Below are 144179 nucleotides of genomic sequence, written 5' to 3' on the forward strand. Positions count from 1 at the left end.
GTTGACCCACTATTAAATCATGCGAGTCATCACAGCCGAGGTGTGAAGGCTCTGTAAGACATTGCTCTGTCCCATCATCATATGAGCAGTTGGGGTCACTTGAGGCAAATTATGAGCAACCAATGGCCAAAAAGTCTGGGAAAGCAAAAATAAAAATGGACTTTTAAGTTATTTGCCTCATTAAAAGTGTCTGTTTCTTCTCCACTTGTGGTCGTTTTTAGAGTAGGGGGTATAATAAGTAATAAATAAGGATAACATAATGACAAATTGTACAAATAGATCAAACGTGACTTGGCACACTGTTAAATGTCATCTGTAAGTTACTGAGGCTACTGGCACCTTAATAATATCACTGCTACCACATTCAGTGGTAATAACAGCAGCCTGGCATGTACTAAATCACTCTTGAAAGTCTCCCATTCTCCTTTGTGACATTCATTCAGACCTGTTTATTTGTTCCACGTCGCAAGTGGAAAACTCTCATTTGCATGTGATGTTTTAATTTTATTTTTTTATTTTGACATTTCTAAAGTGTGTGTGAAACTTTCCTGACAGCTGAATGGAAACACACCTACTGTCTGCTTGTCTCTCGTTGTCATAAACTCCTTTCAAGCCAGATTAGCAGTGCTGGCAGAGCCCCTCTAATTGTCATTACCGACAGCAAACATTTTAATCCGGCAGGAATCTGCCATGTTTGGCATGTTTGGGTTTGTTTTGCTTTGAAATAAGTCAAAAGTAAGAGCTATGGAGGAAATTTCCCCTTTGTCCTGACTGAGCTGCAGCACAGGCATTATGCCGTTAGCGTGAGACGGGTTAATCGGTACACAAGAAAATCATTTTACATCTGAGTTAATGCAAGTTGTGTCTAAAACTCAACATTGTTGGCCTCTATTTTCTGTTTTTAGGCCTCACATTTCTTTTTCCGTCTCCCCGTATTCATTTGCTACGTTGCACACAAACAGGCCCATGAAGTGCGTTACATAAGTTATCAAGTAAACAGGGATCTCATTCTGACGCTTGGAATGTACAAACACGACCATGCACTCTTCTCTGGCTCGCGCTCTCTCGTTCACAATATTTTATTTAGCTCCACTAAATTCAATTATAATTCATGTGAAATTCAAATGTTGCATAAATCCAAAGTTGGTTGAGGACATTTCAGGTTACGACCACCCACAAAAACTCATACGGAGTTGAAGACGTCCACTCCCGTCCGTCTCCCAACCAGGCTGGAGCCAGCTGTGCGACCCAGGGATGAGAAATTCCCTAAGGGTCACCGAGGCCCATAGAAGCCCTAATCCCCCAGCTGCTTGACCGGACACACACACGGATACATGCTGTCAAATGGTGGTAGACAGTCACGTCATTACTAACACATCTATGTTTGCTTACATACAGTGCTTTCACAGCCTTAGAAGTAAAGGGTTTAACCAGTGTCCTTTACTGGTGTTGCCTGATTTCAGGTCTAATTGCCTGAAACCAGCAACTTTGTCATTATTAGGGGTTCAGTCAGTCATTGGAATGAGCAGTACAATTTGCCAAAGCACTTATCAATAAGTTGATTGGTGCTAACTTCTCTGGAACTGCTAATACTAGTCCTGTTCACTTCTATGTACAGGGTGGGCCATTTATATGGATACACCGTAATAACATGGGAATGGTTGGTGATATTAAAGTCTTGTTTGTGGCACATTAGTATATGTGAGGGGCAAACTCCTCAAGATGGGAGGTGACCATGGTGGCCATTTAGAAGTCGGCCATCTTGGATACAACTTTTGTTTTTTCAATAGGAAGAGGGTCATGTGACACATCGAACTTATTGGTAATGTCACAAGAAAAACAATGGTGTGCTTGGTTTCAACGTAACTTTATTCTTTCATGAGTTATTTACAAGTTTCTTTTTGTTCACAGCCATTGACATGTTGAAGAGGTTAACACGTGAGGAGCGGATCTAAATTGTGTTGATATGTGGTGAAAGCAGTAACCGGGTCATTGCAGCAGATTTCCATACAAGACACCCTACGAGACCACCCATCTCCCATGCTACAGTTAGCAAACTGCTTGCTAGGTTTCATGAAACTGGTTCAGTGTTGGATTTGCAAAAATGTGGATGCAAGAAACCTGTCACTAATGAAGAAACATCAGTGGCTGTCCTAGCTTCATTCAGCAAGAGCCCACAGCGTAGCACTCGCCGCATGTCACTGGAGAGTGGCATTAGTCAAACATCCCTCCGGCGGATATTAACTACTCACAAATGGCACCCTTACAAACTCCAGCTACTGCAGCATCTCAACGAGGATGACCCAGATCGGCGAACAGAATTTGCAGAATGGTCAAAACAAAAATTGGAACAGGACCCTCAGTTCACGCAGAAGATTTTGTTCAGTGATGAGGCAAACTTTTATGTGAATGGTGAAGTTAACAAACAAAACCGCTATTGGTCTGACACTAACTCGCATTGGATGGATCCCTCCAAGACTGCTGGAACAACAAAAGTGATGGTTTGGTGTGGTATATGGGGTATAACGATAGTGGGTCCATTCTTCATCAGTGGAAACCTCAAGGCCACTGGATATTTGAAATTGCTACATGATGATGTGTTTCCCTCTTTATGCACTGAAGCTGGCACGTTCCCTGAGTTTTTCCAGCAAGATGGTGCACCACCACATTATGGGTGCCAGGTCCGAGCATTCCTAGATGAACAGTTTCCTGGAAAGTGGATTGGTCATCGTGAGCCAGTTGAATGGCCCCCAGGGTCTCCCGATCTGACCCCCTTAGACTTTTATCTTTGGGGTCCTCTGAAGGCAATTGTCTAGATACGAGATGTGCAGCACTTGAAACTACGGATACTGGATGCCTGTGCTGGCATTTCTCCTGCGGTGTTGCTATCAGTGGGAGAAGAGGGTTGCACTGACAATCCAACACAATGGGCAGCACATTGAACACATTTTATAAGTGGTCAGAAACTTGTAAATAACTCATGAAAGAATAAAGTTACGTTGAAACCAAGCACACCATTGTTTTTCTTGTGACATTACCAATAAGTTTGATGTGTCCCATGGCCCCCTTCCTATGGGAGAAAAAAAAATAAAATGTTGTATCCAAGATGGCCGACTTCTAAATGGCCACCATGGTCACCACCCATCTTGAGGAGTTTGCCCCCTCACATATACTAATGTGCCACAAACAGGACTTTAATATCACCAACCATTCCCATGTTATTACGGTGTATCCATATAAATGGCCCACCCTGTAGATTCATAAAAAGGTAGCTCTGTGGTATATACCGCTACGGAGCAGGGGTAGCAGGCCATCCCAGCATCCAAGAGAACTCTATCGCTCCTACTTGAACTCTTAGAAAATGGACATGGCAGAATGAGATAATTTAACTATTTAGCTTTTAAAACTTTATACAGCTATAAATATTAGCACTGAAAATAAATGGATGTCAGCAAATCCAATTTTAGTGTAGCACTAAAGGGTTACTGTGATATTTGTTTGTTCTAATACTGCTTTGGCCTTATCTTAAAGAGGACCGAGGTGATTACATTTCCTGAATTGCTACTAAGCAGAGAGGTTATATAGGCGATGGAGAGACAAGTAAAGCCTAAAGGAGAAGAAGAGAAAGATGAATATGCTCGTCTGAAAGATGTGGAAATTGAAGATCGCAGAGGGAGGGAAAAAATAAGGAGCGATGAAAGAAGAACGGGGAAGCCAGCGGTGGTTCCTGTCTGTTTGGGTGGCCCTGAGCCGGATTGAGGACCCAGGTGTTCTCCCCCCTCTATCCACGTATCGCTCCATTCCTTCTCATCGCCTCCCCTGGTGGCCTTCGCCATTTAATCTGGATTAATGAGGAGGTTGACCTTCGGCTCGCTTCCTCTCTGTCTATCCTTTTCCATTCCTGCCTTGCAGAGCTTTCCAAGCAGGACTACGTTGTTTTTACCCACATTTTATTTCTGCTTCTCTCTCCCCCATGTCTTCATTTCATATTGTTTCTTTTTCTACTTCTCTGAATCTTCTCTCTCCTCTCTCTCTTTTCAACCCTATTTTGCTCTTTATCTCAAGCCTTGGCAGTGCAAGTCTTTGTGCATGTGCAACTCCATCTTGGCTCTACTGACTGACAAAGCAGTGCTGTTCATTGTTGGGACCACCTGTGTATCCTGTCGCACTGCTCTGTTTGGGTGGTCAAGCCTCGCAGCCCACGCTGTACTGATATACGGACACACACTTAGAGAAATTCACGTCACCGCAGTCCATGAATATCCTCATGGGAAGTCTGCAAAGGCACAAGTACAGACGCACACTCACTCACAACCAAGCTGTGCGCTACCCAATCTGTGGTGAGTGAGTCCTTCTAATTGGCCAGTCAACAGGTGCCGAGCTCGACTCATGGGAGTGGACAGAGGAGACGGAGGGATATGATTACAGAACAAGGGAAAGGCTAAGCTCAAGGCTTCTGTATAATAACTGCAGCAGGAGCCAGTTTTGAAGGGTGGGAAGTAAATATCTAAATCTGTTTGGCTGTTCTGTGTTGCTGATTGATATACCACCAGAGCATTTTGAACAATAGCCAGCACTGTGCTGCTCATGTGGCGGTCAGAGCAGTTCTTAAAGTAGCAAGTAGCAACATGTTTTCCATAATCAAGGAAGGAATTATGCCAGTGTTATAGTTTTCAAACTAGAGTGCATCATGTTGTGCCCACCTAGGTCCAAGTGTCATAAGTTTGTCATGTATATATTTCGTCATAGAGGCTGAACTACAGGCTCTGTGGAGACATATGTGCCTGCCAGTTATGTTGTTACCCCATGGTCTTGACCGTGTAGACCAAGGGTGGGGGAACTCCAGGCCTCAAGGAACAGTGTCCTGCAGCTTTTAGATGTGTCCTTGATCCACTTGGCGTAGACACTAAACTATGAGGGCATCAACTTTGCATCCCTGCTCCAAGAACACTGTGCAAATTAAGACAAAGAATAACAACTACAACTTTGTTTGTGATGTCCACACAACGAAAGTATCAAATACAGCCTACTGTATCTCAGTCTGAATCAGATTATTAATTTTCTTTGGCAACACACACTACTGATCTATGTACTGCCTCGTCTCTCTTGTCATGTCTTTGTTGAACTCACTGAGTAATTACTCACTGTGTTGGATGGAAAAGCACACGTAAAAAAGGGAGTGAACTCTGGATTTGATAACTAGTAGACTCTCTATTATCAGTAACAGCTTCAGTCAGTTTCCCATCAGTCTTGCACAATAATGAGGGGGAATTCTGGGTTATCAGTATTTTTGGGATGTATTGATTAAAAAGCCTTTGTAAGGTCATGTCACTGCATCTAATCCAGGTAAAGGTCAGAACTCCGGTAGAACTTTCTTCTATCTCTTGGGTCGTGCATCTTGTGGCTTTACACAACTTCTGTTAGTCTTTTCTTTTTGAGTAAAATCCCTTGGCGTAATGGTGATTCTGAAACCTTTGCAGCTTTTGTCTAATCCATCCACAGAACATGCTCCAGATCTTTGCATAACGTCTCCCACATGGACGGATGAACACCTAGGTCATACCTTTAGCTGATGTAGCGTTTTTAATGCTTCTTTTAAGGTATTGTGAAAGAAGTTGGGCTCAAGACATTGCCCAGTATTTAGTGAGAGCGCAGCTTTGTCAATAACTACCTCCTTAATGGGAACACGTGACTCAAGGTAACTTTTGAGACGTCTTTAGCACAAAGGTCCTTATGTAATCCTGAGTACTGATTTCTAGTAAAGGCATGTTTTGATCTAGAAATTGTGACTTAGATGAGCCACATTTTATAAGTAATCAATGTGAAGAATCCTGGAAGTTCCAAAGGATTTTTTGCAGCATATGAACATATGGTAAAAATGTGTAGTTTAAATGAGCTCATGTAGTATATTAAATTGTTCGGAAAGCAGAGATGTTTGCCAAAATGACTTTTATATAATTTGAATGCCAAAACGTATAATTTAAGATGTTGACAGTTCTCTTGCACCTCACCACTTTTATAAATAGGAGAGTTTCCCTTACAGCTAGGCTGCTGAAGACCTGACTTTTAGATTTGCTTACTCGCTCTAGCTTGACTTGTGTGTCACTCACCACTGGAAACAGCACATAAGACGGAAAACATTTGGACCCGAATGAAAGGTGATCAGCCCTCCCTTTTCTTTTCCCCTGTGTGTCTCTCTTCCCCCCCCCCCCCCCCCCCCCCCCCCTCTCGCACTTTCTCTCTAGTTCCCTCTCCAGTCTCACTCTCTCTCTCCTTCCGTCTCCCCGAGCCCCGCGGGTCGCCTTACCCTGGGGTTTAGCCCCTAATCACCCACAGCTAGTGGGGAGGGAACCGGAGACTTCCAGTTGGCTGCCTCGTTATTGCAGACCCGAGGGACACACATACACACATTCCTGCACACACGAGCTAAAAACACACACACACACAACCTCATATATGCTTACCAAGGCATTTGCTGTTATCTCTTGGCATCTCTCCATCCACGGCCTCCCCCCCACAAGTCATTCCTGCCAAGGCCGCAGCCTCGCCACATAAACTGAATAACAGAAGGCGGCTTACCACAAAGGAGGCCCAAATCTCTGGCACGTCCACATCTCCAAACCAGTTTAAACTAGTCTTAAATGTTGACATCTCTAGCCTGTTAACCATACATCTATATTTGTATGTAAAATGCATGTGTCTGTCCTGACTGTTGGCGTCTAACAATCCTGCAGCCAGGACTCAAACAGAGTTCTAACACCAACCATCTTTTTCCTTTCAGGAGGGATCCATATGATTACCCCACCCACTCCAGACCTGTGCCAAGAGATTCCGGCCCCAACCACTATCAGGACGCTCCAGGTGCGAGTAACTCGGGCCGTTTGCCAATCCCTCAGTTGAGCACCCAGCAGCCGCTCAACAATCCCCGCTACCACCCCTCTTCCCAGGCAGGACAGCAGCACCGTGCTGCCTTAAGACAGGACGTCCCTCCGTCACCCTCCGCAGGTCAAAGAGGGCGCCAGTACTACGACACCGTAGGGAGAAGAGACGGATACCGGCAAGCCAGCCCCGGCCGCTACACCAGCCCAGAGAGAAACCCTGCCGTCAAGGAGCGTTACAACAGCCCCGACCGCTATCGCTACGGTGACGAAAGACAGCCTGACCCAAGACGGAAGAATCCCATGATAGGCGCGGTTTAAAACCGTGCAAATGCAAGTAACATAAAGAGAGCGTGTTTGTGAAACATATCAGCTGTCACCTGGGCCGCCAGTGTGCATCAGTGAAATTTTTGCCATATTGATTCATGTAATCAGAAGCTGTAATGCAAAAAAAAAATAGGGCTTGTTTTTTTGAGAAAGGGAGATTTGTGTGTTGCGTGTTTGTTTCCAGCTGCGTGTATCTATTTGCTGGTGTGTCGCGGTGTATAAGAAGAGGACACAAGATTTTATGATGTCGAAATTAAATGAAGTTAAATATATTATATAGAGTAAACTCCGTGCCAAACGTATACAATCAAGTATATTGAAAGCTATGAAAGCAGAGCTGACTCGCATTTTGCACATGCTGATCAAGCTGAAGGAAATTAAAGAGGGATCACCTTGACCCGTCAGACTGCTCCAGCACAGAGAGACGGGAAGCTAAAGTGGACAAACCGGAAAAGGAAGTAACACCCCCTTCTTCTTGTCCTTGATGTTTAGTCGCTTGGACTTCCTTTACATTCTGCTAACACACTGCTTCGTCTGTTTTTTTTTTTTGTATTTTTACCTTTCCTTATCTGGACGTGGCTTACTCCGTGCTCATTAACTGTGTAACTGAATTTGCATATAAGATAAGTGATATTTTTGTAGCGCTTCTAATAAAATGTATAAATCTCGATCTGCTGCAGGCTCTTATGGTAAGCTCCTTGTAACTCGTGGAAGACATTAATGAAACATTTTATCCTTTTAACATATCACCGCTAAGAGTCACTGCACTGAAAACGAATTGTGTCAATGGTGGTTTGATTTAAACTTGCTGTCAAATAAGTGCACAACTTCTTTTTTTTTTTTTTTTTTTTTTTTTGTACAACTATTTTCCATTAAATATCTTGATAAATATTCTCAGGCTGTGCCACGTCATTTCATTTCATCACATTTCTGCTTCATTTCACCTGTTAGCTAGAGTACGCGTGTATGAAACACTCAGACTAAGACAACACCATGAGTCATGACTTTAAAAATTCATTATAATATCCAGCTTAATGTCTCTGAGCACAATCTCTAGATAAATTTGCCCTGTGAGATGACTGATAAGAGTAGCCAGCATTCCGATAATGACTAAATCATCTTCAACAATTGGAGGCAGGGAAATCTCCACTGGAAAATGATTACTGCCCAATTTGCTCTCAGAAATAAAGATGGCACTGATTGGTGAAATTAGACTTGAAATGGGGAATAATTAGTGTGGAGAAGGCTTTTTCTATCAGTTTAGGTTTAATTAGCATCGAGGCCCATAAGGACCGGGCCTCTCTGCGTTCCCCTGACCCTCTCCTGTCTGAACTGGAATAGACCTCCAAACAGACGAGCACAGGCAGATAAAAGCTGATCGATCCTTCTCTTTAAACCAGTTTTAAGCAAATTAACTATTTCCCAAAGACAGGAAACACATAAGACTTCAGAGGAGATGCAGCCTGTCTGACTAAGTACTAGTATAAACAAATGCTTACTTTGACACATATCATATATAGTAAGAAATGCAGTGCTTGTCACAAACTAGAATAGATGAAAGCTGGATAAACAAGCAAGGGAACCACCAGCTGTCTGCTGAGCATCCTGTGATGACAAAACTGTCAGAAATTGTCCACAGTTTCTTCCTAATAGATCTACCTTGAACTAATCAAGCACAGGCAGGGGAAACTAGTGCATCTGTAATAGCCTATTTGATTACACAAGCTGTTATAGAAAAGTTTTAAGTGAGTCAGAGTAAGAAATCAAGTCCTCCAGAAGTCTCTTATGTTTTATACTCATAGTCCCCATAAAGGAGACACTTCTGCAGTAGCTGAAGGCGTACATGGTAAGATAAGCTCAACTCATCTTTAAAAAAATACAATTAAATTAAAGAACTGAGCGGACCTCTGTGTGATTAAAGCAGAAGGTTATAACCATTTAAAGCCACAATTAAACAGCAGACATGCAAACCTACACAACTGATTCACGTTTCTTAACTTCATGTATTTGTTTTCAGTATGTGAAAACCTAATGTTAATATCTGTAGGAGTATGGCTAACAGCTAAAATCATTAGCTAGCAGTATAGATAAACATGTTAGCTAAACCTCCTCACATGCTATATACAGGGTGGGCCATTTATATGGATACACCGTAATTACATGGGAATGGTTGGTGATATTAAAGTCCTGTTTGTGGCACATTAGTATATGTGAGGGGGCAAACTCCTCAAGATGGGTGGTGGTGACCATGGTGGCCATTTAGAAGTCGGCCATCTTGGATACAACTTTTGTTTTTTCAATAGGAAGAGGGCCATGTGACACATCAAACTTATTGGTAATGTCACAAAAAAAAAACAATGGTGTGCTTGGTTTCAACGTAACTTTATTCTTTCATGAGTTATTTACAAGTTTCTGACCACTTTTAAAATGTGCTGCCCATTGTGTTGGATTGTCAGTACAACCCTCTTCTCCCACTCTTCACACACTGATAGCAACACCGCAGGAGAAATGCCAGCACAGGCATCCAGTATCCGTAGTTTCAAGTGCTGCACATCTCGTATCTTCACACCATAGACAATTGCCTTCAGATGACCTCAAAGATAAAAGTGTAAGGGGGTCAGATCGGGAGACCTTGGGGGCCATTCAACTGGCCCACGACGACCAATCCACTTTCCAGGAAACTGTTCATCTAGGAATGCTCGGACCTGGCACCCATAATGTGGTGGTGCACCATCTTGCTGGAAAAACTCAGGGAACGTGCCAGCTTCAGTGTATAAAGAGGGAAACACATCATCATGTAGCAATTTCAAATATCCAGTGGCCTTGAGGTTTCCATTGACGAAGAATGGACCCACTATCGTTGTACCCCATATACCACACCAAACCATCACTTTTGTTGTTCCAACAGTCTTGGAGGGATCCATCCAATGTGGGTTAGTGTCAGACCAATAGCGGTGGTTTTGTTTGTTAATTTCACCATTCACATAAAAGTTTGCCTCATCACTGAACAAAATCTTCTGCGTGAACTGAGGGTCCTGTTCCAATTTTTGTCTTGCCCATTCTGCAAATTCTGTTCGCCGATCTGGGTCATCCTCGTTGAGATGCTGCAGTAGCTGGAGTTTGTAAGGGTGCCATTTGTGAGTAGTTAATATCCGCCGGAGGGATGTTCGACTAATGCCACTCTCCAGTGACATGCGGCGAGTGCTACGCTGTGGGCTCTTGCTGAATGAAGCTAGGACAGCCACTGATGTTTCTTCATTAGTGACAGGTTTCTTGCATCCACATTTTTGCAAATCCAACACTGAACCAGTTTCACGAAACCTAGCAAGCAGTTTGCTAACTGTAGCATGGGATATGGGTGGTCTCGTAGGGCAGCGGTCCCCAATCTTTTTTGCGCCACGGACCGGTTTATGCCCGACAATATTTTCATGGACCAGCCTTTAAGGTGTTGCGGATAAATAAAACAAAATAAAACTAGTACCGGTACCGAAAAAAGAAGATTTATTCATAACACACGTGAAAAGACCAAGGAAAACCGAGTAAACGATAAAAACGATAACAAAATAACGCTGAAAACCGATAAAAACCCTGAAAACTATACATTTCACATCTGAGCCTCAACTCTTGCGGCCCGGTACCAAACGACTCACGGACCGGTACCGGTCCGAGGCCCGGGGGTTGGGGACCGCTGTCGTAGGGTGTCTTGCATTGAAATCTGCTGCAATGACCCGGTTACTGTGTTCACCAGATATCAACACAATTTCGAACCGCTCCTCACGTGTTAACCTCTTCGACATGTCAATGGCTGTGAACAAAGAGAAACTTGTAAATAACTCATGAAAGAATAAAGTTACGTTGAAACCAAGCACACCATTGTTTTTTTTTGTGACATTACCAATAAGTTTGATGTGTCACATGGTCCTCTTCCTATTGAAAAAACAAAAGTTGTATCCAAGATATCCGACTTCTAAATGGCCACCATGGTCACCACCCATCTTGAGGAGTTTGCTCCTCACATATACTAATGTGCCACAAACAGGACTTTAATATCACCAACCATTCCCATGTTATTACGGTGTATCCATATAAATGGCCCACCCTGTACATTTAGCTTAAGGTATAGCTACAACAGTTTCAACTGCTAGCCACACTTTGGGTTAAAACAAAAGAGTCCCACTTTTTTTGTTTGCTATTTTAACATTTTTAACAGTTTACCTGTGCAAAAGTCTTGAGCCACTGGCTGAAATACTGCCCAAAATCATGGTGGACCCTCCACCATGTTCTACAGATGGCTCTAGACACTGTTGTACTGCACTCCTAACCTCGTGTTTATTGACAATGATTTGAATGTGAAAATGTCACATTTGGATTCATCACTCCGACAGACATGTTGCCGCTGATTTTCAGTCCAGTTTTTGTGTAATTCGGAATACATCAGCCTTTTTGTTTTGCAGTTTCCTTCCTTTAGTGACTAACTAAAGTGTCAGGTGCATCTCTCAGGTCCTGTGTCAGGTCTTTACTGGATTTTTTCCTGTTTCTTTCAGATACCGTTCCTGTGCTGTAAATGCAATTTTTGAGGCTTGCCACTTCTTTTGTCCTCGACTTGTACAGTTTCTTCAAGGACACACTGCACACTATGCCAAGATATGTCAAATATGTGGGTGATAGCTTTTTAGGAATCACTTGTTGTTGCAAAAGTAATATTTTATGTCTGTCAGACGTCATTATCTTTGGCATTTCATATATTCAACAAAAGAAATGAGAACAAATGTTTTTGTGACAGGCTGCTCGTAACAAAGTGCCTAAAGATACAAATTAAAACAGGTTCTTTGCCAAGTTGTCTGTTACTTGTAGACACAACGCTGGTTTATTCGTTGACTTTTGTGCCTTTTTTATGGTTGAATGACTCAACAAACTAAAACACATTTCTGTTAAAGAAGTCAGGTACAAGGACTGGAGATAAAATGAGTGAAAAAGCAGCCAATATCCAAAGTAAAACTCTAAAAGACCTCCAGAAAACCTGAAGAGAGAGAAACACTCTTAAAAATTATAAGAAAGTCTGGCTCCTTGAAAGCAAAATATAAAGAAATGAAGGGTGGCTCAAGATTTTTGCACAGCACTATATGCTTACCTAACACTTTTATTTGTTCATTGTAGTGAAATTGTTAGAATTAACAGCTTAAATAGTTCTATAAAAGACAGATTAACTTTTAAAACAGTGAGCGTGAAGTTGTGAGCTAAAAGTATGAATTAACAGAAATGATTGGCTAAATATGGACAAATAAATTCTAAGCTAAACACAATAAATAAAGAACATGGACCTCATAAATAACTGTTAACAGGAGCGTTAAATGGTTAAAACGGTAAATCACAGTTATTGATAGGTGGTTGAGGTATTGCTAACCATAAGAGCCATAATAGTCTAAATGGGGAGCTGAAACTAGTCAGATCTGGTTTTAAATAAGCTTAAAAGACCACACTGAATGTAAGAGGCATTGATGAAGGGATTCCTGAGTGCATGTGACAGAGCTGTGGGTTTGTCAGATGAAAAAGGTTGGAAACCACTGGTTTACTTAATTAGCACTCGTATGTGTGTGTGTACTTATAAAGCACGTCTTTACCGTTATGAAAGGCATGCAGTTATAATTCCATGATGATAGTATAGTAATGGCACCGTGCCATGGTATTACAAGCATGAAACACTGTAAAAACCTCCCTTGGGTGGTCTGATGAGACATTCCGGTGTCTAAATGTGTCGATGGTGGAGCGTCAGCTAATGAAAATGCCTCATTTGTGGAGTGTTTTGGTAGATTATGAAACTTAGGAGCCAAATAGAGATAGGGTCCTTAAACATACTAAGAAGGAGATTATTTTATTAAGCGGTCACTGCTCATGGCTACGTAGGTGTGACCTGGCCAGAAAACTAGTTCGGCACACTAGCAGTGTGTCGATGGATGCTCAAGCCATGCTAGGTATGAAGGAACACTGGACTGAGCAGGAAGTCAAGACGGACCAACTGAACTGAGGAGGGGGGCTGAGGGTACATCTTTCACTACAGTGCTGTGATTGCAGCCATTGCCCAGCTCTCCATGAATGATACTCATGACCATCGATTAGCGGTCAGCCAAGACTGAAGAAGTCACCTGGATGACGCCAAGGAGCTCGTCTCCAACGCCTGCGTCCATATGAACAGAATCAACTTCCTGGTGTTTCCAAGTACGTTTGTTATAAAGCGGAGAGGTGGCAAGAGCGAGCGCCGTGCCAAGATTTCCTGTGTCTCCTCTCATTCACACTGATGGTAACACAACTCACGGCACTTAAGCTGGCTTCGCTGTGCTTTAAAGAAACGCTGTAAACAGGCTCCTCCGAGTGCTTGTGGTCAGCTTGCTGCTGCCAAAGATAATAAACAACAGCAACTGATTATCCGTGAATTAATTGCATTTTAAGTCCATTAAACAAAAGCTTTGGAATCGCTGTCAGGAGCACTTGGCTCTAACACCCATCTTAGCGAAATTACTCTTCCGTCCGCAGCCACAGCCTTCCAGAGTGCCTCGGCCTTTGTTCATGGTCATCCACAAGGAGTGCTTTTAGTGCAGTCACGTGACACACCCTCCCTCTGACGGGCCGCGGTCATGGCCGTTGATTCGCTGACAGACGTATTTTTACGCCTCATATCAGCTCACGCCATGTAAAAAAGACGTTTTCCTCTCCCCGCTGCACGACCTCTGATTTCGAGAAAGGCCGTATCCTTCCTTAAGAGCTACTTATCTATTCTCTGCACCCACCCCTCCTTTTGTTGGCCATTCTTTCCCGACTTTAAAAAATAAAAATTCTCTCTCATCTTTTTCTCTGTTATGTGAGAAGGGGGTGGGGGTGTTTTGCGTGAATTAATCTGACACCTCGTAAGCCCACGTTTTTGTGGAACTAAAATAAAAAATAAAATAATGCAAACGCACATGCTGTTCCCCAGTCGATTGTCATGAACCGTGGGGTAGTGTGAGAATTCCCTGGTTATGTTCTCTTAGCATTACCTATTCTGCTGGTGCCCCTGTTGTACACCTTTGCTTGTTAGCATGTGTCAATCAAAAGGCGTGCTCTGGGGAGGGCAAAGTGGAGAGCTGAAGCAGTTATCTGTCTCCAACACAGCTCCCAAAAAAAAGACAGAGCAAAGTCGGCAGGAGGGGCTGAGATGGAGGGGATGTGAGTACGAGAGATGCTGGAGGACTAGTATAGAGGAGCATACACCCTCGCAACACAAGAATGAAGGTAAATGCCCGCGCTGACCTCGGCCTGCGCTCGCTGGCCCCTTTCATCCTCTTCATTAAAGGCACATTCCGCCATATTACCCCGCTGTCCTTCTGTCCTTCACCTGCTGCCATTCATTTCAATTCAGCCCTCGTTAAGGCATCACGGTCTCCGAACGGAGTGTAGTCCGAGCGGATCCTCTCATTTAATTATACAGTTCATTAGAAAGGAGGCCCGCATCCCCACTCCACCTCCCCCCAGCTCTGAGGCAGACCATGGGAATAGCTGGTGGCTAATGTGCAGTTTAAATGGCCTAAATATGGAGATTGGTCGAGTTATGGATTACCGTTAACCGTTAGCCTGCCCTTCACCTACTTCATTCGCTTTTATGTCAGCCGTGTAGCCTTTCGATGCAGTATCACTCAAGTTGGAGTGTGCTCTTTCAGCCAGCGTGTTTGTTTGATATTGTTCATGAACTGTGAAATTGAATTTCCACACTTGGGCTGATATTGGAAATAATTTCATATCCCATGCAATATTCTTGCTCGGTTTCACCTTGCGCTGTGTTTAAGACATCCATTTTTGCCTAATGTGTCTTTCTGTGTTTTTCTCCTTCGTCTTCTTCTTTTGCAAAGTCGATTCTGCAACACCGTTAATTTGGACCATATTTACCCTGAAAGCAGTGTTGGCTCTCCTGGCTGCCTCTCTGTTCGCCCACACACCACAGCCGAGCCACCAACCACCATCTTTTACTCCAAAGCTGTCGTCATGGAAACGGGGCCGCTGCTCCTGGCACAGCAGCCCCCCCCCCCCCCCCCCCTTTTCCTGTGCTGATGACATCGTAGTAGCAACAATGAAAGGTTTGTACATCCCATTATTAAGAGGAGCAGGGGGTTTTTCCCCCCTCTTTTTCGCTTTTGGGGCAGGGTCACTGAGCACCTGAAACCTCACACAGTGTGAAATGCTTTATCAGAAACACTCAGGTTATTCTATTCTGCACCAACACTGGTACCACTTCAGCTAGACAAACCTGGCAGGAGAAAACATAAATACAAAGCTTTTGTCAGTAAGCTACATGCAGCATTTCTTCCTCTGCGTTTTGGGGATATAAATATATTTCCTATACTTGAAATCCAAAACACAGGCCTCAGTCAGTGAGTATGTTTCAAACCAGAAGATCCAAGACCAGCCTGAAACCACTGAATGGTCTCAACGTCTGTTTGCTGTGAGCTTGCACAAAGCAGCAACCTGTACGGCTGAGAGGTGAAGCCAAGGTGCAATTCCTCAAATGGCCACTTGAGGCTGTGATCAAAATCAAGTCATTCCCAGCAGACTCTAATGTTAAAACGGCCAACTTAACAGCAAAAACTAACATGTTTACATCCAGTTAGACATTTGGCCTCTGGAGCTAATTTCTCCTTCAAAACATCTGCGCTCAGGTTAATATTTACTTATTTGTTTGTTTTAATAAATCACCCAGTTAAGTTTTCTTTGAGATTAAAGTTGGAATTAATCGGGACATGGGCCCCTCGGACTCATCGGTGGGCTTCAACTCCACTAAAATGAATCTCCCGGTTTCCTTCCAAGGTACTTGTGGTCCAGTTTTCGTGAGTGACACTCACTTTGTAGGCTATCGTTGCACCTTGCTTAGCGAGTCAGCTAGTGTTAGCACGGCTCCATCACTTCAGTTCAAAAAGGATACTTTCTGTTTAAACAACAAAAAACAAGATGGCAATGCCACGAGGCGGTTTTATTCATCTTTTATGCATAGTTTATTGCTCCGGCCCGAATGCAGCAGAAACATTTTACTCTCAGGAAAAAGCTTTGTATTGTTTATTTTCTTTTTGGCTACGTAGCCTCGGAGCTGCTGGACTCTTTAACAGCAAACCCTCCAGAACTTTGTCTTCATTCATCTCTCCCAGCCTTCTCCACTTTCCTATCGCTCCGGTGATGAAAAACACCAAAGAGCCTTGTGGACTCTGGTGTTAACTTGGGGCTAGCAGTGTGGTTCGCCGGGTTGTGATGTGGCCAACAACAGCTGAAGTCCGTGACCCCTGGACCCCATCCATCAGGCTTTCATCACCAGCCCTGGCCTCTGACACACACAAAACTTCAGCCGGGGAGAGAAAGCACGCAACTGGGAAATGCATCAATGTCACTGAGACACTGGGAACAGTATTAGATTATATATATTCACTTTGTCCGGCACTCGACATGCATGCAAGTTATCATACACCAGTGCGGTTTTTGCTCTTGAATATAAAGTTATAAATGTTTCCAGAGAGGTCCCAGACTAAGCTGTCCATCATGTGCAAACTCCTCGTATATTAACCTCCTCTTCTGACACATTGTTTGCTTCCACTGCTGTCTCACACACACACACACACACACACACACACACACACACACACACACACACACACACACACACACACACACACACACACCTGCTCTGGGCTCAGGCATACACACAAACTGCGTTATCGTTTTGCCCTCACACACATGTTACCAATATGTGTGTGGCAGAGGCTCAGCTGACCGCCTGGCAGTCACTGTGAAATTGGCGCCCTTCTCATACAGATGCCAGGTGTTTTGCTTGGCAGCCAGGGGTGCCGGGGGTGAGCTTGTGTCAGGAGTGTTGGGTTGCCATGAACTGCAGGGAAAGGATGGGAGTAATATGTTATGGGTCCCTGTTAGTCCAGCCGCTCGGCTAAGATGGAGCGCTGCCAAGGCCGAGATGAGTTTACAGACTGCTTGGTTTCTGTAGGAGTTTGAAAACATATATTAAATTATGAGGCAACATTATTTTTCAATTAACCTTATTTTCTTGACTGATGCGCGTACGGGTGCCAAACATAACATCCCAGGCGCACCACTCAAGGCAGTTTTTGGCACTGAATAGCATTAACCTCCTGCACTGACATGTTTTTCTATTTTTGTTGTGCTGTAGGAATGAGAGCTCACCCCATACCATGAGCAGCCCTGCCAAAAAATTCTCATATGCTGCTCAAACACAGAGAATAAATCCAAGTTTGTAGTGAGAGCTGGAAAAGGCAACATTTTGGCAGTTTTGACATCTTAAGATTATTTTCTCCTGATACACCAAAAGGTGGCAGCTGTGGCTCTGGAGGATGAGCAGGTCATCGACCAAACTTTAGAGGTCTGCATGTTGACGTATACTTGGGCAAGATACTGAACCCTGGGTTGCCTCCATGCATCCATTGGCGAGTGAGTGCATCTGTGAATATTAGACAGTGTGTTACGGTATAGGGAAAAAAGGTCTTGTATGATTAGGTGAATAAGTCTTGTATTTAAGAGTGCTCAGCCTGAACAGAAAAGCACTGTATCCATTTATAATTTTACCAAGAATCAACATTTCCTGTAGTGATTTTACCTGAAACTAGTTTTGCTCTTTGCATGAAAAGATGTCATGTTGGGGTATTAAATATGAGGTTACCACTGCAAGGTAAATTAGCTTAAGGAGAAAACAAGGAACAGAAAGTGGAAGTGAAACTTACAAATGCTACTTGCAGGAATTCGAAACTCAGTCTGCTTATAGAACATTTACAATGTGGACCTTTTTGTTTTTTTGGAAACACTATATGTGAATAGGCTAAAAGGTTTAGCTAACCGATATTAGCATCAGACTTCCCTAGCTGATTACTTACATTGGGGCAGTTATTTTTTTTTTTAAGACTATTTCTTTAAATCTTAAATGTACAAATAAGGATTTTCTAGCAAAATGTGAGCAAATTTGCATTTCCCAGGACAGAAATACACTTACTGGCCACTTTATTAGTTACACTTGGTTGGACTTACTTTTAAATTCAGAACTGCCTTAAGTCTTCATGGCACAGATTCGACAAGGTGCTGAAAACATTCCTTGGAGGTGTTGGTCCATATTGACATGATAGCATCTCACAGCTGCTGCAGATTTGTTGACTGCACACCCATGATGTGACTCTCCTGTTCCACCACATCCCGAAGGTGTTTATTTGTACTGATAACTCCAGGCTAACAGGCTATGGTGTTTAAATGATGTTCAGTTAGTACTAAGGGGCCAAAAGTATGCCGATTAAATATCCTTCGCACCACTACACGAGCAGCAGCCAGAACTGTGAATACAAGGCAGGATGAATCCATGATTTCATGTCGGTTACACCAAATTCTGAACCTACCGCTCGAACGTCACACCAAAAATTGAAATTCATCAGTCAAAAAAACTGAAGCATCTATTCTGTTGTCCAGTTTTGATGAGCCTGTGTGAATTGTAGCCTCAGTTTCCTGTTCCTAGCTGATAGGAGTGACGCCTGGTGTGGTCGTCTGCTGCTGTAGCTCTTCTGCTTTAAGGTTTGATTTATTGCATGATAACAGAGACACTCTTCTGCACACTTTGTTTGTAACAAATAGTTACTTGAGTTACTATCACCTTCCTGCCAGCTCAAAGCAGACGGGCCATTCTCTGAACTGGTTTTGCCACAACAAGAATACCAAGTTCAGTGTCACCAGAATCACATTTTTCACCATTCTTCATGCCAGAAACCAAAAACATCTTTCAACATGTTTTTAGGAATTAAAAGTCTTGTAAATGATTGATATATGAGCTAACTCCCTTTTTAAAAACCTGAAATGGAAAAATGGGGAAGGTCTGGTGGACGTAATTGTTACCAAAGCGGAGATTGCTGCCTTGGAGTGTGAATAATTTTGAGAAAGCAGCTTCTGAAGCTATGTTTTGTGAAACACCATAGATTTTTATTAGGCTCCGTTGGAGTGTGAGTGTTAGGTTAGAAGCATTTAAACACTGGGGGGAAGACGCTTGTTTGGATGTGTGGGTGAATGAGGCTTGCAGCAAGACAGTGATTTGGATGCTCAGAGTAGAAATACACTATATGAGCACCAGACCATTTATTAAAAATCAACTTACCAAGCTGATTATTTATGCTAGAACATTAATTTTGTGCTGCCAAGTTGTGTGTTTTTTTCTAATGTGTATTTATATATACAAATACAAATACTAATAGACACAGCGCAGGAAACTGTATGTCCTGATCTGAACAAAGACACTTTATATCAGCAAAATAGCTCAAAATCTCATGACTAAACAGTGAAAAATGCTTACACGGATCATATTAAAGGACTTGTTGACTTGTTTCCAGCTGAACTGAGGGTTAAGACTCCAACCATGAACTGCAGCCTCGCTGGTTTACGTCTCTGTGTCACTCGTGTGCTGCCGTCTCCAAAATCAAGCCGTGTTGACGTTACCCCAAGTATTCATGAACTCATCCAGACTATACAGAACATGCAAACAACAAGCAAACCTTTCCCTGCTATGACTGCCCAAACTGGCTTTGATGCAGGGGGTTGTGCTTCTTTTCTATTCTCCATCGCCACGGCATGCAAAAACGATGAGCCTTTTGTATGTTTCATGCTATACAAATGTTTATTCCTGTTCTGCGTTGCATTGGCTCTTTATGTTGGCCATCTAAGTCACATCACCCTGTTTCCGTTTGAATCACTTCATTTTTTACCAAGTTTAATCTTTCACATCACGTGTCAGCTCACGCAGCTCTAAGAAGCAGACGGGTCATTTGATTTCCGGCCTCATCTTCATTTCGCAGAGATGGTCATTCCAGCGTGGATTAGATAAGGGTGAAGACAAAGTGGAGCCTCATTGGAAAGTCACTGTAGCAGCCAGCAGTGTAATCCATCCACGCATTCCTTCCAGAGAATGCCAAACAGCTCGCTGAAAATGTGCTGCCGACCTGACTCCATTAGATCTCTGCTCTGTCTCTCCACTTTCTATCTTTCAAAAACACACACACCTTGCACTGCAGAGAGTGACACACACACACACACACACACACACTCGCTCTCTGCGCCTGCCACCGGCTTCATTAGCACTAAGAAATGTCCTGCTCATTAAGGCGAGGCAATTAGTGGCTAATTGAGAAGCTTTTTGCAGTGAAGACAAACTTGCTTCCTTCTCTTGTTCCACATGCGTGTGTGTGTGTGTGTGTGTGTGTGTGTGTGTGTGTGTGTGTGCACTTCGACCAGTTGTTACATCTGGATTCCACCTCCAGCTCATTTTCTTGAGGCGGTTGTTCACCACAGAGCTGCTGCCTGAAGGAGATAAGGAGCAAAACACTGGGAGAAGTTTTTTGATGCAAGACTATGTTTATTTCAGGAAAGAATTTCCCATGGATGAGCAAAACATGACACATAATTTTTTTTTGTATAATTGTCTATTTACTGCAAGTGTTTTGCAGTTTGCTGAGACAGTTTAGAGTTTCTATTTTGCAGAGTTGTGTCATGCGATCGAGAGAGAAAAGGCTTAATGGGGAGTTTTCCTGGCTCGTTTGAATGCGCCTTACTCCCCTTCATTATGCCTCCGTTCTAGACATAACAGCCCAAGTGCCACAACTGCACTGTGCACTCACATAAAAACACAAGTTACCAACTGCCTGCCCTTCTCACTCCGCAGTTTGACTTTCCATCCCTCCATCTCTCTGTTTCTCTCCTCCGTCTCCTCTTTCCATTCTGTCACTTCTCTCCTCCAATTCTTTGCAGTCCAGAGATAAGCTCTGTGATAGGGAGGAAATGACAGTAACACACATACACCCACACGCACACACACACTGTCTGCCAATCACTTTTGCTCATTTCTCAGATAAAATCTCCTCTGGAGATAAAGTTGATTATGATATCTTTTATTTGTCTGTTTTCTTTATGCATGCTAATCCCCGTCCTTTCCGTCCTTTGCCCTACAGGGGGCAGAATCCGTATTACCTCATTGCACTTTGCAGCCATGTGACCTCTTCCCCGATTTAAATACGCATTCCCTGGCACCGCCGCGCACTCACATTGCACCATCGCCTCAAGTGATATACAATCTTTCTCCAACAAATGGAGATAAAAATGATGACCATCCAGCCCTAAATAAACTACTCACACACACACAGACACACACAGGCGCACACATATACACAGCCTGTCTCCTTGTACCCTTTCACATCATGGTTTTCCCCTGTAAACAGCGCAGATATGTGACCTGCCCTCTCTGACCACCCCCTGAGTGAGTGTGTTTTTGTAACATGCCTTATCTCAGCCCACCCCACTTCAGAGGGAGAAGGACGGGAGAAGGGGGGCGAGCCGGGTCGGGGATTCCCTGTGTGTTTTGCTTAATTCCCATCTAGCACACACACGCACACATTCATGCACGTACACAAACGCTTTCTAGAGGAATAAAGTTGCCATTGTGGCATGAATGTTTCCGTGTTAGAAGTCACACAGACTCCAGAGGTGATGGTCTGACCACATGAAAGCCTGGGGCTGACTTGACTCATGAAGGACACACACACACACACACACACACACACACACACACACACACACACACACACACGCTACATGAATAGTAGAGATGCCTCGCAGGGGGGAAGGCCTGTGGGTGTCCATGAGGGGCAAGTCACATCCTATTCCTCCTCTCAAACAAAGAGCAAAGTGAGCAGCAGCCTTGTTTTCTTGTGTGTTTTTGTGTGTTTCATGTTTCTGTTGGCCCATTTGTTACAGAGGAAAACAAATTATGTCTTGTAAATTGATGTTTTTTTTCTTAAACATGGTTTAACAAACAAGTGTAACTCTACTACTATGTTGTTTGAATATCCATGTATTTAACAAACTTGGGTGGACTTTGCAGAAGGAGTTCATTTATATAAGAGCTGGTGATTCAGGACCTGTGTGGGACTCTGAATGCACCTGAATAACACACAGACCTGCCACAGCTCTTACTAGTTTTAAACACAGAGTGTAATGTATGAACAGGGTCCCAGTGTCGAATCCACTGCCTGGCTGGGGCTTTTCTATGTGGACTTTTATGTTCACCCTGTGCCTGAGTGGGTTTACTCCAGCTACCAGCCGGCTTCCACCCACAGTCCAAAACACATGCATGTTAGGTTCACTGGTGATTCTAAACTGCCCATAGGTGTGAGTGGGTGTCTGTTTGTCTGTGATAACCCTGTGATAGACTGGCAACCTGTCCAGGGTCTACTCCCATCCCACACCCTATGACAGCTGGGATAGGCTCCAGCCCCACGATCCTGAACTGGAAAAGCAGAAAAGGATGGATGGATGTTACTACCTTGAACCGTTGCATATTTGGCTTAAGTGTTCTGAAATGCCAAGGCTCTACCACAGCGGTCCTCCTTTTTTGGGCCACGGACCGCTTTATGTCAGATAATATTTTCACGGACCGGCCTTTAAAGTGTCGCGGATAAATACAACAAATTAAACCAGTACCCTAAAAAAAGGAGATTTATTCTTAACAAACGGGAAAAGACCCAGGGAACAATAAAAACTATTAAAAAACAATGATAAAAGCCAATGAAAACCCTGAAAACCATAAATTTCACTGAGCCTCTACTCTCACGGACCGGTACCGTGGCCCGGGGGTTGGGGACCGCTGCTCTACCAGACAGACTGAGAGTAATGCTAATATTACTTCCAACACGGGCTTGTTTCCTTGTTTTTACCATCATGGTGTTCTTAAGTTTAAGAATCCTCACTGCTTGTAAAGCACAGCATTCATACCGGATGTTCAGCGTCACTAAAAAAGGTTCAGACTCTACATCAACTTTTACTGTGATTTACTGTAAGTGAATCTGAATTCTGTGAAACAACATACAAAAAAAGGTAACACTTTCTAATATAGCCCATGACTATGGATGATCATTCCCCTGTAATTAAATAGAATTTCAATGAGTTTTATTTAAAATACAATGTCATTATATTTACCTTGGATTATTTAAAGGTTAAATATAGTTATTCATTTGTTTCTTGTAAATATCTGATGCTGTTACCTTATATTTGCCCTCAGTCCCAGGCTGTATTATTGAGTTACCAAAAGATAAACACGAATATATGACGTTTCTTTAATAGTGTGTGTCCTCTGTGATCATGCAGGTGCCCTCCAGAAGCATCCCGACCTTCCTTCTCCTCCTTTCACCCTCAGCTGAAGCATATTGATGTCGTGTGAGGAGGTTAAGCCTTTGGTTTAGTGTCCGGGCGGCCGTGACATTCTTCCTCCCCAGCCTGTAATTGACTCATCGGTGTGTGTATCAGTTAAACCTCGGCTCACCGACTCTGCGGGTGTCGAGGGGTCATGATTGACAAGCTTCTCTAATGCCCCGGCTCAGCAATTTGGAGCGTGGTTGGGGTTTTTTCTGCTCTGTTTTCCCCTGCAGGTACTCTTTTTTTTCCCCCTACATTTGATTTTTTTCCTCTCCTGGCATTTCTCACACTTGTTTTGTTTTCATCTGTCTGCCACGGCGTCTGTTTGCCTGTCAATCACTGTCTCTACCTCTCTCTAGCTCCATCTTTATCTCTGTTTTCATCCAGTCCTCAGGACCTGCACGGACTTCCCTCCTCTTCGATCCACAGCGTGGGTTTACATTAGTGAAGAGTAGTAGCGTTAAGGCTGTACTGCTCTGCAGAGACCAGCTGGGGGTCTGTGTTTCTCTGGAAAGTTTTCTGCTCACACTACCGGCATGCCTTTCTGCCCCTGGCTTGATTTCAGCTGTCTATTCCTGCATATGTACACACACGCACGCACATACGCATCCACAAAATCGCTCTACCTCTCTTTCTCTCTCACACACACACAAACACACACTCTCATGGACCATATGTTGAGCCTCCCCAGTGACTGGACCCCAGTAAGGGGGCATTATCTATTTAAGGCGCTAACTCTGCGGATTAGATCAAGATTCAGCCCTGCAATGGCCAGACTGGCACAGCACCCTACTTCAATTAAGGTCACAACACACAGACAGACACAGTCACAATAATGTGATCAGTCTCGCGCCCAGATGTGATCACACGTGACTACACAGTCAGAAAAGGCACAGCTTTAAAACGTTGACTGCAATTCTGTTTTTACAGTTTTCCCAACTGACGTCATTTTGGAAAAACTCTATACCTCCTCGTATAAGACGACCGCTGGCAAGAAAGTAAAGCAGATTACAGGTCATCACTGGCATTATGAGACATATTAACACCTTTCATTTAAAAGAAGCCATGCTTTAAATGTTAGAACCAAAGATTTTTTAAAACTAGCTCATATAAGCTCCCTGAGTGACATCTGGATTTGCACCCGAGCTGAGTTTTTATTTTTTTGGACACTTTTCCAAGGCTGTAAATCTAAAAATGGCACTTTAGTGCACATGAAAATGGAGCTTCTGGAAAACAATAATATACAGCAAGCCTGCTCACTCATATTCAGATGCTAAGCAATAATAAAGATGAACGCCTTCTTCATCCCGCTCTCTGTGATCTCTCGTCTTAAATGCCAGCACGGCTGATCGCATAATGCAGGGACCAGATGTGTAAACGGAGCATGTGCCGGGAAAAAAAGAAGAAAAATAAAGATTTGCTATTTATAAAACTGAATTTATAGTGAGAATAGACTTATCTCTCACAAGTTTCATTTTCAATAGAAATCCAGAGTTACAGATAAGGTGGAAATGTGCACATTTAATATTGTGTATAAACATTTTTTGGCTTAAAGAGAAATTTGTGTTTTTCTATGACACTCAAACTGTGGCTCTTCGCCATTTCCACATGTACTAAAGATTTTGCGTGGACATCATCTTAGACCTCTGGCATGAATGGCTCAAAGAGGATCACGCATACACGCACACGGGGAAGCTTTTTCAATTACTAGCAAACATTGGAGCTAACTGTCTTTACTTATGATCGAGCTGGTAAAGATAATGTAAACCCACCGCCCAACACACAAACACACCATCGCCCCATAATAATAATTCAGGTCCATTTGCTATTCCGGGCCCCCGTATTTATTTGTTTATATCATGAAAGCCATTCTGAGGAGTAGTTAGAGTTGGGAATGTTAGAATAATGAGGCAGGCCTGTAAATAATGAAACAAAGGATGTAGTGCATCAATTAAGAGCCATTTACTGCCTCGAATCCATCTCATCTCCATGCATGTGTGTGTGTGTGTGTGTTTGTTGCTGTGTGTGACTTCAAGCGTGTTTTGGGGTTTTTGCAAACTACCTCCCTGTGCGTTGCACACGTCCTCCTGAAAACACATTAATCAAATTGCGAGACATTGCGTTCTCCTCTGATATGAAAATGAGCCGTCCGGAAAAACACTGAGAACATTGTCACTGTAATTGCTCTTTGACAGATACACACACATGCAGACACACTCATATAATCTTTAATTGCCTCCAAAATGTTTATGTCAAGATGGCGTTGCGAAGATAATGGCCGGGGACTGCGTGGCCCACACTAATGGCATCCCCGTATTTAGCGCTTCACATCAGCTGAGGAATCGGCAGAGCCCATCAGATATTTAGTGGAGTGCAATGGCTGCTATTGTTGGAGTAATATTGTGCTGCTGGATGCAAGCCAATTCATTAAAAAAAAAAAAAAGCTTATCACACCAGAAGGAAATCTAGAGCACAGTGAGGCATATCAGGAAGATTTTAATAAATAAAGCTAATATGACATTTTTAATACTGCACTTCACTGTTTACATGCTGGAATTTTATTCTTCATGTTGCTTTAGAGCTGAGTTGTTTGCTAGTGTTTGCTCTCTTATATTTGTTACTTTCGCTGCAGAGTTCATTAAATCCAGACTTCTTTTTATGATCATTACAAAGGCGATGGTAAAAAATTAAAGAGTGCTATTTGTTATTCATGAGGTGGGCTGCAGAAGAAAACACTTGTGGGTATATCGCTGAAAATAACACCTTATCATATCCAAGATGTGTAAATTCATTACTAGAAAGAGACAGAGGAGGCAAATTGTGACAAAAGAGTGGAAAGACTGTGGAAAAAGGTAATAAATTATCCCACCTTACCATTCTGTGTAAATATATTGTAATGTGAACTTTTTAAATGTCCTACATGTGTGTTAAAATATAACAAAATATGTAAACAAATCAATACGCTATTATTTATAACCATTATATTTGTGTGTGTGTATTATATTAAATTATATTATATTATATTATATTATATTGTATTGTATTATATTATATTATATTATATTATATTATATTATATTATATTATATTATATTATATTATATTATATTTTTCTGTTTCGTCACCACTTTAAACTACAAAAAAAAAAGAAATCCTCTGCCAATGACTTCTGCTTCTACTATAGACTGTAAATAAAAGATGGCCTTCACCCATTGGGTGTTTTAGGACTGTTTTGTGTATTTTGGCCATGACAGTCTTGCTTTTTTAAAACCAGACATTACAAGTGAGGTGTAGGTCTTACTGAGAACCCAAACACGCTGGATTCCCATATAGAAGAAAATGATCAACCATAATATATAGCCATGTCCTAAAATATTCTTTATTGGCCTTGTTTACTTTAAATGTGACCAAATTTGTAAAACCAATATCATTGGGTATAAACTAACTTGTGACCATAAAGAAATCAGGGAAGTGTTTACTAAGATCATAAATTAAGTAACAACTATGGTCATTTTCTCATAAACGTCTATAAATTCTGATTTCCTTTCGATTCTAAAGGTTTTAGAGCTGCAATAAATGTAATAATAATTTTAATGAATGTTATTATTATTGTTATTATTATCAGTGACAAACAAACTATTTACCTTGTTTTGTTTGTTGTTTTGGTTTTGAAGCCTTTAAAGCAGGTAGATGTTTTCAGTAAGCATCTTCCCCCTACAGTACCTGGTCAGCACCAACAGACAACATCACATAGCATAACACAGATAGTGAGCTAAAAGAGCTAAAAGTAAAAATTGGTTGCCAACCATGTTTGGGATTTTTTGCATTTCGAGACCAGTTGCAAACAATTGTGGTGGGCGTCCACTTTTAATCGCAAGGTGAAGTTAAACTGTCATTCTGTAGCAACTACGCCCCTATTTGTGGGGACATTTTTGAATTTTTGTTTAACATTCACCAAATGATCACAGTTAATTCAGAGACTGATTCCTTCTTATTGCCATCTTATTGCTGTCTAGGCAGACTAAAAACTGAAGATGACAACTGGTTGCAAACGGTTGTGGATAAGGTCCCCATCTTCAAAGTAACTACTTCAAAAGCAATGAGACCACCAGTCACTTGCACACGGTCACAATCGTTTTAGTTGTGTTGTGGTCTCCAACCACTCAACAGTTGGAGACCACAACAATCGCATGATTGTAGATCTTTTAAGAGCCACAGCCAGATCAACCTCACGGGTGTTTGTGAAAACCAAGACAGAGCTAAAAGAATTGCTCCCTGTGTCGCACAGCATTGTCAGATCGTTACACACCTTATCCATCTTTGGTGGAGTGAGAATCCGTCAGTAATCATTGGACAAACTTTTTCAACATAGAAATAACTTTTTAATGTCACCATAGAACTCTGAGTGAGGCAGGACAAAGTTTTGCATATTGACTACTGGACTTCCATTTATCTGCTGGACGTAAATGTGATCTCAGTTTAATCGTAATGTTGCTCCACTGCTTCCTCAATTAGTGAAGCTTTAAGCAATGAGCCTCAGTGTAGCATTATGTCTGCAAGAACATCATTTTCCTTTAATTATGATGCAAAATATTTTGCTTTCCATGTTGTTTTTGTGTCACCTGAAACCACAACTGCACACTTTATAGAAATAGGCACCTATGGTTGGCTCACTAAGGTCTTTTGGCCCATTTTAAACGAGTACACTTATTCTCAGTATTAAGAACATGACTGACTGCATTAAATTTCACTCTCACACTGTTAATTTTCTTAGGGCTGAGTAACCTACACCTTGAATTTTCATATCGTTACAGTTTGTTAGTTCTTCAGATGGCTTCGCCCAGCTCAACCTGAGGAGAGCTATAATCAAACAGAAGAAATGAAAACACCTGGTGGCTATACTGGACCTTTAAACGGGCAGCTAATCTACATTGAAAATGTACAGGAGTCTCACTTTGCATGTATTTCTTTTCACTGCAGGAAAAAAAATGTGTTAGGAGTTGACTTGCGGGGGTCAGAGTCTCCATCATTTCAGGAAAAAAAACACCTGAATAACAACAGCTGCACTATCTGCCAGTATCTGAGCTCACAGGTACAGTGTGTTCCTCTGTTTATGCACACGTCTCTCCATTTTCTCTGTTTCACACCCCACTCGCACACCAGCCAGATTTCCAAGTATTTATTTGCACATCATGAAGTGTCTGCACTAGAAACGCTGCATTGAAAAGAAGGAATTGATCTCCAAATTCCTGCTCTAGTCTGTTTTTCATTTTGTAAGTGAGGAGTTTAAGCTTTAAATGGACGAGTTACAGATAAGCAACATGAGCTGTTTTGGCTGTCGTCCCAGATATTCTCGTAACAAGTCTCCAGACAACATGAAAAACATGGCAACGTGAAAAAGGGAAGGCATTCTAACAACTTTTTTCTCTTGCGTAGACGGTTCTTTTTGTCGTTTCTTCAGTGTTGCTCACAGTAGTTTCCCATTTTCAAACTGAACCGCCACCTTATTAGGCAGCTAAATGCAACAATACCGCCGTCAGCATAACTCAGCCAGGATTTTCTAAGATTTTTTTTTTTTACATAACACTTAATTTGCATTACATTAAGGGAAGTTAGAAAAGTTCTCTTTAAAAAAACTAAGTTTACCTAATGGATGAAAATGTAGCTGCACTCGCTCACACACTTGCCAGCTCTCTCCTTGACTCGCATGCATCACACACACACTCTCAAACTCTCAGTTGCGATCAAGCTGCAGCAGTAGTGACCTTGCTATCGTTTACAGCAGCTGCCAGTCCATTGTGTACTGTGGTTCAGCTCAGTTACTCCCCCCTCCTCTCCACCACAACATTCACTCGTGCACACAAACACTGCAAATGGCATCCCAGTTTTAGCCATGCCTCTCTAGCCTCTGCCTAATTATCATGGCACTGAAGCTGTCATAAAAAGCCTATTGTGGCCACGCTGAAGCAAGTCTCTTCACAAAACTCAGAGAGATTGACATTTATTAAGACGGAAACCTGCTCTGGGACTATCACAGTCACCGAGAGAAGAGAAAACGGACATAATGTGGGGAAGAAGACTGTAGATTGCGATGCATTTGTCTATTCAAAATCTAGGTTGCAGAATAACAAGTAAATGATTTATGAAGGCGAGCACTTTTCCACAGCGGCTGAGGATTTGAAGTCGAAGTGAAATGACAACAAGCTCAGGCAGATTGTTGTATACTCAGCAGGAATTCTGAGTGTAAACCCAAACTATGCAAAGTGATGACAGATTGGTTGTTGTCATTTATTTCTCCATAGCTTGCATATTAAAAACCTTGCAATCACAATCAGTTACTAAGTACAATAACTCTGCATGGGTTTGTCTTGGTTACACTGGCACAAAAAGACTGACAGCCAACTTAGTATGACAGTATTTACCCATAGTGTTGTATGATTACAAGCTAAGCCTGATGTTAAACATTTTAATTGTAAGTTATTAGGAACAAAAAACAAAGAAAAAACCCCCCAAACTGTTAAACTTTGGATACTTGGCTTAGCTAGGCTTTGAACAAAGTTAGTCTAGAAACTGTTTTAAGCCAAGTTTCCAAGTCCTCTTTGAACTATCTGCTACTGTTACCACTAAAAATCCAAAACAGTTGGACTGTGTAACTCAGATCTAAATCACCAAACATCCAAACAAACGAGTACGAACAGTGGAGTTCCACAAGGCCCTATTCTGGGTCCTCTTCTAATCTGACTTCTAATTTGATTTGAAGTTTGGCACGTCTGTATTGCAGTGTTAATGTTTGTTTTCAAATTCCTAGTTTTACAGTGTTGTGACTGTTAAGGTGTCCTCATGTCCTGATGAGCAACTCCAAATCATTGTTGCTGAAATTTTTTACAAAACCAGTGTTCCTGTAACTGTGCAGTATATGAGGAATACGAATAGGACCAAAACCAGAAGCACTGTCTGTTAACACTTGTTATAAATACATACCAATAAGTACTCATGACTAGGATAAAATTAGCTGAGATTGTATAAATCAAATTTAAAAAGAAAGTAAGCAGAACGTTTATATCTTTGGTCTATTATGTTAAGTTTATGTGTCTTATTCTCCTTAAATGTTGCACACTAATTATAAACAAATTAATACAACTCGCTCTTTTTAACTTGAGACCACTTAATTTGTAAAGTGACCCTAACATGTGAAATTTTAGGGTTAGGGTTACTTTATTAGACTTGTTTTTTCTACAAATGTATACCACATTTAGTAACATACAAAGCTAAACATGCAGGAACCCTGGATTGCCTGTATGTGGAAGTAGAATACATTTTCACAAAATAGAAATCATTTCTCATTTATTTTAAATGAGTTTTCTTGGTTTTAATGGCTCATGCTGCATTTCTTAATTTGAGTCTTGTATTTATTATAAAAGCATTTCAGATTGCCTTTGTGTATGCTATGTCCTTTATAAATAAACTTGCTTTGGCTTGCCTATAAATAAATGTTCATTATGCACCTGTCTATCACAGATTAGTGGCTCAGTCTTTATCCGCCATAATACCTTGCGTCTGACTCGTGGCTATTTTCTTGGGAGGCCCTTTGGCACAACAGATGCATTTTAGATTACATAGAAGAACTAGCTCGTTAGCATTATTAGTTATATTCACCGAAGCTGACAAGGCTGAGAAAAGTGAAAAACACCTATGAAAAAAAAAAATACACAAAACAGTTTGTCACTAAGAAATAAATAGTGCTGCTGAGTGACAGGGGATCTGCATGAAGTGTGGGAAGCAGAAGCACATCTTTTAGTCCAAAAACACTCAGAGTCAAAGATGAATCCGTTTAGATATAGTTGTATAGTCCAAGCTGTACTGCGGCCATTAGGCTCAACACATCCATCATACTGTTGCTGTGTGGGTTTTTTAGCAGCATGCCAACCAGCCTGCTCCCAAACCATCTTCGCTTTTCTGAAGCTCGACTTGCTCAAATTGAAAGAACATTGACCTCGAGTGGGGCGTGACTTCTTGCGACACTGTGGCCATTTTTAATAATGAGCAATGCATGGAAAGTGCTGGATGTGACGTTTGGACAAACAGGCTTGTCACCCCTCCCAAAAAGACTTGAAAGCTATTGTCATGACCTTTAGATGGTAACCACCATAGGAGCGTGGGATTAGAAATAATGAGTCCAGCTGCAGTCATTACCCAAAGGGAAGGGTTGTGGACTGCTGTCAGGGAACAATTCGATCACAAATACAAGCCCTGGATGTAAGTATGCTGTAAATTTAAGTCTGTCAAATCCTAAAATTTACATTGTATTACGTTCTCTCTAACTGGACTAATGTCAGTCTTCTTAATGTAATAATATGTTTCTTTGCCTCTTTGGATCATCCCATTCAAATTCAGTCATTCTGACAAGTTGACAACAAACAACAGCCATGCAACAGTCAAAAAGATCAACGTCTTTCATTCTGTTTCTGTTTCCTCATAGACGCATACCCTTCCCTGTCACACTTCCCCCCTCTCTCCCGGTTAAGGTGTTTACAGTGTGTTTGCCATCCGCAGAGCAGGCTAGTGAGCTTTGCTGCTCCTCTCTGGTCCCCTTCCTCATTTGCCTTTGACAACACTGATAATCCCACAACAAGATCCCCCCATTCAAACCTCCGTCTCCACACACACACCGCTCACACATTCGTGTGCGCAAGCCCCTCGCACACAAACGCACTCGTGCACACGTACGCTAGGTGCCAACCATCGCCATGGCAACTCCAATCAGCAAAAGCTCTCTTTCCCCTATTACAGCGAAGATATGACAGTTTCCCTCTCCTTCCTTCTGCCCTCCTTGGAATATGATTGTTTCTTCTCTTTCCCCCCCTCTTTTCCTTCCTCCCTCAGTCGCTCTGTCTTTTTCTTTATTTCCTATCACACACACCACTCTGTGTCTCTTCTTCCAGGCTCGTACTCAGTGATACTAATCATCACCACAGTGCAAGAGGATAATATATATATTCAATTCAGATTGTTTTTAATCAGAAAAAAGGTGGGTGCTCGTCTCGGGAGAGTTCAGTTCAAGCCCAAATATTGGCAAGTAAAAGACACTTTTTCTTTCTTGACTGATCCCAATTTAAATCCTCATGTTCCAGTATTAGTTTCGGCCAAAGTCCTATCACATCCGAGGAACACACGATGGAAAAAAAAAAGTAGGATTGGTTAGGATCTCTTGAATGTCAGAACCTCTTGGTCTAAATGACTCATCAGATCCCACTCTATGTGCTCCAGATACGCTATCCTACATACATATCACTGTTTTTTGTGCAGTCACATGATTGACAGCTTATTTGGTTTTTATTGAGAGCTCTTTGCTTGGGGTGATTTTAACATCATCTGCCAAATACGAGCCACAAGTCGGCACCAGGGAAATTAAATTTAATGGGAAAACAAGAGTTAAGGGTGTATAGTTGGGGTATTTACCATGTAGCAATCAAAAAGTGTCAGATGAACACTCCCCTCATAAAATTACATAAATTTAACTATCTTGACTATCTTGCTGTACTTATTAATGATAGATACTGCTCTTAAGAGCTGGTGTTATAAGACACTAAACCATAGCACATTTCCAATTAAAATATATGGCTGTGCAGTGTTTTGCTGTAGGTGCTACTGGGTTAAAATAGGTGGAACAACCTGTAATGTGGGAAGCATTTTTGCCCTGCCATAGAGAGGACAGAAGTCCTATTATACAATGAACGTCCTTACAGTGAAGCGAAACAGACCATTAAAAACTATAAAACCTGTCCACCCCACTCTCCGGTTCTCATGCATACTTTTTCTTATCTTCATAACAAACTCCACCGTTTCTCTCTTCCCTATTCGAGCCAACTTCTCAGCCATTCAGCACTCCTACCTACAGATAATATCATCGCCGTTGGGCTATGCACCGTTGAGTTTTCGTAGTATGGCACATTAGCACGTCCTCACTGGATCCACGTGCATGATTTGCGTAGGCAAAGGTGACACAAGCGCACACCAAAGTAGGACCATAAATCCCACACATGGAGTTGGAGAATGGATTGAAACAAGGTTGTGCTTAATTACAGCTACTAAAATCCTCACTTCTCCCTCCCCCCACTGCTGGCTGTGGCTGTCGAAAGACCAATTTAGGGTCCATTCACATCAAAGACCCCTTAGGACACTTCATGGTATCATTGTTGTTTTGTCTTTGAAAGAGTCAGAGGCGAAAGACAAAGGAGGAGAAAGTATAAGGAAGCTAATGTTCAGTTGTTTGACATAGTCACCCCCTCATACTGCCTCTCACAGACACAAGTACACTGTCAGACAAATGTTTCCAGTCCATTTCCTCTCGTATTGACTCCTTTGATTGTATTTAAAGCAGTAAAAATGTTCTGTAAATTTGGTGATCCTTTCTGTGGATGGGAATCAAATCTTCACTCCAGCAAGATTATCTTCTTTAAAGATGGCTGCTTGGTTAGCAGCCACTAAACCACATCTGACTCTCGACTGGGCTCGACACCATAAAGCCCCGCACACTGTTCGCTTACAGATGGTGCGCGAACATCGGAGCCAGCGAAACCCGGCCAAACCATCAGAGACGATTCCAATTCACTGCTCTGATACAGAATTAATCTCAAAAGTATGCAAAGTGAACACTAACACATTTCAGACTCCTCTCACTGGAGTTAAAGTGTATATTTAGCAGCTTTTTACTAATGAGGATGCTAATGGGCAACTGTCTGTGATGCCGGAGCATCACAGCATTCAGACAGGAGGTTTTCGGAAAGTTATTTCCGATTTGCATCTCTTTATGTAAGAAAAAAGTGTTCGGCTTGAACACAGCTTTGAATAGTTTTAATGCAATGACTCAAATGGAGCCTCATGGTAGTCAAAAACAGCTATGGAGCTGACTAAGGTGTTTCCTATCAAAAGAGAATCGGGAAAAGCTTTTATCAGAGTGTTTCGTTCAGAAAATAAGGACTGTGATGACTAAGGGGAGAAGCTGTGAAATTACACCTTTTCAATATGCAGCGACAGTAAATAGCGGTAATAGACATAAATTCACATTAAGCATTCAACCTTGACAGTTTGTGAGTTTCCAGCAGAAATCTCAACTTTTTACAATCCACATACTGGATATTAGGTCAGTTAATCAGTGAAAGCTGCCTGAGGAGGCTCCTTAAATGACTAATTATTGGATCATTCATCAAGAATAAATACTATTGTTTCACTAGACTTTTGACCTTGGGGTAGATTCCCATTATGTCAGTTTTGCACTATAGATGTCCTACTTAAGTGTCTCCCTCTTCACATTCAGCTGAGCTCCAGAGTCACTGAGCTCTACTGCGATGACATTTGTGACCCTGTTAAAAGTCACCGCTCGTGTTTGGATTTCCTCACTGTCCAAGTTATTTACACCAAAAGGTTTTTTAAAAAAACAAGGACAGCGATTCTGGTCAACCAGCAGGGTTATTTAGTAAAGGTTGCAGGAACTAATAGACACACACAGTGATGTGAAAAAAGTAATTGTCCCCTAAAACTAATAACTGGTTGTGCCACAATTGGCAGCAAGAGCTGCAATCAAGTGTTTATGATCACTGACAATGAGTCTTTCACATCACTGTGGAGGAATTTTGGCCCACTCCTTGGAAATTTTTTTTAATTCAGCCACACTGGATGGTTTTCCAGCTGTTTAAGGTCACGCTAAAGCACCTCTGTCAGATTTGACTAGGCCACTCCAAAACCTTCATTTTGGTTTGTTTTTGTGGCATTCAGAGGTTACAGATCATTGTCCTGTTGCATAACCCAAGTGGTTTACTTTCTTTTATTATTATTACAATGTGAAAAGTACACAGTGAAACAAAATGCTACCATCAACACAAAAACTCATAGCAGGAACACAGCAAAACCTCCATCCTGTTCACTTCTACAGCCCTGCTGATGCCCTTCTACATTAAGCAGGTCATATTTTTAAAAATGTGTTTAATTGGGTATGTTAAATACTCTTTTTAATGACTAAAAAGCTCGTGACATATCAGTCTTATTTATCTTCCAAGGTCAGCAACATTTTCTGCTGGTTTTCTTGTTGAGAACTGTGCGACATATAGAGTAGAAGAAAACGTTTAAATGTTAAGCCATTAGACCTTGAAGATAAAAATGAGTGCATCTGATAATGGCTCTATTTGATGTTTCATAATGGGCTGATAATGACATTACAATGGAAATATTCCTGATAATTACAACAATTAAAAACACATCTGTCTATTAACCTTCATTTAGATGGGATTTATCCGCCATTTCAAGAAAGAATGAAAAATGAGAAAGTTGAGCGCTCTTAATTATGGTCCATATAATTAAAGGCCTTGGAGACACAATATTAAGACAAAAGAGAAGTCTGCTAATCTTATAACAAAGAGGCTTTACATATAAATCCTTTCTTATTACTTAACAAAACCCCACTTTAGAAATACAAGTCTGACTCTTTCTTTCAGTTGAAACAAGTTAAACACACTAAATCAGGAATTAAAATAAGGACTTCAGCTTTTAATATACATTTTAATAAGCACCGACACTTTCACTGACTCTTGATATTTATTTCAATTGCGAGGTCCCTGAGAGACACTGGGACATTTCCAATATACATCTCAGTGAGCACAGCAGAGGCAGACACGAACACGAATACTCCCCCCCTGAAAAGCACCAGCCTGTATCCGTTGCTTCAGACAGAAATTTAAACTACGCACCACCAAACGTTGCCTTATCTAGGTCAGAACCGACATGACTCGAGTTTGATTTGGCAGTGGCAGCAGTCACATGTTTCATTCATCATCGTGGTGGTAAGCCCTCGACAGTTTCACTTCACTGTAATTAATATAAAACCATAACGATGTAGCCCGTAGTGAGCACACGAGGTCCTTTCATTCAGCATGAGGCACCAAGCCAGGTTTGGCTAGATATCTTCCACTCCTCTAGCCAGTCTGTCAGTGTCACATTTTTAAGAGACATGAGGATAATTTGTAATATTTTGTTGAGGTGCACTCCACATAGTTGTGGTGAATTGGCATCAGTCCCAACGTGGGTGGTGAATTAGAAAGTTGGCGGAAAGATGTCTTCTGTCTATGCCAACTGTAAATTTTTATGTCCTATCATTTTCCACTTGTAAAAGCAAACTCAGTTTTTCCTGGAAGGCAAAATGAATTTGCATATTGGTCTGTGGTCAGATCAAAATTCTGAGCGCAACCTTTAAGGAAGGAGTGCTCAGTGGAGATGGAGTTTAAATGTGGAGAAAGTCCAAGGCAAAACCCCCCAAAAGAAAGCCTTACTGATATGATCAAATACTGTTTGTCGTAGAAACACATTTACCTAACACGTCTAACCCAACAGACCTTAAAAGCACCCACCTGCATCATTTATTACCTTAAGAGGTAATGAACAGTGTAGGTGGGCTGGAGGCACGGCTCTATTTAACCGAGCAGTTGATTAATTGTAAAGTTTCCACTTAATAACTACTTGTCAGTCAAATCTGAACTCACCTTGGCCTAGACCTGTAGCTTGGAGGTTAGTGCATTGTATAAAAATTATACTACAAGCGGATTTTAATTTTGCAGCATTGTATTCAGATAGTTGTTGGTCTTCGATTATATCACATTTGCTGTGACCAGAATAACTCAGATCCAGTAGACTTACATGCTGTGAAGGTAAGAAGACCTTTAATTATGTCGGCTACCTTGTTTGTGCTAAGTGCACTGCTGCTGTTGTGACTTAGTCAGCCAACTGTTTGCTAATTAGTGGCAATGCAATTTAAATACAGGCACAGCAACTGTACCTTTTACCACTTAGCTGTTGATAACACCGTAGCATGGGATACAGTGGCAACGGGCTAGCTAACCCAGATTTCTTTTGGTAGCTTACACTTGCTGTGGTGCAATGTTAGCATTCCTCTAAAATCAGTTTTAAGCTGTACTCATACTAGACATGGTTACTTTGTCTTTTGCTCCTGGGCCTAACTTGCACACTAGTCACATAAACTTCACTTTACTGCTCAGTTATGCTCAGGTGCAGCACAGTCACCAGATCTGTTACTTATAATAGCTTTCGATATAAAAATTATTTTTTAGTAGCTAGGTATCATAGGCTTCTGGCGCGGATTTGGGCAGCATATGCCTACTGGGACATAACCAGTATATCTCAGTAAGCTTTCCACTAGCATTGGAAAAACTATACGTGGTGCAGTTGCTGCGATAGCTCCAGCCTGACTCCCTGATGAGAAAGGCAGTAAGAGTTGGGTATGGAAGTACTTTGCATTAAGAGCTACTTTTGCTGTGCCGTTATTCACAAGGGTTCTTGCAGCACATAGCTCCACCACAAGATACCCTTCCTGACAACACCCCAGGGGGAACTGTGTCTTCTCCAAGAGTCAAACGTGGGATGATACAAGTGAATGAATGATAAATGTATTAACCACTATGCAATGCTGTTGTGCAGCTATGCTCCACGGGCTGAAGTGCTTGAAATGACTAATGTTACACAAATACTGACGCTAACATAATGTAACTAATATTATAGCTTGCATTGATGTTAACAGGCTACTCAGCAACCTTCCTAACATTTCAAGTCATGTCAACAAAACACAATGTTAACATTTCAAAAACATCCCTAGGTCAGTGACTTAAAACCAGTTGTGTGATTCAACTCTTCTTGGTACCGAACACTAAATTTCTGCTACTAAGTGAGTATTAGTGAGTATACCTTCAGTTTAGATGCCCAACAGGCACCTGATAAGGATGATTTTTTAGTCTCATTAGATCAGTCATTACAAACATCCTCTATACCACAAAATGCTGTAGTTAATGTTCCTTAATCTTAGATAGTTGCCCACACTGAAGAAAAGCTGAATAAGTACTGACATAAGCGAGCACTTAGACTAAGTTTGTTCTGATTTGCCACTCTTCTTTTTCTTTGAGTAAGCCAAGTTATCCAGCAGCTCATCATCAAGCTGGGATTTTTGGGGAGTTTCTTGTATTGTTCGAATCTCTCATACTCCAGACCTGCACGTCTACTTAGCGTTAGGGTAAGTTAGGCACATCCGGATCAGCTTTTCTGATTTGTTCAACCTGAGCTGACCAAAGACCCAGATTATGAAATATCCTGTTTTTACTGGTTCAACAGCTTGAGAATGAGGATCAGGCTGCTGAACCAGTAAAAACAGGCTTCTTCAGTTCCAACGCCAATGTTAGCCACAAGCCCTTTGATCTGTGTTTGCATGTGTGTTTTGTGATGTGTAGTAGTGAGGGACATTGATTAAACATTATTTGCATCCAGTGCTCCCAGACCAGTTAAAGGAATAAGGGAGAATGGATATCAATAATGTTAAAGATAAACTGAGTTAATTTCTTTAGAAGATGTCTAACACTGAAGGACAAACAGATTGATTAAAAACGACAAATGAAAGGAAAAACCAGCCTGAAGTGTATTTAAAGTATTGCATCACCACATGTTGTCGGAACAGCTAAATTGCCCTTTAACATCGATTCTACGTTTCTCACCGAGAGACATTCAAAAAGATATTCAGTTTTTTTGTGCTTTGATTGTGGATGAGACTCTCCTGTCCCTCCGAGGCCTGGGAACATGATCGCAAACAGCACAGCAGACCTACCGACTCCCCTCGCTGCAGGGGTCGAGGGTTCAGGTTTTTCCTTTAATCTGTCACTGATCTGTATCTTGTTTGTCATGAAGGATGGCGACGACTTACTCGTATTCCACCCGATAAACTTGTTTGTTGTGTTTTGCCTTGTCAGACACAAATCATCATCTATCTTCGCTTTGGTCAAGGTTGGCTTCACCTGAGGTCAGGGCACACTTGATAACACCTTGATATCTCCTTCTTATCAGCTATCTAAATTACAACCGCCCGGGACCACCGTGGGGAGCTACACGAGCGCATACCAAACATACCGGTGTCACCCTTCCCTCGGTCCTTGCAGTGTGACTTGAAGCTCAGCCAAGCTTGATAAACACTGACAGTTGAAGCGAGGTATTTCCATGACTGACGGTTATTGACTCAGCAATATGGTGATTTGTTTCTGCGCTGCGGCGCAATTGATTAGCCATAAGGAAACTCAGGAGACGTTATTGGATTGCTATTCAGAAAGATTGAGTGTCAGTCTCCATCGGATTCCAAATCTCATCCATCTCCTTTTTTCACTCTCTGGGTTTCTCTCTTCAGAATATATTAGTCATTTTCAATAATAACAGCCTGATATGGAGGCGTCTCCTGTCCTCCATTTGATATTCTATATCCATGGCTAAATAATGATCCACGGGCTTGTCTTGTTCACCTGTCACACTGTTCCTTCCTTCTCCATCTTTGCGCGTCAATGCCTTGCGGGTGCCTCGCCTGTCTCGCTTCCTTTCTGTCTGTCTGCTGCCTCCATGCTCTGACATTAAGGAACCACTCCACAAACTTTACACCTGACGACCAGTTAACTTGTGAGAGGTGGACTTCCAGAAGTAGACTGTAAAATTACATTTCTGTCCCTACAGGTACACTCTACACACAGGTACGCCCTGGGGCCTCCAGGTAATTATGTGTACCTTTTCAAGGCCTACAAATGTACATATACTGTATCGCCCTAAGCAGCAAATGGTCCAGTTTAGGGCTGGGCTATATCATACCGTTCACGGTAATACTGGTGTAATTTTGGGCAACATAGGAAAATTAAATATCGTGATAGAAAATGGGTAAAACGCACATGCGCAGTGCCTTTGTTTACATACGCACACGGCGGCGACGCAGAATGAGAAGAGCGAAAGTGGATCGTTGAATGAAACGATGAACCAGAACTGGTTTGTAAAAATGCTGAAACTTCAGTGGTGTGGAACTGGTTTGGCTTTCGTCCGTCAGATACACAACAAAGCACTGTTTATGGTAGAGCATGCTAGCGGGCCGTCGTTATTACCATGTTGTTTGGAAAATATGGCACACTTAAAATCAATCCTTTGATTTTTCTGAAAATCGACAGTGCCCCTTATAATCCCGTGTGCCTTATGTATGAATTCTGGTTGTTTACTGACCTCGAAACGATTTTATGTACACGGCGCTCGAAAATCTGTCAAATGTTTTAGTACGACTTTGCTAAGCTACGAACCCGCACCGCTTGATGGATTGTCAGAGCATTACAGCTATATTAGGCAGGCGCCTCGTGGAGTGATACGTACTGTGCTTCAACATAATATTAACGTATTGTGTGTGTATAACCTCTTTTTAAGTTTTGTGGATATTATACATGGTTATGCTGAGGATATGTCAGCCAGTTTCCACTGGAAATGCCTTTTGGTTAAACTGTCAGCAAGGAATTTGCACTGTTAAATTTTTATATAACTTTAATGCACATAAAAAACAGCTGCTTGTTTAAGTGAAAATACATTGATGGGGTTTTTTGCACTAATAAAGTTGTGGAGTTGTAAAGTGTTTTGTCTAGTGTCAATTATATCGTCAGTTATATCGTTATCGCAAATTTTCAAATGTATATCGTGAAAAATATTTTTGGTCATATCGCCCTGCTCTAGTCCAGTTGCATTTTTAAGGGTGCACTTTTTATGTAAGTTAAATGTAAATTATGCATTTTGACAAGTTTTATTCTGTATCTCTTTTGTATACTGAGCACACAGTTGGTGCAGAGAATAGCAACGTTGCCTCACAGCAAGAAGGTTCTGGCTTAAATTGGACTCAAAGTACAAAGTCTGTGTAGTGTCTCATGGCACTTCTGTGAGAAAAGGTACTTGTCTGGTGAATCCACAGCAAGTGAGTGGGTATCGTGTGTTCTGCCTGCATGGCTCTATTCAGGCACACTAAGCCTAAACCAAGGATTTCTAGTAGTGAGGACACACCTTAAGCAGACTATTTTCTGCTATGTTACAGTGATTGAGCTGAAAAAGGCGAGACAGAAATTTGTCAGTTTTGAACCTAATATGTGGCTCGTATTACTTCTGTTCATCAATCATCATCATCCATCACTTTTTATTTACATGATCAATGCAAACATCTGAAAGCTACTTTGCAAAATCAGGAATAACATACTGGCAAAATAACTTTAAAGGGGCGTAGTCTGCTGTTTTCTAACTGCATGTTTCCATTCTTTTACATTGCAATACTTCCATTTGAAGTAAATTATTACTTTTCTAATACTGGGTTTTTATTCTGCCCCTCACTTCCTCCTCTGTCTTTTCTCCTATCCCTGTAAGGCCAACCTGATTCTTAAGCCAACTTTCTCTCTGATTGCCTCTCACAAATCGAAGGTTTGACTAGCAAGTGGGTGGAGCTTCTGTGTCCACAGCCACAGCTGTGCGAAAGTTACCACATCAAGGCTATCTCCTCTCGTTGACATCATACAAGTCCAAAACCGAGTGTTTGTAGAGCAGTCTGAAGCCTTATAGCTTTTGGTTCACAGCGATCAGTTCAACATATGCTAACCTCATTATTTGAAACATCGGTTCTGTTTAATATCAGGATTCACTAGCATTATATGTGCTGTAGAATAAATAAAAGCATTTTAACAGATCTGTGTGGACTGAAATAGCATTGTATCTATTATGACAACAGTTTATAACCAGTTTATAATCCATTGCGATCCATTAAATGAAGCTCTGGTTTCTCAGGCTCCTGCATTGGCTCGACCAGCGTGGTAATTTTCCCAAAGTGCTTGAACTTCCTGATTTTCTGTGGTTGCATTAATAACCGATTCGATCCTCCTTAATAATTTCTATAGTTATTCTTCATTCATAGTTTATCCTTCTGTGTGGTTTAACACAAGCATAAACCAATCATCACACTTTATAATTCCACTCTTAACTGTCAACTGGTGACTCATACGTGTCATGATTAGTCTTTTTTTTTTCACACCGTGTCCATTACCTAATAACATTTCAGATTTTATTTTCTTTATTTGTAACTGGTGTTGATCCAACCACAGTCTTTTTTTTTGTTTTGTTAATAATGACTGATAATGTTCCACTTTGTGCTTTCACTGCATTGGCAGTGTGTTTTCAGCATTGTTATGCTGAGAGTTGAAACCAAACCATGACACGGCCTCCACCTTGTTTCACAGGTGGCTTACTAAACGCAAAGACATGGAAAAGGTCAGGTACAAGAACTGGACTGAAAATGAGTGAAAAAGCAGGAAAAAAAATCTGTCTGCTTGGCAACAAACTATAAAGAAATGAGGGATGGCTCGGGACTGTGCACAGTACTATAACTTGGGCCATAAAGTGCATGCTTCCATCTTTTCATAATGGACAGCCAACCAAAAGCAATATTACAAAAGGAAAGACATTTGTAGCAAATTTTACTACACAGAAGTGAAGATCCAAAAGTTTCCAAAATGACCAGATGAGCAAAGACATTTTAAGGGTTGGATGTGCACATACGGAGGCACATTATAGACATTTAGTGAAACAGTACAGCTATAAAAAGATTGTCTGAGGGTTGATTGTTTACATGAGTATAAACTGAGAAGGACACCAACTGTGTGTTGTCTGTGAAACCGTCAACCAGTGTTGGTTGATGCTTCCTATTTACATTATAGCCACTTTAAAGGGACAAAAGAGTAAAAATGCCAGTTTTCACATGGCATGTCTTCTCTCTTTAGCCACTATTTCCCACAGCATCTAATCTCAAGGAGACAAAGCTAGAGTCCATATTGCATTTGCTGGTGAATATCAAGGTCAGTTTGTTTCCAAAGGATGCACAATGAAGCAAATGTCATTTAAAGGTTTGTGTGAGTGTGTGTCTGTGTGTGGGGCGAGGCAGGACATTCACTTACATGACTAACACAGATGTTACCTTTGTGGTCAGAAGGCTGTAAGTCAATTAGGTTTTGCTAATGGGGGCCAAGTGCTTAGCTGTGTCCAACACACACACTCACACAAACACACGCACGCACGATATTGATAAGATTACCATGGTAATGTGAATACATCAGGGTTAAACCACATTAAGGGAGACGCCTTTCTCGATGATCCTCTTTTTGTTTAGCTGCTAGCCATCTCAGCCTGAGTGCCCTCCTCTGCCTCTTCCTATGTTTGTTAATAGAACCTTTCTTCTTTCATGTCCCCCTCTTTCCTTCTGTCTTCGTGCTGTTTCTCCCACAGCAGATGCACGGTAAATCCTCCTTTGTGGCTCTTTACATCGCTAACTTCCTCTTCCCATCTGTCTCCCCAAGTAGTTTCCTCTCACTCTTTGTCTTTCTCCATTCAGCTGAGATCCTCGCATGATGGGGTTTTTTCTACAGAAATAAATACAAAATCCTTTATCTTTCAGATTTTCTTTTGTATTTACGCTCTTTATAACATTTGTTTTTATCGACGAAGCAAAGGAGAAAGTCATGAATAAAATGAGGTTGATTGATGAATAAACAGCTTGTTATTGGCATAAAAAGGTGGCATTATTTCAACAACTGATTAAAAAAATAAGGGTCATTGTCATGAAGAGAATCCATTCATTCATTCATTCTTTTTTTTGCCATTTATCCAGGTTCGGGTGATGCTGGCAGTACACTAAGCAGACAAACCTAGACTTCCCTCTCTCCGGCCGCCTCTTCCAGCCCTCCGAGGCGACATTCCCAAGCCAGCCGAGAGATATAACCCCTTCAGTGTTCCTGGGTCTGCCCTGGAGCTTCCTCCTGGTAGGACATGCCCAAAACACCTCTCCCAGGAAGCGTCCAGGAGGCACCCTAGTCAGCCAAACCACTTTTAATGGTTCCTTTCGATGTGGAGGAGAGGCAGCTCTACTCTGAGAATAAAAGCAATACAAATCATACTAATGCTGTATATGTAGCCAAACATGATATTTCCTTTATGCCAAAATACTTCATTGTTATCTAAAATCTGGTAAATAACTGAACCACACTCTTAAATTGTTTGATGAGTTTCTTCAAAGTGGACATCAGAGACATCAAACACTGCATTTTATTGTATCCCTACATACACTGTTCTCCTAATATACATCTTCAGTAATAATCAGTTTGGCTCTGACCACTCAGTAACCTTTGGGGATTAAAAAACAGAAGTGCCAAAAGCTGCAGTTCTTCTAATGGCCACTTGAGGCAGGCTCCAAAAGCGAGTCAGGTGCCATAGACTCCCATGTTAAAAAATCCAACCTTAGAGCAGAAAATAAACTTGTTTATAGCCCGGTACAAAAAATACAAAAACAGTTTCCTCCTCTACAAAAAATGTACAATGTATATATTTAATTAAAACTCCCTTATTTTAATTTTGCTAAGCTTTAAAATTAGGGCATCCGGACACAGGCAGTGTCAGCAGTGGAGAGCTGCATGTTATTTTGCAATCTATTTACATCTAGCAGCACGTTCATGGACAGAGCCCGGTAAATGCCCTGCATATGACTTATTTAGCCAGTTACAAATACAGTACAGATTACAGGTTTTAATAATGTTTACATACAGCGCCACCATCTAGGTGATAAGTTGGGGTTGGTAGAGCTGCTCCGACTTTCTAAATTGGAAGTCCGACTTGAGGGGGCTTTGGTATTGGAACTCCAGACTACAAACTTCAAACCATCAGGCATCATCTCCACTATTCCAGTCAGTGAACTGAATCTCATAAACTGTTTGTGTTGTTGCTACCTTTTAGAGCATTTTAATGCAACTATCTCACTTTTAATGTGACCTATTGTGGGCTACAGAGCATCCAAAAAGTTTCTCCCTTAGTTTTGTCGAGTGAAATTCTAATGCTTTATTCATTTTTGAATAGCACTAATTAGCAAATATGTGCATCTGCATGCTTCACTTTTGCTACTAAATTAGCTCCGTACCCTCTCAATTAAACACGCTCACTTCTGGCTCCAAAAAACCAAAATAACAAAACAGCACGATGACCCAAAATGCTGAAACCAGAAACCAACAGTTGTTCTAATGATTTCTATACATCCAACTTTTACATAAAGTCTGCACATCCAGCTGAATGCTACAATAAGCATGAGGAAAATTAGAAAGTACCCCTGCAGGCTAATGCTTATTTAGTTTGTGCTCTAACCCTGCGTTAAATGTGTTAACACTGAGGAAAATATGGATTAATGCCAATTTTAATCCTTTGAGGAAAACGAGCCATGCAGGGAAAGCAGCGCGTTGACTTTATCCACGGTATTAATGCACGCTATATAATCGATTGCCCGTGGATGATGTAATAACATAGTGTGTCTTCAGTCACAGTTAGAGCATGCATACATAATGACACAATCCTTCTCGTTCTGTTGTGCGTTGTGGTGGTACATAAAACTGCAGTTCCTTGCCGTGCAACACTTTTATCTCCCTCCCATGGAAAAAGAAACATCACGCTCTCTCTCATTAGGATGCACTTGTCCTCCAGTGTTTTCTCTCCCCAGTTTGTCGAGTGCTGTTCTTTCTCTCAGAGGCCAAGTGATAAAGGCCCCACAGAGTAAACAAGGCATGGAGAATGGCCTCTTGTCTTTTTTATTATTGTGCACTAATGCAGCGCTCATTCCTGCTGTGATGAAGCAGCGTTGGAGCCCACCTTGCGAGGGGCGGGGAAGCCGTCATACACCGTCTCATACAGACTCGAGCTGTACGCAGGAAAGACAAACACTTAAACATGCCAATTTACATGCACACGGGAGTCCCCAATGTTTAATATCAGCCATCAGAGAACACGCCCAAAAGGATTAGCCACAACATCTGCAGTAGCATTTTTTAAGTAGCTGGATTCCAGTTGTAATTTTAAAAAAAAATCACCCCACATGTCAGGTATTGTCTTGCAGCCTGGAAAATATGTGTAGTAACCCCCCCTCTTTATGTGTGTCTCTTTTTTTTTTTGGTCTCCAGACTAAAAAAGAGGGGTGGGGGGCTTTTTGGAGGGAACGGGGTGGCGAAGGTCACTTTGATGTGACTATAAAGACACACAGCAGGCCAGTGGAAAGAGATGAAAGGGACGGAGCAGAAGTAAAATAGATCCTGGTGGAAAAGCAAAGGAGTAGGAGATGCATTTCTCTCTCCCTATCTCTGTGTCTGTTTTTTTTCTTTCTCTGCAAAATACAAAGGATAATGATGCTGTTTCATAAACAAGAGGTGACCAGGGAATAGTGCAGGCATCTTGCAATTAAAGCGAGCAAACAACAGTTTTTTGAACCAAGCTGACAGCAGCTATGAGGCAGTAGCTTCTGAGCAGTGGAGCCATCTTGCACACGAAGGAAGCGAAGCTCATATCTGAATAAAAAAAAAACCCAAAAAAACATGCAACTTATTAAGCAGGTTGATACATTACCATTCATCAAAATAGGGCATTTGGCAACTGCTGATCAGCAACTGATTTATTTAGTGAGTGATTAATAAATTCTGCTTTATTTAAACAGACTGCGCTCAGAGATGCTTTTTGGATATGCCATAATTAAGCAAATGAGATCTGTCTAGATTGCTGTCATATGTGCAGGTTTTCTGCGTGGTGATCTTAATATCTTAATCATTTTAATGTATGCATAATCTAACGTCGAGTTTGTTTATATTTACAGCGTGTTCCTAAAGATTGCTTGGAGCTTGGATTCCTCACCCTCCTGGCTTCATGCAGTTGCCTGCCCCCATTAGGCTCAGATGTGTACTGCAAATGAATCATCCTGTACAGAGACCAGGTTTGGCTGGATATCAGCCCAGACTGCAGTCAGTGTTTTATTATTATTATTTCTCCTTTCTGAATGGGTGACAGACTGAGCTCAGAAATCACAAAATGCCAGATTAAGTTTATTACAGCTTAAATCAACGCCGGACAGAAACACCACCCAACCGAAGATCGTTAAAGCTGGTGCCTCTGGGGTTGTTTCCTTAAACTGAAAACGTTGCATTCCAGTGTAAAGTTATTTAGCCGTTCCCTCTGTCCGTCTGTCTGTCTGCAGAAGCTGTTTGTGACTGCAGCTGAAAGTGTTTTGATGATTGAGCTGTTTCTGGTATTGAAGGTAGCACAGAAGCTCACATACACAGAGAGAGAGAGTGAGGGAGGAGGAGTGGTAAGACAGCAGACAGACACCAGATGTTTCCGTGAAAAAATTCAACCAGTCAGCAAGCACAGCAGAGGCAATATCTGCAGTACAGTAGCTCGAAGCATGTGTGTTATTACCTTAGCCGGGGCATGCCCGTACCTTGGGTGGCCCGACAGTGAGTCTAGTGCCTCCTGGTGAAACACGGGGACACCCAGAAATCAGGTCGGGAATATGTTTCATGGGTTAGATTAGGATGTCTGTGTGTGTGTGCAAAGATGAACTTTTTAGATAAAAATCAGCGACATTTTTAATGATCCCGGGGGAAATTGGGTCACTGTAGCAGCAAAGAATATCATGAAGATAAAAATCCAGAATATGTAGATGATCAAAGAGAACCGATTCTGTTTCTCTCCCTGTTTTCTGTCACCCATGCAGTGCTATAATGGTAGATGCTCATATCAGACAAAGTTTCCAATAAATAGGCCAGCACGTGTGCAAATAATCTCAGACTTCTTACTGCTCCAAACACTCTGTTTCAGACAGGTTTTTTTCTGCTCTGCATCTGCGTGATGTCATTTGCCCCGCCCATGTGCTGGTGAAACCTTCTGTTTGCGAGTGGCAGCAAAACAGAAGAAAGCTGGCTTAAAGGGCCGAGACGGCAGATGAGTCGAGGAACTGCACCAAGACAAGCGTGGGATAAAATGATCTTGACGAGTCTAAGAATAAAAATATGCATCTGTTAATGGGTTGCATCCCCTTTGAAGCTGCAGCAGCCATCGGTTTACTCCAGAATCCTGTGTGTGGCTTTGTTTACATGTGTGCCTGTGAGTGCTCTTATCATTTAAACCTCTTTGCGGTCCCCCAAAGAAATGCCGGACATCTCTGAAGCATCATCCCCGTGAAGACCAAAAGGAGGTCGCGAAAGTCCCTGTCGACCCTCTGCTCTTGATGTGCCTGTAACCCCGCCCACACACACGCGGACGCTCACACTAAAGATGCTGATAGGGTCAAGTCGGGGCTATCTCTGGCTTATCTCCCACCGTCAGATCTAAAGCTGTCTGTCAGTGATGAAGAGAAGAAAGCTGAAGGCCTCAACCGGGATCACTCAGCCTCTCAAAGACTGCCCGACTTTCGCAAAGCTTCCTCCTTGAATCCACAGCCAGCTGACTACGGCGAAAAACACTGATGGGAGCGAGAGAGTGTAGGAGAGGTGTTGCAAGAGAAAGAGAAGAGGTAGAGAGGTGTGTGTTTGTGTGTGATGGAGATGTGTGTGTGTGAGTGTATTTGGGGGGGGGTTAGAAAAAAATGAGGGAGAGTTATCAGTCATGCCGTCAGTCTCCGGGGCGGGTTGTGATAAGAGAGGCAGCGGTTGGTATCTCTCTTTCTCCCTCACTCCCACATACACACATTATGTGAGAGAGAAAGGCCCTGTTGTGTTCCCCTCTACCGCCCATGAGTGAACACAGCGCAGGTGTGCTGGGGTGAGGGCTCAGACTGTATGGCAGCCATTTGTCGACTGCATTTTGGGGCAGAGAGACGAGAGAGGGAATACAGATGGTGAGACCTTGGGAGGGGGTTCTGTAGAAAAACGGGGTTCCCATATTGCAGCGGCAGGTTAAGTGTTTTGTTGCAAGGCCTCTTTCACTGAGAGACGTGACCTGTGGCTTTTTTTAAACAGGCTTCCAGCGCGTATCGCTTTAGTCATTTTCAGCATTTCCTAAACGGTGTCTTCTTATAAATGTCTTCTTCGCTCTTCTCCACTGCATCTCCTTTTCTATATAAACAGAAGATTTAGCCATGACGTAATGTTTCACCTACACAGGAACTCACAAGTCATCAAGACCGTAGTTTGATTGACAGGTGTGCTTGCAAGTGCTGTGCAGCATTAGCTTGTTGCCAGGAGTACCAATGCATATGCAACCAAGAATCTGAGACTTCACAGTATCTCGTGTATTCCCTTGCGGGTTAAATCCAAACACGTTGCATCCACAACATTCCCACTGTACTTCTCCCACAGTTCAGCTTCCATTAGCCATGTGCTGACCCGATATTTTGGGGGGGGGGGGGCAAGGGCAATGGTGGGAGGAGAGATGTTGACAAATGTTGGAGGGGGAGTATCAAATGACCCCTGGGGACGGAAGGGAGGGGCGGAGCAGAAAGTGACCCAGTGTTGCTTGAAGGTTTGGAAGCGCCTGTCTTCTCTCTCTTCCTTGTTATCTCTCTGAAAGGGTGATAGCGGAGGTTAAGCAAAGATCACTTCTGCTCTTTAAAGACTTCAGTCAGTGCTTTTGCCTCAGATAACGCAAACAACACGCATATAATCAAGTCCTCGATACACTGAAGGCGTTCGGCAGTAGAGGTGGGCGGATCAATCCATTTGGTATCAGATCGATATTAGCACGGCTGGATTGATACTTCTTTTTCTAAGTTCTGTATATAGCCCACTGAATTGTGCTGTGTAATTTTTTTTTAATTTTGGGGAAATTAAAAAATATGTGTCAGGCATGCACTATGAAAAATGAAGGTATCGGTATCAGTAATACTGGCTTTGTATTTTCTTGCCATCGATACCAAAATGTGCAATAACAAAAGTTCATGTGGGCACAGACCCCCCCCCCCCCCCCCCCCCCCCCAACTCGAAGCTCAGATTAGCCAATCACAGTGACATCTGACAGCCATTGTATCCTCAGGGCCAGAGGTGGGTTTTAAAATGACTGACAGGCAGTAAGAAAACCGCAAGTCGATGGCGTCTTCTAAACCTGGGGGTGTGTAGCAGCGGGGGATTGACAGTTGACTGAGGTGACACAGACAGTGACACACAGACTTGTCATACAACCTTCTGTCAAGGGCATTGGGGGGGGGGGGGGGGGGGGGAGTCTTCTCTTGACATTGTAGTAAATGTCAAGAGAAGACACAACTATTCTCCACACAACTTTCAGGTTGTGTGGAGAATAAAGAAAGAAGACGATGCTTAACGTTATAAAAGTGCACACTCAGAGGTAAAAGCTCCTACAGAGAAGCAGTACAGTATCTTACATTGCCTCAGAGAGTTTGCTGTGACCTTTAGGAATGCACATTTCCAAAGAAAGATGCCAGCAAGGCTACATACTGTACCTCATTACACAGCCAGGCCTCAACCAGTCCATTACATTACACGGTAATACAAGCCATAGGCAGGGCACATGGGCTGGACGCTGGAGAGGCCTTTCTCAGCAGATTATTTTGGGCTCGGTACTGTGTCATTACACGGCCTCCCGCTCTGTATTTAGCCCTGTTGATTGCAGGGCTGAAATTGGGCAGGGCTGAGGTGGGTTCTCCCTCCACTCAGTCGAGGGCTTTGACATATAGTATCGGTCGTTCTTGTGCGTGTGTGTATTTTGTGGCAAAAGTCGGCTGTGCAGCCACCCGCCTCACTAATCAGACACTCCCTTCTTTCTCACTCGCTGTGATATATTTTTGATCTTCATCTGCACCCCCGCCCATTTTTTAAACAGCCCCAGGAGAAGCTGTGATCCCCTGGTTTACCATGAGAATGTTTTGTTTTGTTTTTTAATCTCGGTCTCATCTGTGGAAGAGTTAATATCTGTGGTGTCTTTTGAAATAGGATGCATCTGTTTATGTGTGTGTGAGTGAGCGAGTGAGGGAGAGCGTGCCCCCCCCCACACACACACACACACACACACACACATCCTATAACCGGCGATCGACGGGAGGGGGCGGAGCCGAGGCGCCGTGACTGTAACGCGATAGCTGCTCAGCTCAAAAGCGCGATCACTCACACACACAGTGCACACACCTCACAGGCTGGACCCACGCTGCTGTCGGGGCAGAGCGCAGGCTTCACGGAGCCGTTACCAGAGAGAGGAGCGAAGACAGCAGAGAGGAGAGGTGCTGCAGGAGGAGGCACGGCATGTTCGTTGTTTCTGAGGATCCAGAGCGCGCTGCTTTTCATTTATTTCATTACTTTTGTGCCTCGCTGGGAAGCAGCTTCGGACTGGGGTTTACGTGGCTTTGAGAGCTGTTACCGTTGGACTTTTTTTTTTCGGGTTTCTTATAACGCTCCTACCGGAGAACCAGCCAAACCCTCGTGTGCGTAAAATCCGCGAGCGGGAGGACGCAGAGTTATAGGGAGATACCGGGACAGGGAGAGTCCCCCTCATCGGTCAGAAGTTGGCGCACCCCGGAGCCTGCTGTCCTGTCCGGACTCTGCGAGGCGCAGATATCCCCTGAAGCCTCCCAGCTGCGGAGCGCACGCAGCACTGATCAAGGAGTTTGTTGATTCACTGTGGGTTTTTTCTTCTTCTTCTTCTTTTGGATGCGGTTTGGTGGCATCGCTCCGCTAAATGGACAGAGTCAAAAGGACAGCGCTTACAAAATATTCAGATTTTTCTCAGTGACAAGTAGTTGGCACACACTTTTCTCCACCAATGGTTTAATAAACACCGTGGGCTTTTTACTACAGCGGTTTAGTTTTCACTGCTGGTCCCAAACGGCTGTGGATTTTTCTTTTTTTTTTTTTGGAGGAACGGAAGCATTTCAATCCTGCGAGGTGGAAACATTAGATACTTGAAACTATCTACAAGTTTTTTTTGGTTTTTGGTTTTGTGTGTGATTCAACATGGATTTTGTGTTCTCGTTGGTTGGATTCTTAATGGCAGTGTGCCATGTGTCGTTAAGAGTCAGAGGACAAAACGGTGAGTTTTTTTGGTTACTTCTTGATTTTGACGCACTCGTGATCTGAGTCAGCCAAAACAGCCTAATTGACACTAAACGTTGCTCTAAATCACGGGAACGTGTTTTTACTATAAGCACCACATTTAAGTATCATCTTCTCTTGGTCATTGTAATTGCTTTTATCCTTCAAATTCATTTCCAGGTCTCCAAGTCATATGTTTCAAATTATTTCAACACACAAACGCTCCCATGATAAAGCTGTTGATGTTTTATTCCTGCTAAATATGGCAAATACAGCAGCCTGCGGAGGAAAGGCTCTTTATTTGTTTTGTTTTTAAATGTTTAGATCTTATGCACTTGTTTCATCAAAATCATACTAAACATTAAAAACTGAAAGACATGGATGCGTTCATTAAATATTTAGAAAAACGGAAAGTGGAAATTGTTACGCTTAGAATAGTTTGCCGTGAAGCGTGAATGTTAAATTTAAACACGATGTTTATCCAACCCGTTCTCATCAGTTGTTTTCCTTTGATTAATCATCTCTGGGTATAAACTAACCCCACGCCTGATTAAAATGCTTTTGCGCACATCGTGATGAAAACGGCTAAAGCTGGGTGAAGAGCCTGCGTCTCACAGAGCCCGTGCGTAAAAGCGTACGAGCTTCAGTTGTGTTGACTAATAGGATCACTATCTTCATCAGCCACCACGAGTCTCTCCTTCAGTATCTCCTCGTGCTCCTCCGGGTTGTCTGGGCAGGGTGAAGCCAAGGCTGAGAGCTCCAGGCGGCGTAGTGGCACACCGCCACCTCTGCGCTCTTAGCCGTCTAAAAGAAAAGAAAAAACCGCAACTAGGAAGATAAGGAGCAGCATAATAGGAGCCAGTTGGTATGGATTTAGAGCCTTGTTTTAAGATACTTAAGTAGTTTACTGTTCAAACAGAAACGGCACTGTGGTATAGCTTAACCACATGAGTCCATTGTATTCTTCAAAAAAAAAAAAAAGGGGGGGGGGGGGGGAATAAATTTCAGGTTTCACCATGTGGCATAAAAATCAGGGTGATCGCGATGCGTTCGATCGCCGGCAAATAAATGAGTGGATTACAAATTCACGCGTGCCGTTTCTTTACGCGGACAGAAATTGTGACAGATTTGAAGCTGCTGCCGGTGGTTGTTGTTGGTGGTGAGCAAGGCTTGTCTTACCATACAGAGAAGTGACGCCACTGGTGGGATGACACATGGCCTCACGCTCGGCTCACTCGTTCCTGTCTCGGATTGTTGACGCATTTACGGTGGCACACTTTTTCATATTTATGTGCGCTTTTCTTCGCCGCTGTGGTGATCAGGTGGCATTTCGCAACCCAAAACTGCTTTATGTCTTTCTTTCGCGTGTCTGTGATTCTCAGTGCTGGCTTTTTACTTCTTAATCATCATGCGCTGTAGTAAGATGTACATTTTATGCGATCTGCATAAGTAGTCTACTGGGAGTAGGCGGGCTGGGGAGCTGTCCGTGAGCTCATCATGACTGCTCAGCCTTTACAATACCACCCGCTGGCGTGCCTCAAAACAAAGCCAAGCTCTCTCTTCACTTCATTTGCACCCATCTTCTTTTTTTTTTTTTTTTAAGCTACTTGTTTTAAATAGGACAGCTATCTCAGACATCCCTCTGAATGTGTGTGTGTTTTTCACTGGCTGCGCATGTACCCGTTGATCAGAGACAGATGTGGGCCTCTTGGCAGTCATCAGGCAGGCAAGAAGCTGGATCCCCCCCTATTCTCTCTCTCTCCCCTGCCAAGACACTGCACCACATCTCCCTGCCTCTGTACTCCCCTCAAGAGCCACATTACACACAGATGCCAGAGGAAAGAGAGACTGACAGATAACAGAACAGAGACAGAACAGGGAGAAAGCGAGAGCAGCATAAACAGAGAGACAGGGGGAGTGGGAGAAAGACGGTGACTCCAGAGTTTAAGAAAGCACAGAAGAGTGACCGAGCCATAGCACGAAGGCAACAAGAGGAGGAATGCTCAGAAACCAGATCAGCTGAGTGGATTCTGCATCAAGCGGCATGGTGGAGGAAAAGGACGACATCAAAGTGTGCAGGGGTCAAGAGTCAGATCGCATCCAGGGTTCATGAAGGGACAGCGTCACGTAAAGTGGGATAAAGCCCCAGCCACAGGGGTGAAAATACTATCGCAGAGATCCTCTTGTGAATGTTAAGCACACAGAGTCACGTTAAAGTGTTTCATTTTCTAAAGAGTTGCTGTTTTGTGATGACAGAGTCCATCTGTGCTTCGGCAACTTGATACATTTGCAGCAGCAAAAGGTTTCCCCTAAAATGTAATGTTATGGAACGAGCAGATGCACGCCTGAGGCATCCCAGCCAGGAAACTCTTTTAAGTGTAGAAATCCTACGAGGTGCCAGGGTAAATGATCCACTAAAGATGTTCAGCGCTTGGACAGGTCATGCTGTGGACTTCTGTTTTTTTTTTGTTTTTGTTTTTTGTTTTTGTTTTTTGCTGGTGGCACCTTCACCCTCATTACAAAGCACCATTTTTGTGTGTGGTTCTTCCTCAGGCAGTTTTCTGCTGCAATATTTCTGCACGAAGAAGAGTCACTTCCATTCCACTTGTCCTGTAATCACAATAGTTTGACTCGCTGACATGTGCATTAATTACTCCTTACCACAAGCATTAATATTCAAGCCATTAAGCAGCTCATTTGCATGTTTATTGAGCGGGCGGCTGTGCATCCTCTCCATTCATGGTATTGACTTCTTTAGAAGTTGGATTTCTATTATTTAATAATATCAGCTCCAGGGTGAAAAGAACTTAGTAAATTTTATGTTTATGTTATTCATGTTTTTTTCTTTTCTCCCCCTTCACCCCTTTGCCTCTTGTCTTCTCCTCTCGTCTAGGATCCTTTGCATTTCTCTGTACTTTAATCTGAAAAAAACAAGGTCACCTCTCTTAGCATTCATAGCCAAAGACAAACCCAGCGGCCCGTTCAATACCAGTCAGGTATGAGAGTCACAGGCTCGCACAAAGCCCTTGAACAGCTCACCACACTCAGGGTGAAATTAAATACAAGACCCCCATAAATAAAACAGAGCTGGGTCTTTTCAGTCTGTCGCATTAGCTGCACATGGGGGGGATCTTAGCGGGCGCTCGGGGACTGGGTTTTTAGGTAGGGAGCCATAGGGGGTCAGCTTTGTCAAGAGGCAGGGTGTTTTAGAATCTACTGCAATTCAAACCGCGGGTTCTGAAAAGAAGGAAGCAGTTCAGGAGTGTAAATTTAAAGAGAAGAAACTGCCTTTTTTGTAAGAAGTGTAATTCACCCAAAAAGAGGTTACTTTTTTTTTTCCTTCCTTTTTTTTAAGCAGTCAGTTCCACTGCAAGGTAACACTCTGCAAGGTGGGGGGTAGAGGGTGCTAACAAATCACCAAGACTCCTGCAGCAAAGCTCAATTCTTCACAGCTTTCCCTTGCTGATGTAGGCTCGCTCCACCTTAGACGGGGAAAATCTTTTGTGAAAAGTGCTTCGGTGGTGCAGGTTTGACACTGGCGCGCAGAGCCGAGGGGGTGCACCGGTGGGGGGAGAAGGAGACGTGATACAGTAGCCAGGTAGCGTTTAGGATTAGGCCCACACCATTACCCCCCCCCCCCCCCCCTCCACCCACCTCCTGCTGAAGGCACCAGTGACCATCTGTTTACTCGATTGATCCATTGATCCATTGATCGGAATGGCCAGCGCTGTGCATTTAGCTGATTAACGTGGGGCACTTATCCTGTTAGGGAGGGAGGAGTAGAGAAGGAGAAAGAAAAGGGAGGCAAAGAGGATTTGGGGATATTATCTGCTTTTGATGTGGCTTTTGTTAGTTCTTAAAAGAAATAATCCCCCTTTAAACACAGTTAACAGTGTTTAACAAAAAAGCCATTGTCAGCAACTGTTGCGTTTCTTGGAGCCGACTGTTATTTGCTTTTGGTCAGGTTTCACAAGCTCAAATCCACCTAAGCATCAATGCATGCTAGTGACCACTGAAATCAGGCTCAGCTTTCAGCGGAACGCCGTCGTTTAGCTACAGCGTATTTGATTTTAGATGTAAATTTGACGCAGCGTTGTGTAAGTGAGGGGAGAGATTTCTATGCTTGTTTTATGTTCACAAGCACAGACACAGCCCCCCCTGACAGGAACAAGAAAATGTTATGGGCGTCCAATCAGAATGCAGGGAATGAATAAAGGCGTTAAACTGTAATCCTCAGGTTTATTTCTACAGACTCCTCAATCTGAAAGGAAACGACGACAAGAACAGAGCATAAAAAAAGTGAAATGAGTCTCAAATGTCTTTCTGAAATAAAGTTATTGGTTAATTAAACTAATATGAACGTGGAATAAGAAATAAAGAACCAGCTGGATGATAGAAGTGCAACAGTTCTTGTCTCATTATTTTTATATTTCTGGTCTATTAACAATCTTGCTGTTTCCTTGCATGCATACACCTGTACACTTTACCTGCATCACATCCATGGCCAATTTGGACTCACCGATTAGCCTAACATGTGTCTTTTGACTGAGGGGGGAAGTCGGAGTACCTGGCGAGAGAAAGCATGAGTCTCTCTCTCTTAACGCTTTTATTTTGAATACGGCAACAAGAAACATTTGAAACCAGCATATTGACTAAACTCAACCATCTATGACTGGGTGGGCCACGCTCCCTGCTGCTGAGGCGCACACTGGTTTGACCTAAAAGGTCTTAAAGCAGGTCCCCACCTCTTCATCTCCCTCCCTCCATGTCTGAATGCATGAGTGCTGCCCACTCACTCCCCTCGTATTCCCTCACTCTGGGTGATAGCACTTTTTAATTAAGGTGGGGAAGCGGGGAGGGAGCAGGCGCAAGGGACGGGACGAGAGACACTAGGAATGATGGAGGGATTTATCAGCGCCTCTCCTCGCACTCGCGGCTTATCCCAGAGCGTGACGCCGTGCCTCCCCGATAAGGCAGCTAATAGAAATAAGAGCGGCGGGACGTGCAGCCGAACTCACACATGCTGCAGAAACCTGAGCTAAGACATGCAGACGTATGCACATTTTCTCAGATAATGAAGATAAAGGCAATCGCATTGGATGCGAAGACGTCTCAGGAGCGACTAAAAAAGAAATGCGCGCTCACACTCACACAAAAGTCATTAATTTCATTGATACAGTCTGCGCTGTGCTTTATGTCTTTTGGATTTCAGTTCCATCCACTCAAAACGCAGCTCTGCAAACATACTCTTAAGACTCACACATGCATAAAAGTGGCATTGTTCATTGTAATAGGGCCTTGGTCCATGCATGGTAGGGACATATGCAGCACTTTGTGTGTGAGTGTTTGTGTGCAGACAGATGGGCTGCTCTAGTAGAAGAGACAGTGTAATTCGTGGAGCTCGCTGGCAGCTCCTGAGTGCTTCCCCTCTGTTACTCATCCAGCACCACAAGTTCTGTTCACACCCAAACATTCTGCTTTAAAGTGAAACACACACACATTTGTACCATATAAGCATCCTCATAATGGCGAGCTATTCAAAAAATTAGAAGAGAATACACACACATCTGTCACTTTCCTTCTTCTATTTAATTTTTTTCTCATCAGCCGCAAACAAACACCCACCAAACTGCACACACGCATGTTTGCCAGTGCATGTGTGTGTGTGTGTGTGTGTGTGTGTGTGAGAGGTGACTGACAGAGGTTTCCCCCTGGGGGTCGGGATCTGCAGGACAGCACCGGATAGCAGGCATGTCTTAATGAGGCTCGTCAGGCTCTTTTGCGCTGCACACACGCACCCGCTCCTTTCTCCATCTTTTCTCTCTCCTCCTCGGCTGCCTGTATTTTTTTCCCCTTCCTCATCACCTTTTGTCGCCTCCTCCCTCTCCCCGCGCCTGTCACTCCTCTCCCTCGCTCTTCCCACCTATGTGCTCACCACCGCCCATCATGAATCAACCCAGCCTGCCGCCTTCACCCCCCCTCCGATCAATCTTTCCCCTTCTTTCTCAATCCGTGTTTTATCCATCACCTCGCCATCAATCCTTCACCCTTCCTCACAACCCTCTGCTCTTCTTCATCCTCTTTCTTCACCCTCATCCTCTCTGTCACATCTCCCATTTTCCTTTCCTACTGTAATCCTTTCATCCCCCCTTCTCTTCCCACTCATTCTGTCATTTCTCCTGCATCCCTCCTCTTCATCCTCCTTTGGAGGCCACTGAATGGGCAGCTCAGAGGAAAAAAAGTGTTGAGGCTGCAGGATTCTCCCCAAACAACTTAATCTGCCGAGGCTCTGCGCGCTGATAGCCTCTTGCACACCGTCCCCTCCATAGGCTTCCCAACAATGACTGTCTGTCTGCACAGCCGCGGCAGATAAAGAGATGTCTGTGCATGTGTGTGTCTATGTGTGTGTGTGTGTGTGTGTCTCGGTCTTTCTGTCTGTCTTTGTCATTCTTTCCTATCCCTGCTATCTTTTTGAAAAATTTCAGTTAGTGATTTTTTTCCTCCCTCCTGTGATTGACAGGCCCTCTGCGTGTTTTTGGAAGTGAGTTTGTGTGTGTGTGTGGGTGGTCCTTTGAACATTGTGCAGTGGCTCTCTGTGTTTCCGTGTATTTATACGTGCACCTAAACGCGTGGGCGTGCGTTAAAGCATGTATTCCTGTGTGCACTTATGGCTAAAATTGCGTGTGTGTATATTTGTGCAGTAGTTTGTATCTGTGCGTACGCAATGTGGGCGGCTGGAGTCATGCGCTCCCATGAAATCACCGGCAGCTCTGTGTGTGTGCGTGTGCCTGATGTGAGCGTGGGCGTTGCTCCTCTCCAGTAACAAAGTAAGGAAGCCATCGCAGCTCTATCAAATGTCAGAGAATCTAAGTGTGCCTTTTAAGCACAATAGGCGGTGGAAATGTCAACACTTGAAGGGTCTATTACACTTCAAGCCTTTGGTGCTGTTTTTTTCCCCCCTTATCTTTCCTTCTGTTTCCTTTATTGGTGCTTTCACAGAAATTTGAAAGAAACAGGCAAAAATATCAACCCATTTATGTCAATAATGGATTCATTCCAGTAGCTGAGTGGTTAAGGCCAACGTTTAGTGACACATTGTTAATGCCATATGATTCATGTTCCTGTCTCAGCTCCTTTCCTTCCTCATATGTATTCCTATGAACGTCCGCTACTGTAGTGAAACAGGATTTGTCTGTTGTTGCGTTCAAAATCGTGTTGGTTATTAAAGATCTCACTGGAGGATCAGCAAACATAAGCTAAACAAGGGATTGCCAAACAGGGATACAGTTAGCCCAGAGTGTACTTCAGGTCCTTCTAGAAGAATTATCTAAATTAACTTTCACCAGGACAAAAAGAACTGAATGGAAAGAATCAGTCAAATCTTAAAGAAACGCTTAACAAGTCATGACTTTTCCCTAAAATACATTTTTAAAGAGTCTATCCTAGTCTATTTTTTTTCTATCCCTTGGAAGATATACTTCTGCGGTTCTTCCATAGATTTCAATTTAGGATTCTTTGTCTCTTTTCACTATCTGAACGTCTCTCTTTGATTATGTCTTTGGTGCTTCTCTCCATAACCAGCAGGCACATGAAAAGATTAGCTCAACTAATAAGAAAATCCAAAAAGAGTAAGAATTGAACCGACCCGAGCAGTAACTTCTTAAAGTAATGGGTAACCGGTAAAAATCAACACAGAAAATAGATAAGTAAATATGAAAGATTATCGTTAGAAGTAAAAGCAAACATGAAGTTAAATAAAAGTAAAATGTATGTACAAAGTGTTACAATAGGAAGTTAAAACAATGGATAAAAACGTTAGCTAAAAGTATGGTGAAAAGCTAAAGTTGTTAGCTAGCACTATGCTATCCAAACAGAATTTTAAAAGATTTAACAGGTAAAATTGATCAGTAATCATAAAATAAAACATTAGAACCATTGTGGATGAAAGCAGTTTGGATTAATCTTAGAGCTGTGGTGGTACATCAAATGAAAAAGGTTGGGACCATCTGAGCTAAGCTAGCTCCTGCTGTTGTCGTGGTGCCCCTGTTTTTTTTTTTTTCTCTAAAATTGATAATATCTCAAATCTGTTGCAGAGTAAGATTAATAAAGAACCAATATGCACAAGGCTGCCGGGCTTTGTGCGTGGATGTGTGCAGAATACTCGTATATGTTTCTTTTGTATGTGCATGTGAGTTTATGTGTTTAGCATGTTTGTGGGAGATAACGGAGAGAGCGAGAGCCGCCGTGGCTCACGGGGCGAAATCAGAGAATGGGGTCTTTTGTTAGCGCGTTAGCTTTTCATTACAGAGTAGGGGTGAACCCCAGAACCTAGCTAGACAGGCCGTCTGCGTGTCACTTCCTGTCTAAGCCTGCAGAGCTACGCTATTGGCAAGCTATTGTTCCTGGGAGAGCGTGATAGGATCAGGGAATGTGTCCTAATGTTTGCAGATTGGCTTGCAGGAGCAACAATTACACTTGGAGAACGCTCCCTATGGGGGAGTAGGGAGATAAGAGCCTGGGTGTGGAAGAGGGTGAAAAAGGCTTGGTGTGTTTCTCTGTGTGTGTGTGTGCGCGCTTTCACCAAATGCAACAGTAATGATCTTTTATTGTTTTAATAGCTTACCCATGTGGCGCTGCTTGCATTGAGAATCCACAATGGAGAAGTTTTTCCAATTTCCTCCTAACTGACAGCCTAAATTGCTTTCTTTTGTTTTACTGTTCATTTGTTGCTCATCACATCTTCATATAGAGAAGCAAGGTAAATGAAGGGGCGCCCACTGAGATGCTGCACTAGGGGAGCGCATCATTTCCTCAATCTTTTTTATTATTTATTTATTATTTTTCAGTGCTTTAAATGAGTCTGCCCCTGCAAATGACGCTGTGTAGAAATGCATCAAATTATGTTTAAAATAAAAACATGCATAAAACATTTTTAACCGCTCCTCTTCGCCTGCTTTATAGTCAGTACCTCCCAGCACCTTCTAACTCACCTTTCTGTCTCTTACACAGCGCCGGAGTGCGGAGGTTTGCTAGATGCCAGCGAGGCCGGTTATATCACCTCCCCTGGCTATCCTCTGGAGTACCCCCCACACCAGAACTGCCACTGGATCATCACGGCGCCAGAGCCCTCGCAGCGCATCGTCCTCAACTTCAACCCCCACTTTGAGATCGAGAGGCTCGACTGCAAGTAAGACGGGAAGGCCGGGGAGGGGGGAAGGAGCTGGATTCGGGTCATAATGGTGCAGTCCATAAAACCCACTCTTTTCTGTCAGGGGAAAATTGGCTTCACCAGTAAGATGGTGTGCTATTATTGTGGCTGAATGATGATTCATGTTGACACGTTCATTAGTATGCTGCGAAAGCATCCGTATCTCAAACAAGTAATTTCCAGTTGAGGCGCACAGATTTTTACATACTGTTATAATTCAGTGCCGGGTGGTTTGGCCCAATTCCAGGCTGCTGAAACGTAATCCACATTTTGACCACAACAGGTCAATCGCAAAGGAAATTTTAATTGCAGATTGCAGGCTTCCTGTGAATAGCAGACCATTAGGTAGACTGTGGTTTTCTTTTTATATTTTCTGACATAATTATTTATTCAGAAAATGGAAAGCACATAAGCTCCATGTAGAAGCACATAACCATTAAACTCATTTTGTCCTGGATGCTAGTCGCCTTCTCCCAGGCAGTTATGGGGGTTAAATTCCTTGCTCAAGGGCACATCAGCTGCAATATCAACCCTCTGTGTTTTAGAGGACAGGAAATGCTGCTCATTTCCACATCCCAAGGTTTTCTGCTTCTTTCACACACTCTTGAATACAGACGAGGAAAAACAGGTCGCAATAAAACAATAAAACCCAAATGGAAAGAATGATTCAGATAGTTTAATAATAAGTTCCTGTGTTATTTCCGCTGGTTAAGCTTTAAAAAACAAGCGTTGTCAGCCAGGATGTATTTGTGTTTTATCCTGCTAAGAACCATATAAGGTGAGGTTTTTAACCTTCTGAAGAACAGCAGACTACTCGGGAAGATTTTTGACAGATGTAAAAATTTGAAATTTACTTTTGAAGGCATCAGCCAGCATTACCCAGACTATAAAGCTCTAATCCCCCCTCCATCTGATAATCAAATGCCAAGCAATATTTGGAAGTCGGCGTCTGCTTTTGGGCAGTAAAGACAGAATGATAAGATAGGATGTAAGAAAATGAATCATGATGTATTTTGAAGTCAGAGATTGGAGGGTGGGCCGAGAGAGAATAAACAGGGGAGGCTTTAAGAAGTAATAGAAGGGAATGAGACCCAGCTGTTTATCTCGATATGAGCGAGTTGGTCAGTTTCCTTTCTCAGAGACATAAATAATCCAAATCATATGGTCTTCTATTGTCTATGACCTCAGAGGAAGACAGTAGCGGGAGGGTGGAAAAAGCTCCCAGTCTCTACTGTTTAATTCAGTTTTATATACAACCAATTTTGGTCAAACGATGAGTCCATTTGGTCAGTTTATCAGTGCACTTTCTCTCTCTTCTCCACTCGGTAAATTGAAGAATTAATAATGGGTTTTTTTTGCATTTATTTTATTTATTTTTTGCATTGTTCGTCTACAAAGTGCTTTGTCTGGCTGGGAGAAGGGAAGAAAAACCAAACCAAAATAAAAAAAACCGTTGCTTTCATGAGCGCATGAATGGCCGTTTTGGTTGGAAAATGTTTTGTAATATTTGACGGGTTCTTTTCGCACGGTAGCGCCGCAACGGCATTGAACTTGAAATGTTATTTTGATGTCGCCGCCTTTGAAACTCCAGGTTTCCGTCGTGTTTTGCACTAAAGCGCCTCTCCGCTTTGACACCAGCATCGCTGTGTCGGCAATGCGGCGTGCCCGCACTTCCTGCTGGACTGGTAGAGAGGGAGGGAGGGATGCCTCAGCTGTTGATAAGCAGTGTGTCAGGCAGTTTCTCACAGCCCAAGGCATGCAGGGCAGGAGGAGGCTGAGGGAGGAGGAAGAGAAACTGAAATACCCCCTTCTTCTACTTCTTCTTTTTTTTCCCTTCGGTACAGACAATCTTATTAGGATGGGGTTTTTTTTAACTTTTTTTTTTAACACACGCCTGAAGGGGACAAGGCCTCGGCGTGCCCTCTAACACACACTCCCACTCAGTCTCCCTTCATCCTGTATGTATGAGTGTGTGAGTGTGAGTGGGCGTTTATGAGTGAGTAACTGTGCAAGCACGTTTTGCAAGTTTGCACGGTTAGCATCCCTCTCTATCCATCACACCTCTGGTGACCCCCACCCCCCAGTTTGGAAAGAAATAGGGAATATTGCCAACATGTTTTTATGCATCAACTTGAACACCAGTGTGCCCTTCTGTGTTTTGTAGAGAACCCTTTAAGGCACAGAAAACAGCAAAATAGGGCTTGATAATCCTCCTCTCTCCATCCCGTGTTATGCTTTTCTTTTTTTTTTCTTTTTTACACGGATTGATCCAGGCCCTGTAGCGCTGTTACGGGTTGCTTCCTTTTCTTGCCTGTATGATTAGGCATGGCGGTGTGAGAGAGTGAGCAGAGAGGAGATTTTTGCATGTTTTCACGGTCCTCTCTGCGAGGTTAGGGCAAGGGGAGCCAGAGGGCTTTCCAGGAGGAGGGAAGGGCTCGGTATCTCGGCCGGGGCTGAAAATCTGCGTGACAGGTGGGATTACAGAGATGGCAGAGCAGAAAACCGAAGCGGTGTTACCTGAAAGACGCAGGGCTGTGGTGTCTGGACTGCTGATCATGGAAGCACGCAGGAAACGGGGGGAAAATGGTCACATGAAAGGCTGAACATATGTTTTTGGATATGCTTATAAAGCACGCATGCACGTGCGCTATTAAGCACGCAACCTGTCGGTGTAAAAGTGCTCATCAGTCATCACCTCACCACCGCCACCCCCACCCCATACCAAGGCACTTTAGGCCTTTATAAGACTGAGAAAAGTGCTTGGTCAGCTCAGGCAAGGCTTCTGAACGCTAATATCCCCTGCCAGCTGGTGATTTTCCCTCGGCGGGTTCAAACAGTCAGTACTCGTGCGATGTAACGAAGCCAAACACCGGCTCGACTGCAGCAATCAAATCGTGAGCCTTATGCAGGCGCTCCATGTCTGAGGTGGCACTTTAATTCAGGATTTCATTTCAGGGGGAGTCCGGCCATGTGCCAAATAGCTCTTACCTCCAGGCTGCCAGCCGATTGATGCGAACTAAATGTAATAAAGGCTAGATGAAATATCAGGCCCATATCTCTAATGCAATCTGCCATCACCAAGCCCCAGGATGCTACCTAGTGATATACCAGGAGTCGAGGAAGGGGAGAGAGAGAGTTTCTCTCCAGCTCTCTTTCTCGACGTCTCCCTCCTCCGATTTTTTCCTTCCCTCCATCTCTCCCTTTGTTCTTCCTCTCTCCCTCTCGCTCCCGCTCAAGGAGGTGTTTTATTTTTATGCACTTGAATTAAACATTGAAACGGGTGGGTGCACGCGCACACACAGACACACACACAGACACAAAAACAGTCATTCAAGAAGATCCATTTCTTGCACTTTTTCCCGGTTTTTATTTTCTCACTTTTATTTGGTTATTTGTTATTGAATGCAGTCTGCCTGAGGTGGAAAGATTTTATTATATAACTTTATAACTCTTCAGACACACAGCTAGACACCCCCCACACCCATCCCCACCCCCCGGGGCTTGTGACATGTCTGGCCACAGCGAGAAGTGCCACCAACACACGTACCAGCTCTGTGTTTCTATGCATGATATCGCCTTTTTGCTAGAGCTCGAGGGAGGGGTGGGATCAATGTCTGTATTCCGCTTGTAATGGGAAATCTATAAATGATCAGCAATACCAGAGGGGAAGGAAAGTAAAGAAGGCGCAAAAAGGGAAAGGGAAGGATGATGGCTGAGGATGAAAGGAAGGACAGACGAGCTCCCAGAGGTCATGGCTAAAGGAGGGAGTTGTTCCAGGATCACATCTGTCAACATCTGGCATTTGGCCTACAGTTAGGACACAATCATGGTCATCAGCGTCCAGCAGTCAACACAGCTGCCGGGATTTAATGATGATATAATGGCTAACTGGTACAATTAACCGTAAAAACCCAGCATGTGATTAGGATAGCCCGGTGCAGCTGCAGCACTGTTGTCTCTGTATTCATCTGTCACAAATGTAATCAGAGTTGATGAACTCCGCCGCGGCGCGAGGAAAGCACAACGTTCAACATGCTTCGATAGAGGTGAAACGCGTCCAGCGAGAGTCAGCAGGGTCACGGCTTCAGTGCAGACAGCGTTTATAGTTTGATGCTTCCGATCGATGCTGCACTAGAAGGTCTGGGGCTGAGCCTAGACGGTCTGTGGTCAGTGGTTTGGCCCGAGTCATCTGTAAGCATGAACTCGTGATGGACAGCAAGGGGGAGGGCGGCGAGGCATGAGGAGATGAGAAGGAGAAGTGCTGTTTGTTTTTTGGAGGGGGCTAGATTGAAGATGGCAGGCCCCCGCGGATCTGCTGGGATTTCGCTCGCAGCATCTAGTTAATATTTCAGAGGCACTTATGGCTTATTAGAGTCCCCTTTGCGGGTGGGAGGGAGTGTGTGTTCAGATATGTGAATATCTGGGTGTGTGTGCCTTTGCTTAATTTCTGCCTCTGCTTGTGTAAATCGCGGCGAGGTGGACGAAAGAAAGCCAAAGACAGCGCCTCATTGTTTACTGGATGGGGGTCTTGAGGTTTCTGTGAGCTCTGAGAAGGAGAAAAAACGGGTGGAGAAACACAGGCAACAGGAAGGGGGGAAATCATTTCAGCCGACGGCCCCGAGTGTCTGAGGGTACGGCCAAGTTTGATTTCCTGATGCTCGAGAACAGCTGTTCCCCTTTTACCAGCATAAACAAAATAAATCAAGGAGACAGTGACGCACCTGTGGCAAATTACGTGTTGATCTCTTACATAGTGCTGAAGTTCCCAGAGAATGCTTTGTGTAGGCACTGAGAATAAACTAAATGAAACACATACACAAAGCTAGCTCTTTTACAGAAGGGTGGTTAGATGAGAACTCATGTGCTGATTTCACAAAAGATGCAGGAGGACGGTACCAGCAAGGACTGTAAATGTATATAGCAGATCCCTAAAGGGGAATGACAGGACTGACTGCACATTATTGCATAGTGACCACTAGCAGGGTTAGTAAGGCCACAGAGGCATAAAAGGCCTATAAATATATAAGCAAGCAGTGCTCTGCAAAAAGACTTAACACCTAACAAAGGCTTGCAACCTCATATCTCTCCACAAGCTCCTGCTTAGAAGATCTGCCTAAATGAACACATCAAGATTAATGTTGGCTTTGAGAAGTTCCCAGATTTCACAGTAACACCTGCTAAATGATGGGCGATGATAGCGAATACGGCGGACCGTCGACTCTTCGCGAGGTAGGTTGTTAAATCTGCCCCTTCACATAAATAGTGCTCATTCTACTACTCTCCTCTAGTAAGGCCAAAAGGTGCCATACAAGCACAGCTCGCATTGTTTAATGGGACTGATTATTGTCAAATATGTGACAATAAATAAATCTTTGCTACGTAAACCTCATAAAGGATGTAATTTAGATAAAGTGTCATCATGTATAGTAATCTTCCAGAGCAGCTTCATTGTTTACGATACCGTCAGCACCCAATTTGGCATCTCTTAAAAGAAACCAGTACTGCTCGTACCAGTTTCGTCTTTAGTGGTTTCTCGATTTTTTTGTAGCCTATTTTTACAGTTTCTGCTGTGTGTGGTGTGTATGTATACTCGCTTTGGGCCTGCGTTTGGTTGTACTGAGGCACTGCTGCCTGCAGGAAATGTCCCTGGTCCCCAGCAAACAGCAAAATGTGTGAAAGGCACAGGGGTGTCGTGATATATGAGATCAGAGGAAGAGAAGACGTGTCTGGGCTGGTGCAGAATTACTGGCCTTTAAGGGTTTTTAGTTTCTTTAACCTTCTCCCTCTGTTCCAGCTATATTCTATAGGGGAAATGAGGGAGGTCGAAACTGCTGCCCCCCATAATGGTTCCCTAACACAGGGCTGGTCGTGCAGACCTAGACAGACCACCAGACAGACGGAAAGTTGAGGATGGATGGTGTCAGACAGAAAGGCGGAGTTTGAATCAAAACAATTCCTAGAGGAATCTGGATCTGGATGGGGGCTTTCTGCTTCCGTGTGTGTGTGAGAGAGCGGGATGCGGCGCTAATGCGTACCTTCATGGGCGCAGATGTGCGAGTGCGCATGTGCAAATGATTTATGTGTGTGTCTGCGCAGTGTCCTGGAATGCAATCAAGTGTGTGCTTGGGAGAGACAGACAGTGGGCTCTCACACGTCAGGTCCTCATGCAAGTATTCATCAGAGCCTGGGGAGAGGCTGAGCGAACAGGTCAATAATCACATCTGAGGAACACTCACTCACTGACGCTAATCCACGACAGGAGAGAGGGAGAGGGGAGGGAAGGATAGAGACCCACTCCAAAATCAATTAAAACCTAATTAGGCTCTCAGCTCCTTCGCGGGCCTTTTATCCTCGGCGTTGGTGATGCAGCATCGACTGTGTACGCGCACGCATGTGCTTGTCTATGCGGCATGTGTCTGTGTACGCGTCTGTCTTTGTGTGTTTGTTGGCACATGTTTTGAGTGTGTGTTTTCCCTAAAGCATGTGTCAGTAACAGCCCTAAGCAGGCGTACTTAAGGGTTGGCCGCGGCTCTCACAGACTCACAGTTGGAGCCTGCCACTAAAGCCTCTACGATCGCCTCTGTAATGCAGGATTACAACCAAGACACGTATAAGAGTATTGGACAACAGCTTCTTTACTTACTAGGAGGAGAGCTCTTCAGGCCTTCTTTTGTGCAGATTGGCTTGAACCCCAGTCGTCATCACAAGCTTAGACTGGAGGAGCGTGCAGGAAGACTGAAACATGTCGCAGTGCACCTTTGAAACTTTAAGATTTATGAATTTTTAAAAAAATAACAATAAAAATTGGTAAGAGAGAGGCAGAGAGAGTGAAACTGTTGAAACCGGTTCAGGAGGTGTAGCAATATCAGGCTATCATGCTATTTAGCCTAAGGCTGCTTTCACACCAGCCGTGTTTGGTTGGTTTAAATTAGACTCTGGTTCACCTGTGCAGAAGTGGACACAGTAATTCCACTCAAGTTCAGACCAAAACCGAGACCCTTTGGAGGAGGTGGTCTTGGTGGGGTTCTAAATTAACTCCAGAGCAGTTTGTTCGTGGCATGAATGTGATCGCACCTCAATCCAACCAAGCTAACAGGTGTGTCAGTACAGTTTTAGCTAAACACCTTCCTGTAGGTAACATAGCTGTGTGAAAAGTTCTGCGGAAGCCAACAACTAGCCTTGAAATGAACATAATGAAAAAGCTGCAAGTCCACAAACCCATCAACTGGCTGCGACCAGAGTAAACGGATCAGGCTTCAGAAACTGTGTCTTGCAGTTTCCCCCTAATCCAACTCTGGCACTGTTTTCGTTAAACCCTCCTTTGCCTCATATATAAACCTTCTTACCTTCATCTCGGCTTTAAAATATTCTCTGAAACCATGACCTGAAAATCTTCCCAAGGCCAAATCAAACCTGAGATTCCTTTATTTCCCAAAGTGCATGTCCTATGTACTCTTTTTTTTTTTTTTGGTTTAATTAACTCGCCTCGTCCTGTACGTTCTTTTTGTTGGTCAGATGCTTTCATGTGGCGATATTGCAGGCTCATTGCAGCATTTTCACACTTCGAGCCTCACCTGTGCATGTACCACTCTGACCTAGATTAATATGGTTGGGATTATCCCTCCATCAGCAGTCTTAGCTTGAATGCTCTGTATAGGAATCAATACACTGCAGGAATGCGATAGCCAAAAAAGAGGCTTAGTGACTCTACTTAATCCAGGTTTTATTCCAAGCAGGCAGCACAAAAGCAGTCTTAGTGCTGAGATTCCACAAAGAAACACAGCCTTGAGCTGATTGGTTTGTCTCATCTCTTCTGAACGCTTTTCATTGTAGAGAAGTCGCGGGGGGGAAAGCGCTTACCTGTTCGGGACATTGGCGAGATGCTGGGTTTGAAGGCGGCTCCAAAACCCGGAGTCATCTGCGACGATTTTTTAACATCAAACAACCCGTCACGCTAATTAGCGAGACAACAGCAGCCCTGTTGTTTTGTGACAGCTTTGTTACACAAACTAATTGAAGCAAGTGCGTTTTGCATGCCTGTATGTTTGAAGGGTGTAGCTGCAGGACGCCTGCAGCAATGCAGTCAGCTACATTGGGAAACCCAGTGTTTTGTGTTTAGTGTGTGTGTGTGGTAAAGACACTTGTAGAGAGAAACACGATTGAGTATCATGATAGATTATAAAATTACAAGGAAATTATTCACAGTTGCAACAACTTGCAATGCAATAACAACACAAATCTTGTACTCATACAGCAGCAAAACAAGCTCATGCTTAAGAGAATATAAGAGATAGAAAAGTGCAGATTCCTCTCAGACACTATTTGGATGAAAATGATTGAAACTTGCTTTAAAACAGTAATCCAGCACTGAGTTAGAAACAAGCAAAAATCACGGAGATTTCCACACCTTCCAGTATTCACACAACCCAAAATTACTATCCTGAAACCTGGTGATTCACTTTCAGCTCCAAAACATGAACTAGCTCCATCTTTATCATATCAGCAGAGCTATGATATAATTTAATGATGGCTGTCCAAGGCAGGGCTGTGTTTTCATACACTGCGTAGTATTCGCTAGCCGTTAAGGGAGCTAAGGAGACCAAATTAGTCTACCATTCATAGACTTTTTTTGCCTACATGAATATCAGTGAAAAATCTTTACATCCATATTTTATGTGTGTTATCTCTTACAGGCTACATAGCTGCATTAAACTTTGTGTCCTTGTGGAAAACAAGTGCAAAAGTGGAAATTTGGAAAACTTTGATGCTGTAAAATCCATCCATGTAGTATTTTCCTTAAAGGGAAACAGATACTAAATATCAGCCTGCAGCTGTGGTGCATCTGCAAGCCACTTTGCAACCCACCTCCAAGCCGGCTTCTTCTTTCATCCTATACCCCACATGATCATCGCGGTGGGTCTTGTTGCTCCCAGGACAGACGGATGGAAATAACAATCTTCTTTTGACTGAACTCTGTGACTCTGTGTCGCCGCTTATGTCTAATAATGGCACAGGAGTGACACTCGGGGTTAATTTTGGATCAATCGGTTGGGCTGCCTCTTTGTGTGTGTTTTTCACACACACACACACACACACACACACACACACACACACACACACACACACACACACACACACACATGCGTAGTAGCCTGCCAGTTGAGAATTTGCTTTTATCATTCAGGGTCAGTTAGCTAGTCAAAGGTCAAAATGAGCCAAGAGCTCAAGCATGTGTAAGCTAATAAGCAAGGTGCCTGTGCATTTCTTTGGACCAATTTTACTCTCTGCTCCTTCACCTTAATGTCATCATCCCCCCCAGCCTTCACCGTTTTACTATTTCATGAGCTCCTGCCTATTTTTGCGCCTCTTATTAACAAATCCATCCATTTGCCCCAGTCTTCACCCTCAGATTGCAGCCACTTGTTCAATTACGTTCTGCTCAAACGCAGCCCTCTCTTCATTTTCTTTCCTGTTATCCAAGATTTGGTAAAATGGCGGGAGCTAACCTCGAGCTGATGTCAGAGGGATCTGAGCTTGTTGTCTCAAGCAGAACTGGGTCATAAGAGCTAAATTTATTGAATACAGCTGAGGGGAAGCAGCACATATGAGGTGTGGCAGAGATGTTTATTTGTGTCTTGAAGTTGTGTTGTGCTATTTCGCTCTGTGTATTCTGTCCTGAGGCTGAACTCTGACGGTAAATAGATCCACACCTGTCTGTTTTTTATTAGCTGTGCCGATTGCATAACCCCATAACTATCTACATTTATCTCCCCTCTACATTTCTCCTTTTATCTCTTTACCTTTCTTAATCCCTTCCTGATGCATTAAACTCTGAGTATGCTGCATCCTAGGATTTTTTTAAGGAATGCTTTTAAGAGAACATTTTAACATAACAGGAAAGAATCTAATTCATTTCTCTTATTCTTTTCAGATACGACTTCATAGAGATCCGCGATGGAACTTCAGAGACGGCCGATGTTTTGGGGCGGCACTGCAGCAACATCGCCCCAGGGCCAATTATCTCATCTGGGCCATCCCTCCAAATCAGATTTGTCTCTGACTACGCCCATCAGGGAGCCGGCTTCTCTTTGCGCTACGAGATATTCAAAACAGGTAAGGAAGCATTAACGGGTTGTGTTCTTAAAGCTGGGTCTGTTTAGTGCCACATTAAGTCAACAACGCCACACAGTTCATCGTGTTTTTTCTTAATTTTCTTGTTTTTCTGCAGATATTTTTGGGCAATTCAAGCAATATTTTATATTACATGAAAAGCAAAACAAACAACAACAAAAAACAAAACAAAACAGTGTGCATCATTTTGTTACAGTTTATGTGTGGGACATGTTTCATCAAACGTAAGGCTCCCCTTCTCAAAAACACTCAAGTTAATGGTTTTTTGTCATCATGCGCCTCCTTTGCCTTCATGTTAGCGGCCCAAAACCCGCAATCACTCATCCCATCACTTTCCCAGTAATTTGCTTCAGCAGAGGGGACCGGGAATGCAGGCAAAACTTACAGAGCGAGGAAAAAACAACAACTTTTAAGTTGCCTCAAAGCACGTGAGGAATGCGTTCTTATATGAAGCAAGAATACACTTCCTCCGGGGCCGTTAGGAAGACTGGGGTGTGGGAAGGGTTATTGTGGGATGATGGAAAATGGAAAGAGCTCCGAGGCTACTTGGGAGTTTGACTTAAGGTCAAAGGTTTATGAGCGGAGGCAGAGGCGAGGAGAGTGATGGGGACGAGCGTGTGGCGAAATGGAATTTTCTCAAAAGTCGTCAAAGTGCACGAGGTGAAGTGCGCTTTGCGGGCAAGGTTGAAGTATTGTTTTAGTGGCACTTGTGTGTTTGTGTGTGTGAGTTATAGTGGGAGGAGGTGAGGTGAATTGGTCAGGTGGCCTCGGGGGGAACAAGATTTATGTACGAGTTGCCAGCGTATTGTCTCTGCAGCAGTTAAAGGTAACTCCTGATTTGGGTCTGGAAATGCTTTTCAATTTAACACCGCGAAAACAGAAAGAATTCGTTAATTCACCTCCCACCTTTGAAGAAATGTCCCTGGCTTTGTGTCAAATGAGTGTGACCCAAATTTGATGTTACCGAGGACACCGAGCTCAGACCCTGGCGGTATAACTGACTGCATCTGTCTCACGCATAGATGGATCGAAGGCTGGTGGATTGTGGTGGAGGGGGGATGCGGTTGCCGTGCATTTAACAAGATCCTGGTATAAATACAGGGGTGTAAGAGCTGGTGTCACTGTGCGAGCACATGTAGGTGTCTGCTGGCTGCATGTGTGGGTGGTTCCACTCAGCTTGTTGTGCGAGATTCTGTCTGGCTCTATGTATGTTTGTATGTGGAGGCGGGAAGAGAGACCCGTATGTTTGTGTGTGTGTGAGACAGAGAGGTAGAGAGAGAGGGACAAACTGAGAGGGAAAATGATTGGGGTTAAGGGAGACAAACTGACAAAGAAGGAGTGAGTCAGAGAGTGGAAATGAATTCAGGATGCGTGATTGAGGCCATGTGTTAATTACGGCGTTCCCAGCGCCTGCACGCTCTCTCATCATGGCTGTTTGTCTTACCGTGGCAGGCCCGGGCCCTCTAAACAGCTTACAACTTCTGACGGGTACACAGAGATCCGAGGCTGAGATGTGTTTACTTACTAGAGGAGAAGTGGCAATTGTGCAAGCGTTATTTTTAATATTCTTAACGGATTTAGGCGTTGTGCATTTTTGCGCGCTTTTATTTTTGGGAGGTGATGGAGAAATGAATTTTAGTCCAGTCTGTTTTAATGTAGCTGCACAAAACTCAGTTTGTGTGTACAGTGTCGAGGTTGGGAGGTTGTGTTTATGGGTCTGTGTGTGTTTTTAAAGGGTGTGTCCTGACAGATAGAAATCTGTGCAAACAGCTGGGAGACGTGTGTGTTTGTGTGCGTGTCTTCAGCTTCCTCCCCATCTTAAACAGACAGCTGAGGCTGACCCCACCACACTGTGTCTGGAAGTCAGACAATGCAGGTCTGGTTTTGACTCTGTCCGTGTGTGTGTGTGTGTGTGTGTGTGTGTGTGTGTGTGTGTGTGTTTGAGATATCCTGCCCTGCTTTCTCTGCATTGGACTAATGATACTGTGGCTTGTTTTTGTTTTGTTCATTCAACCTTATTACATAAGCAGTGACTGTAGCTACTCCAGGGGTTTTTTGAATTGGACAAGCAATCTGTTTGTGCCACTGCCACTGTGTGTGTTTGTGTGTGGTTTATGTGTGTGTAAGTGGCGTGGTACAGCACAGTTAGAGCTAATCACTTTCAGCGTTGAGGATCACAAGTCGACCTTTGGCTCTACATCCGTCCCAAATAACCCTTCACCCTTCGGTTCACGTCCTAAGAAGAGCCAGGGTCTTCCATCTATCCCTCAGTCCACTATACTCATGCACACGCACACATACAGTGCACAAACGCCTTAATCCTACTGTACAGTGAAAGTGCACAGCCCCCCTCCCTTCCCCCTTATTGTTGTGGCCTACTTTGGTCCTACTCATGCGTGCTTAACCCTTTATACAGCCCTGACTACCACCCCACACAAAGTCACGTGCTGCTGATGCTGTTACCACGGCTACAAGGGGAAGACTTATGATGGAAGCCCCCATTTCACCCTTCCCCAAAGCCCACCAGTAGTTCAGTGGGGGCAGAAAAACAGTGGCAGCCAATCCAGTGTTAAGATGGGAGCATAGAGAACCTTGGGGCATTGGGTCTCCTCCATGACCGCTGCTGACCGCTTCTGTGGCATCTGGGGGTTCGGGTGGTGGTGGAAGAGGGCGCAGCCTACGGCAGGGACCCCCGCCCAAGTACCAGACATAACACACTGGCCTTGCGTGTCTCTCTGATGCTATCATGCTGATTGGACGCGTCAGTGATGGCTGTTACGGCTGATTGCAACTTGTTTATTCCTGAAAAACCCATGAGCCCCATCCCACTGCCGAAATCACGCTCACGTAATTAACCGGCAAAAGGTGAATTAAAGTCATGAATAAATAAATCGAGCACAAAAAAAAAACAAGAGCGCTTAAGACTGATCAGCGATGAGGAAAAACGCGTACCCGGAATGAAATAACAAGACATTATCAGCAACCGCGTGAACGGCTTTGATCACAAACAGCAGGAGGGCTTTTTTTGGCATCTGCATTTTTTTGTATGTGTGTGTGTGCTGAAGATGAAAAACAATTGATAATGGTAATTCATTTAACAACAACAACACAACAGAGGCATCAGTCTAAGAAGAAACATTCCTCTCGAATTGTCTCTCCGGATATATAAAAGTGTCAAACCACAGCATGCCAAGAATGCTGTTTCTCCTTTTCTTGGGTCTTCCAGTTGTTCACAGTGTTGTTGTTGTTGTTGTTTTTGTTGTTGTGGGTTTTCAACACTTCCCCCCACACCCTTGTGTAGCGTGCCCCTTCCGCTACACATCTACACAGGCATGCACGTACACCGCCCTTCCCCAGATGCCTCGGGAGAGATTTTCTTCAATGGAAACCGTGAGCCGAACTCAAGCGTGGGGAGGTTACACGAGAGATCTGCTCGCGACTGTATACGAGGAGTGAGCTGTATGTCAGGCGGAGACAGGCAGGTGAGAGAGAGGAGGGTGAGGCAGGTTTTGATGTGCGGCAGACGCAGAGGTGAGCCCTCAGCTAGAGTTGTATGTCGACGCCAGGCGAGACAGAGGGTTGAAAGAGTGAATGAACACAGGCCCGGCGCGTCGCTGGGTGGAGGAGGAGAGGAAAGGGGTTGCCCTGACACAACGTGTGGAGCTGCCGCTACTACATCAGGCACTCATGTGCAAGAATCGAGTGGTTTCTACCCAGCAACTCGCCCTCTTACCCCCACCCCACCTCCAATCACACTGACACACACTCTCACTCACTCACACTATGACCTCCCGCTCCTTGCCAGAAGACAGCTCTCGCCAAATGGCAGCTCATGGTGCGATGCAAGCACCAGACAGGCACGTGTGTGTGCGCAGGCATGTGTGTGTGTTTTTAAGACATGAGGGGGTGACAGAGGGAGGTAGAAAGGGGCGAGGGGGACTTGTTTTTGGCGTGTTCATACACTGTGAGCTAATGAGCAGTGACGCAAAGAGAAGGTGCATATGCGCACACTCGGCAGAGCATCGGCACGTGACGTCGCGCGAGGGCGACAGCTCCTCGAGTAACAGACACGGCGTGTTTGGATGGGCGGTGGAGTCAAGCTGCGCTCAGATTGAAGATTTCACCAGCAGGACTCCGCAGACTTGCTTTGCACTGTGACCCAGTGAGAAACAAGGCCAGTGTGTTACTGGGTCTCACACATGCAGACACACACCTTCAAGCACGCACACACTGAGGGAAAACAGGCAGCAAGAAACGGGTCGTGTGAGCAAAAACGTACATGCAAAGAGGAGCATTCGCAGGAGATGTGACTCATGCGTACTGCGCAGTTCATTTGCTGTCGTTATGATCGCATTACAGATACATGGAGATTGATGCTGCTTACTCCTACATTATAACTGTACACTTAACACACAGAGCTGAGGTCAGTGGTTGAAGGGATGGGGAGATCTTGGCTGTAAATTACCCTCACATTTCAGCATCCCTACTTCTGTGTGTGTGTTTGTGTGTGCGTACAGGCAGCCAGGCAACTGATCCACGGGTGTTTTGATGTAACGGTGTGTGTGGGAGTCGACACAAGGGGTTGAATGCCTGCTTTTAACGCGTGGGGGGGAAGATTCATACATTTTTTTTTTGTCAACATCTCAACTGTCAACTGTGACATGAATGTATTGGTGCCAGGTAAATCAATAGGAAGATATATGCATCATTGCACTCAGCTATATATGTAAGCACTTTTTTTAAAAATGTGAGGCTTTGGCAGGAAATGAGAGAAAACGGGGTATAAAGAATCTCTCACAAAATGGGGATACAAATAGAGATATGGTATACGTCTCCTGGGTTTTCCTCCCTCTGTCTCTATGCTGATTAGGGTCAGCTCTCTGCCATTACCAAGTGTAGACACCGGGAGGGGGGGGTCAGAGCAGCACAGTCGACCCCTCAGCTTTTCATAGGGCCGCCTGATAATAAGAACCGGTGCCTCCGAGGAATGCTGCCGAAGGAATGTTCCACTAACGCGTCTGTGCTCCTAAACGCCGCCTCTACGAATATGAATCTGGTTATCAAACGCAGCCCTGGCAGCTCCCTGAGACAGTGCAGTGCTTGCCTGGATGCGGCGCCGCTTTCCCAGGTTTGAAATCCACCAGATGCCTCCTCCCGTGAGCCTCTTCAACCTGACCTCCCAGCTTTCCAGTGGAGTCAACGATGGGAAAAATGCTTCTAGCTTAGGCTTGTTTTTCCTTGCTGGTAGTGACCGACCAGGCGCATTTGTCTGGGAAAGGAAACTGAAGTTAAATGCGTCTTTAAATGAATTTACCTTCAACGAGTCATTTCAGCAGGAGAGAAGTAGCAAAAAGAAAAAAAACACACAATGTCCAGTTTAAGTGCGCTTTAGTTCTAGAGGAAGAGCTGCGATTTGTCCCACGTATCTTTGCAGCGTTGCCACATGAGGATGTGTGTGTGTCCGGTGAGCATGAAAATAGAAATGCATAAAGATGTACGACTGAACGGAGCCTGCATTGTAAAGATAGAACTATTTAAAGGGTGAGCGAACTCAGGCTCGGAAAATAAACACAGCTTATGAATGAGGCAGCGCGTGTGACATTTGTGTGAAGACCTGTCTATTTGCCGTGTGTGTGTGTGCGTGTGTGTGTGCTGGATTGTCAGCTCTCTCCCGCCTCATTGATGTGCCGGTCCATAAACACTCGGCCGTGACTCAGGCTGCCCAGTGGACCGCGGAGCAGTGGCTGATGGGTAGATGATCTGAGCCACACAGCTGCTGCCGCTCAAGGTGAGCCGCCCAGGGCGCATAAATCTGCATAGCTAATGAGGAGCCGCCGCAAAGGGCCCACTTAGAACCATTACACAACTTTTGTGGTATGCATGAGCGAGGTGTGCGAGAGAAAGTGAAAGACACGCGCACACACAGAGTGCAAATGAGACCCAAAAAAGGGTAAAATTTTAAATATATGCTCTAAAGCAGGGTTCCGTCTTTAAAGGTGGAATTTTTTAAGGGCTCAGGTAAAGGCTGGGTTTTGCAGTGCACTGTCATTGTTTGAGAGCACAGAGGTGGTATGAATTTAAGGGGAGCATGCACAAAAAAAGAGCTCTAAGCCTGCTTGCGTTGCGTGATGCAAAATTAGAAATGCCCAGTTGAGCATTTGCTCGCTCTGTTGGGTTTTTTCCCTCCTCCATCTACAGCCACGAGTCGTGCACGTTCGTGTCCTTTCACCACCGCAGCTACTGTAAAATCCCAGCGGGGCTGTCAGTGACGAATGAGTTTCTGAAACACCTTCTGCAAGTCAGATGAGATACCGCCACGTGATCGATTGCTCCTGCTCGTAACGCGACCATTATGGGTTTTTGTTTTTGTTTTTCACTCCCGACTCTAAATATCCTCTTATCCTTGTGTGTCTGCTTAGGCTCGGAATTCTGCTTCCGCAATTTCACCAGCCCTACCGGCATGATCGAGTCCCCGGGGTTCCCGGATAAATACCCTCACAATCTGGAATGCTCCTACATGATCATTGCCCCGCCCCACATGGACATCACGCTCACCTTCCTGACCTTCGATCTCGAGAACGACCCCCTGCTGGTCGGAGAGGGTGACTGCAAGTACGACTGGCTGGACGTGTGGGACGGTCTGCCACAAGGTGAGCGCACAGACACACACAGACACACACAAACAGATGTCGGAATATCTCAGCGTGAGCGTAGACACACTGGAAAGACACCCTGTCCTCACCTTTTAACGTGCGTGGACAGCCACATTTCCACATGCACATTCCTACACTGAAATCTGCATAGCAGCCTTCAATTTCCTGTGCAGGCATCCCTCTCTTTGATGTAAGCTCTTACCGTACAGTCCATCCCATTACATGGGAGGGGGGGGACTGGACACCCCTGAGGACCAATCTGTTCCCATGGTTCTCTTCCCTCTCCATAATAACAACCCGTTCCTAACCCCCCTCGTACTTTCCTCCCTGTCCTCCATCCTTATCACCTAGCACTTCCTTCCTCCCCAGGGTGAGCGAGAGTGACGGCCACGATGAGTATCTGCTTGTATGCAAAGAGCCGAGATCAGAAAGTGGGAATGGGAGGGGTTTGGGGGAGAAAAACATTTGAGGATGTTATCAAGGGGCTTTGATAGTGACCGCCATAGGGTAATGCTAGTTGCTCTGTAGCTGATGAAAGCCACATTAGTAGTGGTGAGTGGTTCATTTCTCACCTCTCGCTTTGCCGAGTTCCTTTTCTTCTCTCTTTTTTTCCTTTTCTTTTTGAAAATATGAAGCAGGGTGGGGGGGGGGGGAACCAAGGATTTGCTCTAATTATTCCATTTTCAGTCGCTAAGAAGGGATCCAAGTGGATTTAAAATTCCAATTATAGCCTTGAATTTAGGAGCTTTGATAGCTGAAAACAATTTATACCATTCAAAGTTGAGAATTAGGAGCAAATTAAAGTGTAACCCAGTTCCAGTGAGCCTGAGTTTCCTTGGGCGTGAAAGAGGGACGGGAGACGAGGCGGAAGGGTGAAGAATTTTTGTGTCTGGAGACCGTTGTAATCCTTAATGTTTGTGAGTGCGTGCGCGCATGTGTGTGTCTATGCGTGTGTGAGTGCTTGTCTGCAGCTGATCCCAGTGCAGCTTGCATTAAAGCAAGGGATTCCATTCCCTCTCCTGCTGGGTTCTGGCTGAGACACACACATGGCAGATGGAGGGATGGACAGGAGAGTTAAGGGAGAGAGGAATGAATGGAGGAAGGGGAGATGGAGGAGAGGCATGCTGTGAGTCATTAGACAACACTTACCGAAGCAGCATGACCACTGGAAACCTGTCTTTGCAGTGCTGGATTTCCTTTTTTTTAATCTTATAGGAATTATCACATGTGCGTGCTTTTTCTGATTTTTCTTCCTTCCTTGAATGTAGCATCATACAGAAAAAGCAGTAAATGTTGAGTTTTTCAAAATAACAGCACGAATGTTTCTTTTAAAATCATTTCTTTGCAATATGACTGTATAAACATGAATTTCGTGTGTGTGCAGTGGCTCCTCTGATTGGCCGGTACTGCGGGACAAAGATCCCCCCAGAGATCCAATCGTCCTCCGGCCTGCTGTCCCTCTCCTTCCACACCGACATGGCTGTCGCCAAAGACGGCTTCTCCGCCCGCTACAACATGACACAAAAAGAAGTCTCCGACTGTGAGTGCACCATCACTTTAAGAGCGCACGTGTGCGTGCATTTGTGTGTACAGAGTGTAGGTTTGCTTACCTGCTTTTATTCCCAACTCGATTTTCTCTCTTTCACCGCTTTCGTCTCTGTCATCTCTGCTGACACTCGTCTTTCTCTCTTCATCTTTTTTCTTTTTCCTCCTCTCCTCTTACCCTCTCGATCTCTTCAGCCGTGCCTGCTTTAATGCTATTTCAATCTCGGAGCGCTCCCTCGCCCCTCTCAGCCTATTTTGCGCTCTCCTAAGAGAGCATGATTTCTCAGAAGCGGGCTCATACTATTTTCTTTTAGAATATAAATTAACTCAACCTCAATTTAACTTCACTCACCTGTTGGGCTGCTTTCTGCCTCTCATTGTCTTTTCTCTTTGTGTCTGCCTGAGTTTAACTTCACGCCTCTTGTTTTTTCGAGCTCTGTGCCCCTCATGCCTTTTCTTTCATGTCTGCTAAACCGTTATATTCAGTTATATTCAATGCAAACATAGCTGACGTTGCTCCCTCTTCTCCCGTCAGCATTTCACTGCAGCATGGCGCTGGGCATGGAGTCGGGGAAGATCAGCGACGACCAAATCACGGCCTCGACGTCCTTTTACGACAATCGCTGGCTGCCGCGCCAGGCTCGCCTCAACAACGACGACAACGCTTGGACGCCGGCAGAGGACAGCAACAAGGAATACATACAGGTATCACTCCGCGAGGTTCAAGCAGGCCTACGCTGTCGAGATCAGTCGATGTCAGCGGCAGCTCGCAGCAGCTGACGGATCAGCTGGTACCCTTTCATGCATTCAGTCGGCAAATGTCAACTATTTAAGTCGCTTTAGCCCACCTGCAGTTGTTTCGTACCCCAGAAAGAAGTCGTGCTGCTTCTTTCTTTGCCTTGAATGTACGTGGAAGGGGCAGAGAGGTTCCAGAACAGAGCCGTGCCACCAAATATAAATAACCGCGCATTTGAGCTGTCTCGAGGGCCCGGGTGTTTAAGAAACTTTTAAATGCAGTTGGTTTGCTCTGGTAGAAATCTGAAGGCGAATATTTGATTTAAGGCACAAAGTCTAGAGCGGGTCGACACTGATATCTGAATCAGCGACGCGTTAACTCGCTGGTGACAGTAAATTTGTCTCGGTGATACTTGCGGAAGAAGGCTCGGCGAAGAAGGCTCTCACGTACAGTGGGGGACACACAGAGGTGCTCACACATAAAGGGAATGGAGGAACTGTGAACCGATGATAAGGAAGTGCTTCCACACTCTCAATCTTTCCTGTCTCAAACGCGTGCATAGGCAGAGCGCGGAGGAGAGCGGCAAGAAGGCCGTGATTGATGAAGGTGCTCTTCAGGAATGCATCCGAACACTGCGCCATTGATCTTTGCCTCCAACCATTCCTCCCCTTACACACATCACAATGTACAGACACACACACACACACACACACACTCATAGATACCACCTAGGCTTCTTCAGTAGAAGGCCACAATCTGCTGCTGCTGCTGTGTGAGCAATAGACTTGCAGCTGCTCGGCTATCTGCATCAGCCCGGAGCACATCCATCCTGCAGTCTACGGAGCTTTCTCTGCCGCTATTCTATTTTATTTCAGTTCATGAAAACAAGTTTTATACATTTTCCCCCTTTTTTCCAGGTGGATCTTCATTTCCTCAAGGTTTTGACCGGTATTGCCACACAGGGCGCCATATCCAAGGAAACGCAGAAGTCCTACTACGTCACAACCTTCAAGCTGGAGGTCAGCACCAACGGAGAGGACTGGATGGTGTACCGCCATGGCAAGAACCACAAGGTAGAGCATTAAACGTGTTTATAAGTAAAAACGAAGCCTGAAATGGTCCAACGGGCAAGCTCGCTTTAAAGTGAAGCCGAGCATCCACGCTGAACGCCGCATTTACACCTCCGAGATGTTCTCAAACAACTAAGGTTGTTGTGTTCGCTCGAGAGCCATATCAATGGCATCAGCGGACGCTAAATTCCTGAAGGAGTCTTTCCCCTTCTAAGACTGTTTATGAACCCGAGTCATGACCTCAGTCATGAGTTGGAGAGAAAGGGAACGGGAGGGAGGAAGAGATAGAGAGAGGAGGGGAACCTGACAAACAAGAACAATGGAGTCCTCTGTGTGCCCTTATCTGGAACCGCTATTTATCATCTTTCTCAGCCTAACTCACACACACACACACCTGGGGGTTGTGAAACCCTCTGGAGGCCGGCCAGGTGTGGACTGAGCAAATTTGCGCCTTGAGAGATTCGCAGCATTACTCTCCAAAATCGCTCCCATTTAGTGCTTCGATCGAGCCTCGTTAAATCTGCATTTGATTGCCTGCTCGTTGTTACTTATATACACACAATGGCAGGTTGTTGCCATGCCGTGACCTGCAGACAGCCTGTTTCCAGGGCATTTAAACCTTGTCCCTCACATCTGGTTTAAGGTCACTGTGGATTTCAAACAAAAAAATAGAGAGTGGCAAGAGTGGGCGTGTGTGTAAAGAGGGGTTAATCCACACTACCCGCACAGACTGGGATTCCCCACCCCCCCTCATCCTTCTGTGTGTGCCAGTGATTGGTTTGGGTGGGGCCAGTGGGGGGTATTTGATGTAGAGATTATTAAACAAAATGTGGATTTGACACAAAAGTCAACATCTGTGCAATTTATTAGAACCCCCGGAAAAACACACACACACAATTGAGAGGACCCCCTCCCTTTCTTTAAATAACCTCTGGCTGATCTCCCTGTCTGGAGATCTGTGCGTGTGAGCGCATACGTATATGATGTGTGCCTGTCTGCGGCGTGTAATCTGAGTCCGGTAATCCGTCTGAGCAAAAACTGCTCGGACACTTTGAGACACGGAATCAGACAGATGCTTAGGCATGCATTTTGCATTCGGGAGAGAGATATTAGTGGCGCTACGCTGCTTTGAAAACAGCGTTTTGTTAGCTTTTAGAAAACCGTAAAGGCGGTAGGAGGATTGAAGATCTGTGAAAGATAGAACAAAATCTGAAAAATGTACGTTTTCTAAAGAAAATGGTGAAAACCTGACAAACAAAAGTCTGAGGAAGCAAAGTCAGGGAATAATGCCTGCTGCTTTTTCTAATTGGACACTACTTAATCTACATAAAATGCAGAATTGATTAAGCATACCATCTGCTTCTGATGATAAAGAAATATGACAGCTACAGCATTTACTGCATGCATGATAGGGCTCTAAATTCAAACTCTACAAGGATTTATTGCACACTCTCCCTCCTCTTATGTATAATAAAGAGGCATCTCAGATTGCGTTACATAAAACCTGCTCTTTGTGTATTTGCCGACCACAGAGAGAGCCGTCTAGGAGAGTTTGCAGCCACGGTTTTTACCTCGGACTTCGTGATGGTGAAGCCAAAGAATTCGCTTTACTCTTCGTGACCCTCGTCAGACAGGTTCCCTTCTGTTCTCCAAAGGCTGCAGTTGAATCTTTCCGTGACTGCTAATCCACCACTGGTGTTTTACAAACTCCCGGTTAGCCTGTCCTAAGCCCCCCAAAGAGCCCTTAAGTGGTTGAAGCTCAGTTCTCGTCAGGGGTCCTGTAATGACTGGGATTTGGTTCTTCTAATTGTCATTTAGCAGTGAGCTTGAAGCTCGTGCAGCTTTGGACAGGAGCGTGTAGACGTGTCATTAGTGTGTGTGCGTGTGCGTAAGGTTGAGGCACGAGTGTGCCTGTGCATCACGTATGAATCACCCGTGAAAGAAAGGGCCAGCTTGGTGGTTCTTACCTCCCCGTGTTTGCTAATGGAAGACAGCTCTCTGACACGATGCGTCGCTTTTTTGATGTGTTAACAAAGGATGAAGGGCTGAATGCTCCTAAGAAGAAAAGGGAAAGTAATGTGGGAAATTAGAGTGATGCAGAAAGGTGTAAAACACACCAGCGCTGCACATTAATCACCTCAATCACACCACCAGGTGTGGGCGTTTCTGTCAATTTTATTAATTTTTTTCCCAAATATTCTGCATGCCATCGCATTTTCAATTCGACACCCATGTGACTTGTTAATTCTAAGTCACATTTCTCACATATGCGCCTCATTACTTGATGAGATGCGAAGACACTCAGGAATTGCATATTTCGCACACTTACACGTAGACGCGAGCTTCGCAACGACTTTTTTCTTCTGTTTTGTTTTGTTTAAATAGATGCGCACGCTCCCGCGCCCAAACTAATTAACATTTAAAACACACGCTGTCACCTGTCTGTGAAGAAAATCCCAGGCGTCCCAGTGCTAAGCAAGCTTTGTGCTGCTGAAAGGCACTGTATGTGCTAAATCAGTCTAACACTGACACACACATAGTAACATGGAGGAGAGGGGGTGAAAAGTCAGCCTTCAGCTTTTCTTCCTGCACCTCCATCACACTGTAGAGTAGAAGAGAATAGAATAGCCTTTTATTACCTTTGTAGCTCTCAGGCTAGCGGTGGACATATCGATCGATCAGGTGGTATCGCTAATACTGGCCCTGTATTCACTTGGTATGCGATCAATGCCCACATTTGTAGTATCCCACAGCACTAGCTCGGGCACAAACACACAGGCTTTGTTTTCCGCTTATTCTACATGCTGATGCGTATTAAAAACAGCGTGTGCGTGCGCCGACACACAGCGAGACACAATCGGTTACATCGGCACCAAGCAGGAGGCTTTGACCAGAGGTGGTGTTAGGGTCACGACGTCAACCTTTGCACGCGCGCACACACTCGCCTCAGCCTCTCTTAGAGCTAGTTGTAGAGAGCGGCCAGCTGGAACCAGTTTCTACTGTCAACATCTTCATAGTGAGAAACAGGGGAAGAGAGCCAGGGGGGATGAAAAGTGTAATGGACGGAGAAAGAGGCTTGGATCAGGAGAACAACATGGGAGTGAAGAAAGAAAAAAAATGGCTGGAAAACAAATAATGGCTTGTGCAGAGAGCTTGCCACATCTCCCCCTGGTGCCATCATGTTGCAGAAAAACACTGACAGAGGAAGGAGATGTGTGCCAAAACAGCGCAGAATGGATGGTAAATGAATCAAGCTATGATGTGTACATCCATCCGCACCTCACTTTCCAGGAACAAGCGCTCTAACAAGATCCAGCAAACCTCTGCCTGCTTTAAGATTGCACATTACATTTCTGTGCTCTGTTTGCTTAGAAATGTCAGGAGGATGTTTACTATAATACAAACACGCCCATCGCGGTGACCTGGTTCTCTGCAAAAGTCATCAATAGTTAAACACCCGTGGTGCCTGGGTTCTGCCGATGTCCGCGAAAAAGAGGCCTGACCGTCACATGTTGCTATGTGAGCGCGTAATGGGGTCTTCGTTATATTTTAATGACTCTCGGCTCACTTGGAGACACAACATGACAGCATCAATTATTCAGCCCACCTCGAAAGCACGCTCACGTGAGGGGAGGGACCCGTATAGACACACACATTAAAAAATAAAACCCCAAAATTCCAGTTGTTAGGCAGATTGGAGGTGGCCCAGACACCAACCACACTGACCGCCCTTCCTGTTGCTACAACTTCCTTTATTTCAAGTTGGCGAAAAAGTAACCAGGTTACCAACGAGTTAGTCAATGAACAACCATCTGCTTCCCATGGCCGTTGACCTTTAACCTTAGAAGTAATGGGTGAGGAGTGGGAGACCACTCAGGTATCCTGACAATAGAGTGGAGGAAGTCGTGAGAACCGAGGACACTAAAGACCAAACCGGCAACTCTTCACTGCCCTTGTCTTTCTGTGCTGTCTTTCTTCTAAGTTTGCTCTCTCTCCACTCACATCCATAATAATTTGCTTTTTAAAAGGAAAATAAAAAGAGCCTCTGGAGATGATTCGTACTGAGAAAATTATTCTTTTTGTGTCAGTAATGTTGGCCACATTCCCAGGTTTTATCCAAAGATGAGTAGGAAAGAAAAGCAGCTGGCAGTGTTGCAGTGCATTGACTGATGGCCTTTTAGCAACGTTGGGCATTTTGAAACATTTCTGGGAAGCTGAAGCCCACAGATATTTTACAGTCATTCCTCAGTCTACCCACTTCTATTGACCGAAACGCACTGCTGTTTTATTTACGTGGCATTTATTAAAGTAAACTTTGTGCCAAAGTTGGAACTTTACACAAAAAATAGTGTTCGTTAGGTTTTTTTGTGTTTTTTTTTTGCTTGTTTTTGCATTTCCAGCTTCTTCCCAAATGAGGAAATTCCACTGAATTTTCTCATTTTGGCTTATTATGTGATAAATGCTTGGATGGAGTATTTCCTGTTACAGTCGATCTGCTCGTTGTTCTTTTCCTCCCTGCTCGTCACCACTCCCTTCATATTCCTAAGTTATGTCCTCTGCCCTCCATTCAACCTTTTTCTGTCTGCCGCTCCCTTCTCCCGCACACCCTCGCTTTTTCTGTCATTAACCATCCTTCTGAGGACGCGCTTCCTTTCCCCCGCAGTCATTTTCGTTTTTACTGCCTCACGTGCTGCTCTTTGTCTCACATACCCGGCATCTGGGAGTGGGAATGATGGGGCGGTTGTATTGCAAGGCCTGCCCTCCATCGTGGACGCGCACTGGTGTTTACATAACCCCCATAACCACATCCCCTGTTTTGCCTCTTAGGTAAACATAACAGCTGTCTATCCTCGATCCAGCAGCAGATAGAGCAGCGATAGGCCCGCTTATCTGTTCAAACACTCACAGCGCTTTGTATTATCAGTGTGAGCTCCACTTGATTTAATCAGGCCATGCCCAAAATCAAATAAAACCCCCCGAGAAGGATTTTAGAAATGATATCACTCGTATTCCCATCGGTTATGGAATTTCTGGAATATCATTTTTTAGAGTTAGGGGAATTTTGTAAATGGGTCAAACAGAAAGCAGACTTTAATGATTTTAAAAAAATATATTAAAAAAATCAAATTTTTAAGGCTGTGGTAGAGTGCTGAGGTTTGATCTCAATTAAAGTAAAAGAAAACTCGTGTAGGGACCTTTTTTTTAGGCATGATGCCTTTTAATCTTTAATTCAGCCGCTTGTAGCAGTTGTCTTCCCATCTCTCCATTGTGTGCGGCAGCTGTGATGCGGCGTTCCTATCAGCTGGCACGGTCAACCGCAAACAGAGAGTGAGTGACACTTAACAGTCACTCAGTTAAAAGACGCTCACCCTGCTTATCTGGGTGCGTGGGATGTGACCGTGTTTGTGTGGGCTCCTGTGGTTTCCTGCGTCTGGGTGTGCGGTTACAGTGAGTAGCCGCCAGCAAGAGGAAGAAAGGCATACGGGAGGTGTGAGGAGACATCAACAGCGCGGTCTGGACGAGGAGATTTATGTAGAAAATGGAGGTTTTTGAGATGAAGGGATTCAGAGCGATGTGGGCTCGAGAGTGGAGGGAAGAGGATGCGGGGAAGGAAAGAGGAGGAAGTCACAATTGAGTGTTCCCATCCGATTCTCTCGAGCATCACAGGCGATTGCACACTTTTCTGCCCACAACAGGAAGTAACTTGACCACCGCGGTTACATTTGCCCTCTGACCCCTCCACCCTCGCTGCCCCACCCCGCTGCCTTACGGGAGGAAAGGAGCGGTTCAGGGAGAAGTGAATGTTGATGCTGTGGAAGCGTCAGGAAGTGAATTTCACTCGCATCCTGCCCACCTGGACAGACTTCCTGCCTCCGGCGGCTAATCATGTTCTGTCGTGTCAGGTCAACTCTCCCACAGCTTCCTATGACCACCAGTGCAGAGGTGTGTGGAAGTCGATAGATGTCGATAGGGTGTGTGTGTGTGTTTGAGGAAATCTCATCCTTCGATGGGCTTTCCCAGCCTCCCGGTGCTGAACCTTCGACCCTAAAACACATCGACAGCTGGGCTGGTGACACTGGATCCGTGTTTGGGTTGTCTCTGCTTTGTCCGGCCTGCCACTGTGTGTGTGTGTGTGTGTGAAGCCAAGCGAAACTGTGCACTGTGGGTGGGTGTTCAAACAAGAGTGTGTGTGTCTAACTGAGAAAGAGAAATAAGACAGCACAGCTAAGTTACAGCACATCTCCTCCTGATGGTAACCAACCTTTTTTGCTTGTCCTCTGTTTGCCTTTGCTGTCCAGATTTTCCACGCTAACACAGATCCGGCCGAAGTGGTTCTCAACCGCGTCCCGCAGCCGGTCTTGGCCCGGTTCGTTCGGATCCGACCACAGACCTGGAAGAACGGCATCGCCCTTCGTTTCGAGCTCTACGGATGCCAGATTACAGGTGCGTTCGTTGGCGTGTGTGCGTGTCATGAAGCAGTCAAGTTGCCAGAATCATCCCGCTTTGCATTCATGGCTTGAACAGAACTTTTCGTGGGTTTAAATCAGTAATCATGCACCAGCTCTATCCTCTCGGTTCAACCAACACAAAGCACTGTTTTAAAATCTAACTTGTTCTAAAAAAAAGAAAAGAAAGAAAAACCCATCAGCTTTAACGACATTTAACTTCCTAAACCTTAAAGGGCCGGATCAAACACACACACGCATTCAGACATAAATGTGTATTTATACTCTCTCCCACAATCCCTCTTGCTGTGGTTTAAACATGGCAACCCTCGGGCTAATTAAAGAAAGCTTCTGCTTCTATTCTTTCTTCCAGAGGCACCACCAGTGTCATTTTCCTCTTTCAGTGCTCTCCCACTTCTTTTTCCCCTCTGCTCGCTTTTCTGTCTCTGACTCCCTCAACGCTGCCACCCCCCACCACCACCACATCCCATTTTTCCTCTCATGGTTTTGGAGACTTTTTTTTTTTTGATGTGCCGTCTTTGCTCCGTGAGCTCCTCTAGATTGAGAAACGAGTACCGATCAATCATTCATGGCTCCCCGTTCACTCTTACATCAGAAACTGTGATTCGCCTCAGCCTCAACAGCTGCTATTGGAATAACTATTAGCTCTTACAGTACAGGTGCTTCAGCACACAGGCGCTTTCTAAATATAGCGCGTGACCTCAAAAAAAAGCAGGCACACCTCTTGGAATATACACAGACCCTTCCCACACGTACGCACAGTCACACGTTTTCCGTCTCCTGCGCTTTTTATTCATTATTTACATCTCCTGCATTTGCGGTGACATAACAGCATGAAACTTTGATCTGTGTTCTCTTAAACCGTCAGCACTACTAACATCTCCCCACATCTCTTCCCCTCCGTCTCTCTCGACGCCCTCCGCGCTCATCCAGCGCCGCTCGTCTCTCACTCCGCCTACCTCCGTCCTTCCCCCTCTCCCACTGTTTGTCTCTGCAGGCGACTCATCTCTGCGTTTCTCTCTCCTTTTCCCAGCCTCCCCAAGCCGTCATCTCCCGCTCCAAGTCTCCTTCTCTGCTTTTATTTTCACCCCCGTCACCACTCTTTCTTTCCACTCTCTACTTCTCTGTCTCCCCGCTCCTTGTATCATACCTTATTTTTATCCCCTTAATCCTCATTTCTCTCTCACACATACTCCCTCAGCAAGTTTTATATTATTTTATTTTCACTTCTACTCACCCATCCGTATCGGAATGAGTTTCATTTCCGAGCACTTTGACGTGTACATAAAGAGGAGTCGGCGAATGTCTCTCAGTCGGCGAATGTACATAAAATGTGTGTCGCATAATGAGCAGATGAGCTATTGTACAGAATATAAAGAAACAATGCTCCGAACAGCATTATATGGCGCTCGGGGTATTTTTTTGTTAGATGTGAGAAGCGTGCATGCAAAGCAGACAAGTGTGCCCATTCAGCAGCAGACTTAACATATGCTTTTATCTCACTAATGGCAGCCTAATTGCATATTGAACATGAAGCGGTGGCGCTTTGTTACACATCTTTTTTTTCTCTTCCCTCCATTCTCTTGTCTCTCACCTCATCTTTTCCTGTTTGTTCCAGTCTAAACTCTTAATGCTCAGTGGCCAGCAGTGTGATCCTGCGGCAAAGCCTAACAGCTCCCCGGTGGGAAAATGTGTACCAGCACAGCGTTAGGTGGTCTCTTCTTCCAAGGAAACTAAAGAAGTCTCTAACCCTCTCTGCCTTTCCCCTCCAGATGCTCCGTGTTCAGACCTGCAGGGGCTGATGTCCGGCCTGCTCCCCGATGCCCAGATCTCAACCTCATCCAGCAGGGACGTGGTGTGGAATCCCGGGAGCACCCGTCTCGTGGCCAGCCGCTCCGGCTGGTTCCCTGCTCCTGCGCAGCCACTGGCTGGAGAGGAGTGGCTGCAGGTAGACTTTGCATTTATTGTGCATTACTTTAAAGCAATGATGTTAGCATACACCTTTACCTTCTAGTTAAGTTAAAACGCAGTCACAGAGCACAGCTGCCATAAAAACATAACTATTATGAGTCCCCCCCCCCCCCCCCCCCCCCCCCCCCCCCAAAAAAAAAATGGCTGCCCGGAGTTTTTCCTTTCCATTGTTGCCAAGTGCTTTCTCATAGTGTGATTGTTGGGTTTTCTTTCTATAACTGTCTTTATCGCACAATATAAAACACATTGAGGTGTCTGTTGTTGTGATTTGGTACTATATGAATAAAACTGAATTGAATTGAATTAAATTATAAATCTAAACTCCACAGGTGGACCTGGGTTTAGCCAAGACAGTGCGCGGAGTCATCACCCAGGGAGCGAGGGGAGGAGACGCAGGAAGTGGAGCGGCCACAGATAACCGGGCATTTGTCAGGAAGTACAAAGTGGCACACAGCCTGAATGGGAAAGATTGGAATTTCATCATGGACAGCAAGACTAGCTTACCAAAGGTGGGTCAGGGGAGGCGGGCAGATGAAGAGCGATGCTCTTGTGTGTTTTTTTTACCAGTTCAGTAACCACTGCAGTGTTGGTTTTTTTGTGCAGATCTTTGAGGGGAACACACACTATGACACCCCAGAGCTCCGGCATTTCGAGGAGACAGTGGCCCAGTATATCCGACTCTATCCAGAGCGGTGGTCTCCGGCAGGCATTGGGATGAGAGTGGAGATTCTGGGCTGTGACCTTCCAGGTAGGACGCTCGGCCGTGATCTGTTTGACACAGGATCATTTTATATACATATATGATAATTTGCTGCCTACAGTATTCCAGGCTGAATTATTTGCCCTGCGCTGTAATGAACTCTAACCAGAAGTGAATGGACCTTGAGGAAGGTGGCTCACTAGAAAAGCGAGCCTCACATTAGATATGCATGAGAGTCATTAGAGGATGCCAGAGGTGAAAAGAGACACCCCGTGTGAGCTGAGAAAGGGAAACTGATAGCACCCTTGAAAAGTAATTATTTCTGATTTATTTCTGATATTATTACACCGGGCTTTGTGTTAGGTTGTCTTTAAGTATCCACAAGCACCGTGAGCGGCAGGCAGTGGACAGAGCTTGGTTTAAATGAATGCATCCCCAGAGAGAGAGAGTATTTATCAGTTCACTCTCCAGCGTGGTCTGTTATCCAGATGTGAAAGTGCTGTCGGATCATACGCGCTATCATCAGCACTCATGCACATATGGACCTTCACTGTTTACCACTCCCTCTGTGCCTCAAAAGGACGACTGGGCAGTATAGCTCAACATTTACAACAGCGCTTAAACATGAGTACATATGCATGTTTTGACACACGTTTACCCCACGCGCCACAGGAAACGAGCAAAGTGTTCATGCATGTTCTCTAGACACGTACTTTATTACACAAGCATGTCAAGCTACGCTTTCATTAGGACGATTTATGTGCTTTTGTGCGCTCCCACAAGACCTGATGAAGAGCACAGTTGAAGAGCGATTGTCATTATCACCTCTACTGCACATCCAGCTAACAAAGTAACCACAGAGTCTACAATATAAATGTAAATGTGCACAGGTCTGTTTGCATGTGCCTCGTTGTGCAAAGATGCAGCACCCATATTTTCAATCCATCATTATGTACAGTTTTAAAAAAAAATGAACAGAGGGAAGTTCCATGCAGTTTATGATTGCTGCTTAAAGCTTGCTGCTCTAAACACCTGGTCCCTGGTCATTTTATCCTCCCCTGGAGCTCCTCCAGAGCACAGGAAACAATGTGTTTTACATTAGCTGCTGCCTGATGATTGACATGTGGAAAGCAGAGCACAGAAACCAATGAACACTAAACACCAACTTAAAAAATGGGAACAAAATGAAAAAGTATTTTAGGCTTTACCGCTTGACAGAGTTGACTTTCTGAAGATGGAGTGGAGAGTTCGGGGGAAACGTGACACACAGTACTATTGTTAAGGGTCACACATTGTTCACAGACCACCAGAACTCAGCAGGGATGACGGACTACCGCTGACATCCCGTAAATCATTCGCTTCTCCGTCCCCTCTGATTTTTCAGTCGTTCTCTCCAGTCTTCAGCGATGTTCTCGGTTTACTTTTCACCTTATTGTGATTTAAAGTAAGAGGATGAAATTTATCCCCAAATCAACCCCAGCGCACTAAAGCACAATAAGAGCTCTCTCTCCTTATTCCTCCACATGGTTGCAGTTGTTTCGTTCCCACCCCGAGGCCCAGTGCGTGGGTCTAAAAATGTTTTTGTTCTTTTTTTTCTTTCTTCGTTTCCATGCCTCCTCTCTTTTCGTCTCCTCCCCTCTGTTACTCATCACTCGCACCTCTTTTCCACGCTCGCTGCTGTTGGTCCTGACTCCTTCAGTTTCCTGCTCCCCCCCCCCCACTGTTGCCACACAACTGACTTGCACACAGATCCTCTACAGTGACTTTTTTTTTTTTTAGTGTACGTACTCCCAGAATGAAAAATTTATGAGCTCAGGGATGAAATTTTAGAGGGGAAAAAAATCCAGGTAGGCTCATTTCAGTCTTGGGAGCACTGAAAAGTAGAGCTCGCACATGCTCACGCACACACACCTCAAGCTGTCTGTCCTCCCTCCATAATTCGAGTAAACACAGTAGAGCTAGCTTTCAAATGATGATCGCTCTGAACCATTTTTCTCAGTTCGGTCCTATATCATTCCGCCTTTGGAGTAAGCGCATTATCCCAGTGTTTTCACAGCATCCCAGCCTCTGGAATTTTGGCTTCTTTGTTGTTTGTGCTCTTGCATTATTCATGTCATAAGGGAACCCGCCTCCCGTTTGGGGGAGAAAAAAGCAATAACCCTTAACTTAAATGATTAAGTTTTTAAGGTGAAGGCTTGATTTAGCAAGTCCCGCAAGTAGCGATTAGGGCAACTCTCCAGGAAATTAATGCAATCTTTGAAGTGATGGTGCGTCTGTGTGTGTGAGGATGATCCCTGATCTGAGCACTTAACCCCACCCGGCAAAATATCAAATAATGGCTACTTGTCTACCCCATTGTGTTCTTTTGGGGTGTATGTATATCTGCGTGCATGCATCCATCACTCTGTGTGTGTTTGAGTGTATGTGTGTGTGTGCGCGCGTGTGTGTGCACTCAGTACTGCCAGGGAAAGATTTACAGAAAAGCTTTCTACATAATTGAAGATTTTTTTCCTCTTCTCTGACATATTGCTGAGTCAGACTCTTTGGAAGTGAGCAATGTCTTTTTTTACAGGGTGGGTTGGCCCTCACGACCGTGTGTGTGTGTGTGTTTGGCGACTGCGTGTGCACTGAAAAGCAAGCCCGCAGAAGAATTTGTCTGTGAGCATGTGCATTCGCATATGTGAGCGTGCATCTCGATTATCTATGTCAGCACTGCCCCACCCCCTTCCAGCCGCCTAGGGCCCCCGGTTCTAAGTGTTGGTATCTCATCCCGTGCATGATGATGACTTGCATCATCACCTGCAGCAGCAGACACATTATGTAAGACAACACTCTGCTGCAGAGGGACTGTTCCTGCATTTCAAGGCTCCCTCTCTGCTGTGCAACAAACCCAGCTCTCGCGACACCGTCCTCGCACGCATCAAGGACAGGACTCGGGGCATGGTAGGCAGGTCACATACGTTAACACACATTACCTCCCCCTCGCCTCGCACAAACATACACACCCTGCAAACAGCGCGCAAGTCAGTGCCATTCCCATCGCCCCCCAAAACACTCCTGTCACACCCTGGAAAGGTCAGCACATTTACACTGTGACAAGGCCTGACCTTTGAAAGCATAGAGTACTCAGGAGCTGGGCAGAATCTTAATGGACTCGACTGCGCGCTCTCTGCTTGTGTGTGTTTAGCTGCAGCGCGCGCTCAGGTAATGTGTAGATGGTTTATTTTAACGCCCGCTCCTGAGACTTAACTAGAGGACCCAAAAGGTCAGAATGGAATAAAAAGGCAAACACACACACACAAAAAGCAAAAGACGGCGAGAAGAGCGAACACAAGAGGAGGAATAAAGAGGAGACGCTGAACAAGACGTGGTGGCCCATTTGAAAGTCGGATGGGTGGAAGAGAGGTAGAAGGGTAGAGTTGCTTTCCATGCTTTTGCTTCCCAGTGGACCGGCAGCGATAAGAGTTTCATTAGGTAGTTAATAGCTGGCATAAAGGACGTGACATTAACGCTGGGTTAATGTCAGAAGCAGTCGCCAGCTGTGGCCAGCCTTTTCATCTCTGCCATTTCTCCAGCTGTGGCGCCGCTGCGCTCGTTTCCGCGGGAAGTTCTTTTAAGCAGATCAATTGCGTATCACAGTGTGTTTGTTGCCCTCATTGCTTTTTTCGCAGCCTTTAAATGATAATGGTAGCCTCACAGAAGGAGGAACCTTAACAGCAGGAGGCCTCTAGTACTGCCACTAACAGGCGTTAGACATGCTTAATCCATGTCACGCTTTTTCCTTCTTAGATACTCGTGTGTGTCTGTTCAACCTCCCGTCTCACACACGATCATCAAGCATCCAAGTCTTGGAGTTGTTTAGATGGACTAAATAAGAAAAAGGCAGAGGAAAATGAAATATAATGGGTTTGAGAGTGCACTTTTTTAGGAGTCACCGTCGTCAAATGTCTGAATCTATTTGAAGAAAAGAGACAAACAGAAAGAAAAACAAGTTGGCTGACTAAATGTAAATGTGGGAAAACACCTGCATTTTTATTTTTTTATTATACATCTGGATCTTTGGCTGACCCAAACTCCTGCGTAAATTCCCACAGCTCACCAGGGTCAGCCCATCTGCTCTTAATAACTACGCTTTTATTTTTTCTTCCTACCACTTCACATTCTAGCTGCAGCCTGCTCAACATGTGTGTGTGTGTTTGTGCATTTGACATCTTTTAATGAGCAAACTGCTGGATTATTTATGCCTCTGTGTGTTGTTTGTCTTTCTTTTTGATATATGCGAGATTTAGTTGACGTTAATGGAGGACCGAAAATCATACATTTCACTTTGTGTTTGTTCTCCCTCCTTCCAAGCGCGCTTGAGTTATGGAGTGAAGAAGGCCCTCGAATGCACACAGACAAACACGCACAACAGTTCACACAGACAGCAGAGTGGGTGATGGAATGTGTGTGTTTGTGTGTGCGCGCTTTTAGACCCTTCTTGACAGCGAGAGAGTGGTCCCAGAGTGCGATCATCCCGTCCGAGGTCGAGGGGAGTTTGTTAGACAGAGCCATCCATCAGCCTTAGCGCCAGCCTGTTTTGTGTGTGTGTATTAACATGTGGACATGTGTGCCTGTTCATTTGTGCGTCTGCATATCCGAGCCAGTATGTATCTACCATACATACTGACGCCTGAGCTCCCAGACACAACATGACAAGGGCTCTCTTGGGTTTTCTGTGCCTTCCTCTGACAGGAGACATGAATTAGTACAGTGAGGCGGTTTCAGTACCACGTACGATTTGTAGGCACGTTCTTTGTGCTGAGTTATGATAAAATAACGATTAGGTCGTTAACTCAAGCAGCAGCGTTACTGCATTGTCCTGCATAAAGGTGCATGCTAACGGAGACATTAGCTGTTTTAGCGTAACAAAAATCAACATTCATAAAACAAGAAGTCAAATTTTCCTGCTTCATCTGAGCGACTCTTTTTTGTTTGCTTGGATCAAACAAACTTGTTATTTTGTGTTTCTAATGAGCCAAGTTCACTGTTTCTGTTCTTTGTGCTAATAACTGTCGCTAGCTTACTTTGCTTTCGCCCATTTTTGAAGCCTTTGAGCAATTTTTTCATCACCCTAGCTACGAAACACACTAAATTAAAAAGAAAAAAACCTTACTTACTTTCTTAGTTACTGCGACGACCCAAACTACGTCTTCTTATCCCGCATTCTTGTTGTCTGCTCTTCTGTGCTGTTTTCTAGACTTTTTATAGCAGCTTATATCAAGAACTCGCTCGGCTGCACCGGTAAAAAGCATAATGAACATCCACAAACTAAATAAACATAATATAGGCACAAGTAATGTCAACAAACATGCGCACATTGATTGCAGATTGAACTTTGAATTGTGACATTTGAATAAAGTATTTGTATAAACCACATAGGTGCCGGCACTCTCAGTGGCATGTCAAAGTTTTATCAAGATTTTTCCGTTCGTCTAGGAGGAAATAGGAATCATACATACATATGCTACTATCATTATATATGATGATGTAAGGGGTGGTTCTGATAGCTACCCCATAAAAGATGCTCTTCTTTATTGTGTATTTTACTCTTAAATAAGACCATGATTTGCAAAATGAGCATCATGTTCTAATGAAGAAGATATAAAAGTAGTGAATGAGGGCAAAAACTCCTCTCTGCTGTATTAAATCAAGTGAGAAGAGGGGTCATTTTCCCATAGCCGTCTATATAATCTCATTCCTTCTGACCCCCTGCTGATTGTCAAGAAGACTCCATGACCTGAATGGCTTTCACTTTTTACACCCGGAGACTACCTTTATCTTTTGCATAGTCTATGATCTATGGAGGCACAATGGAGAGTTATTATTAAAGACTTCATTTCCGTCTTGTTGTTTTTTTTGCCTTTGTGAGTTTATCATTTCCTCTTTCCCGTTTGTATTTCCTGGCCCTCCCTAATGTGCAGCTCCCAAAGGACATATCGCCACATAAATAATGTCTTTAACAAACAGCAGTTCATTTTGCTGCCCTCTTTACAGTAATACATTGTCTGAAGTTGGCTTTAAGGGGCCACCTTTGACCCAAGTTTCATTATGTTTGTTCCTGCAGAAACCTCAACCCCAGCAGGCACCACCACACCCACGCTGCCAGCTGACGTCGAAACCACCACGGTCCCTGTCACGACTACAGGTGAGACAGGTGTTTAATATGAAAGAGCCAAAGAAATGCTGGATTAATAGCGTCATTAGGAAGCTGTAATAAGAAAGATGAAAGGCCTGAGAAAGCGCTGCATGACATTATGTAGATCAGCTGCAAATGCTCCTGTATCTGAAATGACTTTGATTTCTCACGCCTATCTGCCCTTTGGCTCTCGCTCTTACGCTGCCTTTTTCTCCCTGGCTGCTCTCCACCTCTACAGCGGCCACCTCTCCCCCATCAGACGCCGTGTGTGAGTTCGACCACGGCCTGTGTGGGTGGACACACGACCCCAACGCCCCGCTGCTCTGGTCCCTGCACAGCAACGGTGAGTCTCCTTAACAGAAATGTGAATATTTGGTCCGACTCCCTCAGTGTTTTTCCTCTGCACAGCATGCATTTAATAGATCTGAAGTTATGTCCGGATGGATTTACAGAACAGTGCAGTTAGCAGCTCAGGTTCACTACGGGAACCCCATTTTCTTTTCTTTTTTCCTTTTTTTTTTATTGTGGGGTATCAGCTTTTATGTATGCAGCTGCAAGCAGACTTCTACTTGGGTGCAGAAATTGCACAAGCATGCCGTTTATTCCATCAACTTCCTCGGGTCTAGACAAGACTGCATTTTCTATAATTAAATGGAGTCATTCTCCTTCTGAATCTTCATTGAGTCCCCCCTTTTTCAATTTGATTAAAATAATTCCTTAAATTGAAACCAGTCTAATTTGTCAGCGACGCCGTGCGCCAGCCACGCCGCTCTTTCCGAGTGAATGAGAATGAAAATGAACTGAGGGAATCAGAGGGAGAACAGCCTCCACGGAAAGCGCACACAGCCTCGCATGTGACATGCAGAGGCTCACCTCTGCGTGTCAGAATGAAGTGTCGGCAGGAAGGGGTTAAGACCGAGCGGCTCCAATTAAGTTCAGAGCAGGAGATTCCAAAGACGAGTGGTTATCCCCAGTCGTCCTTTACTGCCCCGCAATTACCTCAGGCACGTCCCACATGATGCTGTGTAGACTTCCATTTACTTAGGCATTCCTTGAAGAAATAATTATTCATTTTCCTCTTACGCATACCCACAGATCAAAAGTCCAGCATTTGGCAGGTTGTTAAAAGGTACAGAAGAGGTTTCCTGCTGGGTTTCTTTTTTTTGCACTATTTATAATTTTTCAGGGTAAGGGATCGTTATCCCAAGATTGTTTTAAAATTCATTGGTCTCGAGCAAGTCTCCATGAAAGATTTAGCATTTCTGCAGCTGGAGAAAATTAAACAAGAGGTCCAGTCTCCCTCCCCCTACACACACACACACACACACACACCCAACCTGCTTCAGTGATGTCACCTCGGTCATGTTCAGGAGGACAGCAGATCTCGTGGCAAAAAGGAGGAAATGTTCTTGAAGCGTGACCTCTTCAGGTCATAAAAAATCTATGACGGGGGGGGCTTCAAAGCGGCTTCTTTCATTAGACAGGCCGTGGTGGCTTTCATGCCTGAAGTATCATTTCCAGCCATTTTGACACGCCGCCCGAGCCTTTGATTTTCCCACGGGGGTCAAAGGTCACGATATCCCAGCCAGCCTGCAGGATCTTTATTTCGCCCCTATCAAATCACTGTTGTAATCCTCTACAGAATTCCCTCACCTCTCCCAGAAACCACAAACTCATCACCTCTTGACCTCACACCTGACACCAGTCATAGTAACAGTAATAACACACAATCCTAGAAATAGCCACCATCTACTCTAATACTAAATCAGACTTCCTAGTTTATCATGCTAGTACCAGTGTGATAAACTGGGCTTTGTAGACTGAATCATTGTTTTCCTCATGCCAGCAGCAGACCTCTGTGAAATAGATTAATAATGCTCTCTTTTTGCTGTGTCCGGCGTGGCAGCCTCGATTATGAGGCGTCTGCTGAACAAGAGGCACAACAATGGACGGGGGGGGGGCAACAGACTCCACTTCAATGCGAGGCGATGAGAATGGAGGAAGCTTTGGTGCGCACATTGAAATAAGTCATAAAACGCCTCATGGAGACCTGATTTCACATCCTCTCCAGTTGTATGCATATATATATATATATATATTTCCTACAGTGACACATACACATTCATTCAAAGCTGCAGAGGGCCAAGGGACACACTGTCACACGCTGTCTTAGGTGTCACACACAGGCGACTGCGACACATGGCGGGCAGAGGGGAGCTGTCAACTAGGAAGAAGATTTATCCCCCCCAGATACTTCCAGTGTGATCTGCTGGACACACGGAGCAAAAAAAGGCTCACTCACTTAGTCACTCAGCGAACCTGAGTGCGGTGGCAGTGGATGCTACTGCACGCCGATTGAAACTTCTTACTCTTGTGGTAGTTTTTCTCTCGCCTATAAAACAGAAAGGCGCTTAATTGCTGGAACACATATACACACAGGCACCAACAGACACACACACAGTTGTTCTTGATAAAGCAGGTGATTTAATCTGCAGATTGTTGATATTGGACTCTTTCCCACCGGGCCCACTTAAGAAATTCCTCAGCAGACACCTCACCGAGCCGCTCTCTCACACGTACGCGGGCATGCACAATGCAATCTGTGCTTCTCGTTCACACAGGCAGTCACTCATACATGCGGTCTCTCACAATGGAATTCGTGTCGCTTTCCAATTTGCAAACTAAACATCCTCTGGTGTAAACAAGTGGAGGGGGATGCATTTCTGTTGGACTTTTCCGTTGGTTAAGTCATTTACCTGAAAGGGAATGAAGAAAAAAACGCCTCAAGGGTCTTGGCTGGAGTTCTGCTAGCACTCGGTGTATGAACGACGCTCTCAGTGGACCTATTCTTCTCTGTGTTTATATTTGTCACATCCCTATTGTTTGGTATGACTATTGTGCTGTGGTGATCCCATTCCTGTTAGCAACTGGTGATTAGTGTCTCGGGTTTTTTTTTTTTTTGAACAGTCATGTTGGAAATGTCTAACCGTGTGAAAAGCCATTATGTACATGTGTGCATGTCTATATATGTGTCTAAGTCATGATTAACGACGATAATTTTCTCACTGTACGCACACACGATTCCCTTGTGTATGTGCTCCGTGTTTGCCGCACAGACTAACTGCAGCAGCATCCATTTACAGTGAATATCAAAAGTCTACACAACCATTCATTTTCTATTTTTATTGCCTCGAGGCCTGAATGAAAATCCATTAAATCAGACTTCTGTTTATTTATTTTTTTCATTTTCATTTGACTGCAGTAACCAGCGAACTCAAGGTTAAAACAAAACCCTGCTCACTTTCGGTAATGTGGAGAGAATGCAGAAAGGGCTTAGTTTCACATTTTTGCTGTGAAATTGCTGTGAACAGGAATGTGCATGTGGCAACTTTTATATCCCATTTTGGTCCGAGTTAGAAAAATTCATGCTCTATCTTTTCTCATATCTCTTTCCCTTCCAGAGCTCAACAGCTATCTGTACATAGACGCAAGCCTAAAGACTGAGCAGCAGCGAGCTCGGCTCTTGAGCCCCGTGTTGACCGCCGACACTGGGCCCCTGTGTCTAGTCTTCTCTTACCAGATATCGGGGGAGGCCCAGGGCCACCTTAGGGTCCTGGTACAGGACGCCCACTTTGAAGAGACGGTCCTGTGGACACTAACAGACGATCAGGGCCCCGTCTGGAAGGAGGGTCGGACCATACTACCTCGATCTCCTAAAAGCGTCCAGGTAGTGGTTAAACTCTGTGTGCTCATAAAATAAATACTTAAAAAGAAGGCAAATGGGAGATGAAAGAATCAAGCTTCTTACCAGTATTATTGAGTTATATACGAATCAGGCTTTGTAATCTTGAGTTAGACATTTTAATTACATGCTACCCAGGAAGGGAAAACATTTCTGTTGTAGTTTTATTAGAGTAGGCTGTTAATATTTTCAATCTTAAACACCCCCAAAGCTACATTATATGCGCTCACCACCACCTACATGTCAAAATCTGTTAACTTGAACTTATTTTAAACTTTCAGGCAGGCTCTTAGCCATTTCATTCAGCCATGTTAAGACTTCAGCTTCAGCTGTTTACCCAAGATTTTTAGCTTAAGTGTTCAAACATTTATCCACAACTTTTATCTGCTACTCTAGTTACAGTTCCCCATCATACTTAATCATCATGTTTAGCTAACAGTAACTTTGCTAGCTATTTCAGCTCTATTGCAGGTGTTTTAGCTAACAAGTTTTAGCTAAGGTTTTCACAAACCGTTTCAACAGATTAGCCATAACTTAGACAACAATTTCTACTGTACTTAATATTTTTAGCTAGCATACAATTTAAAAAAAATTTTTCGACCGTTAGCGATCGCACCCATTTCTTTTGGTGGTAGGTTTTTTTGTACTGCTTAGCTGCTAATTGTTGTTTTACTGTTAAGAGTTTTTCCTAAATCTAAATAAAGTTTACTTACTTGGGTACTGACTTAGCTTACCAGGTTTAGCATGTGACCCATGTGCTCTAAAGCTATTCCAGAGTTTTAAGTCTGTCTTGAGGACGGTTCAGTTCCCAGTATACCCGGCCTGTTGGCCACATCATGCATTGCTATTATTTTTTATCACACAGCTGCTTCCATTCATGCTCGCCATGGTAGCCGCTGCAGTATTGTTCTCAGCTACAGGTGTACACGCCAGTAGCACAACACTCCAAGTATAAAAGGGCCATGACTGTGTGTCTTCCCCTTGCTTCTTGTAGTTCAGCTGCCCATGTGACGCTTCTTCTAAAGTTAAAGTACGCACTTGTACTTGTAGCAGAGCATATGACAGTATCAGTTTTAAGCTCTGTGTCACTTTAGGCCACATTTGAAATAAAGTACGCTGTAGTGTCCCTCTGGCTGTGGGACTGTTTGGAAGTTGGCTGTGCATTTGTCAGAGACATCACAAGCAGTTAATGTTCTCATAAAAAAGTAAGTGGGAGATGGTTGCAGAGCAGGGAGGATGATTGCAAGTGTTGAGTGCAACTTTGAAATCGCAGGCACCGTATTAAGTTTTTATCCTATTTCTCCTCCTCCTGCTGCTGTCCCCATTTTCAATGTGCCTCCACCCCCCATCCTGTCATCCGTCTTCCTCTTCCTCTCACTTCTTTTTCCTTCAACTTTTCCCTCCTCCTCTTCCTCTTCATCCTTCCTTTTTTTCGGCTGTGGTAGGTTGTGATGGAGGGTTACTTTGTGCACGGCACCAGAGGGCACATCTGGATAGACAACATCCACATCAGCTCGAGCACCCCACTGACGGAGTGTACACGTAAGTCGCACATATGCTTTGTTTCTTTATTTTTGCTTCTTCTTGCCAAAAATCTTTACAGATAAACACACACACACTCATGACACATTATCTCACCCTCCTATCAGTCTACTGCTCCCTACTACCACCTCGACTTTCAGTCGTAAGGTCCTTGAGCAGTGACACACATGAAGTGAGAAACACCAGCACCACCACACACCAATCCTTCACTCGCCCTCCCATCCCAGTTTCAGAGACAGCCTCTCCTCCAAAGAGCCCACCGAACACAGAGATGAAAGCAGGAAGAAGAGGGAGGGACAGCGTTTACTCCTCCACGAAAAAAGAAAGAAAGAAAAGAAACGAAGAATAGGAAAACTAGGCCATAAACGCCCCGTGGGCCCCGGCGATGCTAATCTATGTTTCATTAGATTTCTCTTCTCTTTCTCCCTCTATCTCTCCTGCGCTCCCTCCTCTGTCGTATTTGTAAACAGAGATTTTCCCGAGCCATCAAAGGGAATTACTAGACAGGCTGTTTCCCAAGTAAGTTTCTGGGTGCCTCGCACGAGCCGAGCTCCAGTGTAGCCTCCCTAATCTAGCCTGAGCAGGGGCTTCGGAGAGGGTGTTAAACAGATCAGAGACCAAGCCGGCGGTTCGGAGCCAAAAACCTGCCGTCATCACTTCTGACTGACGTCCAGTGTGCTTTGGAGCCGGACCACAGTGGGAACATGGCGGCGGGGGTGGGGTGGCAGAGTGTAACAGAGGGAAAGTGTGTGTGTGTCTATGTGTATGGCCAGTGTTTTTCTGTGTGTTTGTGTTGAGTCATTTTTATATGTCTGTGTGTGTCATGCGAGTCCTGAGAGAGTCTAAGCAGCACAGCAGCTTGGAAGGCAAAGATGATAGCCCAGCCCCCCTCCTGCTTCCCTGCTGCTGTGTTTCCTCCTTCCTCCCTTCCCTCTCCTCCTTTGCCACTCCCAGAGCATGCTGGGATGTTGCTTATCACCAAACACAGTTGAGTTTTTCAGTACGTCGGCGTTCCCGCCAAAAGGCGCCAGTTCCCAAGTTGGACCCCCTGCTCCTTTACTCCCATTCTCTCTTTCTCAACCCCCACCCCCAGTCACACACACACACACACACACACACACACACACACACACACACACACACACACACACACACACACACCATGTACCACACACTGAGACACACACACACATCATTTCTCTGTGTTTGCATTCCAGGCAATCAAAGTGAAGGTTCTGCTCTGTGCATTCACAGCCCGCTCCAGTTTTACTGGACGCTGCAGATAAACAACTTGAAATGTGTGAACTTTGCAAATGCAGACACACACATACGCCCATAGCCTATACACTATACACTCCCGTCTCAAATTCCTGGCAACCACAATATACTCTGTTTGAAACAGCGTTCTAGCAGAGAATCACTGTAAATGCCATAATTCATGTGCGTTATCTGAGGAATTAACTTAAAATTTCCTCAGGAGGAGTTTGATAGTCTTGTGACATTTGCGTGACATTTGGCTGACTTTTTCTCTTATATTTAAAGTTATCTAACAGCTGTCTCGCTCTCTCCCCCCTCTCTCTCTGCTCCTGTCTCCCGCCCGCCTCTCTATCCTCACAGAACCCTTCGCGGCTTTTCCTCCCGAAAATCCAGGTGAGTCTGACTTTGGTGTGAAGTCACTTCTCCTGTGGTCTTGCTTCCTGCCCGTCGGTATGCACTAGCCTGGGTTTCTTTTTTTGCTTGGTCTGAACCACTAAAAGAAAAACCAATTAGTCTAAATCACTCTTTTACACTGACAGCACAGAAGCCGAGTCTGCCACAGCTTTGTGATTCCAGACTTTTTAAAGCTGATTCGCCACGTCACCGGCAGCATGTAGACGTCTCAAAATGAGTACTAATGGCAAATATTCACCAAACACCAAATTAATTTTGATCAAATTTTAGTGAAGTTACAGGATAGATTGCTTCAGTAGCTCATTGTTTTACCTTGTCAGTTTTAGCAGAAACAAAGGATTGGTCTCAAAAGGAAAGACTGTACGTGCGAAGGAAGCCGAATCCGGCACGGCATAAGGAGTCATATTTGAAAAGGGCTACATATTCTCTGTTCTAGGCTTCCTGACACAGCCTGAAGGGTTTTAAATAACTGTCTGCCTCATGAAAAATATTTAGAGCATCCTAGGAGACCCTATGAGATTGATGTTAGTGTTTTGGCATCTCATAATGTCTTCCAATAAGATAAGAGCTAGGAGGCTTCAGTGCGAATGTGATGTGTGTGCATTTCTTCGGCTTTTCTACTCCTCTGACTTCACACACGCGCACACATATAGCACACGGTGTCTAACCCTTGACAAACACACACATTAATATCATCACACACACAACAGCGTCCCCAGTGGAAAGCAATCAGATAGAGTGACTGAGCAGCATCGAGCATGGGTGTCTCTGTCTCCTCTCCCTAAGTCAGCTCTGCCTAATGAGTGTGTGCAGTGTGAAGTAGCAGGAGCACGCACCATTTCCCCCTGTAATTATGTGACACGGTCCAAAAATCAGGATGTATTCAGCCCCGCTTCATTTTCCCTTTAGTTCAGTGTGACATCCTACATACAGCTTCTCCACATCAGCTTTGGAAAGAGCATGTGGGCTTCTTCTTCTTTTTTTTTTTTAGTTTTTCCACTCTGTCTACAAGGGTTTGTTTTAGTAGACTTGGATAGAGGAGTAGAGGCCTCTTGGAAGCCGGTTAGCTGGTTCTTACCAAAAATTTGAGAATTGGGTGGGGGAGGGGGAACTCAATCCAGGAGCAGCAGAAGAGTAGAGGATCTGTGGAGATGGTCTCCGAGGAGACAGCTCTTTGGCTTGAGAAGGAGAGGACTGGCCAGGATGCTGATGCATGACAGACAAAAAACACACAAAAAAGGAAAATGAAAAACCAAGAACAGAGAACAGGATAAATTATGTACTCAAAACAAAATCTGACAACTCGAGCCAGCTAAATAACAAATCCCGGTCCAATATGAGCTCAGAGAGTGAGAGAGAGAGTGCGAGCTCTGGAACGCTGGATACCCGTGTGATGTTCCCGCTGATCCTTGCATGGTTCTGAGATGATATCAAGGAGCTGTTTGTGACTTCCTGTGCCAGTGTGAAACAGGAAGAGGAAGCTCCTTAAGTCAATGTGTGTGCGTGCTTTTATGACTAATTATTTTGGCTTTCGTTTCACACCAAGAAATCTCACTGGAGCTTTGTTTAAAAAAAATAAATAAAGAAATAAAAGAAATAAATCGCTTGCATTGCACTTGATTGGATCCAACTATTGGAGCGATTTCAAACCAAATCTCTTGACGATCTTGGTGTGAAAACTTGTCCTCCAATTGCAACCCAAGCTACGTGACAGAGATGGATGCATTTCTTTCTTTCTTTTCTGGCCTTGGAGATGTCTTTCTTTCTTTCTTTTTGCAACTGGCATGCTTGTGCATGCTCACACGAGGTGCACGAACAGGGATAGAATCAGACGAATTCAGTGTTAAAAAGTGAAAAACAAGTGCCACTCCTCTCTTTTCCCGCTGGCCAATTATTCTGTATCTCTCCACCAGGGGGAGGCGTTCCTGTGCCTCCCTTGCCCATCCACTGGTATTACATTATGGCTGCCGGGGGTGCCCTCCTTCTCCTGGCAGCGGCCATCTTGGTCAGAGCACTCTGTTGCTGTCGACAACACCTGGCCACCAAGAAGAGCCAACTGTCTGTGGCCTATCACAGCTCTTCGCAGTGCTTCCAGTACTCTAACTGGTCCTCCAGTATGGCCACCCCCGGGGTGGAGCCGGTCCTGACGGTGAGGTTGGACAGCCGGGACCGACACCGTACCCTCTGCTAAAAGCGAAGCGCTTATAAGCTGCACTGTATTCGTCAGAGGACGACGCCGACCGGCGATGGCAGTGAGAGTCGTGGCGCAGCAAGATCGACGAACCCTCACTTGCTTTAGTTTACAGCCCCCAGCGGTGATGATGACGACAAAGACATTGTCCTAAATTGCTGAGTGATATTTTTTTTTTTTTTTTGGCAAAGGAAACACTGTGGCCTCTCTCTCTCACACATGCACGCTCTCTAATGGATGTAGCTTCGGTTGCTGTTTTTCCTTCCCTGTTCCATTAAGGAGTTTTGCTGTTGACATTTCACACTATGCTGCTCCTGATGAGAGAACTGAAGACTGAGTAAGTTATTTGTCTGAACAGCTTGATTCGGACCATTGAGTACCGTCTGGCTCCTCATAACCCCAACGGTCCTTCTGGAATGACCCCAACGTGGACACACACACAGGCATGCGAGGGGGAAGAGGACGGGGAGGGGATTTTGAGCTGGTTCCGCTGCAAGGAGCCAGCCAGAGCTGCCAAACCACGAGGCTAAAACAAGACCCCAGAGACACGAGGAACCCTGCAGTGCTGAGAGAGGGAGAGACGGGGGGAGGGAGGGGGGGGGAGAAAACTGTGCTAGCTGTGGAAATGATCTGGCAAGGCCCAGAAAATGAAGCTCTTGGTATCTCTGTAATAACACAACCACAGGATAGTTGCAATATGAGTTGTGCCAATAGCGAGGGTGTTTGTAAAAGAACAGAAATGGGATGTGTGGAGGGGGGGGGGGGGGGGGGGGGTCCATTGTCCTTTTCAACAAAGCATGTGCACATTTACAAAAAAAAACCTCACAAAAATACAAAACAAAGGAATGCAAATCCATCATACTTAAAAAGTCCTGCATCGCAAACGGAGTTAACCAGCTCCGTTTGATTGAACGTCTCATCTTTCTCTCGATAAAGGCATCAGTCAGTGATGGATGCGGCTGTCTTCAGTGTTTCAGTGTTTCATCTTGAATCTCTTGTGTAATAAAGCACGTTGTACCACTCCCATTCATGCTTCATACCACCCACTCCAGTTGTTCTCCGTGTCTTTGAGCCGCCCAGATGAAAGCCGTGCCTGAGCCGAGCCTTGTCGTGTTTTCCAGTGTGAATATGTGCTTGTTGTTTTTAGGGTTGTAAATAGACACATCTGTCTGCCATCGCCGCTTCGATCCTTGATTTACGCTCCTACAAATCCCACAATGCCGCCGGACCAGCTGGAAGCCATAAGCGAAGTGTTTTTGCCTTATGTGTTCATCCTTGAGAGGAATCCGAGATATTACAAAAACCAGAGCAGAGAGTTTCAGCCATTCAGGGTTGGGTTTTTTTTTTCCCTTTTTAGTGCCATTATTGGCCGGTGACATAAAATAAGACACAGCTAATGCACTTCTCGCTAATATTTAACACATATGGGCTCTAAAAACCCATTTTTATCGTGTAATTGTCACCGAGATAGACACACTAGCGGCAATTTCTCTCTCATCAGTTGGTACAGAGGTGATGAGATCTGACACGAGCTCAATTTAACACCCTGGATTGAATGAAATTGAGGTCTTCACTCTGTAGCTTAACGGGGCGTGCTTTCCCTGGTTTGTCACTGCTGCAAAAATCCATCACCTACAAGCCCGCAGCTCAGCAGAAATGCACCTCAATTTGTTGTCACAATTTAGAAGCTGCACTTTTTTCTGGCACACTTTGCCCATGTGCTTTTAAATCAACTTGGGGGGAGGAGGGACCGGACACCCTACTCGAGCCATCTCAACACCATTATGCTTCCAAGCCCCTAATAGTCGTAATTAGTTAATGGACAGATAGCATTTATTAGGTCTGCGGTAAGCACTTTTCCCTCCCATCAACCGCACCTCGATCGCCCAATCCCCTGCCAACTACCAGTTGCCCTGGAAACAGTATTAATAATGCCGGTGGCCATCAGAGACCAGCAGATCTAGACGTGTGCCTTGCCAAGCAGCTACTCCCACTCCTGACTGCTCGCCAAGAGCAAGCGAGCCCAAACACACACTCACATGTGCGGACACAAATGTGCACAAAGTTAAAAGAAAACCCACCTAAAGTAGAAGTACTCTCAGGCTATTGGGCTCGAATAAAGTGCTGGGAGGGAGGGCTTGCCACAATTCAGACACTCACATCCACGTCAATTTTCAGTTCACACCACCTGGCAGACCTGTTACTTTCACACAAAGCACTGTCACGAGCAACTGCTGACATTTTGTCTCCATTATTTTTCTCTTCTTTGATGATCTAATGCACCGGTCGAACAGTAATGATGATTTCAGCAGCGATAATGACGGGAATTGTTAATGATTTGATGACATGTTTGCATTGTTATTCACACTGAATGAGCAGTCTTACACCATCGATATACCATGTGATGACTGTGTGTTTGACAGGAATGTATCTTAATGATCTTTATTATTAATAAAGTCGTATTTTTCTATTTATAAGTGTGTGTATGAGTATAAATGTGTAATATCAAAATTAGCAGCAAATATAAAGCAGTTAACGGTATGCAAAGGGTTGCTGTTATTTCTGGTGATTGTGTAAAAAGACACTGAACTCGAGTTAGGCACTTGGCGAGCATTTAAAGGAAACCTTGCAGAGGCAAATGCAGAGGCATGTTTTTGTTTATTTGTTGTAATTACAGCTAGAATTATGCGTAAATCGGATTGGTGTTTAAAGTCGGTGTGTCCTGTGCTTCTGTCTGATAGTTAAGGGACCAGGTGGCGATGGACGAATTTACGGTGGCCCGCTAGGTGGAGGTAAGACACCGGAGCTCACACCAGTACCTTTTTGTCATTTCTATAAAGTACTTTTATAAATTATAAAGAACATTTCTGTAAGTTATCTCCCTTGTGGCAGATGGCTATACCTGGTTCTGATGGAGGTTTCTTCCTGTTAAAAGGGAGTTTTTCCTTCCCACTGTTGCCAATTGCTTGCTCATAGGGGGTCGTCCAATTCTAGAGGTTTTCTCTGAATTTTTGTAGGGTCCATACCTTACAATATAACGTGCCTTGAGGCAACTGTTGTTTTGATATTAAATGGCACTACATAAATGAAAATTGAATTGAATTACCTCTGTTCGGACTTTAGTTTCTGTTTGTAAACGAGTCTTCTACTCACAACAATTCATGACTTTAGTGATGTTTGATACAATCTTTTCTCTTTAGTAAGTCAAAAACATCGCAAAAGATCAGGTAGGGTCAAGAAGTCAAGTTTACCTGCACTCCTGACAGATCACTTGATCTCATTAACAGCAGTTTACCTGTAATTGTAAAATCTCGTATTTACGTTGATTTTTCCAAGCCACTTTGCAACCCACCTCCCCATGTCATGTATATCATCATTAACTGTAGCAATAACAGGTTTATACAACCACTCCTTGCCTGTCATCATACTAACCTCCCGTTTTTGTCACAGGTTTACAGTTCCCAGAGAGGAACACGCCATCACCGTCATCCGAGCCTCCAGTCACGCGTGTCTCAGAAAAGGACAACTCGTGGCTGTACACCCTTGACCCCATACTGGTCACAATCATCGTCATGAGCTCTCTGGGCGTCCTGCTCGGAGCGGTGTGCGCCGGCCTCCTGCTGTACTGCACCTGCTCCTACAGCGGCCTGTCGTCCCGCTCCTCCACCACCCTGGAGAACTACAACTTCGAACTCTACGACGGCCTCAAGCACAAGGTCAAACTCAACCAACAGCGCTGCTGCACCGAGGCGTGAGAAAGAAAAGGCGATTCGAAAAGGAAAAGGAAGATGGAAAGAAAGAGAGGGATGACAGTCACCCTGTGAAAACCTCCCGCTATCTTCTTCATTTTGCTTCAGTTCACTTTATTCCTCAGCAGCGCAGATCCCAGGATGCACAGGCAACAAGAAAGCCACTTTCGAGCTCAAACGAGAACTTGTTTTCCTGTTTCGGAAAGCATTGCACAGTCCAGTATTGGTAGTTCTATGGCAAAATGAACCACTGAGTAAAAAACTGATGGACTGTTCCGTTCTGGGCCTAAAAAGTAAATATCTACACATATCAAGTACAGATTCTTGGTCCACCAACAGAGAAACGTTTATAGATGCATCATAGATTTGTATGAGGTCTAGTTTTGAAAGTGGATACTGTAAACTACACAAACAGTGAGGCAGACACATCGTGTTGGAAAGGTGGTAGGTTAGGAACGTGCTTAGAAAGCGTCTTTTTTTCTTTTGTTTTTTGGATCACGTGTGAACACAGTGGCCTAGAAGTTAGCTCCTTGGTGTGGACCGTTGGCTCCTTTGTTCTCTACGTATCAGCCTCAGTTATCCTCTTAGTTCCTGACAGTCTGTGGTCTATTTAGTCACCGACGCCCCTCGAGTTTGTCTCACTGCTCAATCACTTTCTGTTTTAATGTTTTAGTTCTGGCCTGTTACCCAGTCTGGCAGATATGTTTTGTTTTTTGTTTTTTAATGAAGCAAAGGAAGTGTGTGTGTGTGTGTGTGTGTGTGTGTGTGTGTGTGTGTGTGTGTGTGTGTGTGTGTGTGTGTGTGTGTGTGTGTGGGGAGGGGGGAGGGGGGCTTTTTAACACATTATTTTACTGGCAGAGATGTTCTTGTTAGATTTAGTTGTCGGAGACTGTTGTTGCCGGTTCCTGTCAAAGAGAAGGTCACGTTTACATTGCGGTTAATGGTAAAAGGTCAAGGAGCTTTGGTTGGTGCAACCTATGGATTGCTGGTAAGAGTGTGAAGCACTGTAGAAAGAGAAGGAAAGAGAGACTATAAGAGACTATGACTGACAGCGCACTAAAAAAAAAATCCCCTGCCTCTCCCTCGTAGGGGCGATGTTCTCTCTTTCACGAGTACAAGACAAAAAAAAAGCAAATGGAATCAAAAACAAATGCAGTCAGACACAGCTCTTCTCAATCGACTGACTGACTGTGTGCCCGGACACACAACAACGCCTTAAAAGCAAACTGTTGGTGGAAATGTTGAAAAAAGGAACGTTGAGGAGACATCGAGACCAGAGAGGAGGATCTCTCTCGCTCTCTTTTACACGTGGACCTCAAAAGCCATGATTTAAAGGACCTATCCCCTCTTTTTTCCCGCCACCCACCTCCCCCACCGACACACACCAACACCGGAACCCCCGTCCCACCTCAACTTACTGGCTAGTCGTGGCCTATTTTGTGATTAATTTTTTTGTGCGTGTGTTAATTTTTACTGTTGCAGCATTTTTTTTTTAAACAGTTTAAAAAGGTCTTGTCGCACATGCTTGGATTGGACTTGTAAGCCATGAGAAGAAGGGAGTGAAGGCCTTTAAAATTCCCCGTCCACGGACACAAACATCCACGCACTTCCCTTGTATATACGGATGTATATACAGAACACAAATACACGTCTTTCCTCTCTGAAAAACTCGAGAAACTTTGGACATGCGCGCACACCGAGAGTATGGCAGAATCTAGAAATTAAAGGGAACGATGGCTTCTCACACTTTCGCACTCAGCATCACATCCCATCCACCCTTACTCGCTGTCTCTTTCTCTCTCTCCTCTGAGGCCCACATCTCTGGACCCCCACTGACTCTTTTCAAAGTGCCTTGGAGCCTCGGGGATCCAGCTTGCCTTTGGAGCCAGTATCGGATACAGTAAGTTGAGACTGCCAGCGACAGTCACAGCGCCCCCTTCAGCCCGGGGGGACCAAATGAAACACACAGAAAGACAGGACCCCCCCCCGACAAACACACACACAAACACATACACCCCTAACCCTTCGCACTGCTAGGACTGCTGTTGTTGTTGTTTTAAAGGGGTCTTTGTACAGAAATGCTCTTTTTATGATTGTTATTATAATTATTGTTATGATTATTTAATAAAGGATTTATACCATAACGAATAAACTGATGATTTCTTTAACTCTGACGCGTTTTTACATTTTTTTGTCGAAATCTTGGCATGAGCACCGGAATGCTCGTGGCCACAACTTGATGCTTCCTGTCCAATTACTTCCTGCAAACTCCCTCTCAGACTTGGAGCCAAAACTTTCACTTTTAATTGCAAAAGGAGTACACGCAAGGAGCAACACACACAAACTCGTGTTCTTGCTCTCTATTTCTGCCACACACAAACACACACACATAATACTGTGTTGTCAGCCTGCTACACTTGGCCTCTAATCTCCCCATGATGTCCCATTAGTCTGGACCTCTGGTGGCCCTCATTTAGGAGCTCCAACATCAAAGCTTTGAAGTGCCCGGTGTCTCAGCCACACACGCGCGCGCGCACACACACACAGACTCATACAGTACACATGCAATTACTTTGTTTCTCTTTTATACAGCTTGCTGAGGCTCCCACACACGGTTCCATTTATCTACATAAGCTTTCTTCACCTAAATGCAAGCCCTGTTAGCAAACGCAGTTTCCGATCCAGAAGGAGATATGTTTGACTTGTCTAGGCCTCGTGGGTGCGTGTGGTAAGGGAGCCAAAGTGGTCCAAATTTTATACAGGGGGCGGGGCAAACTTGGATAAATGAAAATGCTGCTCCTGAAATGTGTTTTTCCCTCATCCGAGCTCATTGCAGTCGCACCTTATTAATTACAGCCGTGCTTAATACAAGCTGGAGTTTTAAAAGAAATGCAGCCTGCAGCATGGGTAGGACATTATGAGCTGTGCTAAGCATAATGAAAGGTGTTGTTGCTGCATGGTGGCAATGGCAGCGGCTGTTAGGATGCTCCGGTCCGTGACATAGCGGGCCAATTACCATCTCTGAAAGAAAAAAAACTACGAAAAAACATCCTCACAGACAATCCCCAGTCCGCTGGAGGAGTGCGATGCCATCTGCTCACAGGTTTGATTGATCCCGGCAGAACAGTCACGACCACATCACACGAATGAATGCCGACAGGAAATTACCAAAGGAGCCAGATTGTCATTGTTCCATGCTGCCTCTTGTTTTCACTACCAAATTATTCTTAATTTTTCCCCCCCTCTGAGTGTGTGTGTGTGTGTTACCCAAATGTTGTTCTTTTTTTCTTTCTAAGTTTTTATCAGCCTGTAACGGCACGCTGCAGGAGCCCTTTCCTTTAGCCGCCAGATCAGAGAGTTTTGTTGCCTCTGAAGCCCGAGCGGTCTTCAAAGGGAAAACGCTCTGGCGCCCTATACGTGGATAGGCCAGATTGAGAGAAGGGAGCCTATTTGAGGGTCGCGCTACAGGAAGTGACTCGAACACACAGCTAATTAATCTGGGGGATTATGCAAGAAGGGTGGAAAAGAGAAGTCAGAGTATTAGTCATCACAGTCGGGGAGGAAACTTTCTTTGGTCTTCTAACTTAATTATTGTTCTCTTTACGTTGCCTGATAAAAGATTCTCATGATGGCTCAACTTTACGAGGCCTGTTTAAATCAGCTTTTTGGGGTTTTAAATGCAGTTATCCTATTAAACAGCTTTCGATTTACTCATCCAGGATATTAAGAGAACAGAATGTACCTCACCAAAAGTAATTCACACATCAAAAAAACACACAACTCCTTCAGTGAGTGTCTGAAAAAGAACACCTGGAGACTAGACAGCATATCTCCTTCAACTGCATCCAAAGAGCTGTCACAAACTGCAGCAGCGATGCACAGACACAAACGCACAAACGTACACGAGTCAAAATTGACAACCTGCTTACATGTTTAGCTGCACTCGAACCACCACCACATGCTTAAATCCCAGTGGTCTTTCTGGGAGGGGGGCCCAGATAAATCTTCCTGAGCCTGCCAAGCAATTCAAAGCACCTATATGGGTCATTGCGGGGAGGGTGGATGAAGGCTAGGCCGAGTGGGGGTGGGGGAGTGGGGGGGTTCGGTGGCAGTGTGCCTGCCAGTGATGCCAGACCCAGTGACAACAAATGCCAAAGTCTTGTACAAACAGCAGGCAAACCATCATTTTCCTTCCTCTGTGACATCATCATCTGCCCGCCTCCAGAGGATGCTGCTTCCGAAAACAAATACATGGAGGAAATGATTGGGGTGGAAAAGGCTCCTTTCAGAGGTCCAAACTAGGCCAGCAGTCCTATCATTGTGAGGCAGAAAGGAGGAAATTAACTTGATAAAAAAAAAAGATATCGAGTGTCATTTGAGGCAATTTTGAGGCCTCTTGACAAGGGAACGCATCACTGATGGTCTGGTTTTAGGTTTTGTTTTCGCTTGTATGTTCCTCCCACTAGACTAAAGCTAATGCCTCGAGCCGCCTTTGCTCAGCAGCAACATTTTGGTTCAGATTTGATTTCCCAGAAGTATCACAGCTCTGCTATAGCCCCCATCATCAGATCTGAGCCACTGGCACTGTATCGCACTATTAAGACACTCAGGCATTTCCACATAACTGAACTTCTGTTGTGGACTCGCAACATGACCAGCGGTCCTGTGTGGCAGGCCACCTGTCCTCTCCACTTGAGGCTGGTGTGTTTACACTCACAGTTGCCCTATATAGCCAGGGAAACTTGTTATCGGGCATGGTGGGAGGCCTCTCGCAGTCAGCCCTAACCATCTGTCTGGAGTGTTGTTGGTTGAGCTTGATTGAAGGTGTTGCACTTCAAGTGCTTGACATCAGATGCCAGTGGGATTATTCCTTGAGGAGAAATGTTATTTGCTGTTTTAACCACTGTTTTGTTTGATCAAATGCTTAAAACAAGCAGAAAGTTCCAGGGCTGAAAAATAAGACTCGCAAATGGCCACGTGAGGGTGACTCCAAAGGCAAGTTGATGCCCTATGGACTCTAATGTTACCATAACCAGCTTCACAGATGAAATACACGTTTACTGACTGGTACATGAAATACTTTGATCTCTATTCCTGATGTTCCTCTTCATAACAGCTGTAGAGAGGGTATTAACCCTTAGAGTTTTACATTATTAGCTCTTTGAGTGAGGTAGGCTACTTTGGTCACTTAGACCAAAAACCGTAACCTAGGTTTCACCTATGAACTGTAAATAAAAGATGGACCCCACACATTGATTGTGTGGATTTTGTATTAAGAAGCCTCAAAGTTGGTGTTAGCTAGCTACTTGATAACTTGCATCCTTCTTCTAATAACCAGATGGTCACAGCAGATAGCTGCCCCTCCCTGCCCCTGGTTCTGCTGGAGGTTTCTTCCTGTTAAAAGGGAGTTTTTCCTTCCCACTGTCACCAAGTGGGTGCTCACAGGAGATCGTGTGATTGTGGCCTTGAGGTGACTGTTCCTGTGATTTGGTGCTATATAAATAAATTTTAATTAAATTGGACTGAATTTAAATGTGGTCACTTCTGTGTCCAAAATAACAAGTTGGCGCCAGCTGTAAAAGTGGAGGCTACAAAATGAAGAGTTCAGAAATACCTCCATCTCTTATATACAGTGTATGGAAGATGCTTGGCCCAATTTATTAAATGAAATCAGTGGAACTTTGAGTCTGTAGACCTATTGTCTGGCTCAAATAGATTTAAATGAGTAAGTTCACTTTGCCCAAGGAGATCTTTGATATGATTGATATTATGTTGAATTAGATAAAAGTTCTATTTTTGTATTGGGGTCAGCCTTACTATCAATTCAGACCCCAGAGGTCTGGCAAATTTTCTATCAATTATAGCAACCAATAACTTACTTTAGTTGGTTGGTCCAACCAAAATGACTTTTGAATAGAAGAGTGATCACCATTGATACTCGAAAACTGCAGGATGATGATGATGGTTTAAGTTTTAACTTAGCTCTTAAAACAGTTCAAGTAAGTTCTGTGAAACCTTAATCGCTGTGAACTCTTGAACCCGAGAGGGGAAAAAAACAGCTAAAACGTATCTGTCAGTCACAAAAAGGAAAGCAGTTAGTTGAGCAATCATCCCTGACAGGCTGTCAGGATTTGAGTGGGGTTTTTTTCTTCCTTTGGATAATCTTAAAAGCATCTGTAATAATCTGTTCGATGCTGGCACCGTAGACTGTTTCTTCACTCTGTATCTGTCAAATGATTTCAACAAAGCTGAGCAGTTAAGACTGTAATTATTTGAACAAGCGTGTCAATAATAGAATTGAAAAAAACAAAGTTGTATTTCATGAGAAGTGGTAATCAATTAACAGTGACAAAGGCATGACGCTTTAAAGAATGCAGCTGGAGCGGATTTCAGGGGGAAAAGGCAAATAAACAGCTGTGCTCATCACGATTCGCGCTCACTGTCATTAAAAAAGGGAAAAAAAGAAGAAAGAAAATAAAGAAATAAAGAAAACGTCAGAGTGTCTGAGCCTGTTGAGTGTGTTTGGTGCGGGGTGCTGGTATCCCAGTTTAGGCTTTCTAGAGTAATTGAAATAGCCTTCTCATAACTTTCCTTTCAAATCAGGGCTTTTTCATTACATTTTCCATTGAGCCAATAATCAAGTTCAATTGCACTTTGAGACCAATCTGTTCCAAAATAATTGACGATTTTACCCGTCGAAAAAACAACCGCCCAAGTCTCCCCGGCTCTGCACTTAAATCTCCTCACCTGAATCAAATTAGTAAGTAACGTGTGTTTACCAAGCAGCTGTGTCGGGAACACCCACCACACTTTTCCTTTGATGACGATGGTGTGATGTGGGCAGATATGCAGTAAATAAAAAGGTAAACTGTAAAAGCATCAAAGTTTTGTTCTGTAAATGCTCCCGTTTGGTATTTGCGATAAAATATTTGAAATATTTAAAACTTCCACATTTACTATAAATCTCCCAGGGGCCACATCCTACTAACATAGCCATATATAGATAATATGATCACCTCTCAGCCCCTCATATTTTGCTGCGTTGTTCAAAATAATCATTAGCAAATGTAATCATAACCGTAACAACGTGTCATTATTGTTATCACTGTTTATAGTATCACGGTGTGCTGCATGTGGTTTGTCCAAATGGTGCTCCCATACACCAGCAGAAGCTCATGCTTGACTGCTGGGGGCGGGTCTAATATTTGTCAAATGCCTTACTGCGTGTTTCATATGTTTAACAAAAAGAAGCATACAGCCACTTTATTAGGTGCGCCTTGCTGGTCATGGTTGGAGCTTTTTTTCCCATCAGAACCAAAATTATGTGTTGCATAGATTCAACAAGGAGGAAACTTTCCTCAGATTGATCCATATTTACATGACAGCATCACACAGTTGCTGCAGATTTCTCGGCTGAATATCCATCATGTGAATTTCCCGTTCCACCACATCCATAAGGAGTTCTGTTAGTTTGAGAACTGGTCACTGTGGACATATGAAGTTAAGGAAACCAGTTCGAGGGGATTTTAGGTTTTTGAAATGGGGTGTTGTTCTGTTGAAGCAGCCATCAGAAGGTGGGTGCCCTGTGGTCATAAAGGGATGAACATGGTCAGCAACAATGTGGTAAGCTGCCACATTTAAACAATGCTCAGTTGGTACTAAGGGGGCCAATGCGTGCCAAGAATGTATCCTCCACCCCGTTACATCACCAGCAGCAGTCTGAACCATTGATACAAAGCAGGATGCATGCATTCATGTTGTTTACAGCAAATTCAGGTCCTACTATCAGATTGTTGCACAGAACTCAAGACCTGAGCCAGTGTGAACTCAAGCACCAGTTTCCTGTTCTTAGCTGACAGGAGCGGCACCCGCTGTGGTCTTCTGTTGCTGTTGCCCATCTGCTTTAAGATTTGATGCACTGCGCATTTTCTGCATACCTTGGTTGTAACAGGTGGTTATTTGAGCTACTGTTACCTTTCAATCAGTTTGAAGCAGCCTGACCATTGATGTCAACTCTGCCCTCTGACATCAACACAGCAGTTTCTCCCAGAGAACTGCCGCTCACTGGCTATTTTCTCGTTTTCAGATGGTAAACTCTGGAGATGGTTGTGTGTGAAAATCCTCGCAGATCAGTTTATTTTTCCTAAATTTAGGCTCATTCAAGATTCCATATTAGTGGAAAATCTTAACTTCAGTCAAACCAGTCACAAAAAGCACAGAAAAAACAAAAAAAATTCCCAAATCTATCAGAAGCCATGATTGTTAAGTTATGTAAACCTAATTATGCTCACATGTACCCAGTAGTGCTCACATTCAACTAACTTTAATATCTTCATTATGTTTTATTTGTCAGATGTTTGCATTAATGCCTTTCCACATTCAGTCCCCCTTCAGTGATAACTCCATGGCCACAGTCATGCTGTAAATAATACACTTGGACATATAATAGATACATTTCTCTCAACAGGGAGAAAAAAGCAACAAAAACACTGACCTTACAACAACTATTCCCATCCTTCATCTTATCTATCCAATACACTGATTTCCATTATGGCATGAAATTGCAGCTGTCACTCAGCGACTGTTGTTTTCCTTCTTTACGATTTCATCATAGACAGTGTAAGCTGTGAGGAAAAGCGATGTGGCAGAGAAAGATTATGTGCCAGCGAGGCCGGTGTCGATGTGAAGCCTCGAGAGGGAGAGCTCTCACTGTTTGGTTAATGTGGGATGGAGCTCTGTGCTCTGTGTATGCCCTCAATCCTCTGAGTGGGCTGCTGTTGATGGTATGGGTTATATTTTATGCCTTGTAGGAGGTGAGGAAAAAAGTGTGCGTGTGTGTGTGTGTGTGTGTGTGTGTGTAGGACTGTAATGTGGTGACATCCGTCTCTCTGTGATAGCTCTGTACCATAGCGCTCTAGAAAAACTGCACCCAGGAGGAGAGCAGATTTACAGCCTCATTCAACTCTGCTGAGCTCCAGTTAAACATCATTCACACCACCAAGCTTAGCTATCCCCCTCTCTCTTTCTCTTTCTCCTATCTCCCCTCACAAACACCCTCCCTCATACCAGCACGCGCGTCGCACGGGCTCTCCCTGAATGATGCCACGGCGGCAGATCCACGGGAGAGATTTAGCTCGCTGCATTCCTCTCTGCATTGTTTTTCACCTGAATTATTACATCACGGAGCGAATCTCACATTTGCACCGGCTTCAAACCGCCACGCTCCCACACAAGCTTTCGTGCTCGCAAATATTCGTGCGGTGACTTCGAGAGGGAAGAGAAAAAGCAGAAAAAAACAGTTTACACAAATGGAACAATTGTTCTGCATGTAACCAAATAAAAGAGGGAGGAAAGAGGCCGGCTCGATTTGCTTATCACTCCCCCTCAAAGTGCAGTTTGGAGCCCTTTGAGACATAACAACCATCAGGCCACTGGGAGTATCAAGTCAAGTAAACACATTGTAGTAGAATAAGCAAGCTGCACAAAAAAAGGCCTTCCTCCCATGACCAAGGCCACACACAATGAACCAGCGCTGCAGTGTTCATATATACAGAGGAAAGAACAACAAATAGCAGGCAAATCCAAACGCTGCAGAAATCAAATCAATATCCCCACTTTATTTTTGATACAGTTTGGACTTGGCGTCATCATGGGATTATTTGTAACAGTAATAACACCTTAGAGGATGGGGACTGGGGAGCATGCGCCACCTGCCTCCAATTCTAACCCACCTGGGGAAGGGATAACAACAAGAGTAGCTGGATGAGTGGGTGGGCGTGCACAACTCCACCTGCACGCGTTGCGTTTAGTTTATGTTCTTTCATTTTTTTGCATGTACAGACCTGCTTGTTGGAGCTGTGGACGCGCACACGCACAGGTTTTAGTCCCCCAGGTGTCCTCCCACCCAGGCCGAGGCCTTTCTCCCGCACCTTCGGTTGTTATGGAAACAAGAGGGGGCGTGGGGCTGTGCGGGAACAGAATTTGCATGGGTATTGTATGTTAGCCCCAGAGAGCATGGTATGCTAAGCAGCACAAGTTCAGCAGGTCAAACTACAGTATCTCTCTCTCTCTCTCGCAGCACCTTGCCAAGAAGGAGAAGCGCCTCTGCACTTGTGTGCTTCTGTATTGAGTGGATCACCTCCAACAGAAGCGAAAATACAAAAGGTTCTGCAAATTATGCGCATATAAATTTAGCTCTGAGCTGCTTTCACAGCCATTTATGTCCAAAATATATATATTTTTTAACTTGGTATTTTCAAGTGGGAGACAAAGTGTTGCACCGTCTTGTCTACTGCTGAGTCTTGAATCTGTTGAGAAACCCCAGCTACTCATGAATATTAAATTATATGTTCTGTGTGTAAATGTATGGTATAAGCATGTGTGCAGGTCTCTTTCTGCGTTATTATAGCTATGTGTGGTGCAAGACAAAGCAGCCTCTGACACCAAATATGTTCCACCACGTTGCAATGTAACTGAAAGCAACAGTTCTTCATCAGCGGGAAGATGCTTCAAGTATTCCCACAACCCCCAGCTGAATAAATAACCTGCCCCCACTCAACACCAGTGAGAGTCCTTGTCTCCAGATGCTCTGGATCCGCATCTATCCACCAGGCCCAGCACTCCCCTCCCTCATCCACTCCTATAACCACACTACAACAGCCTAGAGGAGTGCAGCACTACCTGCATGCAGTCAGCACATGCAGATACTGTGCACACACACACACACACACATACACACAAAGCTGTGATGGATGGCCTTCGCCTCACGGTAATGCACCAAAGCTTTATCCGCCACCCTCCAGCCCAGAGGAATGAGACGCTCTTTTAAAATTGACATTCTCCTCCCTGGCAGCGTCCCCAGCAAACCATGTGGAAGTCAACCTGACCGCGTAGCTACTCATGCAGCAAGGTGGTTCCCCTCTCTTCCTAATCTGTCTTGGGCGTGTGAGGGCTCAGAGAAGCACTTCCAGTTCATTAAATGCCTCTCACTTCATACTCCATTATTCAAAGTTGTTAAGAATACATCACACTAAGTGTGCATTTATGTCTCATAGTGGTGCATTGTACATACTAGGAGTACACTGCTGCCGCTTAGTGTAGTCTAGACCGCGGTCAGCTCCTCGACTAGATGGATGAGGTCCCGATGATACCGAGATTTTTAATTTCGATCATTTAGAGACAAAAAAACCTCCACGAGGCTTGCATATTTCTGGTTCATGCTCCAAGTCACGCACATATACAATTATAATAAATAAGATGTAATGTTAATGGAACACCTTGAAAACCCATCAAATGTCAATGAGAAAGAAATCATGCTGGAACAAGAAGATGTCACAGCGTTAGACAGAAATGAAAATGATCATCCTACATCCCAAAAATCAAAGTAAAAAAATTACTATTAAATTTTACTTGATAACTAAATCAAAACTAATGCACGAGGACAAAAACGATGGTTGACTGCACTGACACATTTATTAGCAAATAAAAAAACAAAAACAATCATTTTCACTTAGTTATTGGATGTGTATATGATCTGTTTTAATAAGTTATTTATTTTCATATTGTGAAAGTCCTGTGATGCTTCAAGTTCCTCTTGCCCGTACCTCAGTTAAACCGCGCTGCTGCTCGCCGCTGTCGTATTTTTGACCCGTCCACTGCTGAGCAGTTTTTAACAGTTTTTAAGCAGAACTGTAAAATCCCGGAGCTTTTGTGCAGCCAGACTGAGGAACTGAGCTCATGGTTTTATTCCACCTACCAGATTGCTTTGGACACTGTGGCTCCATTAAGAACCAGGCAGCCTAAAACTAAATCTGACCCCTGGCTGAAGGCTGTCAGACGCGAGTGCTGTCGAGCTGAGCGTGAATGGAAACAAGCTACAAGTGTCATTCCAGATGCTAAAGGACTGTTGGCATCAATATCAAAAAACTGTAAAAGATACCAAAAGACAACACTTATCTGACATTGTTTCATCAAACTGTCGCAACCTGCATGTTTTATTTAAAACCATTAACTCTGTTCTTAGTGCACCACATACTGACTGCAGCCTCGTCTGCAGCCTGTAAACGTTTTTTTAAACACTTTTTTATTGAGAAGGTCTCCTCCACCAGGGCTCAAATCTCTTGGTAGCCCTACTGAGACCCCCAATGTGTATTTAGATACCTTGGCACAGTACGTTAAACCAGCTGTGACAAACCTGGAGGTCAAAGTGAACTCTGACCTGAAGCTTGACAGTCAGATTAAGGCAGTGGTAAAATCAAGCTTCTTTCAGCTCAGGCAGCTGATAAAATAAAGACATTTATTTCACAGCAGCACTTTGAGACAGTTATCCACGCCTTTGTTAGCACTCGGCTGGATTACTGTAATGCACTTTATATAGGGATCAGTGCTTCATACATTACTCGTTTACAGAGGGTGCAAAATGCTGCAGCTTGTGTTTTAACTGGCACTCGAAGGTTTGAGCACATCTCCCCTAATTTAGCTTCACTTCACTGGCTGCCCATTTCTTTTGGCATTCATTTTAAAATTCTTTTATTTGCCTTTAAAGCTCTCCATGACCTAGCTGCATCTTAACTCTCTGAGCTGCCACAGTCTTATAAACCCACCCGCTGTCTCAGGTCAGCTGATCAGCTGTTCCTGAATGTTCCCAGGACTGAGCGCAAACTTAGAGGACATCGTGCTTTTGCTGTAGCATCTCTGAAACTGTGACACGATCTGCCTTTAGAGATTAGACAGGCTTCTTCTCTGCCTGTTCTTAAATCACTCCTGAAAACTCATCTCTTCACCCTGACCTTTGACACCTTGTAAGATGTTGGTTTTTAGTTTGAGTTTTTTAGTTTATTTTTGCTGTTTTATCTTGTTTTTAAATATAGGGCTGTTTAAAAATTTTTTATGTATTATGTGTTTTATTTTCTTACTGTTAAGTTTATTCTATTGTTCTTAACTCATTTACTGTACAGCACTTTGGTCTTGTCCTGGGTTTTTTAAAGTGCTTTCTCAATAAAGATGGATTGGATTGGACTGGAAGATAAACACTTTAGTTTGCAGTACTGTGGTGAGTTCACAGTAAAGCACTGTGTTGGACTGGCGCACAGTGATTGTGGCGTTCATGGTCAGTGTTAGGTTACCTCAAGTACAGTGGATTCATTTGCATTTAAGCTGATGATGCTTAGATTAAGTCCTCAAATTTCACCTTTATATCAGCTGTATAAGACAATTCTCAGGATACTGTTAGTGTAGGAAATGGAAAGACAACCAAGATATCTGTGAAACGTCTGCTTACATCTTGAATTCAGCTCCGGCGTATGTGGTAAGTTGTTAATGAGTGACTTTAATTGATTCTTTCTTCAGATGTGGCTATACACTCTACTGAGAATAAGCATACTGTCACGATATGAGTGGATCTTCAAAATAGACATCAAAATAGTTCATGGAGAAAATAAGTAGAAAAAGTAAAGATCTTCTTAGGAACAATACTGTTTGGATAATTATAACCATCATAAGCAACTGAATCATTTCAAGATGTATTTGCTCAAAAATTTATTTATTACTACAAACACTTATTTAAATTTAAACACAAGGAAAATCAACAGTTTCTAGAACTCCAACAGGGGCAGGACTTGGAGGTACTGGGATTTCAGGAGGCAGCAGAATGGTACACTGGTCAGTGTCATTATTATTGACCGGTGATGGTGGATGGCCTTGGGGGGAGCTGAGAGGTAACTCAGACCTCTTATCTTCAGGACACATAAAGAAAACATACTTCTTTTCAGCAGCTGGAGACTTAGAGACATCCCAAGTCATCAGCCTCATGCGTTTAGGCTGAGGCAAAGGTTCCTCTTCATCCTCCACAGAAAAAACGCTTGAATATCTGCGCTTTCTGCCCAGACCTAACTCTGCAATGGGTGGAGGTGTCAGAGGCAGAGGAGACATTAAAAAGGCCAAATCATCATCCAGGGATGAACAATCATATTTAAAATCTGGATGCATGATCTTGTTTGTTTCCTTTGAATGAAAGCTGGCATCAGCAGGTGGAGGACTTGAAGAAACTGGAACATCAGAACTCATCAGCCTCATGCGTTTAGGCATCAAATGTTCCTCTTCATCCTCCACAGAAAAAACAGCAGAATATCTGCGCTTTCTGCAGAGACGTAACTCTGCAGTGGGTGGAGGTCTCGGAGGCAGAGGAACATCAGCAGGACACATGAAAAACGCCACTTCATCATCCAGGGATGAACGATCATTTTTCAAATCTGGGTGAATGATCTCGTTTGTGTCCTTTGAATGAAAGCTGTCATCAGCAGGTGGAGGACTTGAAGAAACTGGAACATCAGAACTCATCAGCCTCATGCGTTTAGGCATCAAATGTTCCTCTTCATCCTCCACAGAAAAAACAGCAGAATATCTGCGCTTTCTGCAGAGACGTAACTCTGCAGTGGGTGGAGGTCTCGGAGGCAGAGGAACATCAGCAGGACACATGAAAAACGCCACTTCATCATCCAGGGATGAACGATCACTTTTCAAATCTGGATGCATGATCTTGTTTGTGTCCTTTGAATGAAAGCTGGCATCAGCAGGTGGTGGACTTGGGAGCTCACATGCAGGTGCGCTGATAGGTCTGAACATGAAAGCGGGAACTTCATTGTCCAGAGCACAACGGTCTGCACTGGATGAGTGTGGGAGCTTCTCCTTTGCCTGTGGAGGAAGCAGACTTTGAGCCAAAGGGATCTTGTGTTGCAGAGGAACATTCAAGTCATCTGACGTTTTGCTCTGTTACATATTATTATTGTTGTTGTTGGATTTTTCTTTAAAAATTCACACGATTGAATGTTTAGAAACAGACACAGTGAAGGGTAACTTACCACAGCTCGAGCCATTTTAGGCGTCTGTCAAGGCAAAGACGCAGGATTTGGTTTCTCTGTGTAAGATTACAGGACAGTTGTCAGTTTCATTTTCAAGTCAGTTGGATAAATTCATATCAAACTTCTCAAACTGTATCATTAAAGCATTGTTTAGGTGGACAAATATGAAAGATATGAAGATAAAAACAGTAACAGCTGGCAATCAAGGGAAAACAACCTTACGAAAAAGGTCTTAATCATTATTGTTTAAAAGTAAATCTTTCAGTCCTTACTTCAGTGATTGTTTGAAGTCTCTGTGCTTGTTGTCAGTCGCAGATTTGTGTAAAATAGTTGCAGTTTGTGAATAAAGTTTGCAGGAGCTCCAAAGTTTGTCTGTTCAGTACCAAAGTAATGAGGAGACTGAGTGCAGGTTTGGAATCCTCAGTGACAGAAGAATGCAGCAATGTTTGAATTTGAATTTGTTATTGTTTTATTAACAACAACTACCAGGATCATGCCATAGCAACACAGTGATGCCCAGTCAAATGTCAGGTACAAGGGATAGCCCACATACACATCCAACAGCACAGTAAAGCAATGGGCACCAATGCCACCAGTCAGGCCTTAAAAATACCTGAGTTATATAACAGCACACTGACAGTGTCTCATACAAAAATATAAAATGTATAAATACAGTTAATATCATTTTCATTTAAATTTTATTTAATTCTCTTCATATAGTGCCAAACAGATGTCTCAAGTCGTCACTGTTACAACATAGATAAACATAAACATGAAATCCATTATTTAATTCTCTTCCATTCACTCCAGTTCAATTCAATAGCTATATAGATGGATAGACAGATACTGTATTATATACTATATTGATTCCAAATGGAGAATTAATGTGTTATATCACCAGGATAATGAATTCAAGTAGTACAATCTCCAATAAACAGACAACACACTTCAAGTTCAAAGTGCAATATGTGCAGGATCCAGGCTTTATATTGTAAGATGCAAAATGTTTATATATACATAATAAATTTGAAAAAATAAAGAAAGTTAAAAATCAAAATAAGTTTATTGTCACTGTGGCTGATGTGATTGCAGTATGAACCCAAAAGCAGACAAGGGAGAGATGGAACTGAATCTTAACAAAAAGCAAATCATTTATTAGGTTGAAAAAACATGAACACAAAACAAGGCCCAGCAAACAGGGGCGACAACTAAAACTAAAACCTACACTGGGAATAACTCAGTATGACTATGACAACTATGACAGGAAAAACATGAACATGAATCCGAGGAGGTGCATGCGAGAAACTCTGATGAAAAAACATGAACATGAACATGGACCTAAACAGAATCAGGAGATAACCTGAAACCGGGAATAACGTGAACAGAGGAAAACAGACGCACCAGCACTGACCAGAGGAAGACAGCAGACTTAAATACACAGAAAATAAAAGGGGAAGTGGAAACACACTGACACAATCATCCTACATCCCAAAAATCAAAGTAAAAAAATTACTATTAAATTTTACTTGATAACTAAATCAAAACTAATGCACGAGGACAAAAACGATGGTTGACTGCACTAACACTTTTATTAGCAAATAAAAAAACAAAAACAATCATTTTCACTTAGTTATTGGATGTGTATATGATCTGTTTTAATAAGTTATTTATTTTCATATTGTGAAAGTCCTGTGATGCTTCAAGTTCCTCTTGCCCGTACCTCAGTTAAACCGTGCTGCTGCTCGCCGCTGTCGTATTTTTGACCCGTCCACTGCTGAGCAGTTTTTAACAGTTTTTAAGCAGAACTGTAAAATCCCGGAGTTTTTGTGCAGCCAGACTGAGGAACTGAGCTCATGGTTTTATTCCACCTACCAGATTGCTTTGGACACTGTGGCTCCATTAAGAACCAGGCAGCCTAAAACTAAATCTGACCCCTGGCTGAAGGCTGTCAGACACAAGTGCTGTCGAGCTGAGCGTGAATGGAAACAAGCTACAAGTGTCATTCCAGATGCTAAAGGACTGTTGGCATCAATATCAAAAACCTGTAAAAGATGCCAAAAGACAACACTTATCTGACATTGTTTCGTCAAACTGTCGCAACCTGCATGTTTTATTTAAAACCATTAACTCTGTTCTTAGTGCACCACATACTGACTGCAGCCTCGTCTGCAGCCTGTAAACGTTTTTTTAAACACTTTTTTATTGAGGTCTCCTCCACCAGGGCTCAAATCTCTTGGCAGCCCTACTGAGACCCCCAATGTGTATTTAGATACCTTGGCACAGTACGTTAAACCAGCTGTGACAAACATGGAGGTCAAAGTGAACTCTGACCTGAAGCTTGTCAGCCAGATTAAGGCAGTGGTAAAATCAAGCTTCTTTCAGCTCAGGCAGCTGATAAAATAAAGACATTTATTTCACAGCAGCACTTTGAGACAGTTATCCACGCCTTTGTTAGCACTCGGCTGGATTACTGTAATGCACTTTATATAGGGATCAGTGCTTCATACATTACTCGTTTACAGAGGGTGCAAAATGCTGCAGCTTGTGTTTTAACTGGCACTCGAAGGTTTGAGCACATCTCCCCTAATTTAGCTTCACTTCACTGGCTGCCCATTTCTTTTGGCATTCATTTAAAAATTCTTTTATTTGCCTTTAAAGCTCTCCATGACCTAGCTGCATCTTAACTCTCTGAGCTGCCACAGTCTTATAAACCCACCCGCTGTCTCAGGTCAGCTGATCAGCTGTTCCTGAATGTTCCCAGGACTGAGCGCAAACTTAGAGGACATCGTGCTTTTGCTGTAGCATCTCTGAAACTGTGACACGATCTGCCTTTAGAGATTAGACAGGCTTCTTCTCTGCCTGTTCTTAAATCACTCCTGAAAACTCATCTCTTCACCCTGACCTTTGACACCTTGTAAGATGTTGGTTTTTAGTTTGAGTTTTTTAGTTTATTTTTGCTGTTTTATCTTGTTTTTAAATATAGGGCTGTTTAATTTTTTTATGTATTATGTGTTTTATTTTCTTACTGTTAAGTTTATTCTATTGTTCTTAACTCATTTACTGTACAGCACTTTGGTTTTGTCCTGGGTTTTTTAAAGTGCTTTCTCAATAAAGATGGATTGGATTGGACTGGAAGATAAACACTTTAGTTTGCAGTACTGTGGTGAGTTCACAGTAAAGCACTGTGTTGGACTGGCGCACAGTGATTGTGGCGTTCATGGTCAGTGTTAGGTTACCTCAAGTACAGTGGATTCATTTGCATTTAAGCTGATGATGCTTCGATTAAGTCATCAAATTTCACCTTTATATCAGCTGTATAAGACAATTCTCAGGATACTGTTAGTGTAGGAAATGGAAAGACAACCAAGATATCTGTGAAACGTCTGCTTACATCTTGAATTCAGCTCCGGCGTATGTGGTAAGTTGTTAATGAGTGACTTTAATTTATTCTTTCTTCAGATGTGGCTATACACTCTACTGAGAATAAGCATACTGTCATGATATGAGTGGATCTTCAAAATAGACATCAAAATAGTTCATGGAGAAAATAAGTAGAAAAAGTAAAGATCTTCTTAGGAATAATACTGTTTGGATAATTATAACCATCATAAGCAACCGAATCATCTCAACATGTATTTGCTCAAAAATTTATTTATTACTACAAACACTTATTTAAATTTAAACACAAGGAAAATCAACAGTTTCTAGAACTCCAACAGGGGCAGGACTTGGAGGTACTGGGATTTCAGGAGGCAGCAGAATGGTACACTGGTCAGTGTCATTATTATTGACCGGTGATGGTGGATGGCCTTGGGGGGAGCTGAGAGGTAACTCAGACCTCTTATCTTCAGGACACATAAAGAAAACATACTTCTTTTCAGCAGCTGGAGACTTAGAGACATCCCAAGTCATCAGCCTCATGCGTTTAGGCTGAGGCAAAGGTTCCTCTTCATCCTCCACAGAAAAAACGCTTGAATATCTGCGCTTTCTGCCCAGACCTAACTCTGCAGTGGGTGGAGGTGTCAGAGGCAGAGGACACATTAAAAAGGCCAAATCATCATCCAGGGATGAACAATCATATTTAAAATCTGGATGCATGATCTTGTCTGTGTCCTTTGAATGAAAGCTGGCATCAGCAGGTGGAGGACTTGAAGAAAGTGGAACATCAGAACTCATCAGCCTCATGCGTTTAGGCATCAAATGTTCCTCTTCATCCTCCACAGAAAAAACAGCAGAATATCTGCGCTTTCTGCAGAGACGTAACTCTGCAGTGGGTGGAGGTCTCGGAGGCAGAGGAACATCAGTAGGACACATGAAAAACGCCACTTCATCATCCAGGGATGAACGATCATTTTTCAAATCTGGGTGAATGATCTTGTTTGTGTCCTTTGAATGAAAGCTGGCATCAGCAGGTGGTGGACTTGGGAGCTCACATGCAGGTGCGCTGATAGGTCTGAACATGAAAGCGGGAACTTCATTGTCCAGAGCACAACGGTCTCCACTGGATGAGTGTGGGAGCTTCTCCTTTGCCTGTGGAGGAGGCAGACTTTGAGCCAAAGGGATCTTGTGTTGCAGAGGAACATTCAAGTCATCTGACGTTTTGCTCTGTTACATATTATTGTTGTTGTTGTTGGATTTTTCTTTAAAAATTCACACGATTGAATGTTTAGAAACAGACACAGTGAAGGGTAACTTACCACAGCTCGAGCCATTTTAGGCGTCTGTCAAGGCAAAGACGCAGGATTTGGTTTCTCTGTGTAAGATTACAGGACAGTTGTCAGTTTCATTTTCAAGTCAGTTGGATAAATTCATATCAAACTTCTCAAACTGTATCATTAAAGCATTGTTTAGGTGGACAAATATGAAAGATATGAAGATAAAAACAGTAACAGCTGGCAATCAAGGGAAAACAACCTTACGAAAAAGGTCTTAATCATTATTGTTTAAAAGTAAATCTTTCAGTCCTTACTTCAGTGATTGTTTGAAGTCTCTGTGCTTGTTGTCAGTCGCAGATTTGTGTAAAATAGTTGCAGTTTGTGAATAAAGTTTGCAGGAGCTCCAAAGTTTGTCTGTTCAGTACCAAAGTAATGAGGAGACTGAGTGCAGGTTTGGAATCCTCAGTGACAGAAGAATGCAGCAATGTTTGAATTTGAATTTGTTATTGTTTTATTAACAACAACTACCAGGATCATGCCATAGCAACACAGTGATGCCCAGTCAAATGTCAGGTACAAGGGATAGCCCACATACACATCCAACAGCACAGTAAAGCAATGGGCACCAATGCCACCAGTCAGGCCTTAAAAATACCTGAGTTATATAACAGCACACTGACAGTGTCTCATACAAAAATATAAAATGTATAAATACAGTTAATATCATTTTCATTTAAATTTTATTTAATTCTCTTCATATAGTGCCAAACAGATGTCTCAAGTCGTCACTGTTACAACATAGATAAACATAAACATGAAATCCATTATTTAATTCTCTTCCATTCACTCCAGTTCAATTCAATAGCTATATAGATGGATAGACAGATACTGTATTATATACTATATTGATTCCAAATGGAGAATTAATGTGTTATATCACCAGGATAATGAATTCAAGTAGTACAATCTCCAATAAACAGACAACACACTTCAAGTTCAAAGTGCAATATGTGCAGGATCCAGGCTTTATATTGTAAGATGCAAAATGTTTATATATACATAATAAATTTGAAAAAATAAAGAAAGTTAAAAATCAAAATAAGTTTATTGTCACTGTGGCTGATGTGATTGCAGTATGAACCCAAAAGCAGACAAGGGAGAGATGGAACTGAATCTTAACAAAAAGCAAATCATTTATTAGGTTGAAAAAACATGAACACAAAACAAGGCCCAGCAAACAGGGGCGACAACTAAAACTAAAACCTACACTGGGAATAACTCAGTATGACTATGACAACTATGACAGGAAAAACATGAACATGAATCCGAGGAGGTGCATGCGAGAAACTCTGATGAAAAAACATGAACATGAACATGGACCTAAACAGAATCAGGAGATAACCTGAAACCCGGAATAACGTGAACAGAGGAAAACAGACGCACCAGCACTGACCAGAGGAAGACAGCAGACTTAAATACACAGAAAATAAAAGGGGAAGTGGAAACACAGCTGACACAATCATCCTACATCCCAAAAATCAAAGTAAAAAAATTACTATTAAATTTTACTTGATAACTAAATCAAAACTAATGCACGAGGACAAAAACGATGGTTGACTGCACTAACACTTTTATTAGCAAATAAAAAAACAAAAACAATCATTTTCACTTAGTTATTGGATGTGTATATGATCTGTTTTAATAAGTTATTTATTTTCATATTGTGAAAGTCCTGTGATGCTTCAAGTTCCTCTTGCCCGTACCTCAGTTAAACCGCGCTGCTGCTCGCCGCTGTCGTATTTTTGACCCGTCCACTGCTGAGCAGTTTTTAACAGTTTTTAAGCAGAACTGTAAAATCCCGGAGTTTTTGTGCAGCCAGACTGAGGAACTGAGCTCATGGTTTTATTCCACCTACCAGATTGCTTTGGACACTGTGGCTCCGTTAAGAACCAGGCAGCCTAAAACTAAATCTGACCCCTGGCTGAAGGCTGTCAGACGCGAGTGCTGTCGAGCTGAGCGTGAATGGAAACAAGCTACAAGTGTCATTCCAGATGCTAAAGGACTGTTGGCATCAATATCAAAAAACTGTAAAAGATACCAAAAGACAACACTTATCTGACATTGTTTCGTCAAACTGTCACAACCTGCATGTTTTATTTAAAACCATTAACTCTGTTCTTAGTGCACCACATACTGACTGCAGCCTCGTCTGCAGCCTGTAAACGTTTTTTTAAACACTTTTTTATTGAGAAGGTCTCCTCCACCAGGGTTCAAATCTCTTGGCAGCCCTACTGAGACCCCCAATGTGTATTTAGATACCTTGGCACAGTACGTTAAACCAGCTGTGACAAACCTGGAGGTCAAAGTGAACTCTGACCTGAAGCTTGTCAGCCAGATTAAGGCAGTGGTAAAATCAAGCTTCTTTCAGCTCAGGCAGCTGATAAAATAAAGACATTTATTTCACAGCAGCACTTTGAGACAGTTATCCACGCCTTTGTTAGCACTCGGCTGGATTACTGTAATGCACTTTATATAGGGATCAGTGCTTCATACATTACTCGTTTACAGAGGGTGCAAAATGCTGCAGCTTGTGTTTTAACTGGCACTCGAAGGTTTGAGCACATCTCCCCTAATTTAGCTTCACTTCACTGGCTGCCCATTTCTTTTGGCATTCATTTAAAAATTCTTTTATTTGCCTTTAAAGCTCTCCATGACCTAGCTGCATCTTAACTCTCTGAGCTGCCACAGTCTTATAAACCCACCCGCTGTCTCAGGTCAGCTGATCAGCTGTTCCTGAATGTTCCCAGGATTGAGCGCAAACTTAGAGGACATCGTGCTTTTGCTGTAGCATCTCTGAAACTGTGACACGATCTGCCTTTAGAGATTAGACAGGCTTCTTCTCTGCCTGTTCTTAAATCACTCCTGAAAACTCATCTCTTCACCCTGACCTTTGACACCTTGTAAGATGTTGGTTTTTAGTTTGAGTTTTTTAGTTTATTTTTGCTGTTTTATCTTGTTTTTAAATATAGGGCTGTTTAAATTTTTTTTTATGTATTATGTGTTTTATTTTCTTACTGTTAAGTTTATTCTATTGTTCTTAACTCATTTACTGTACAGCACTTTGGTCTTGTCCTGGGTTTTTTAAAGTGCTTTCTCAATAAAGATGGATTGGATTGGACTGGAAGATAAACACTTTAGTTTGCAGTACTGTGGTGAGTTCACAGTAAAGCACTGTGTTGGACTGGCGCACAGTGATTGTGGCGTTCATGGTCAGTGTTAGGTTACCTCAAGTACAGTGGATTCATTTGCATTTAAGCTGATGATGCTTAGATTAAGTCATCAAATTTCACCTTTATATCAGCTCTATAAGCCAATTCTCAGGATACTGTTAGTGTAGGAAATGGAAAGACAACCAAGATATCTGTGAAACGTCTGCTTACATCTTGAATTCAGCTCCGGCGTATGTGGTAAGTTGTTAATGAGTGACTTTAATTTATTCTTTCTTCAGATGTGGCTATACACTCTACTGAGAATAAGCATACTGTCATGATATGAGTGGATCTTCAAAATAGACATCAAAATAGTTCATGGAGAAAATAAGTAGAAAAAGTAAAGATCTTCTTAGGAATAATACTGTTTGGATAATTATAACCATCATAAGCAACCGAATCATCTCAACATGTATTTGCTCAAAAATTTATTTATTACTACAAACACTTATTTAAATTTAAACACAAGGAAAATCAACAGTTTCTAGAACTCCAACAGGGGCAGGACTTGGAGGTACTGGGATTTCAGGAGGCAGCAGAATGGTACACTGGTCAGTGTCATTATTATTGACCGGTGATGGTGGATGGCCTTGGGGGGAGCTGAGAGGTAACTCAGACCTCTTATCTTCAGGACACGTAAAGAAAACATACTTCTTTTCAGCAGCTGGAGACTTAGAGACATCCCAAGTCATCAGCCTCATGCGTTTAGGCTGAGGCAAAGGTTCCTCTTCATCCTCCACAGAAAAAACGCTTGAATATCTGCGCTTTCTGCCCAGACCTAACTCTGCAGTGGGTGGAGGTGTCAGAGGCAGAGGAGACATTAAAAAGGCCAAATCATCATCCAGGGATGAACAATCATATTTAAAATCTGGATGCATGATCTTGTCTGTGTCCTTTGAATGAAAGCTGGCATCAGCAGGTGGAGGACTTGAAGAAAGTGGAACATCAGAACTCATCAGCCTCATGCGTTTAGGCATCAAATGTTCCTCTTCATCCTCCACAGAAAAAACAGCAGAATGTCTGCGCTTTCTGCAGAGACGTAACTCTGCAGTGGGTGGAGGTCTCGGAGGCAGAGGAACATCAGTAGGACACATGAAATACGCCACTTCATCATCCAGGGATGAACGATCATTTTTCAAATCTGGGTGAATGATCTTGTTTGTGTCCTTTGAATGAAAGCTGGCATCAGCAGGTGGAGGACTTGAAGAAACTGGAACATCAGAACTCATCAGCCTCATGCGTTTAGGCATCAAATGTTCCTCTTCATCCTCCACAGAAAAAACAGCAGAATATCTGCGCTTTCTGCAGAGACGTAACTCTGCAGTGGGTGGAGGTCTCGGAGGCAGAGGAACATCAGTAGGACACATGAAATACGCCACTTCATCATCCAGGGATGAACGATCATTTTTCAAATCTGGGTGAATGATCTTGTTTGTGTCCTTTGAATGAAAGCTGGCATCAGCAGGTGGTGGACTTGGGAGCTCACATGCAGGTGCGCTGATAGGTCTGAACATGAAAGCGGGAACTTCATTGTCCAGAGCACAACGGTCTGCATCGGATGAGTGTGGGAGCTTCTCCTTTGCCTGTGGAGGAGGCAGACTTTGAGCCAAAGGGATCTTGTGTTGCAGAGGAACATTCAAGTCATCTGACGTTTTGCTCTGTTACATATTATTATTGTTGTTGTTGGATTTTTCTTTAAAAATTCACACGATTGAATGTTTAGAAACAGACACAGTGAAGGGTAACTTACCACAGCTCGAGCCATTTTAGGCGTCTGTCAAGGCAAAGACGCAGGATTTGGTTTCTCTGTGTAAGATTACAGGACAGTTGTCAGTTTCATTTTCAAGTCAGTTGGATAAATTCATATCAAACTTCTCAAACTGTATCATTAAAGCATTGTTTAGGTGGACAAATATGAAAGATATGAAGATAAAAACAGTAACAGCTGGCAATCAAGGGAAAACAACCTTACGAAAAAGGTCTTAATCATTATTGTTTAAAAGTAAATCTTTCAGTCCTTACTTCAGTGATTGTTTGAAGTCTCTGTGCTTGTTGTCAGTCGCAGATTTGTGTAAAATAGTTGCAGTTTGTGAATAAAGTTTGCAGGAGCTCCAAAGTTTGTCTGTTCAGTACCAAAGTAATGAGGAGACTGAGTGCAGGTTTGGAATCCTCAGTGACAGAAGAATGCAGCAATGTTTGAATTTGAATTTGTTATTGTTTTATTAACAACAACTACCAGGATCATGCCATAGCAACACAGTGATGCCCAGTCAAATGTCAGGTACAAGGGATAGCCCACATACACATCCAACAGCACAGTAAAGCAATGGGCACCAATGCCACCAGTCAGGCCTTAAAAATACCTGAGTTATATAACAGCACACTGACAGTGTCTCATACAAAAATATAAAATGTATAAATACAGTTAATATCATTTTCATTTAAATTTTATTTAATTCTCTTCATATAGTGCCAAACAGATGTCTCAAGTCGTCACTGTTACAACATAGATAAACATAAACATGAAATCCATTATTTAATTCTCTTCCATTCACTCCAGTTCAATTCAATAGCTATATAGATGGATAGACAGATACTGTATTATATACTATATTGATTCCAAATGGAGAATTAATGTGTTATATCACCAGGATAATGAATTCAAGTAGTACAATCTCCAATAAACAGACAACACACTTCAAGTTCAAAGTGCAATATGTGCAGGATCCAGGCTTTATATTGTAAGATGCAAAATGTTTATATATAGATAATAAATTTGAAAAAATAAAGAAAGTTAAAAATCAAAATAAGTTTATTGTCACTGTGGCTGATGTGATTGCAGTATGAACCCAAAAGCAGACAAGGGAGAGATGGAACTGAATCTTAACAAAAAGCAAACCATTTATTAGGTTGAAAAAACATGAACACAAAACAAGGCCCAGCAAACAGGGGCGACAACTAAAACTAAAACCTACACTGGGAATAACTCAGTATGACTATGACAACTATGACAGGAAAAACATGAACATGAATCCGAGGAGGTGCATGCGAGAAACTCTGATGAAAAAACATGAACATGAACATGGACCTAAACAGAATCAGGAGATAACCTGAAACCCGGAATAACGTGAACGGAGGAAAACAGACACACCAGCACTGACCAGAGGAAGACAGCGGACTTAAATACACAGAAAATAAAAGGGGAAGTGGAAACACAGCTGACACAAATGAACCTGACACCACAGGGGAAGCAAAATGAAACACACTGAACATGGAAACACAACCCTTTCATAATAAAAGACGAAACAAGGAGAGACATAGACGTGTGATGGGCTGAGTTGAAAAAGCAGGAGGAGTCACAGGAATTATTACAAAAACATAGTTTTCATTTATCTAACCCAAAAAAGCTGTGATGGATGGCCTTCGCCTCACGGTAATGCACCAAAGCTTTTAATCCGCCACCCTCCAGCCCAGAGGACATAGTTGGACTGGCCATCGGGCATACTGGGCATTTGCCCGGTGGGCCGATGGTGATTTTTCGTTTTTATGGGCCAATGGGTTTTTTTTTCATTTTTTCCCCGTAACAGTATAAACACTGAAAGGTGGTGGATTGGCCAGATGCTGGGAGATGTGTAAAAATAACTCAATTGTTTGGTGGTGGCTATTGCGGAGCTTCCACAGATTCAGTAACATTAGCAAGTGGTGGAGGCCAGCAGATGCAACACGCTGGCAGGTGGATGACGGAAAGGCAGGAGGAGCAGAGGCCGGAGGCGGTGAACTGAACTTCAGGTAAGAAGTTATGACCTGCAGTCTATCTGGGTCAGATATAAACCAAGTTTAGGTGGAGTTTATTTTCGTTGTGCTGACTTTTTACAGTCAGTTACAATAACTCGTACTGCGTGAGCTAGCATGAAGGAGTTTCTATACAGCTGTTCGGTTGCTATGATGTTACTGATAGTGAACTTTATTTTATTCATAAGGTTAGTTAGTAGAGTTGCCAACGGCTCCTTAAAAAATGGAATGGTCCCTCATTCAGAGAAAATATTATGCGTTTTGTATTGAGCTGAGAAGAGACACAGTTTGTCCCGTACTTTAGCTAGAATGGGAAAAGACACAAAGCTGGAGTTATTCTGTCTTTACGCTGCACAGCTGCCTCTTCTCTTATCCCCCCCCCTCCCTCCCTCTTCTGTTGCTACTTTGATCATGAAACTGATCAATGATCAGCTGATCGGCTTTTCTCTCTTGTTTATTTATCTCCCACTTTGCGCCAGAAACAGGAATCAGAATACTTTATTGATTCTGATTCCTGTTTCTGGCGCAAAGTGGGAGATAAATAAACAAGAGAGAAAAGCCGATCAGCTGATCATTGGAAACCAGCGGATGTCACGCTAAACAACAGCAGCACGTTTAAGCTTGATCAGCTGTTGTTAGAATTTATTTAATATTAATTTCTAGTATCAGCTGATGCTTGCTGGAGCCACAGCTGTAAAGCTGCTGGTCATGATATCGGTTTGTATATGTGGTGAGAGGGAAACATGAAGATGAAACCAGGAGATGTCCTTACTGAATCATCAGAGCTGAACAGTGATGGAGAAACAGGTTTACCTTTTAGGTGACATGAATGAGTTGAAGGGAAGTTATGAACTGTTTCTGAGAGATAAATAACACCAGCATCCTTTTTCTAAGTAGCTGACAGCTGGTAACTGTGCAGGGGCGGGTCTAGCAAAGTGTTGCCAGGGGCCAGGTAGGGCATTAACAGGGAGAGGGGGTCACAAAGAAATACTTTTCTTTCTTATTCTCATTTCAAATATTTAGCTTTTATTAAATAATTATCTGAATCTTGCGAACAAAGTTTTTATCTGACGTAAAATGTATAGAGATCATACATATACCAAAAAGACAGTGTACATCGCTGTCACAACAGCATTTGTTTTCATTCAAAGGCTTTATGGCTTTAATACCTGGTGGGCTGGTCTGTAGTGAAAATGCCCAATTTTTTGTCCCAGTCCAGCCCTGCAGGTTAATACTGGCAGTGTCACCATGCCAGCTGACTGTATTTCATCATCAGCCAGTGTTGTTCTTTATACATCAATATTACCAAAGTTTACCATAAGGCAGCATAGAAAGTATTTACTTGCTTTCAGGTGTTATTCAAATGTTAGTCTTTTCATTTGTTTCCACACTTTTTTCCTGTTTCAAAATCAAACACCAGTTTGTGAGAAGATTATCTTCTTTTTTTAATAGGCATTGGTTTTGCATTGGCATTGGCTAATTTGCCAATTGTATGTTAAAATGTTCGTATTTTAATATTAAAAAATGTTTTTGCCCAAAACATATGTGCACTACATGTCAGTAAAAATACTATGCAAATATTGATGTCCTTGACTGCTGAATAAACACTGACTGATTGTATCTCTTGTACTTTATCAACGCAGTATCTAAAAACTTTGCACCGTAGTGGTTAAAATCTCATTCTAATAAGAGTTAAAAGCGCATTCGCTTATTAGGTTTATAGGGTTATTGAATTATGGTTAACGGTTGGTAGAATTGTTTTTAACATTATCTGACAATTACATCTGGCACCCTTCTCCAAATCTGTGCCCCTACCTGGCCCCCCCAACAAAAGATTTCTAGACACGCCACTGCTCGTTTACGGAGGGTGCAAAATGCGGCAGCTTGTGTTTTAACTGGCACTCGAAGGTTTGAGCACATCTCCCCTATTTTAGCTTCACTTCACTGGCTGCCCATTTCTTTTGGCATTCATTTAAAAATTCTTTTATTTGCCTTTAAAGCTCTCCATGACCTAGCTGCATCTTAACTCTCTGAGCTGCCACAGTCTTATAAACCCACCCGCTGTCTCAGGTCAGCTGATCAGCTGTTCCTGAATGTTCCCAGGACTGAGCGCAAACTTAGAGGACATCGTGCTTTTGCTGTAGCATCTCTGAAACTGTGACACGATCTGCCTTTAGAGATTAGACAGGCTTCTTCTCTGCCTGTTCTTAAATCACTCCTGAAAACTCATCTCTTCACCCTGACCTTTGACACCTTGTAAGATGTTGGTTTTTAGTTTGAGTTTTTTAGTTTATTTTTGCTGTTTTATCTTGTTTTTAAATATAGGGCTGTTTAAATTTTTTTTATGTATTATGTGTTTTATTTTCTTACTGTTAAGTTTATTCTATTGTTCTTAACTCATTTACTGTACAGCACTTTGGTCTTGTCCTGGGTTTTTTAAAGTGCTTTCTCAATAAAGATGGATTGGATTGGACTGGAAGATAAACACTTTAGTTTGCAGTACTGTGGTGAGTTCACAGTAAAGCACTGTGTTGGACTGGCGCACAGTGATTGTGGTGTTCATGGTCAGTGTTAGGTTACCTCAAGTACAGTGGATTCATTTGCATTTAAGCTGATGATGCTTAGATTAAGTCATCAAATTTCACCTTTATATCAGCTGTATAAGACAATTCTCAGGATACTGTTAGTGTAGGAAATGGAAAGACAACCAAGATATCTGTGAAACGTCTGCTTACATCTTGAATTCAGCTCCGGCGTATGTGGTAAGTTGTTAATGAGTGACTTTAATTGATTCTTTCTTCAGATGTGGCTATACACTCTACTGAGAATAAGCATACTGTCATGATATGAGTGGATCTTCAAAATAGACATCAAAATAGTTCATGGAGAAAATAAGTAGAAAAAGTAAAGATCTTATTAGGAATAATACTGTTTGGATAATTATAACCATCATAAGCAACCGAATCATTTCAAGATGTATTTGCTCAAAAATTTATTTATTACTACAAACACTTATTTAAATTTAAACACAAGGAAAATCAACAGTTTCTAGAACTCCAACAGGGGCAGGACTTGGAGGTACTGGGATTTCAGGAGGCAGCAGAATGGTACACTGGTCAGTGTCATTATTATTGACCGGTGATGGTGGATGGCCTTGGGGGGAGCTGAGAGGTAACTCAGACCTCTTATCTTCAGGACACATAAAGAAAACATACTTCTTTTCAGCAGCTGGAGACTTAGAGACATCCCAAGTCATCAGCCTCATGCGTTTAGGCTGAGGCAAAGGTTCCTCTTCATCCTCCACAGAAAAAACGCTTGAATATCTGCGCTTTCTGCCCAGACCTAACTCTGCAATGGGTGGAGGTGTCAGAGGCAGAGGAGACATTAAAAAGGCCAAATCATCATCCAGGGATGAACAATCATATTTAAAATCTGGATGCATGATCTTGTTTGTGTCCTTTGAATGAAAGCTGGCATCAGCAGGTGGAGGACTTGAAGAAAGTGGAACATCAGAACTCATCAGCCTCGTGCGTTTAGGCATCAAATGTTCCTCTTCATCCTCCACAGAAAAAACAGCAGAATGTCTGCGCTTTCTGCAGAGACGTAACTCTGCAGTGGGTGGAGGTCTCGGAGGCAGAGGAACATCAGTAGGACACATGAAATACGCCACTTCATCATCCAGGGATGAACGATCATTTTTCAAATCTGGGTGAATGATCTTGTTTGTGTCCTTTGAATGAAAGCTGGCATCAGCAGGTGGAGGACTTGAAGAAACTGGAACATCAGAACTCATCAGCCTCATGCGTTTAGGCATCAAATGTTCCTCTTCATCCTCCACAGAAAAAACAGCAGAATATCTGCGCTTTCTGCAGAGACGTAACTCTGCAGTGGGTGGAGGTCTCGGAGGCAGAGGAACATCAGCAGGACACATGAAAAACGCCACTTCATCATCCAGGGATGAACGATCACTTTTCAAATCTGGATGCATGATCTTGTTTGTGTCCTTTGAATGAAAGCTGGCATCAGCAGGTGGTGGACTTGGGAGCTCACATGCAGGTGCGCTGATAGGTCTGAACATGAAAGCGGAAACTTCATTGTCCAGAGCACAACGGTCTCCACTGGATGAGTGTGGGAGCTTCTCCTTTGCCTGTGGAGGAGGCAGACTTTGAGCCAAAGGGATCTTGTGTTGCAGAGGAACATTCAAGTCATCTGACGTTTTGCTCTGTTACATATTATTATTGTTGTTGTTGGATTTTTCTTTAAAAATTCACACGATTGAATGTTTAGAAACAGACACAGTGAAGGGTAACTTACCACAGCTCGAGCCATTTTAGGCGTCTGTCAAGGCAAAGACGCAGGATTTGGTTTCTCTGTGTAAGATTACAGGACAGTTGTCAGTTTCATTTTCAAGTCAGTTGGATAAATTCATATCAAACTTCTCAAACTGTATCATTAAAGCATTGTTTAGGTGGACAAATATGAAAGATATGAAGATAAAAACAGTAACAGCTGGCAATCAAGGGAAAACAACCTTACGAAAAAGGTCTTAATCATTATTGTTTAAAAGTAAATCTTTCAGTCCTTACTTCAGTGATTGTTTGAAGTCTCTGTGCTTGTTGTCAGTCGCAGATTTGTGTAAAATAGTTGCAGTTTGTGAATAAAGTTTGCAGGAGCTCCAAAGTTTGTCTGTTCAGTACCAAAGTAATGAGGAGACTGAGTGCAGGTTTGGAATCCTCAGTGACAGAAGAATGCAGCAATGTTTGAATTTGAATTTGTTATTGTTTTATTAACAACAACTACCAGGATCATGCCATAGCAACACAGTGATGCCCAGTCAAATGTCAGGTACAAGGGATAGCCCACATACACATCCAACAGCACAGTAAAGCAATGGGCACCAATGCCACCAGTCAGGCCTTAAAAATACCTGAGTTATATAACAGCACACTGACAGTGTCTCATACAAAAATATAAAATGTATAAATACAGTTAATATCATTTTCATTTAAATTTTATTTAATTCTCTTCATATAGTGCCAAACAGATGTCTCAAGTCGTCACTGTTACAACATAGATAAACATAAACATGAAATCCATTATTTAATTCTCTTCCATTCACTCCAGTTCAATTCAATAGCTATATAGATGGATAGACAGATACTGTATTATATACTATATTGATTCCAAATGGAGAATTAATGTGTTATATCACCAGGATAATGAATTCAAGTAGTACAATCTCCAATAAACAGACAACACACTTCAAGTTCAAAGTGCAATATGTGCAGGATCCAGGCTTTATATTGTAAGATGCAAAATGTTTATATATACATAATAAATTTGAAAAAATAAAGAAAGTTAAAAATCAAAATAAGTTTATTGTCACGGTGGCTGATGTGATTGCAGTATGAACCCAAAAGCAGACAAGGGAGAGATGGAACTGAATCTTAACAAAAAGCAAATCATTTATTAGGTTGAAAAAACATGAACACAAAACAAGGCCCAGCAAACAGGGGCGACAACTAAAACTAAAACCTACACTGGGAATAACTCAGTATGACTATGACAACTATGACAGGAAAAACATGAACATGAATCCGAGGAGGTGCATGCGAGAAACTCTGATGAAAAAACATGAACATGAACATGGACCTAAACAGAATCAGGAGATAACCTGAAACCCGGAATAACGTGAACAGAGGAAAACAGACACACCAGCACTGACCAGAGGAAGACAGCGGACTTAAATACACAGAAAATAAAAGGGGAAGTGGAAACACAGCTGACACAAATGAACCTGACACCACAGGGGAAGCAAAATGAAACACACTGAACATGGAAACACAACCCTTTCATAATAAAAGACGAAACAAGGAGAGACATAGACGTGTGATGGGCTGAGTTGAAAAAGCAGGAGGAGTCACAGGAATTATTACAAAAACATAGTTTTCATTTATCTAACCCAAAAAAGCTGTGATGGATGGCCTTCGCCTCACGGTAATGCACCAAAGCTTTTAATCCGCCACCCTCCAGCCCAGAGGACATAGTTGGACTGGCCATCGGGCATACTGGGCATTTGCCCGGTGGGCCGATGGTGATTTTTCGTTTTTATGGGCCAATGGTTTTTTTTTCATTTTTTCCCCGTAACAGTATAAACACTGAAAGGTGGTGGATTGGCCAGATGCTGGGAGATGTGTAAAAATAACTCAATTGTTTGGTGGTGGCTATTGCGGAGCTTCCACAGATTCAGTAACATTAGCAAGTGGTGGAGGCCAGCAGATGCAACACGCTGGCAGGTGGATGACGGAAAGGCACGAGGAGCAGAGGCCGGAGGCGGTGAACTGAACTTCAGGTAAGAAGTTATGACCTGCAGTCTATCTGGGTCAGATATAAACCAAGTTTAGGTGGAGTTTATTTTCGTTGTGCTGACTTTTTACAGTCAGTTACAATAACTCGTACTGCGTGAGCTAGCATGAAGGAGTTTCTATACAGCTGTTCGGTTGCTATGATGTTACTGATAGTGAACTTTATTTTATTCATAAGGTTAGTTAGTAGAGTTGCCAACGGCTCCTTAAAAAATGGAATGGTCCCTCATTCAGAGAAAATATTATGCGTTTTGTATTGAGCTGAGAAGAGACGCAGTTTGTCCCGGACTTTAGCTAGAATGGGAAAAGACACAAAGCTGGAGTTATTCTGTCTTTACGCTGCACAGCTGCCTCTTCTCTTATCCCCCCCCCTCCCTCCCTCTTCTGTTGCTACTTTGATCATGAAACTGATCAATGATCAGCTGATCGGCTTTTCTCTCTTGTTTATTTATCTCCCACTTTGCGCCATAAACAGGAATCAGAATACTTTATTGATTCTGATTCCTGTTTCTGGCGCAAAGTGGGAGATAAATAAACAAGAGAGAAAAGCCGATCAGCTGATCATTGGAAACCAGCGGATGTCACGCTAAACAACAGCAGCACGTTTAAGCTTGATCAGCTGTTGTTAGAATTTATTTAATATTAATTTCTAGTATCAGCTGATGTTTGCTGGAGCCACAGCTGTAAAGCTGCTGGTCATGATATCGGTTTGTATATGTGGTGAGAGGGAAACATGAAGATGAAACCAGGAGATGTCCTTACTGAATCATCAGAGCTGAACAGTGATGGAGAAACAGGTTTACCTTTTAGGTGACATGAATGAGTTGAAGGGAAGTTATGAACTGTTTCTGAGAGACAAATAACACCAGCATCCTTTTTCTAAGTAGCTGACAGCTGGTAACTGTGCAGGGACGGGTCTAGCAAAGTGTTGCCAGGGGGCCAGGTAGGGCATTAACAGGGAGAGGGGGGCACAAAGAAATACTTTTCTTTCTTATTCTCATTTCAAATATTTAGCTTTTATTAAATAATTATCTGAATCTTGCGAACAAAGTTTTTATCTGACGTAAAATGTATAGAGATCATACATATACCAAAAAGACAGTGTACATCGCTGTCACAACAGCGTTTGTTTTCATTCAAAGGCTTTATGGCTTTAATACCTGGTGGGCTGGTCTGTAGTGAAAATGCCCAATTTTTTGTCCCAGTCCAGCCCTGCAGGTTAATACTGGCAGTGTCACCATGCCAGCTGACTGTATTTCATGGACGATCTGATTTCCTCGTGTCAGCATTGTTCCCACATCATCATAATTAATGTTGTTCCAGGTTCAACATTGCAAGTGACCAATCACCTTCTTGTGACGTAATTCCTTTGCGACTTCGAAATACCCGCCTTCGATTATTTCGAAATACAAGTGAAGAAGCGAAAAACCGCCGCCTGTCCGCCGAATTTGAAGTCAATTCGCCTGTCCGCCGAATTTGAAGTCAATTTAGGATACTTTCCTTTAATAAACGGTAAGCATTATACATATGTTC

General features: G+C 43.5%; 6 protein-coding genes across 9 annotated transcripts in view; 3 read left to right on the forward strand and 3 right to left on the reverse strand.

Annotated features, from left to right (window-relative positions):
* The window catches only part of LOC147302420 (partitioning defective 3 homolog B-like), a 200050-nt gene extending 191948 nt beyond the window's left edge, over positions 1-8102 (forward strand). For both annotated transcript variants that reach the window (XM_086282053.1, XM_086282054.1), the window contains exon 24: positions 6782-8102. In XM_086282053.1, the coding sequence (XP_086138179.1) occupies positions 6782-7199 (418 nt within the window). In that variant the 3' untranslated portion in view covers positions 7200-8102. The remainder of the gene's footprint in view (positions 1-6781) is intronic.
* A 43133-nt stretch (positions 8103-51235) lies between these two features.
* LOC147302421 (neuropilin-2-like) lies at positions 51236-110515 on the forward strand. 2 transcript variants are annotated; one of them, XM_086281909.1, is made up of 18 exons: positions 51236-52151; positions 61163-61340; positions 71293-71474; positions 77912-78142; positions 79530-79685; positions 80226-80395; positions 81344-81499; positions 87796-87940; positions 89736-89911; positions 90264-90443; positions 90538-90682; positions 96741-96821; positions 97051-97155; positions 100274-100539; positions 102000-102096; positions 103714-103746; positions 108700-108750; positions 109409-110515. In XM_086281909.1, the coding sequence occupies exons 1-18, from the start codon at positions 52076-52078 to the stop codon at positions 109711-109713; spliced, it is 2733 nt and encodes a 910-aa protein (XP_086138035.1). In that variant the 5' UTR covers positions 51236-52075; the 3' UTR covers positions 109714-110515. The 2 variants fall into 2 exon arrangements, with proteins under 2 accessions (XP_086138035.1, XP_086138036.1); XM_086281910.1 differs by lacking the exons at positions 108700-108750; positions 109409-110515 and adding an exon at positions 105681-106531.
* Positions 110516-123263: 12748 nt separating this feature from the next.
* LOC147302422 (uncharacterized) lies at positions 123264-124580 on the reverse strand. Its single transcript, XM_086282041.1, has 2 exons — positions 124566-124580; positions 123264-124398 (listed from the first exon to the last, which is right to left on the reverse strand). Exons 1-2 carry the CDS (start codon positions 124578-124580, stop codon positions 123274-123276), a joined length of 1140 nt encoding a protein of 379 aa, XP_086138167.1. The 3' UTR covers positions 123264-123273.
* Positions 124581-132920: 8340 nt separating this feature from the next.
* LOC147302423 (uncharacterized) lies at positions 132921-134254 on the reverse strand. Its single transcript, XM_086282142.1, has 2 exons — positions 134240-134254; positions 132921-134072 (listed from the first exon to the last, which is right to left on the reverse strand). Exons 1-2 carry the CDS (start codon positions 134252-134254, stop codon positions 132948-132950), a joined length of 1140 nt encoding a protein of 379 aa, XP_086138268.1. The 3' UTR covers positions 132921-132947.
* A 5039-nt stretch (positions 134255-139293) lies between these two features.
* LOC147302424 (uncharacterized) lies at positions 139294-140610 on the reverse strand. The gene is made up of 2 exons (XM_086282078.1): positions 140596-140610; positions 139294-140428 (listed from the first exon to the last, which is right to left on the reverse strand). The coding sequence occupies exons 1-2, from the start codon at positions 140608-140610 to the stop codon at positions 139304-139306; spliced, it is 1140 nt and encodes a 379-aa protein (XP_086138204.1). The 3' UTR covers positions 139294-139303.
* A 3416-nt stretch (positions 140611-144026) lies between these two features.
* The window catches only part of LOC147302425 (uncharacterized), a 5265-nt gene continuing 5112 nt past the window's right edge, over positions 144027-144179 (forward strand). Inside the window, exon 1 of one of the 2 annotated variants that reach the window (XM_086284125.1) lies at positions 144027-144158. The gene's annotated coding sequence lies outside the window, so the exon portion shown is untranslated. The remainder of the gene's footprint in view (positions 144159-144179) is intronic. The other variant, XM_086284129.1, reaches the window with a different exon arrangement.

The sequence above is a fragment of the Aulonocara sp. 'chitande type north' Nkhata Bay genome, linkage group LG23, assembly GCF_057382095.1.
Source record: "Aulonocara sp. 'chitande type north' Nkhata Bay isolate Kocher_YH1m ecotype deep benthic linkage group LG23, A_spYH_male_GT1.1, whole genome shotgun sequence".
NCBI lineage: Eukaryota > Metazoa > Chordata > Actinopteri > Cichliformes > Cichlidae > Aulonocara > Aulonocara sp. 'chitande type north' Nkhata Bay.

What these genes read in the sequence shown, in the direction of transcription:
- LOC147302421 (XM_086281909.1), top strand. Translation starts at nt 52,076, where the DNA reads ATGGATTTTGTGTTCTCGTTGGTTGGATTCTTAATGGCAGTGTGCCAT. An exon ending in GCAAGACTAGCTTACCAAAG is followed by an intron (nt 90,444 to 90,537) that starts GTGGGTCAGGGG and finishes TTTTTTGTGCAG; the next exon opens with ATCTTTGAGGGGAACACACA. An exon ending in TCTGGGCTGTGACCTTCCAG is followed by an intron (nt 90,683 to 96,740) that starts GTAGGACGCTCG and finishes TTGTTCCTGCAG; the next exon opens with AAACCTCAACCCCAGCAGGC.